General features: G+C 45.3%; 3 protein-coding genes and 1 pseudogene across 4 annotated transcripts; 3 read left to right on the plus strand and 1 right to left on the minus strand.

Annotated features, from left to right (window-relative positions):
* Positions 1–46,011: 46,011 nt before the first annotated feature.
* LOC135523695 (serine/threonine-protein kinase N1-like) lies at positions 46,012–73,495 on the plus strand. The gene is given in 24 exon segments (XM_064950531.1): positions 46,012–46,331; positions 53,790–53,984; positions 54,242–54,347; positions 54,516–54,664; positions 55,005–55,125; positions 60,282–60,427; positions 64,443–64,656; positions 65,051–65,152; positions 65,155–65,250; positions 65,382–65,491; positions 65,888–66,031; positions 66,175–66,250; positions 66,533–66,662; positions 66,884–66,968; positions 67,987–68,066; positions 68,327–68,399; positions 68,508–68,599; positions 68,881–69,057; positions 70,141–70,203; positions 70,292–70,368; positions 70,538–70,680; positions 70,925–71,032; positions 71,293–71,373; positions 71,548–73,495. Coding segments are annotated over 24 exon segments (2,844 nt in total). The 5' UTR covers positions 46,012–46,259; the 3' UTR covers positions 71,752–73,495.
* A 581-nt stretch (positions 73,496–74,076) lies between these two features.
* Positions 74,077–93,633, plus strand: LOC135523704 (dual specificity mitogen-activated protein kinase kinase 7-like). Of its 2 annotated transcripts, XM_064950543.1 has the most exons (12): positions 74,077–74,583; positions 76,122–76,169; positions 80,254–80,401; positions 80,555–80,621; positions 80,838–80,951; positions 84,885–85,004; positions 85,151–85,258; positions 85,478–85,657; positions 85,875–85,955; positions 86,894–87,036; positions 87,196–87,241; positions 87,414–93,633. In XM_064950543.1, exons 1-12 carry the CDS (start codon positions 74,460–74,462, stop codon positions 87,552–87,554), a joined length of 1,320 nt encoding a protein of 439 aa, XP_064806615.1. In that variant the 5' UTR covers positions 74,077–74,459; the 3' UTR covers positions 87,555–93,633. The 2 variants fall into 2 exon arrangements, with proteins under 2 accessions (XP_064806615.1, XP_064806624.1); XM_064950552.1 differs by lacking the exon at positions 76,122–76,169.
* Positions 93,634–95,074: 1,441 nt separating this feature from the next.
* Positions 95,075–103,226, minus strand: LOC135520372 (lysozyme g-like; annotated as a pseudogene).
* An 8,368-nt stretch (positions 103,227–111,594) lies between these two features.
* LOC135523717 (lysozyme g-like) lies at positions 111,595–116,623 on the plus strand. The gene is made up of 4 exons (XM_064950562.1): positions 111,595–111,773; positions 114,714–114,904; positions 115,030–115,168; positions 116,091–116,623. The coding sequence occupies exons 1-4, from the start codon at positions 111,770–111,772 to the stop codon at positions 116,222–116,224; spliced, it is 468 nt and encodes a 155-aa protein (XP_064806634.1). The 5' UTR covers positions 111,595–111,769; the 3' UTR covers positions 116,225–116,623.
* The last annotated feature ends 5,711 nt before the right edge of the window (positions 116,624–122,334 follow it).

The following is a 122,334-nucleotide window of genomic DNA, read 5'->3' on the forward strand; positions in this document are numbered from 1 at the left end:
AACTAAAAAAATTTTGTTTTTGTTTTCTGTTGCAAAAGTTTATTTTACGGTTTGTCCTAATGATGTCATCCCCAGTTCTCTGTCACCTGTTCAGATAACCGTGGCTGATGAGCCGGGATAAAAACAGTCTCTCCTCCTGCGGATTACAGCTGCCATGGAAAAACTATTTTGCCTCCCCTGCAAAATAAAAAGCGGTAAAAAGTAATTGTGTGAGTATTCCCACTTAGTAGGCACTTCAGTGCACCTGCCTGCTCTACAAACCCAGAGTCAACAGAAGAGGGAGACAAACCCCCCTACTCACAACACATTTGATGATTCCAACCATACCCCCACGCTATGGAGGCGAGGGAGCCATCTGTTGAATGGCGGACACTATCACACACGTCATAGATGACCATGCTGAGGGTTGGAGCTCTGACGGCCATTTTGGAGCCTGGAGGAGCCGTGGTAGTGGGAGTTCCCACTCCTCAAGGGGTGACATCACCCTCACCAGCCTGGCCCGGACCTATTTAATAAATAAACATGTACTTGCATCTATTTTTAACCTCTTTTTAAAAAGTTTTTAACAGCCCAACTGTAGACTACAAATTCTTAAGTGCAAATTGATGTGTGTACTGCATCAATATTATGAGTTCACTGTGCCAATCATTATAGTCAATCTAGGCTTTAACACTCTTACGTGTATTGGTATTGACACAATAAGAGTTACATTTGAGTATTTTCTAATTTGGTCTTTCTGAGGGAATACATCTGCAATATACTGCTAACAATGCAATTCGAAAATGAAAAACACTTCTGGAAATGATCATGTTCTTGCCTTTGACAGTTTAGATCATTCAAATGTAATAACTCAGGGTTGTGGAGGTCACAGTCTCTTATGACGGTTACCAAAGACTGCTTCCAAAGTCCATCCTGCTTCCACCACTCGCTCGCACTAGTCCAATATTTTAACCTCTCCCTACCGGAACCTAATCGATGTAGCTGGCCCGGCACTCATGCGAGATGTGGTTCTGGGTTGCAGAGATTATGGAGGTCAAAACAAGGTCTATAGCTGCGTTTACACAGACAGTCCAATTCTGATCTGTTCCACTAATTGGTATTTTGACCAATCAGATCAGCTCTTTTGCTAAGAATTGGGCAAAAGATCAGGATTGGACTGCCTGTGCAAACACAGCCTAAGACTGCCATGCAGGACCTGACCAGGAACAACTCTGATCTGATAAACTGTCAAAGGCAAGAACATGATCTATACTACTTTGTACATTATACTACTTTGTACAGCATTTTTCATTCTAGATTAACATTATTAGCAGTATATTGCAGATGTATTCCCCATAATATACTCCAGCAAGCAATAGGCTGGAAACTGACCAAGGAAAAATAAAATAAACTCCTGCCCACAAGGAAATAGGATGGAACACTTGATGATGTGAATGTAGGCTATGTTTATTTAGCCTGCCCATTACCGCTATCAGATGTAAAGCAGGCTATTTCTGGTGTGCATTTTCATAGCCTTTGTGTGATGTTTTTCACCTATGATCAACTATGACCAGGTGCTCCTTTGCTTTTCCGTCTAAGTCTCCCTCTGGCAGTATCAAATTCTCTGTAAGCAAATCTCCCATTTGCATGCCCTGAGATTTGTTTTTGTTTTATTCAGCTATAGTTTGAGTTTCTGCTTATGTAGGGATAAGGAGGCCAATAGGGAAAGGGGATACCTAGTCATCCGCACAGCTGAATGCATTCAACCTTAAATGTGTCTACCGCATTTAACCCAACCCCTCTGAAGCAGTTGTTGTTGAGGGTTAACTGCCTTGCTCAAGGGCAGAACGGCATATTTTTCCACCTTGCCAACTTTGGAAGTCGAACCAGCAACCTTTCGGTTACTGGCCCAACATTATTAATCACTAGGCTACCTGCTTCTCTCTCTCTCTCTCTCTCTCTCTCTCTCTCTCTCTCTCTCTCTACTACTCACTCCTTATATACGCTTTTCACTCATCCTCTCTCTCTCTCTCTCTCTCTCTCCCTCTCTCTCTCTCTCTCTCGCTCTACTACTCACTCCTTATATACGCTTTTCACTCATCCCCTCTCTCTCTCGTCTTCTGCACAACACTGTACCTCAGTTCGTCTTTGGGACTATTGTTATGTATTGACCTAATGGCTTGTTGCTTAATGTAGGATAGTATGTATCCACTATAGATATGGGCTTGTTTCCAATATTAGATAATGAGTGTAACTTGTAGATTTGTGATATTAAATATTTGAGTCATATACTTTTTATTATACTGTAACTGTACTCCATTTATCTTCTGGTTGTGATTGCATGGGCACAGTTTTACTTGTAAGCAGAGTAATACCAATAATAGTTGTTTTGTGTGTGGCTAAATTGCAAATCTGGGAGAGGGGAAAGAGATAAGCAACAGCGTACAATGTGAGAAGTTGGAAATTACAAATCCATGGTCTGGACATGGTCACATGATACATTGGGCGCGCTCCTGCTACCTACCGTACACGTTGTGCCAGCGCAACTGCGCGCAGCTCCATCAGAAAAAATGTGTAGCCTCCCGCTCAAGCCATCATCGGAAATGCGCGGACAGACAAGGCGATATTCCTCTGCCCTCCAAAACCCGAACGAAGAGTGACACCCTTCGGTCATTCGCTACTTTGCTCGAGGGAAGCATAAAATAGTCTCGTTTGAAAGAAGGATTTTGTGGCATGTGATACTGGGAGACTGACGCGTGTTCGTGGTTCACGGATGTTACTACGAAGACGGATCTCGACAGTTTTTCTGCCTCTGTAGCGTTTTATGTTAGCAATGGATCTCTATCCCTCTTCGGAGTCTGTTACGCGGATAGGGAGGGTTTCGTGCCGTTTGTTCCCCGGGTGCTCTAGCTGTTGATAGCTAGCCTCAAAAGAAAAGAACAATGAACGGAATCAAACAGTTTTGTTTTATGCTTTTATCCTACTGACATTTTAAAGACACTCATCGGGAACATTTTGTATTTGTTGAACGAACCATTAGTCGAACAACTAGACAAACAGCTTCCTCGGACAGTGGCCCGTTGAGGCGACACAATGGGATTATCTTTGACCATTGGCTGAGGACTGTTTTTAAAAGTTCCTTTATCTCAGAGAATATAGTGGTGAGTTTTTGGACAGAGCACATATTTGAGCAACAATTGGATGAATTGATCATCTAGCTGCCTCAATTCGCGGAGAAGACCATTGTGAGCACTCGCCGGACAATCGCATGTTGTCCAGTCCAGTTGGTCTGGTCTAGAACGGCACCATCACTGGAACACGACACAAAGAACAACGATGGCGAATGACTCGATACAAGTAAGTTGTTACGTTGCCGTTACAGTGTAATAACAACGGTGCTACAATGTACGTGATCTGGAGCTGGGGGTATCATCCATTCGACATCAATGGAAACCCAATGCGGTTTATTGTCTATTTTTTCTATTGTCAAATAATAATTGAAGTGGATTTATGACGATGCATAGCGCTCTTTATGCTCTGAATTTTGTCAAGACACACTTGTGGTGTCCTGCATTGTCACCTTGGCATGTTTCCTCATGGGTTCCTCATTGCAGCCAAATGCATATGCGAAGAGCTCCTGGCCGGGCGGGCACAATAACACATAAATACACACACACATCCCAGTGGACCTCACCAATTCTCAGAACCACCTTGAGTCTGAGAAGAACCAATAGCAGTTGCAAGGCTCCCAACCTTTTTGGAATGAACCCTTTTCAGGGGGTTCATTATTTGCCAACTCATTTCTGACAGCTTGAGTAATGCGTTTCGACTATAACGAGGTCTTTGACAAATATTACTAGGATAATGTGAACTACGAAAAAGGAGATTCACACCATTAAAATAGAAGTACACACCACTAGAGCGATGGACATTGAGCTGGGGGTAATTTGGTCATTTAGACTAGTTTACTTGACAGTATCCTGATACAGTATTTGACTGAGTTGGTGCAATGACTGATGTTCTTTACAGTGGGGGTTGTGAACAACTCAGCAAGGGTGCCACCACCACTCACAAAGACGTTGAAAATATCCTAACAGTGGGTACTGTTGTAGGCTACAGAAGTTCCTCTTGCCTCTGCTCTAGTTTAGTGACAAATCAGCAGTCAGACCCCTTTTTACCTCAGCATTTACCTTGTGTGTGTCAGCAAGTCATGAACCCAACTCTCTGTTTGTAGTAAAGTAAGGCAAGAAGTGTGTTGAATAATGCGTCCTGTTTAAATGCTGCTTCTCATCTGACTGTTGTTAAAGCTCTGTACTGGGTTAGTAGGTTACTTCACCCTTCTTTACTAACTAGCCTTGCCGATGTCTTCTAGTCACACTGCTTGCCACATGGGTACTGTACTATTTAACATGAATCTTTTATCAGACTCTTATCAGGGCTGATTTATTCATTCAGGTTTTCAAACCCATTCCAATTTCTCTCGTTTGATGGAACTTAAAACTTCTTTCCCCCTAATAGGCGATTCCATGCTTGGCACAGTAGCCAATTATTTGTATAGCAACAGTACAAGATAATACTAGAAAGCAGTACCAGGCAGGAGGTTGTCACCTCTCTCTCTCGGGGTCGGTTTTGCCCTGTCCATATCCTTGGCAGGTTCACACACAATGGAGGAGGGCAAGCTTGGGGGACTGACTCAAGCCACAGTGACGAAGTGGGAACTCTGGTTTGGGGGCACAGCCGTTATCCCCTCATCCAACACGTACACTGGTCTGGTGACTCAAACTGAAGACCTCTGCTGGTCTGGTGACTCAAACTGAAGACCTCTGCTGGTCTGGTGACTCAAACTGAAGACCTCTGCTGGTCTGGTGACTCAAACTGAAGACCTTTGCTGGTCTGGTGACTCAAACTGATGACCTCTGCTGGTCTGGTGACTCAAACTGAAGACCTCTGCTGGTCTGGTGACTCAAACTGAAGACCTCTGCTGGTCTGGTGACTCAAACTGAAGACCTCTGCTGGTCTGGTGACTCAAACTGAAGACCTCTGCTGGTCTGGTGACTCAAACTGAAGACCTCTGCTGGTCTGTTGACTCAAACTGAAGACCTCTGCTGGTCTGGCAGTTGATAAAGTCTGTCATAATGATCAGACTCCAATGTCTTCAGTGGTGGGGAGGTTTAGCTTCTTCACAGCACACCCTTTAGTTCCCCACACACACAGGAAGACTGATACAAAATACGCAGAATAGGAATCTGAACCCAAACAGCGTCACACTTCCTCCTAAAGGTCACTGGTGGGGGTGGGGGGGACAGGGATGTAAAATGTATTGTAACTAGTGGGATGTAAGTTTGTGATAGTAGAAGTTTTTAGAAAGGAGAACGTTGAATCAAATATCCATGAACGAATATTCATCTATAGTTGAAGTTGGAAGTTTACATACACCTTAGCCAAATACATTTAAACTCTTGTTTTTCACAATTCCTGACATTTAATCCAGGTACAAATTCCCTGTCGTAGGTCAGTTAGGATCACCACCTTATTTTAAGAATGTGAAATGTCAGAATAATAGTAGAGAGAATGATTTATTTCAGCTTTTATTTCTTTCATCACATTCCCAGTGGGTCAGAAGTTTACATACACTCAATTAGTATTTGGTAGCCCATGCCTTTAAAATTGTTTAACTTGGGTCAAATGTTTTGGGTAGCTTCCCACAATAAGTTGGGTGAATTTTGGCCGATTCCTCCTGACAGAGCTTGTGTAACTGAGTCAGGTTTGTAGGCCTCCTTGCTCGCACACACTTTTTCAGATCTGCCCACACATTTGTTATATGATTGAGGTCAGGTCTTTGTGATGGCCACTCCAATACCTTGTCTCTGTTGTCCTTAAGCCATTTTGCCACAACTCTGGAAGTATGCTTGGGGTCATTGTCCATTTGGATGACACATTTGTGACCAAGCTTTAACTTCTTGACTGATGTCTTGAGATGTTGCTTCAATATATCCATATAATTGACCTTCCTCATGATGCTATGTATTTTGTGAAGTGCACCAGTCCCTCCTGCAGCAAAGCACCCCCACAACATCATGCTGCCACCCCCGTGCTTCATGGTTGGGATGGTGTTCTTCGGCTTGCAAGCCTCCCCCTTTTTCCTTCAAACATAACAATGGTCATTATGTTCTATTTTTGTTTCATCAGACCAGAGGACATTTCTCCAAAAAGTATGATCTTTGTCCCCATGTGCAGTTGCAAACCGTAGTCTGGCTTTTTTATGGCAATTTTGGAGCAGTGGCTTCTTCCTTGCTGAGCTGCCTTTCAGGTTACGTCAATATAGGGCTAGTTTTTACTGTGGATATAGATACTTTTGTACCTGTTTCATCCAGCATCTTCACAAGGTTCTTTGCTGTTGTTCTGGGATTTATTTGTACTTTTCGCACCAAAGTACCTTCATCTCTAGGAGACAGAACGTGTCTCCTTCCTGAGCGGTATGACGGCTGTGTGGTCCCATGGTGTTTATACTTGCGTACTACTGTTTGTACAGATGAACGTAGTACCTTCAGGCGTTTGTAATTGATCCCAAGGATGAACCAGACTTGTGGAGGTCTACAATTTTTTTTCTGAGGTCTTGGCTAATTTCTTCTGATTTTCCCATGATGTCAAGCACAGAGACACTGAGTTTGAAGGTAGGCCTTGAAATACATCCACAGGTACACCTCCAATTGACTCAAATTATGTCAATTAGCCTATCAGAAGCCTCTAAAGCCATGATGTCATTTTCTGGAATTGTCCAATCTGTTTAAAGGCACAGTCAACTTAGTGTATGTAAACTTCTGACCCACTGGAATTGTGATACAGTGAATTAATTCTAAGTGAAATAATCTGCCTCTAAACAATTGTTGGAAAAATGACTTGTGTCATGCACAAAGTAGATGTCCTAACCGACTTGCCAAAACTATAGTTTGTTAACAAGAAATTTGTGGAGTGGTTGAAAAACAGGTTTTAATGACTCCAACCTAACAGTATGTAAACTTCCTACTTCAACTGTACACTTTTTTTTCAGTTTTGCATGCTCACACACACACACACACAGTCTCGGCTGTCACACGACACACACACACACACACACACACACACACACACTAAAGACCGTCACTCAGGGTAATGCATACGGATCATTCACCTAAACAGCTGCATGACGTAATGAGACTGCTATGCACATATCTCAGGCTTTCTCAGCAAGCCAAGGCCCTGTGGCAGACATACACTAGCTAATGCATTAGGCCGTCATTGTAAAATAAGAATTTGTTCTTAACTGACTTGCCTAGTTAAATAAACAACACACTACCAGAGACAATGAGAGCCATGCTGTTCACAATTGAGTTGCTTAAGCTACTTCTTTGATAATTTTTCTTTTGTATTTAAGAGGAATAGGACTTAGGACTTAAGAGGAATAGGACTCACGATGTAGAGGAGAAGGGTATTTCCTTATTGACTCTTATCAGCAGAACTTTTCTTGTTAACTGAGACAGTCCCAAGCACAGGACTGTGTCCTTACTGGCTGTCACTGACTGCCCCCATTTGATGTCCCTATTGGCCGCCACTATCTTTGATCTTGGCTCTTGCTGGCCGACACAGTCCATGCACTGTTTTCTTACTGGCCACTGTGCATGGACAGTGTCTCCATGCGGTGTCCATGCTGGCTGTCTGTTCCCCGCTCCCAGTAGCACAGTGTGGCTGTGTGAGTGTGATGGTGGGGGTGGTGGTGGTGGTGGGGGCTGTAAAGGGCATTATGCTGATGATGAGGTTCTGGCCATAGCAGCACAATGGCCCCCATTGTCCCGACTGCAGCCCCAGATCACGTTCACCAATGCACTGTGTTTCCTCATCCTATCCTGGGTGGCCACACCCTCACTAATAGGTTAAAGCAAGGCCCCACGGTGTGGCATCATGGCTGTGTCTGTTTGTTTTGTGTTGGAGTGTGTTTGTTTATGTGTGTTTGTCAATGACACACAGGTCGGGGTGGAGTAATCGCTTTTGTGTTGACCTGCTTTCACGTGTGAGTCTGGGTTTTGAGTAGATATGTGTGTGGTATGAGTGTGTGTTGTTTGTGTAGATGTGTTTGCCTATTTGGGCCAGATGGTTTACATAGCGAAGCCCTAGTTTTGTGTGTGTGCATGTGTGTCCAATGCCCATACACATGCCCCTGCGTATTTTGTCCTATGTCTCTCCCTGCCATCCCCTGTGCAAACATCCTGCCGTTCTCATGACCTAATGACCTCGCCCCTCTGTTGCAGCCCCTCCCTCCCCAGTCCCCACCTCATCCACAGTTCACACCCTGCCATGACTTCACCTCTCCACTCTCCTCTCTTCTTTCGTCTTTCTCTTGTTCCATACACCGTGGCCAGACTCTGCCTCTGCCCCGGGGGCCTTGCCTGGCCCTGCCTGTGTGTGTGTGTGTGTGTGTCCACTCACAGGCAATGGAGCCTCTGATGGAACGTGGCCACGCACCAGCTGCTCTCTCCCTTCTCCTTTCTTTCGCCGACTCCGCTTTTTTCCATGCAGATTATGGAGGGATGGGACCTCAGGATCTTATCACCCAATGGGGATAATTAGATAAGAGAAGTCTTTTTTATTTATTGGGATAGTTCAGGATTTTGGCAACTTCCCCAGAGTCAGATGAACTTGTGGATACCATTTTCATGTCTCTGCCGGGCAGTTTGAAGGAAGTTGTTAACTAGCTTTAGCGCAATGACTCGAAGACTGTAGACTTCGCCATTGCGCCAAGCTGTTCCCATAGACTTCTAGTCATTGCGCTGACGCTAGTTAACATTGGCCCGCGAAACTACCTCTAACTCTCTTCATAATGGTATCCACAAGTTCATCTGACTCTGGGAAAGTAGATACATCCCAAACTATCCATTTTAACACTTCGACAGCAATTTGTCACGGTGTCGTTAGACATGTTCAGTGTTGGGTTTTCCCACTGTTAGCCTATTTGTTTCACTTCAGGGCAGACAGTGTGACTGTGTGCCCGATTTTATCTTCAAAGGTGCCGGACGTTAATTACACTACTTCAGCAGATTAAAGATTAAATCAAACACCTAAATCCCAGACGGGCTTTTTCATAACTGCTGTGGATTGTGTACATTGCATGGTAGAATGGGTATGATGTATTGAAGGGAAGTAAACATTGAAATTGTGTTTGGGTTGTTCAGTCAGAACTGTAAATATGATTGTGTGTGTGTGTGTGTGTGTCACCCACTCTCAGACCCCTGTCTACTGAGTGTGTCTACTCTTTGGCGATGATGGTATAAATGACTCTAGGGAATAAGGCCTCTCTCTTTTAACAATCCTCTTATATGATTCTACTACAAATTAGGTTACACGGATGACATTTAGAGAGAGAGGCTGGTTCACTCAGTGTAAAAGATCCCCAGTGTTTGTTCTGTGGTTGAATGGAAAAATAATATACAAAGGTAAATATTGTAGAAAAACCTTTTTTTGCATTAATTTCCTGTTAGTGTCAGTATTCTCTATAACTATTCGGATTAATTTCCTGTTAGAGTATCAATATTGTTTATAACAAATTCTATAACAAGTCCCACAGTATCACACACTTGAATATCCACCTGCCTCTGAAATGGGCGTGGCTTGAGTCATCTGGGCGGACAGTCAGGAGGCGCAGAGGACCGGAGACAGGTGTGTCAAGTGTGTTACCTGGAGCTGTGCTGCCATGGCAATGGCTGTCGGGGGAGGATGAGCTCATAGTTTTATGCCTAGTCTACTCTGTGGTGTCTGACACACACACACACACACACACACACACACACACACACACACACACACACACACACACACACACACACACACACACACACACACACACACACACACACACACACACACACATCGCTACCTGGCCCATTTACAGCAGATTAGAGGCCCCTTTGGGATGTCGTCCCATTCAGAGTCAATGGAGCAGTTTGCGGTTAAGGCTTGATGTGAAGCTACAGAGACTAAAACACTCTCAGAGATGGAAGACGAGGATGGAATGAGGTGGCAGACGGGGATGGAATGAGGTGGCAGACGAGGATAGAATGAGGTGGCAGACGAGGATGGAATGAGGTGGCAGACGAGGATGGAATGAGGTGGCAGACGGGGATGGAATGAGGTGGCAGACGAGGATGGAATGAGGTGGCAGACGAGGATGGAATGAGGTGGCAGACGAGGATAGAATGAGGTGGCAGACGGGGATGGAATGAGGTGGCAGACGGGGATGGAATGAGGTGGCAGACGAGGATGGAATGAGGTGGCAGACGAGGATGGAATGAGGTGGCAGACAGGGATGGAATGAGGTGGCAGACGAGGATGGAATGAGGTGGCAGACCAAAAAGGATAAGTTGCTAATGTAATGAGTCATGATGTAATGTTTTGAAGCATTTTATTACTTTACCACATAGTTCTAAAGGGTTGTTAGTTGTGTGTGAAATCTATCATTGGAAATAACACGGAGGTGTGTCCATCCAGCCGTAACCTTCCCCAACTCTAATCCATCCTACGTAATGATTTGATAACATCCCGTCCCGTAGAAATCCAACCATCACTTTCATATACCCTGCCATCTATTCTTGATTAGTAGAGAAATCCTCCCCACTCCCAACCCAAACCACATTTAACCCCCCTGAAACATGTCGATCTGTTCTCAACTCCTTGTTCTCATCCCCTTCAACCGTAATGTTCTTTTCCCATGCGATTATGTGTGTAATTTGGTTTTGGTTGCCGTCAGACACATGCCCATCTCTCTCCCACTCAATCTATAGATAAGATGAGCCTCGGCTGTCACACGACACACACACACACACACACACACACACACACACACACACACACACACACACACACACACACACACACACACACACACACACACACACACACACACACACACACACACACACACACAATCACCCAAAAATACACAAACACACAAACTGTCACACACACATGCCTTGGTTAAAAGTAGCCATGATCCAGAACTAAACCTTGATGCTGTATGTATTGAATAAGGATTCAACAGGGAATTGAATCAGAGAACCAGTGTCCTCATCCCATTAACAAGCATTGGTCTCAGACCCTAAAATAGACCAAACGTTGAACCAATCTCTTCCACGTCCTCTTACATGTTTCACTCTGGAAGCATCTGAAATGGCACCCTGTGGCCTATTCCCTATAGTGCACTGCTAGGGTGCTATTCCAGATACCTGCTAGGGTGCTATTCCAGATACCTGCTAGGGTGCTATTCCAGATACCTGCTTGGGTGCTATTCCAGATACCTGCTAGGGTGCTATTTCAGATACCTGCTAGGGTGCTATTCCAAATACCTGCTAGGGTGCTATTCCAGATACTTGCTAGGGTGCTATTCCAGATACCTGCATGGGTGCTATTCCAGATACCTGCTAGGGTGCTATTCCAGATACCTGCTAGGGTGCTATTTCAGATCCTGCTAGGGTGCTATTCCAGATACCTGCTAGGGTGCTATTCCAGATACCTGCTAGGGTGCTATTCCAGATACCTGCTTGGGTGCTATTCCAGATACCTGCTAGGGTGCTATTCCAGATACCTGCTAGGGTGCTATTCCAGATGAAGCCTTTTTAAAAGTACTATTATTAATCAATGTGTCACTCGAACCTCAGGGTCCATTCCTGCTGTGGTGTTGACTTGTCTCTGCAAGTCCTGGGTTCAGTTAGCCACAGACCTGCTGAACTTGTCATGCAACCTGTAGCCTAACCTTAACTGTTGTGATGTAATGTAAAGTATCGGCCCCCAGCCCACACAGTGCATTCTGAGCCATAAGCTTAATTGATCTTTAGTTCATTGTCTCTTTGCTCTGCTGGGAGCTAAAAGGAAGCCTTCAACTAAGTTGAGACGTATGTAGGCTATTTCCTCTATCTGCCCAGGATTTGATAGCTCTCTTTTGCAAAGATTAAGTTCCACGTTGACTCGGATGAAATGCATCTCTTGACTCTCTCCCGGCGTTCAGACCATTGTGCTCCAACAGCCTAACAATGTAGCTGATGTTCTGCCGCTGTCACTGTGCCGTTCATTTTGAAGAGCCGTGTCTCCTGCACGGGGCTCATGCCTTCTGGCCCTGCTGTTTCACTCTGGTGCTCTGACACACACACACACACACACACACACACACACACACACACACACACACACACACACACACACACACACACACACACACACACACACACACACACACACACACACACACACACACACACACTTGTATTCCTCCTGTGTGAGAGCTCTGCTATTCTCTGGCACTGTGGGGTCTCCCAGGCAGACAGGCAGTAGTTCTTCACAGTCGGCTGTTAGTCACGGTTCAGCAGCACCACGTTGCAGCCCGCCACTCTCCTGGAAACGAACCTCCTATCTCTTACTGTATGCACGCCACACACACAGGAACAGGACTAGTCTTTTCTACTTGTGATCCAGCTGTTATTGAGGAGGATTTTAAAACAGCACAAGGACCTGAGCCAAGTAGTCCAGCTGTGACCACAAAGAAACACTGGAGAGGGTCATTCTAAGAGGTTTAAGAGGTCTTGTGCACACTAACACACACACCACTACCCAGGGTGCTGTGGGGCGCAGTGACCCGACAGAGGCGGAAGTGAGAGGAGTAGGTTAGTGTGTCCATCCCATACATTATTCTCCATACAAATACCATAATGTAATGTTTTGATGCATTTAAAAAAAACTTTACCACATAGTTCTAAAGGGTTGTTAGTAGTGTGTGAAATCTATCATTGGAAATAACACGGAGGTGTGTCCATCCAGCCGTAACCTTCCCCAACTCTAATCCATCCTACGTAATGATTTGAAAACATCCCGTCCCGTAGACATTCAACCATCACTTTCATATACCCTGCCATCTATTCTTGATTAGTAGAGAAATCCTCCCCACTCCCAACCCAAACCACATTTAACCTCCCTGAAACATGTCGATCTGTTCTCAACTCCTTGTTCTCATCCCCTTCAACCGTAATGTTCTTTTCCCATGCGATTATCTGTGTAATTGGTTTTGCCTGCCGTAATACATATGCCCATCTCTCTACCTCCTCAATCTATGGACAGGATGAGTCTCAGCTGACACACAGTCACACACAGTCATGCCAGTGGCCATGACCCATCACTAAACCTTGACGCTGTATTGAATAAGTATCCTGCAGGAAATTGAAGCAGAGAACCAGTGTCCTCATCCTATTAACAAGCATTGGTTTTTGGCACGAAAATAAAACCAATCTCTTCCACGCCCACTTGTTCCAGGAATGGTTAGACTGTGGCCTGTTTCCCCCACAGTGAACTACAAAGGTGTCATTTCAGACGCGGGCTTTGTTTTTGTTTTCTGGCTGAACATAGCCAACTACTATTATTAAAGCCAGAGTTATTTTTGCCACATCCATTTTTGGACTTATAAATGAATGATATGTATCCCCCCATGTTTTTGTTAAAGAATAATGCCACATGAGCTTAGTTCAGAACCCAAAACATATAAGCCTGTTTTACTCCAATGTTTGTAAACAATGTGAATGTAAACAAACACTGTATAACCTCAACATGGTTTAAACTATAATTGGGATACCTTGGATGATCAGTACTTGCATCCAAAACTCCGTCTATGGATTTGAGTGGATACATTTCTCCAGGCCCATCCCTCAGCTTTCTACCTAAACAATTTGTTATTGTTTCAATGAAGGGTTCTAGCTTTAACTAATGTGTCACTCAATCTCAGGATCCACTCCTGCTGTGGTGTTGACTTGTCTCTGCAAGTCCTGGATTCACTTAGCCAAAGACATCAGCCTAACCTTAAAGGGACATTTCAAATTTGTTCAACTTCATATTCATCATCTCCTGCACTACTCCAACATCGACATACAGTTGAAGTCGGTAGTTTACATACACTTAGGTTGGAGTCACTCGTTTTTCAACCACTCCACAAATTTCTTGTTAACAAACTATAGTTTTGGCAAGTAGGTTAGGACATCTACTTTGTGCATGACACAAGTCATTTTTACAACAATTATTTATAGACAGATTATTTCACTTATAATTCACTGTATCACAATTCCAGTGGGTCAGAATAGGCTACATACACTAAGTTGACTGTACCTTTAAACAGCTTGGAAAGTTCCAGAAAATTATGTCATGGCTTTAGAAGATTAGGATAGGATAATTGACATCATTTGAGTCACTTGGAGGTGTACCTGTGGATGTATTTCATGGCCGACCTTCAAACTCAGCTGCTCTTTGCTTGACATCATGGGAAAATCCAAAGAAATCAGCCAAGACCTCCACAAGTCTGGTTCATCCTTGGGAGCAATTTCCAAATGCCTGAAGTTACCACGTTCATCTGTACAAACAATAGTACGCAAGTATAAACACCATGGGATCATACAGACGTCATACCGCTCAGGAAGGAGACGTGTTCTGTCTCCTAGTGATGAACACACAAAGTTGTGGCAAAATGACTTAAGGACAACACTGTCAAGGTATTGGAGTGGCCATCACAAAGACCTGACCTCAATCCTATAGAACATTTGTGGGCAGAACTGAAAAAGTGTGTGCGAGCAAGGAGGCCTACAAACCTGACTCAGTTACACCAGCTCTGCCAGGAGGAATGGGCCAAAATTCACCCAACTTATGGAAGGCTTGTGGAAGGCTAACCAAAATGTTTGACCCAAGTTAAACAATTTAAAGGCAATGCTACCAAATACTAATTGACTGTATGTAAACTTCTGACCCACTGGGAATGTGATGAAAGAAATAAAAACTGAAATAAATCATTCTCTACTATTATTCTGACATTTCACATTCTTAAAATAATGTGGTGATCCTAACTGACCTACGACAGGGAATTTGTACTAGGATTAAATGTCAGGAATTGTGAAAAACTGAGTTTAAATGCATTTGGCTAAGGTGTATGTAAACTTCCAACTTCAACTGTATGTGACAATGGTGCATTTCAATGTTTTTTTTTTTTTTTTTTTAAAGGTAGAGGAAGATAAGTGTTTCCAACTAATTGGTTGATGTCATTGGAAACACTTACCTTCCAGTTTGTTTGTTTTTACTACCAAACATAGAAATGCACCATTTTAACTTATGTTGATGTTGGTGTGGTGCTGGAGATGATGACGTTGAAAAATAAAATGTTTCCTTTAACGGTAACTGACCTAATGTGATGCACGTTTCGGCCGCCCAGCCCACACAGTGCATTTTGAATTGCAGGCCTAATTGATCTTGAGTTAATAGGCTCTTTTCTCTACTAGGAGCTAACAGGAATAAAACCCGCTTTTCAGTATCACTAGAGAACATTGGTTATGTAGTTATTACCCCCAGAATGTCCATTATTCCATAGGAGGATTCGGACGGGATTCGACTTTTTCCAATCTACCCCCTACAATTCATTTTTCTTCTCTCAATAAATTGACTATTATCACAGAAGACTGGAGGTTTTTATTCCAGGCATGAAGATATTTCAACATGTCCAGGTGATAACAGTCTACACTGATAACTCGAGCTTGGCTTCCAGGTTTTTAAACCACACCAGAACGTCTTTCCTATAGTGTTGCCATAATATCTGACTTGTTGTCATAATCATTATTTTAGAGATCCGCACTAGAATACGTCCTAAATGTCCCCCAGCCTGCACATGTGAGCTGAACAGCGCACTTGCACATGAGATGCATTTTTAGGCTATGGGTGAGACAGTGAACTGGTAATTTCTAAAAGTGAATTCTGCTTTGCGATCTATTAACAGCAAGACGTTGCATTAAAAAGGCACACCATTTTTTTTGCTGCCGCAATTGCCAATGTTAAATTAATTGCCACAAAACCTGTAAACAAAAGCATTCACTTTAAAAGTGGATAAATTGTAGGGCCTTGATATATGTGACCGACCACCTCGATTCGGTCTTGTGTAGCAATTGTTTTTTAAACATTTTTTACATTGGATAAAAGCAACGACTCAGAGATATGAAGTGGTACATCATACACAGTAGTTGAGGAACAATGGGAAAGTAGTTAGGCTTTGAAAGTTGATAAACTTGTAATCCTACTTTTGAGAAAAATGACTCTTTAAATGTTTTGGTACACCTACTGGAGAGCTCTTCTTTGTCTACACCTATTCAGCATCGTTCACACCCTCTTAAGCCTTAGCCCTACCCATCTCTTTAAGGATTCACGTGTGAGGCCATGTGCTTAACAGGGTGAGTAAGATAGGGTAGTTAAACAACCAAAGCTTTCAAGACTAAAAGTGGTGAAAGTAGAAGCCTACAATAAGGAAAAACTCCAGGTAAAAATACACGTTATTTAGTCCTTGGCCTATATGCTAATCTGACTTTGGTGCAGGTCATGTTGTTTTTCACATTGGTATCTGGTAAACACACACTATATCAAATCAAATCAAAGTTTATTTGTCGCATGCGCAGGCTACAGAAGGTGTAAGCGGTACAGTGAAATGAGTGGAGAACAGAAAATGATCAAGTATGTTAATATGAAGAATCTATTGATATTGTAAATTCATTTCCAGGCAGACGACAGAGTTTTATTTCCTCGCTTGTCTCGAGCGCTGGTTGCTAGGCGAGCTCGCTCATTCCACCCACACTGCCACTCAGCCAGACAGGTACAGAACTGACTGATTAGGCGCCGCCAAACGTCACATCGATAGCTATAATGCTGGGCAGATGTAGATCCTATCCTGCCCGGCAGGATATTGATGTTTATGAATGGGTTTTACCAGACCCAAATGGGGATGTAGTGGAAGGTAAACTCTGTTTACGCACCTTTTTACTAGTGAAATAGCATTGACTCACCTTTTTGTATTTTGTTCATTATCGTTTACCTACATATTATTACATTCCCAGCATTGATCAACGTTCAGAAGGCTTCTTGATCGGAGTTGTAATCGTGCCTACCTCTTGGAACGAGTGGAATCATGTTCGCCTGATTTACCTTGTTGGCAGCTCATTCTTTCACCATTCTGTCCAACGGGAAACTCCACCCACGACATCGGCCGAGAGGTGAAACTAACTACCTTAGCCCAGATCTACAGTGGCAAGTAGCAGAGAGACATCGCTGACAGAGGGATTTTTGGGGGATTTTTTTTATTTTTAACATCCCTTGAGTCCTGTCGTGTCAACAGAACCCCTGACTCTCTGAGAATGAGTCTAAAACTGGGAAATAGTTGCTGATATTTCAGTCAGATGTCTAGCTAGCTAGGTACTCAAAGGCTCTGGCTATTAGCCAGTTAGCTAGCTAAAACTAGCTTGCTAGAAGGAGGAAGTTAGAAGCTAGTGTTGAACGGAGCCTGACCTCAGCAGGAGCAGTTGACTGAAATTAAGCTAGCTATAATCAAAAGATGGACTACTATAAGTTCTCATTACACCTGATCGTCGAACATCTCATTTCAAAATCATGGGCATTAATATGGAGTTGGTCCCCCTTTGCCGTTATAGCAGCCTCCAGTCTTCTGGGAAGGCTTTTCACTAGATGTTCGAACATTGCTGTGGGTACTTGCTTCCATTCAGCCACAAGCATTAGTGAAGTCGGGCACAGATGTTGAGCGATTAGGCCAGGCTCATAGTCGGTATCCCAAAGGTGTTCAATGGGGTTGAGGTCAGGGCTCTTTGCAGGCCAGTCAAGTTCCACACCGATCTCGACAAACCATTTCTGTATGGACCTCGCTTTGTGCACGGGGCATTGTCATGCTGAAACAGGAAAGGGCCTTCCCAAATTCTTGCCATGAAGTCGGAAGGACAGAATGGTCTAGAATGTCAGTGTATACTGTAGCGTTAAGATTTACCTTCACTGGAACTAAGGGGCCTAGCCCGAACCATGAAAAACAGCCCCAGACCATTATTCCTCCTCCACCCAACTTTGGAAATTGGTATTTTGGTATTTTATTAGGATCCCCATTAGCTGTTGCAAAAGCAGCAGTTACTGTTCCTGGGGTCCACACAAAACATGAAGCGTATCTTAATACAGAATGACATAATACAGAACATCAATAGACAAGAACAGCTCAAAGACAGAACTACATGCATTTATATCAACCCTCTGATTACAATTAAGAGCAAAACGTGCCGCTCTGTTCTGGGCCAGCTGCAGCTTAACTAGGTCTTTCCTTGCAGCACTGGACAACATGACTGGACAATAATCAAGATTAGACAAAACTAGAGCCTGCGGAACTTGCTATTTGGAGTGTGGTGTAAAAAAGGCAGAGCATCTCTTTATTACAACCAGACCTCTCCCCATCTTTACAACCATTGAATCTGTATGTTTTCACCATGACAGTTTACAATCTAAAGTAACGCCAAGTAATTAGTCTCCTCAACTTGTTCAACAGCCAGACCATGCATTACCTGATTCACCTGAGGTCTAGAACAATGAACAAAAGGCTAGAGGGCCTAGAGAGCTGCCCTGCGGTACATCACACTTTACATGTTTGACATGTGTACATCATCATCTGCACATCTATCACTCCAGTGTTAATGCTAAAGTGTAATTATTTTGCCTCTATGGCCTATTTATTGCCTTCCTAATCCTACTACATTTGCACACACTGTAGATAGGCTTTTCTATTGTGTTATTGACTGTATGTTTGTTTATCCCATGTGTAACTCTGTGTTGTTGTTTTTGTCGCACTGCTTTGCTTTATCTTGGCCAGGTTGCAGTTGTCAATGAGAACTTGTTCTCAACTGACCAATCTGGTGATATAAAAAAAAAACACAAAAAAAACATGTTTGACATTAGATAAGCTTCCATTAAAGAAAACCCTTTGAGATTTATTAGATAGATTGCCATATCATGGATTCAGAGCTGAGATTGAAAAGCCATAACACATACGTTTTTCCAAAAACAGGTTATGATCAATAATATCAAAGGCTGCACTGAAATCTAGCTGCACAGCTCCCACAATCTTCTTATTATCAATTTCTTTCAACCAATCATCAGTCATTTGTGTCAGTGCAGTTAATGTTGAGTGCCCTTCTCTATAAGCATGCTGAACGTCTATTGTTAATTTGTTTACAGAGAAATAGCATTGTGTTTGTTCAAACACAATTTTTCCCAACAGGTTGCTAAGAGCTGGCAGCAAGCTTATAGGTCTGCTGTTAGAACCAGTAAAGGCCGCTTTACCGCTCTTGGGTAGTGGAATTACTTTGGCTTCCCTCCAGACCTGAGGACAAAGACTTTCCTCTAGGCTCAGATTAAAAATATGACAGATAGGAGTGGCTATAGAGTCAGCTACCATCCTCAGTAGCTTTCCACCTAAGTTGTCAATGCCAGGAGGTTTGTCATTATTGATCAATAACAATCATTTTTCCACCTCTCCCACACTAATTTTACAAAATTCAAACTTGCAATGCTTTTCTTTCATTCTTTCAAATAGCGCCTACAGTACTTGGTAGTGTGTACAGGTGCTCGACAATTCGGCGAAAGCCAACATCATCCACGACAGAACTGTTGATTGTCAAGGGCAATGAATTCCATTTTCTTGGTGTTAATGGATTTTCCCTTTGAGTTATCTCGCCGAAATGCTCTTACTTTTTCCAATGACTGCTTGACTTGAAATTGTTTAGTTGTTGGAAGTGTGCGCTTAGTATTTTTCTGCTTTTGTTCTGTGTAGCGCTGTATTTTTCGTGGCGTCACTACGTCATCTACCTACGTTATATACAGTGGGGAGAACAAGTATTTGATACACTGCCGATTTTGCAGGTTTTCCCACTTACAAAGCATGTAGCGGTCTGTAATTTTTATCATAGGTACACTTCAACTGTTAGAGATGGAATCTAAAACAAAAATCCAGAAAATCACATTGTATGATTTTTAAGTAATTAATTTGCATTTTATTGCATGACATAAGTATTTGATACATCAGAAAAGCAGAACTTAATATTTGGTACAGAAACCTTTGTTTGCAATTACAGAGATCATACGTTTCCTGTAGTTCTTGACCAGGTTTGCAAGTGAATAGGCTTACATCAAGTAGCCTAGAGCTAGAACGTTTCTGTTGGGCATTAGCCTGGACATTAGCCTACATTTACTGATAGATACATTTATCTATTAACAACATCATATTTAGAGTTGAGTGTTTTGTGGTATGCATTAAGTCAAATGAATATATTGTGTTAGAGATTTCATGATGCTTGTATCTAAACGAGAGGTATCAAAACATGAAAACAAAACAAAAAAACTTTATGGATTGTGCTTTAACCTCTCTGGGATCGTTCGGGACGCTAGCGTCCCACCTCGCCAACAGCCAGTGAAATTGCAGGGCACCAAATTCAAAACAACAGAAATCTCATAATTAAAATTCTTCAACCATACAAGTATTTTACACCATTTTAAAGATACACTTCTCGTTAATCCAACCACAGTGTCCAATTTCAAAAAGGCTTTTCGGCGAAATCAGAACATATGTTAGGTCAGCAACTAGTCACAGAAAGCATTCAGCCATTTTCCAACCAAAGGGAGGTGTCACAAAAATCAGAAATATAGATACAATTAATCACCAACCTTTGACGATCTTCATCAGATGATACTCCCAGGACTCGATGTTACACAATACATGTATGTTTTGTTCGATCAAGTTCATATTTGTATACAAAAAACCTCAGTTTACATTGGCGCCATGTTCAGAAATGTCTCCAAAACATCTGGAGAAATTGCAGAGAGCCACATCCAATAACAGAAATACTCATCATAAACTTTGATGAAAGATACATGTTTTACATAGAATTAAAGATACATTTGTTCTTAATGCAACCCCTGTGTCAGATTTCAAAAAAGCTTTACGGCAAAAGCACAATATTCAATAATCTGAGAACAGCGTTCAGCCACAAAAGCAAGCCATACAGTTACCCGCCAAGTTGTGGAGTCAACAAAAGTCATAAATACCATTATAAATCTTCACTTACCTTTGCTGATCTTCGTCGGAATGCACTCTCAGGACTCCCACTTCCACAAGAAATGTTTGTTTTGTTCAATTATGTTCATATTTATGTCCAAATACCTCGTTTACGTTTTGTTTTCACGTTTAGTTCACTATTCCAAAGGCACAATGCGCTAGCACAAAATCCAGACGAAAAGTCAAAAGAGTTCCATTACAGTTTGTAGAAACATGTCAGACGATGTTTACAATCAATCCTTAGGGTCTTTTTATAATAGATCTTGAATAATATTACACCCGGACAATAGCGTATTCATTACAGAGGAAAAAGAAGGCAGAGCGCATCCGTGTGACCGCGCAGTAGACAACTGATTGGCCACGACCTAGTCCACTTTTTGAAACAGCTCTTACTCGACCCCCTTCCACAATAGAAGCCTCAAACAACTTTCTAAAGACTGTTGAGATCTGCTGGAAGCATTTGGAAGTGCATTCTGGCTCCATAGACACAGCATATTGGATAGGCAATCACTTAAATGAAACTACAAACCTCAGATTTCCGACTTCCTGGTTGGATTTGTCTCAGGTTTTCGCCTGCCATATGAGTTCTGTTATACTCACAGACATCATTCAAACAGTTTTTAGAAACTCCAGTGTCTTTTCTATCCAATACTACTAATAATATGCATATATTACAGAGTAGCAGGCAGTTTACCCTTGGCACCTTATTCATCCAAGCTACTCAATACTGCCCCCTGTCACCAAGAAGTTAAACAGCCCTACAAAGATATTCAAAGTGAATTTCTTAAATTTGAGGAAAGAACATTTCATGTAAGCACAGCATAAGATGTAGGAACATCGGAAAAAACAGATTGTTTTATGGAAAAACTGTCACTCGAGTGAAAGGAGGATAAACGGCGCTGATTCCAGCAAAATATTTTGCCTAGACCCTGAAGAATGAGCTGCCTCATGCTAGCCAGCTGGAAAACAACAGTATAAGACACATTTTCAGTGTATTGATATTTAGCTATGTTATAATTGATTGTAGGGCTGTAGCCACTGAATTCTGGCAGTTGTCACTTGAAAGGAAAAACATCAATCACAAAATTTGCCGCTGGTGCAGCACTGCCTCTTGTGAAGTTGACATTTAAATTGGTTACGGGAAAAGGTTTGGATTTGGTAAGTGTTATGGCTAGGGTAGGGATTAAGCGTAGAGATGTCCCAAGGATCCCGGATAGAACCAAGTACTCTTACATAGGGCTGTGGTGGTCATGACATTTTGTCAACCGGCTATTGTCATGCAAAAGCCGGCCGGTCTCATGGTAGAATTGACCTTTTAATGTATGAATGTGGGTGTTTTGAATGAATCATCACCTTAGAAAGCGCTGTCCATTTCGTTGTGCTAGGCTTGAAACAACAACTACAACGACCATGTCTTACACTCAGTTTCAACTAGGGTTGAATATTTTCCCTCTATTAGACAAATATTCCATCCCGAAAATAAATCACTTTTCTCTTGGGTAACCCGGTATTTCCTGCCAAAACTGGAAGTGTCATTCAAACGCATTTTAAGTATATAACTTGAATAGAGCTTTGATCGAAAATTCAAGACTGAAGCTACCGGAGCCTGATGAGCCATACAGTGGGGCGGCAGGTAGGATAGTAGTTAGAGCGTTGGACTTGTAACCGAAAGGTTGCAAAATCGAATCCCCAGGCTGACAAGATAAACATCTGTCCTTCTGCCACTGAACAAGGCAGTTAACCCACTGTTCCTAGGTCGTCAATGGAAATAAGAATGTATTCTTAACTGACTTGCCTAGATAAATAAAGATAAGAAGACATTCTATGAGCCCTACATTAAAGATGTTTTAAGGATCCCAGCCCAAATGATTGCGCTGTTAGCCAAGACATAGTTGATATAGGCTACTGCACATAATGCACGACAGAAAAACATAAAAGCCCATAGCTGGCTGTAGATAGCTATATGCGCTCTTGGGTAAATAAGTTAAACTAGGTTCAGTAGGCTAATATGTTTGAGTGTGGACTGTATTACTGTACCGTACTGTCCTGTATTGTATTATATGGACAGGAATTACGCACATTGTTCAAACCATGGTAAAGCAGGGAGAGAACATGCTATTCTGGTGCAGCACACGCGGCCTACAAAGTTACAAGTATACAGTAGGCTAGCAAATTTGATTTGAATTTTGAAATATAATAGGGCCTATTTGTATAATTAGTAGGCTGGCGCATATATGCCTTTCATAATATTTCCCCTGATGTTATTAGCCTACCTCTTTCTCTCTCTATTGTTGCTTCATTCCTTCACGTTCAACAGTTAAATGAAATAACTTTAGTTGTCCTTATCTTTATCATCCTAATGACTTCCTTGAATAAAATAGGACTAGAATTAGATGCAGAAGGATTTCACTTCTCATCATGAAGATTGAATGGTTAGGGGTCTGAATAAATAACTGCTATAGCCTACCGCCATCGCGTGTTCGCTCTCCTTTCAAACTATCCATGAGTTCTATTGGCTGATGTATTTAACATTGAGCAAACAAGAGCTTGCGTCCCTCCTCGAATAGTCTATTGATATAAGAAAAGCTATAGCCTCTAGCTTTTCCTGCGTGGGACTCCAATATCAATATATAGGATTATATATATCAATCTAGAACAGGATGATCTATTTTGGATGCAATTTTGAATGGAGTTAACAGAGAGAGAGACCGTGAAAGAGTGCCCGCGCGTGCACTGAATTTTAAAGTAACGATGTTCGAAAGCCAGGCGGAGATGTGTAAATTAGACACGCGTTCAGTCTTTATGTTACTGTAGCATAGGCTACGCTGCAGCAAATGCAGGCCTACCTGTCACAAGAAAAACAGATCTACATGCGTTGTGAACTGCGCTCCATACTGAGATGGGCTGTCTGTCCCCACCCTGAGCGTTGCTCATTCATCATGCAGAGGCCGCAGGGAAGCCCGATTTAGACATCGCATATAATTTAACAGTTCAATTTCACGCCATGCTGTTCATATAAATAATTTATTATAATTGACCTTTTTCTCGCAGTTATCTACCCCGGGGAAAGGGAGTGGTTTTGGGTGGTAAAATCGCAGTAACCTGGTTCCCGCCATTCAACTCCGGTTTCAACCTGCTGTTGAACTACTTTCTTCAAATTGATCACAGTGAGGTGACTTTTTAAAAACACGATAGATACTGTTTCGATTATAAGTGTTTTGTGATTTTTGGATTGCATTGCATTGAAGTCAGAGTGGTTAGAGTGGACAATAGAGCCCTGAGTAACAGGCCTTTGGGCACTGATGGTCTTCAGCAAGTTGGGTACTACCAAAGCATGTCCAGAGTGCACAAGAGGAGATTACTGTGACTCAACGTTCAAGTGGAATTTTACTACGGTCATGGCTGCCGGTACGGTCACTGCAACAGCCCTTCTCCCACACAGCTAGTTAGCTGGCTAGATGGGGGCGGCAAAACGTGAATTTGGACGAGTCCCTGGACAACGACAACCCATACATCAAAATGTAGCTACGAAGCGTTGCTTTCCAGCTTGCTATGTTTTTGTGTGTCTTTCTAAATGACAGAGCTTGAGGAATACTCTTCACGAAGAGCAAATATAACACACCCGATTTCCAGGGCTTCGCTAAAGGGATTTAACGTTAACATTACCACAGAGTTGAACGTTCTTAGCACGTCACTTGCTTTCACGTTACACTCCACGTAACAGTATATGGTTAGTGCGCATTTTGGCACTTTTATTGCGCTGGCAAGCTTCATATCTACTCAGCTCTCACCTTAGTTCACAGTAGTTGACACTCCTCTCCGACTGGACAAATAGGCTTATAGCCATGTAAAGAGGACCCTCTTCAGGACTAATAGAAAAATAGGCTGATAGCCATGTAAAGAGGACCCTCTTCAGGACTAATAGAACAATAGGTTTATAGCCATGTAAAGAGGACCCTCTTCAGGACTAATAGACAATAGGTTTATAGCCATGTAAAGAGGACCCTCTTCAGGACTAATAGACAATAGGCTGATAGCCATGTAAAGAGGACCCTCTTCAGGACTAATAGAACAATAGGTTTATAGCCATGTAAAGAGGACCCTCTTCAGGACTAATAGAACAATAGGCTTATAGCCATGTAAAGAGGACCCTCTTCAGGACTAATAGAACAATAGGTTTATAGCCATGTAAAGAGGACCCTCTTCAGGACTAATAGAACAATAGGCTTATAGCCATGTAAAGAGGACCCTCTTCAGGACTAATAGACAATAGGCTGATAGCCATGTAAAGAGGATCCTCTTCAGGACTAATAGAACAATAGGTTTATAGCCATGTAAAGAGGACCCTCTTCAGTACTAATAGAACAATAGGCTTATAGCCATGTAAAGAGGACCCTCTTCAGGACTAATAGAACAATAGGTTTATAGCCATGTAAAGAGGACCCTCTTCAGGACTAATAGAACAATAGGTTTATAGCCATGTAAAGAGGATCCTCTTCAGGACTAATAGACAATAGGTTTATAGCCATGTAAAGAGGACCCTCTTCAGGACTAATAGAACAATAGGTTTATAGCCATGTAAAGAGGATCCTCTTCAGGACTAATAGACAATAGGTTTATAGCCATGTAAAGAGGACCCTCTTCAGGACTAATAGACAATAGGTTTATAGCCATGTAAAGAGGACCCTCTTCAGGACTAATAGAACAATAGGTTTATAGCCATGTAAAGAGGATCCTCTTCAGGACTAATAGAACAATAGGTTTATAGCCATGTAAAGAGGATCCTCTTCAGGACTAATAGAACAATAGGTTTATAGCCATGTAAAGAGGACCCTCTTCAGGACTAATAGACAATAGGTTTATAGCCATGTAAAGAGGACCCTCTTCAGTACTAATAGACAATAGGTTTATATCCATGTAAAGAGGACCCTCTTCAGGACTAATAGACAATAGGTTTATAGCCATGTAAAGAGGACCCTCTTCAGGACTAATAGACAATAGGCTTATAGCCATGTAAAGAGGACCCTCTTCAGGACTAATAGAACAATAGGTTTATAGCCATGTAAAGAGGACCCTCTTCAGGACTAATAGAACAATAGGTTTATAGCCATGTAAAGAGGATCCTCTTCAGGACTAATAGAACAATAGGTTTATAGCCATGTAAAGAGGATCCTCTTCAGGACTAATAGAACAATAGGTTTATAGCCATGTAAAGAGGACCCTCTTCAGGACTAATAGACAATAGGTTTATAGCCATGTAAAGAGGACCCTCTTCAGTACTAATAGACAATAGGTTTATATCCATGTAAAGAGGACCCTCTTCAGGACTAATAGACAATAGGTTTATAGCCATGTAAAGAGGACCCTCTTCAGGACTAATAGACAATAGGCTTATAGCCATGTAAAGAGGACCCTCTTCAGGACTAATAGAACAATAGGTTTATAGCCATGTAAAGAGGACCCTCTTCAGGACTAATAGACAATAGGTTTATAGCCATGTAAAGAGGACCCTCTTCAGGACTAATAGAACAATAGGTTTATAGCCATGTAAAGAGGACCCTCTTCAGGACTAATAGACAATAGGTTTATAGCCATGTAAAGAGGACCCTCTTCAGGACTAATAGACAATAGGTTTATAGCCATGTAAAGAGGACCCTCTTCAGGACTAATAGAACAATAGGTTTATAGCCATGTAAAGAGGACCCTCTTCAGGACTAATAGAACAATAGGTTTATAGCCATGTAAAGAGGACCCTCTTCAGGACTAATAGAACAATAGGTTTATAGCCATGTAAAGAGGACCCTCTTCAGGACTAATAGAACAAAAGGTTTATAGCCATGTAAAGAGGACCCTCTTCAGTACTAATAGAACAATAGGTTTATAGCCATGTAAAGAGGACCCTCTTCAGGACTAATAGAACAATAGGTTTATAGCCATGTAAAGAGGACCCTCTTCAGGACTAATAGAACAATAGGTTTATAGCCATGTAAAGAGGACCCTCTTCAGGACTAATAGAACAAAAGGTTTATAGCCATGTAAAGAGGACCCTCTTCAGGACTAATAGAACAATAGGCTTATAGCCATGTAAAGAGGACCCTCTTCAGGACTAATAGACAATAGGTTTATAGCCATGTAAAGAGGACCCTCTTCAGGACTAATAGAACAATAGGTTTATAGCCATGTAAAGAGGACCCTCTTCAGGACTAATAGAACAATAGGTTTATAGCCATGTAAAGAGGACCCTCTTCAGGACTAATAGAACAATAGGTTTATAGCCATGTAAAGAGGACCCTCTTCAGGACTAATAGAACAAAAGGTTTATAGCCATGTAAAGAGGACCCTCTTCAGGACTAATAGACAATAGGTTTATAGCCATGTAAAGAGGACCCTCTTCAGGACTAATAGAACAATAGGTTTATAGCCATGTAAAGAGGACCCTCTTCAGGACTAATAGACAATAGGCTTATAGCCATGTAAAGAGGACCCTCTTCAGGACTAATAGACAATAGGTTTATAGCCATGTAAAGAGGACCCTCTTCAGGACTAATAGAACAATATGTTTATAGCCATGTAAAGAGGACGCTCTTCAGGACTAATAGAACAATAGGTTTATAGCCATGTAAAGAGGACCCTCTTCAGGACTAATAGAACAATAGGTTTATAGCCATGTAAAGAGGACCCTCTTCAGGACTAATAGAACAATAGGTTTATAGCCATGTAAAGAGGACCCTCTTCAGGACTAATAGAACAATAGGTTTATAGCCATGTAAAGAGGACCCTCTTCAGGACTAATAGAACAAAAGGTTTATAGCCATGTAAAGAGGACCCTCTTCAGGACTAATAGACAATAGGTTTATAGCCATGTAAAGAGGACCCTCTTCAGGACTAATAGAACAATAGGCTTATAGCCATGTAAAGAGGACCCTCTTCAGGACTAATAGAACAATAGGTTTATAGCCATGTAAAGAGGACCCTCTTCAGGACTAATAGACAATAGGTTTATAGCCATGTAAAGAGGACCCTCTTCAGTACTAATAGACAATAGGTTTATAGCCATGTAAAGAGGACCCTCTTCAGGACTAATAGACAATAGGTTTATAGCCATGTAAAGAGGACCCTCTTCAGGACTAATAGACAATAGGTTTATAGCCATGTAAAGAGGACCCTCTTCAGGACTAATAGAACAATAGGTTTATAGCCATGTAAAGAGGACCCTCTTCAGGACTAATAGAACAATAGGTTTATAGCCATGTAAAGAGGACCCTCTTCAGGACTAATAGACAATAGGTTTATAGCCATGTAAAGAGGACCCTCTTCAGGACTAATAGACAATAGGTTTATAGCCATGTAAAGAGGACCCTCTTCAGGACTAATAGACAATAGGTTTATAGCCATGTAAAGAGGACCCTCTTCAGGACTAATAGACAATAGGTTTATAGCCATGTAAAGAGGACCCTCTTCAGGACTAATAGACAATAGGTTTATAGCCATGTAAAGAGGACCCTCTTCAGGACTAATAGAACAATATGTTTATAGCCATGTAAAGAGGACCCTCTTCAGGACTAATAGACAATAGGTTTATAGCCATGTAAAGAGGACCCTCTTCAGGACTAATAGACAATAGGTTTATAGCCATGTAAAGAGGACCCTCTTCAGGACTAATAGACAATAGGTTTATAGCCATGTAAAGAGGACCCTCTTCAGGACTAATAGACAATAGGTTTATAGCCATGTAAAGAGGACCCTCTTCAGGACTAATAGACAATAGGTTTATAGCCATGTAAAGAGGACCCTCTTCAGGACTAATAGACAATAGGTTTATAGCCATGTAAAGAGGACCCTCTTCAGGACTAATAGAACAATAGGTTTATAGCCATGTAAAGAGGACCCTCTTCAGGACTAATAGAACAATAGGTTTATAGCCATGTAAAGAGGACCCTCTTCAGGACTAATAGACAATAGGTTTATAGCCATGTAAAGAGGACCCTCTTCAGGACTAATAGACAATAGGTTTATAGCCATGTAAAGAGGACCCTCTTCAGGACTAATAGACAATAGGTTTATAGCCATGTAAAGAGGACCCTCTTCAGGACTAATAGACAATAGGTTTATAGCCATGTAAAGAGGACCCTCTTCAGGACTAATAGAACAATAGGTTTATAGCCATGTAAAGAGGACCCTCTTCAGGACTAATAGAACAATAGGTTTATAGCCATGTAAAGAGGACCCTCTTCAGGACTAATAGAACAATAGGTTTATAGCCATGTAAAGAGGACCCTCTTCAGGACTAATAGACAATAGGTTTATAGCCATGTAAAGAGGACCCTCTTCAGGACTAATAGACAATAGGTTTATAGCCATGTAAAGAGGACCCTCTTCAGTACTAATAGAACAATAGGTTTATAGCCATGTAAAGAGGACCCTCTACAGTACTAATAGAACAATAGGTTTATAGCCATGTAAAGAGGACCCTCTTCAGGACTAATAGACAATAGGTTTATAGCCATGTAAAGAGGACCCTCTTCAGGACTAATAGACAATAGGTTTATAGCCATGTAAAGAGGACCCTCTTCAGGACTAATAGACAATAGGTTTATAGCCATGTAAAGAGGACCCTCTTCAGGACTAATAGACAATAGGTTTATAGCCATGTAAAGAGGACCCTCTTCAGGACTAATAGACAATAGGTTTATAGCCATGTAAAGAGGACCCTCTACAGGACTAATAGACAATAGGTTTATAGCCATGTAAAGAGGACCCTCTTCAGGACTAATAGTGAATGCAAAAAAAAAAAGTATTTCTATGGAAGTTTTTTTGTGTTAGTTTTATCTGCATCTCATATCGGTCCTTTTCAGTGGATTAAACGGCAATACAAAACCATCATGTCTGCGACAATATCGGTCAGCCGATAAATCGGTTGTGCTCTAATATGTAGGTATCTTTGTTTGAAAGAATACTATATTTCTCTTGACGGAGTGATGCTGAATGTAAAACATGGCTGAACGTACCCCACTCTCCTTTAGGCTAATATGTTGGAAAATTCTCTGAAGAGCCAAAAAGAAATCTGAGAATTCTGGATCCTATTTTGACAGGTTGCACATCAAAATATATCATACATTTCCTGGATATTTTAGATGAAATAGCTGACTTTTTTAAAAATCATAGGCTATCATCCCATCTGTCTTACTGTCAGGATTTGGCCAGGGTTGTTCCGGGTTTTGGTCACTAGATGCCCCCATTGTGCTTTTTGACCTTATGTTTTTTCCCTTGTTCCCCATTATTATTTGCACCTGTACCTCGTTTTCCCTGATTGTATTTAAACCCTTAGTTTCCCTCAGTTCTGTGCTCTGTGTTTGTATGTTAGCACCCAGCCCTAGTGTTCTGTGTTTTCCTGTCGATTCCGGTGGATGCTCTTGTGGAATTCTGTTTTTGTTTTTGAGTGTCTCTTGAGGCTTTTTTGTGCTATTCCTACCACCTTTTGGATTTGCCATTTTTGTATTTAAGGACTTCTCCTTTTTACTTTATTAAATACACCGTCTTAAGTACTGCTGTGTCTGCCTCATCTTCTGGGTTCTGCTGACTATTCGTGGCTCAGTTGGTTAAGTGACTGTTTCTCACTCCGGAGACCCAGGTTCGTAACCGGGTCCTGACAGAAACACAGAGCCAAAAATGAACCCAGAGGCAGCCAGTTCCCAGGACCTTTTTGCCATGCTGTCCCACCACCAGGAGACTGTCCAACGCCACGAAGCCGCCCTGGTTCAGCAAGAGGCCTTAATGGCTAGACATTGTCATCTTCTGTCGGAGATGCTGACTTCCATTAAGCAAATATCTGATCGTCTTACCCCGGCAACAGTTCCCGTCCCAGTACCTCAGATTCACGTACCCATGGCAGTTAACCCCCTGGCTGAACCTCGTCTTCCACCTCCCCAACGGTTCTCAGGTGATCCAAGTGCTTGTAAAGGGTTTCTCACCCAATGTTCTCTCTCCTTTGAGCTACAACCCTCGTCGTTTCCCACCGACCGGTCTAAGATCGCTTATATCATCACCCTGCTGTCGGGAAAAGCCCTGGCCTGGGCTACTGCTGTGTGGGATGCCCATAGTTCCTGCTGTGCCAGCTACTCTGCCTTTGCTGAGGAATTCAAACGAGTGTTTCAAGGTCCAAGCAGTGGTTCTGACTCAGCCAAACAGCTCCTGACTCTCCACCAAGGTTGGCGCAGCGTGACGGACTATGCCATCCAGTTCCGCACGGTGGCAGCAGCAAGTGGCTGGAACAACGAGGCGCTCACGGTGTGCTTTCTGAAAGGCCTTTCCGACACTATCCAAGATGAACTGGCCACTCGGGAACCACCGGACAATCTCGAGTCCCTGATCAAGTTGGCCTCACGCATTGACCAGCGTCTGAGAGAGAGAAACTCAACCGTAGACCTCTAGCCCCTATCAGTCCCAGCTCCGAGTCCCCACCTTTATCCTCGCTGGCTCCATCGGAACCCATGCAGATTGGACGCATCTCCCAGGCTGAGAGAGACCGCCGGATGAGGTAGCGACGCTGTCTATATTGCGGCAAACCGGGCCATTTCCGTTCCACGTGTCCCAGGCTCCAGGGAAACGCTCTGTCCCGTACAGACCGGGGGGAACTGTAACGGGAAACATAACCTCCTCCCATCCGTCCAACTCCCGTCTGCTCATTCCAGTCACCCTCTCCTGGGACAACCACAAGCTTCACCTTCAAGCCTTGGTAGACTCTGGAGCCGCAGGTAACTTCATGGATGGTGTCTGGGCGAAGGAGAATGGCGTTCCCTCTGAACCTCTAAATGAACCCATGAGGGTCACTAAATTGGATGGAAGCCCTTTGGGATCTGGACTTGTCACTCATGTCACTACCTCCTTGCGACTTTCAGTTTCACAACACCAGGAATTGATGAACTTTCATTTGATCTCCTGTTCCGAGTTCCCTCTCGTCCTTGGATACCCCTGGCTTCACAGCCATAACCCTCACATCGACTGGTCTGTGGGCACTATCAAGCAGTGGGGTCCTACGTGCCAAGCTACTTGTATTTTCCAGAATTCCCGAGTTCTACTCCCGAGTCTTTAGAATCCATCGACCTGACCCGAGTTCCCGAGTGTTACCATGACCTCAAACTGGTGTTTAGCAAACAGAGGGCCACCATGCTACCACCCCATAGACCTTACGATTGCCCCATCGACCTGTTTCCGGGCACTTGCCCCCCAGGGGTCGGATCTTTTCCCTATCTCCACCCGAACGAGCTGCTATGGATACCTACATCAAGGACGCTCTGGAAGCAGGCCTCATGCGTCCATCCACCTCCCCGGCGGGAGCAGGGTTTTTCTTTGTGGCCAAGAAAGACGGTGGATTACGTCCTTGCATCGACTACCGGTGACTCAATGCCATAACCGTCCGTAACCGTTACCCGCTACCCCTTATGGCCACAGCCTTCGAGCTGCTCCAGGAAGCAGTTGTTTTCACTAAGCTTGACCTGCGGAACGCATACCATCTTGTGCGGATCAGACCTGGTGACGAGTGGAAGACCGCTTTCAACATGCCTACTGGTCACTATGAATACTTGGTGATGCCCTTCGGCCTGACCAACGCCCCAGCGGTGTTCCAAGCGCTCATAAACGATGTGCTTAGGGATATGCTTAACATATTTGTGTTCGTTTACTTGGATGACATCCTCATCTTTTCGAGCTCCCTTCAAGAACACACTAAGCATGTCAGACAAGTACTCAAACGCCTCCTGGACAGCCATCTGTACGTTAAGCCGGAAAAATGTGAATTCCATTCATCCCGAGTACAATTCCTGGGATTTGTAGTGGAACCCGGTCGAGTCCAAATGGACCCCAGGAAGGTAGGGGCGGTAGCGGATTGGCCCACCCCAAATCCGTTAAGGAAGTTCAGCGTTTCCTGGGCTTCACAAACTTTTACCGCAAGTTCATCAAGAACTTCAGCTTGGTGGCAGCCCCTCTCTCAGCTTTAACCAAGGGTGGCAATGCAAGGTTTTTGTGGGGAAGAGAAGCTGAGACGGCCTTCCAAGGACTCAAGCAGCGCGTTCTCTCTGCTCCCATCCTGATACTACCGACTACGGATGAACCATTTGTGGTGGAGGTAGACGCATCCGAGGTTGGTGTTGGAGCTGTCCTGTCTCAGAGGGGTGAAGACAAGAAGCTTCATCCGTGCGCTTTCTTCTCACACCGGCTTACCCCGACTGAGAGGAACTACGATGTGGGGGATCGTGAACTCCTAGCGGTTAAGATGGCATTGAAGGAATGGAGACACTGGCTCGAGGGGGCTTCTCACTCGTTTCAAGTGCTTACGGACCACAAAAATCTGGAGTATATCCAGCAGGCGAAGCGGTTGAACTCTAGACAAGCTAGATGGTCTCTTTTCTTCAATCGATTCCAGTTTATCCTCACCTATCGGCCCGGGTCGAAGAATCTCAAACCGGATGCCCTGTCCCGAGTCTACGCTCCTGCCATTCGAGATGACACGGACATGCCTGTCCTTCCTGCTGCTAAGATTGTGGCTCCGATCTCGTGGCAAGTTGAGGATACCGTGAGACGTGCTCAAGCTAGCGAACCGGACCCGAAAGGAGGTCCTGCCAATCGGTTGTTTGTCCCCAAGGCAGTGAGGACTCAGGTCCTTCTGTGGGGGCACTCCTCTCGCCTCACCTGTCATCCGGGCGTAGGTCGCACCTTGGAGTTCATCCAGCGTAAGTTCTGGTGGCCTACCATAAGAGAAGACGTTGCCACTTTCGTCGATGCCTGTCCCGTGTGCTGCCAGGGCAAATCTTCTCACCTCCGCCCTCAAGGACTCCTTCACCCTTTACCTGTTCCCCACAGACCCTGGTCCCATATCTCATTGGACTTTATTACTGGACTTCCTCCATCCCATGGCAATACTACTATCCTAGTCATAATCGACAGGTTTTCAAAGGCGGCCAGGTTCGTCCCTCTGACTAAGTTACCTTCTGCCAAGGAAACGGCTGAGTTGGTAATTAATCATGTGTTCCGAGTCTTCGGCATTCCTCAAGATATGGTTTCTGACAGAGGTCCCCAGTTCGCCTCAAGGTTTTGGAAGGCCTTCTGCCAACTCATGGGGGCTTCTGCCAGTCTATCTTCAGGGTACCATCCGGAGTCCAACGGCCAAACAGAGAGGATGAATCAAGAGCTGGAAACCACCCTCCGATGTATGACTCGTGACAACCCGTCCACATGGTCATCCTTTATTGTTTGGGCCGAATACGCGCACAACACCTTGCGCTCCTCCTCCACTGGTATGTCCCCGCACGAGTGTCAGTTTGGCTATGCTCCTCCATTGTTCCCGGACCAGGAGGCAGAAGTCAGGCAGAAGTCAGAGTGCCTTCAGCCTTGAAGTTCGTCTCTCACAGGGGGGATGTCTAGAGCCCTGCTTCTAATGTAAAGTAACTGTCCAATAAGCCATTTTTGAAATTGTTGTATTTGTCGAGCAAAATAGTTACATTTCTCGCGATATGACTTTTTGTCCATGTCGCCCAGCTCTAACACACACACACACTGGTATTCTCCCCTGTGAGAGATCTCTGCTCTCGTCTGGCACAGTGTGGGCTCCCAGGAAGGCAGACAGGCAGTTGGTCTTCTCAGTTGGCTGGTAGTAACGGTTCAGCAGCACCGTGTTGCAGCCGGCTACTCTGCTGGAAACTAACCACCTCCTCTCTCCCTCCCCTGCTGGGTCACTGCGCACCCACAGCACCCTGGGTAGTGGTGTGTGTGCCCTCTGTTCAGTATAGGCCTACTCTGCCAGGGGAATCAACCCTGAGCCACCCTGGTAAAGTTTAGTGTGGTAATCTCCAGGATTCACACACATTATGCTCTTACTGTACACACACACACACACGGACTCCAGCCTTTTCTACTTGTGATCCAGCTGTTATTGAGAAGTCTTTAAAACAACACAACCTGAGCCCAGTAGTCCAGCTGTGACCACAAAGAAACACTGGAGAGGGTCATTCTAGTTACAGTACCACTTTAAGAGGTCTTGCACACACACACACACACACACACACACACACACACACACACACACACACACACACACAGGCACTCCCTCAGAGGACAGACCGGACTACAATGAGGCCATTCATGTCCATTCACAGAGCTCCAGCTAAAGACTCAAGGCTAACGCGGCCAAGTGCTCACTGCTCACCCACCCTCCTTCCCTTAATCCCACTTTCCTTGGCTTGTCCAGCTTCAGACAGTTGTGTGCGTATCCTCTCTTATTCCGCTGCTGTGTGTATCGGCACGCCACCACTGGCCCTGAGTTGTAAGGAAGTGTGCGTGTGTGTCTGAGAGCGAGTTCTGAACTAAGTAGATCTCAATAGACACCAAAGACAGACTTGTGGTTGGTGCAGTGTTGTACAGGACAACTGCTGTGTCTGGGTGAGATTGTAGTCTGCGGTGCTAACGGCAGGTTTACCACGGCCATCTTGTTGGCCAGACGAGAGACTCACGTTGACTCTAGAGAGAGCGTCTCAGATTTAAGACGGTGTGACTGTTGTACCTGTTGAGCTAAAAAAAAAATATATATATGGCAGTTAGAAATCCCAACTGAACGGTCTTCAGAGATAGATGGGAGAGGTTGAGGGGAAATATACTGTCCGTGAAATGTATGCAGTATGTATAAGCCGGAAGTGGAAGCCTAAGCATTGTTGACCAGTAGTTTGCTCCAGACAGGGGAGGGGGTGGTAGGGTCAGGGGAAATAAAGCTAACCAGTACTGAGCAGCTGGGTGGTGGTGGTGTATTGCCTCACCTGCAGTGAACTCTCCTCCACCCAGCAACACAAGCTGCATTAACTCTACATCCCACATCCCTCGCCTCCTATCGCACTAGCGGGCTCTCTCTCTCTCTCTCTCTCTCTCTCTCTCTCTCTCTCTCTCTCTCTCTCTCTCTCTCCACACACTCACACTGTCTAGCTAACACATGCTGCATTTAGTCTGATTCCCGCTCTCCTCTCCCACACCTCTCGCTCTCTCTCACACTCCCTTGCACATGGTATATTAAGTTTAACAACCATTCTACCCATTTCTCTTTCCCTTTTCCCCCCCTCTCTCATTCTGTCTCATTGCCTTTGTCCCCGGGCTCCTTGCCAGAGTAAATCCTCCCTCTCTCCCTCTCTCTCTGCTGCCAGGCCAGGGTGTAGAGTTACTGCTCTGAAGCCTCCATGTTCCACTGCCCTGTCCTGTCCTCCCTCTCAGATGTACTGACGGATTCAGTACAGCGGGAGAGGACAAGAGGCATATGGTAAAGTTCAGAAGTTGATCTTCAATATCCCTCGTTCTGTCACTGTCTGTCTTTCTATAGTCCTCCTTTTATCTCCTTGTGTGTCATCCCAACCGTCCTTTTCTTCAGCTGCCCTCTCAGTTACAGGGGTTTTCCAGAGCCATGATGTTTATCAGTATCACCTCACCAGCTCTCTTTCTCCGTCTACCGAGTACTGATCTCTTTCTCTGCTCTCTGCTCTCTCTCTCTCTCTCTCTCTCTCTCTCTGTCTGTCTGTCTGTATACAAGGCCTGGCACTCACACACTTTTCTCTGTCTCTCTCTGTCTCTGTCTGTTCAGATGTTCTCCTGACCTGTCACATAGAAGGCCTCGTGCGGAGAAGGGCGGCGTCTACCTCTGCTTCTCTTCCCAACCTTTAGTCACCTCTCTTCACCTCCTCTCAGCCTCGAGGGAGTAAAGCACTGAGGAGGATAGTAAACAACACACTGTGGCTCAGGAGACCGCGGCCTGTAGAAAATCAAAGTAAAACGCTTTAGAAGTGGACCATATTTAAGGCAGTTATTTTTGATGAAAGCAGCCGACCTCCCCACCTCCAGAAGTCTGTATTGTACTTTCTCCTTTGTGACGGTACATCCTGTCCAGTGTACAGTAGCCTAGTATCCACAGGCGGCAGAGCAAACCATATAGAGGGGTGTAGTGAGCCTATCTGCACTCCTAGTAGATGTGATTGCCTGCTAAGCCTGATCCCCCCCCCCCCCCCAGGTCCCGCTGCTGTCACCACACGGCACAGTTTCATCTACAGTAGCACGCATAGATACGACGGACTCGCGTCATTTATCCCCAACAGAAGCTACCCCGTGGCTGTGGTTGCCTGCAAGGCTAGCCCTGATACCCTCCCAGGTCTTGCTGACGTCACCACACAGGCATCCCAGGAATCCACCCCTCCAGATGTTTCTATGTATGACTCATGATTCAGAGAGGGGGGAAGAAGGACGGGGATGGAGGGATTACTCCGTTCAGATCAGCGTAGGCTGTAGGATTAACTCTGGGCTCGTCATTCCAGTTAGGAGCACAGTTGATCCCAGTCTCGCAGTAACGCCGCAGCGAGCTCGCGCTGGTTTATTCATAACCAGTCTCTATAATTCACCCCCCCCCCTACTTAGTGCTTACACTTCCTCACCTCGATACTCTCTGCATAGCCTACGTTATATGCTATGCAGAGAGAGAGAGAGGGAGATTTAGTTCAGGTTCACACACTGATTTATTTATCTGGTACAGTGAGGGAATTACATCACTTAGGCCTATATCAATTATGCGTATGAGAATTGTCTGTTCGTAGAGGTGAAATATCGTGGGAACAGAAACATGCTGCGTTACGTCATTTGAATCAGCCGGTTATAACAAGTTGTAATTCTTCTGTATTTAGGCCCTGCATGTTATTCTTCTACAATAGTGTATTGTTGTGGTTGAGAGGAGACATAGAGAGGGGTGTTGTGTGGCTCCCTCAGGGCCTTGTGGGCCAGACTCATAACTGACAGTGGGAGAGAGAAAGTAGGGATGTGGGGGAGGGAGAGAGCCATCCAGGTTTCAGTCTGTATGTTTACTCGATAATAAAGTCAATGTTCGGTGGAGACAAACCACAGATGTAGAGTTCTGGCATAGTGTCCTCGACTAACCTGTACCCCCTGACTCGGTACCGGTACCCCCTGTACATGGCCTCGTTATTGTTATGAACATTTCTTGTTACTTTTTTATTGATTCCATTTAAAAAAAAACTTTTGTTTATTTAGTAAATATTTTCTTAATTAACTCTTTCTTGAACTGCATTGTTAGTTAGGGGCTTGTAAGTAAGCATTTCACGGGAAGGTCTCCACCTGTTGTATTTTGCGCAAGTGACAAATGCAATTTGATTTGATTAGAGTGAATATGGAACTCACCCATCGAGATCATCCCAGTTCAGTCGGGTGTACTTGCCACACAATAGAAATCAATGTTTTAATATTGTCTGTCTTGATAAAAGACTGTTCAACCCTATCAAAAATGTATCCTTGAGGCTGCTGTTTCCCCCCCCCCCATTCTCTTCACTCTGATGCTACAAAGTGTCTGTTTATTATTTGTGAGTCAACGTCTGCACGTGCTATGTCTAGCTGTCCAGGAAATCTCATGAGTGTGTTGTTGAACTTAATAGGTTTTCTGTTGTAGAGCAGTACAAATAGTAGAGGATTGGGTCTCCCGATCTCCCCCAGTGTGTCAACGGGACCCGGACTCAGACAGAACACAGGACATATTTAATAGTCAATCACCATTAAATCTTCATTCAAGTCAGGCCTCCCAAACGGCACACTGCGCACTCGTGCGCGTGCGCACACACACATGGACTGTGTGTCTATCTCTGTCATTGTGCCTTTGGGTTGTCTTTGTCTGTGGTTAGGTCTTGCATGTCTGTGTTTATCAGTGTACAGTATTTGATATTCATGCAAGCATATAAAATGTATTTAACATCGTTACTTTATGCAGGACTTCTGCCAACGTCCATTTGGTATTGTACGCACGCACGCACACACACACACACACACACACACACACACACACACACACACACACACACACACACACACACACACACACACACACACACACACACACACACACACACACACATTGGGGTGTGAAAGGCCTGTGCATCCTCTTGTGTTACTGCTCTGTTGGCTACACTAGTTTCACACCTCATCACTGCAGAGTGAATGCAGCTTTCACAGGTGCCTAGTAGTGGGACACAGCACGGTGGATGGTGTAGTGGCATGTAAGGGCCCTCCAGGGAGAGATTCAACCCTAACGGCTGGTCTAGGATCAGCTGTTACTACCTCAGTGCCATCTGTTATCATAAGGACTAAAATGACAAGACCTGTCTTGGAACAGAACTAAGGCCATATGTACCACATTGTGCAGCATACTGTGGCATAGGCCTGTATCTTAGTCTTCGTGAACAGTGTTAATTCAACAAGACCGCCAACATGCCTTCACAGCAGGAAACCTTCCACCACTCGTCAAACAAGTGTCAAGTTCAACTAGTCCTGCCCTGTATTAGCCTACTGACCCCAGGCCTTGGGATGATTGACAGGTGTCTAGCCCACTCACTGACTCAGCATGGGAGAGAGACGGTGAGTGATGGACAGGCTGCTGATTGGACAGCCGTGGGCTCAGCTGGCGGTGTGTGTGTGTGTTATACTGTTGCATCTGCTGCCAAGGCCTTCAGTCTCTGTGGGCTACGCTAGGGCTTGTTTTTCTCCATCTGTCCATCTCTCTCTCCCTTGCTCTTTCACTTGCTTGCTCTCTCTCCCTCCATGCCTCTCCTGTCTCTCTCTCCTCCCTCTATGCCAAAGTAGGCGTTATTCAGATGGTTCACTGTTTATGGATATGAGCCACTTCACCACCAGACCTCGCTCTGTTTACATCCCAGGTGGGAATGTTTGTCCTTAAAACTTCTCTCCCCGCTCCTCCTGTCCTCTCTTCTCTCCCCGCTCCTCCGGGCCTTTCTCCCTCCCTCCTACTATAAAAAAAAGGAATAGTAACACAGTAAAATAACAATAACGAGGCTATATACAAGGAGTTCCGGTACCGAGTCATTGTGCAGGTGTACGAGGTAGTTGAGGTGATTGAGGTAATATGTATATGTAGGTAGGGGTCAAAGTGACTAGGCAATCAGGACAGATAATAAACAGAGTAGCAGCAACTAGTGTGAAAGTGTGTCTGTTTGAGTGTGTGTGTAGCGTCAATATGCATGTGTGTGTGTGTTTTGTGTGTGTGTGAGAGTGTGTGTGTCAGTGTAGTATTTCTATTTATTTCACCTTTATTTAACCAGGTAGGCCAGTTGAGAACAAGTTCTCATTGACAACTGTGACCAGGCCAAGATAAAGCAAAGCAGTGCGACAAAAACAACAACACAGAGTTACACATGGAATAAACAAACGTACAGTCAATAACACAATATAAAGTCTGTATACAGTGTGTGAAAATGAAGTAAAGAGGTAAGGAAATAAATAGGCCATAGTGGCGAAGTAATTCCAATTTAGCAATTAACACTGGAGTGATAGATGTGCGGATGAGGATGTGCAAGTAGAAATACTGGTGTGCAAAAGAGCAGAAAAACAAAAACAAATATGGGGATGAGGTAGGTAGTTGGTTGGATGGGCTATTTACAGATCTTTACCTAGCAAAGATTTATAGATGACCTGAAGCCGAATATGTAACGAATATGTAAAGAGGACCAGCCAACGAGAGCATACAGGTTGCAGTGGTGGGTAGTATATGGGGATTTAGTGACAAAACGGATGGCTCTGTGATAGACTGCATCCAATTTGCTGAATAGAGTGTTGGAGGCTATTTTGTAAATGACATCGCCGAAGTCTAGGATCGGTAGGATAGTCAGTTTTACGAGGGTATATTTGGCAGCATGAGTGAAGGATGCTTTGTTGCGAAATAGGAAGCCAATTCTATATTTAATTTTGGATTGGAGATGCTTAATATGAGTCTGGAAGGAGACTTTACAGTCTAGCCAGACACCTAGGTATTTATAGTCGGTTGAAGAGCATGCATTTCGCTTTACTAGCATTTAAGAGCAGTTGGAGGCCACGGAAGGAGTGTTGTATGGCATTGAAGCTTGTTTGGAGGTTTGTTAACACAGTGTCCAAAGAAGGGCCAGAAGTATACAGAATGGTGTCGTCTGCGCAGAGGTGGATCAGAGAATCACCAGCAGCAAGAACGGCATCATTGATATGTACAGAGAAAAGAGTCGGCCTGAGAATTGAACCCTGTGGCACCCCCATAGAGACTGCCAGAGATCCAGACAACAGGCCCTCTTGACACACTGAACTCTATCTGAGAAGTAGTTGGTAAACCAGGCGTGACAGTCATTAGAGAAACCAATGCTGTTGAGTCTACCGATAAGAATACGGTGATTGACAGTGTCGAAAGCCTTGGCCAAGTCAATGAAGACGGCTGCACAGTATGGTCTTTTATCGATGGTGGTTATGATGTCGTTTAGGACCTTGAGCGTGGCTGAGGTGCACCCGTGACCAGCTCGGAAACCGGATTGCATATCGGAGAAGGTACGGTGGGATTTGAAATGGTCGGTGATCTGTCTGTTCATTTGGCTTTCGAAGACTTTAGAAAGGCAGGGCAGGATGGATATAGGTCTGTAACAGTTTGTGTCTAGAGTGTCTCCCCCTTTGAAGAGGGGGATGACCGCGGCTGCTTTCCAATCTTTAGGAATCTCAGGCAATACGAAAGAGAGGTTGAACAGACTAGTTATAGGGTTGGCAACAATGGCAGATGATAATTATAGGAAGAGAGGGTCCAGATTGTCTAGCCCAGCTGATTTGTAGGATCCAGATTTTGCAGCTCTATCAGAAGCTGAAGCATTTATTTGTGGTGACAGCTGTCTGGATTTGGGTGAAGGAGATGTGGCGGGGGCTTGGGCCTGTTACTGCGGGGGGTGCAGAGCTGTTGGCCGGGGTTGGGGTAGCCAGGTGGAAAGCATGGCCAGCCGTAGAGAAATGCTTATTGAAGTTCTCGATTATCGTAGATTTATTGGTGGTGACAGTGTTTCCTAGCCTCAGTGCAGTGGGCAGCTGGGAGGAGGTGCTCTTATTCTCCATGGACTTTACAGTGTCCCAGAACTTTTTGGAATTAGTGCTGCATGATGCAAATTTCTGTTTGAAAAAGCTAGCCTTTGCTTTCCTAACTGACTGTGTATATTGGTTCCTGACTTCCCTGAAAAGTTGCATATCGCAGGGTCTGTTCAATGCTAGTGCAGTACGCCACAGGATATTTTTTGTGCTGGTCAAGGTCAGTCAAGCCTGGAATGAACCAAGGGCTATATCTGTTCTTAGTTCAATATATTTTGAAAGGGGCATGCTTATTTAAGAACAACCTTTTAAAGAATAACCAGGCATCCTCTACTGACGGGATGAGTTCCATATCCTCCCAGGATACCCGGGCCAGGTCGATTTGAAAGGCTTTACAGAAGTGTTTTACGGAGCATTTGACAGTGATGAGCGTTTGACCGTGGACCCATAACGGACACAGGCAAGGAGGCAGTGATCGCTGAGATCCTGATTGAAAACAGCAGAGGTGTATTTAGAGGGCAAGTTTGTCAGGATGATATCTATGGGGGTGCCCATGTTTACGGATTTGGGGTGGTACCTGGTAGGTATGTGTGGGTAGAGTCCAGTGAGTGTGCAACAAAAAACAAGGGGGTCAATGCAAATAGTCCAGGTAGCCATTTGATGAACTGTTCAGCAGTCTTATGACTTTGGGGTAAAAGCTGTTCAGGAGTCTTTTTGTCCCAGACTTGGCGCTCTGGTACCGCTTGCCTTGCGGTAGCAGAGAGAACAGTCTTTGCCAATTTTTAGGGCCTTCCTGTGACACCGCCTGGTAGAGAGGTCCTGGATGGCAGGGAGCTCGGCCCCAGTGGTGTACTCTTAGAAAAAAGGGTTCTTTAGCTGTCCCCACAGGAGAACCCTTGTGGGTTTCATGTAAAACCCTATGTGGAAAGGGTTCTACATGGGACTGTTAAGGGGTTCTACCTGGAACTGAAAATAGTTCTTCAAAGCGTTCTCCTATGGGGACAGCCGAAGAACCCCTTTTTTCTAGGAGTGTACGCCCTACCCTCTGTAGCGCCTTGCTGTCGGATACCAAGCAGTTGCCGTACCAAGCAGTGATGCAGCCAGTCAAGATGCTCTCAGTGGTGCAGCTGTCGAACTTTTTGAGGATATGAGGACCCATGTCAAATCTTTTCAGCCTCCTAAGGGGGAAGAGGCGTTGTCGTGCCCTCTTCACGACTGTGTTGGAGTGTTTGGACCACGATAGGTCCTTGGTGATGTGGACATTGAGGAACTTGAAGCTCTCGTCTCCTTCCCACACTCCTCCTGTCCTCGCTATCTCTCTTTTCTCCCCCTGTCCTCTGCTCCGTGTTGTCTGACACTCCTCCTTCCTGTCTCTGTGTGTGAGTGTTGGTGATGGATATTGCTCTGCTCTGGGAGTGATGGGTGAGGTCCTTCCTGAAATATAGGCATGATGTCACAAAGAGAAAAGGTCTGAACTACACTGTAGTCCTATTCTGTAGCTCAAACACTCGGCTGGGGTTTTGTTGTCACAACCTACCTGAGGATTGTGACTGTGCGGCTGACAAAGGCTGAGGCAGGAACGTTTTTATCTCTACTTAGCCCTGAATGAAATAAACACTCAAAATAAACCTTCAATGTGTTGATGTGTGTTGATAGGCTTAAGTGTTGTGTATGTGAACCAACTGAGTGTGATCTAATGTTGCATGAGAGCAGTAAGCCAGGTGAGGAGTCAGTGCTCCACCCATATTATGCGTTCCAAATGGCACCTGATTACCTTTATAGGGCACTACTTTTGCACTACTGGTCAAAAGTAGTGCGCTATAAAGGGCATAGGGTGCTATTTGGGAACTAATGTTCATTCGGAAAGTATTCAGACCCCTTGACTTTTTCCACATTTTGTTACGCTGCGGCCTTATTCTAAAATGTATTATTGTTTTTTTCCTCATCAATCTATACACAATACTCCATAATTACTTTTTTTTGTGCAAATGTATTAAAAATGTAAAAATGAAATATCACATTTACATTTACAGTATTCAGACCCTTTACTCAGTACTTTTCTGAAACACCTTTGGCAGCGATTACAGCCTCGAGTCTTCTTGGGTATGACGCTACAAGCTTGGCTTGCACAGCTATTTTCAGGTCTCTCCATCAAAGACTTGTCCCAAAGCCACTCCTGATTTGCCTTGGCTGTGTGCTTAGGGTAGTTGTCCTGTCTGAGGTACTGAGTGCTCTGGAGCAGGTTTTCATCAAGGATCTCTCTGTACTTTGCTCCGTTCATCTTTCCCTCGATCCTGACCAGTCTCCCAGTCCCTGCCGCTGAAAAACATCCCCACAGCGTGATGCTGCCACCACCATGCTTCACTGTAGGGATGGTGCCAGATGTGATGCATTCAGACCTACGAGCTCAATCTTGGTTTCTTCAGACCAGAGAATCTTGTTTCTCATGGTTGGAGAGTCCTTAAGGTGACTTTTGGCAAACTCCAAGTGGGCTGTCATGTGCCCTTTCCTGAGGAGTGGCTTCCGTCTGGCCACCCTACCATAAAGGCCTGATTGGTGGAGTGCTGCAGAGATGGTTGTTCTTCTGGAAGGTTTTCCCCATCTCCACAGAGGAACTCTGGAGCTCTGTCAGAGTGATCATTGGGTTCTTGGTCACCTCCCTGACCAAGGCACTTCTCCCCCTATTGCTCAGTTTGGCCCGGTGGCCATCTCTAGGAAGAGTCTTAGTGGTTCCTGTCACGTTCTGACCTTTATTTTCCTTTGTTTTGTCTTTATTTAGTATGGTCAGAGCGTGAGTTGGGGTGGGCAGTCTATGTTTTGTGTTTCTATGTTTAGGTTTCTGTTTCTGTTTCGGCCTAGTATGGTTCAGAGGCAGGTGTCGTTGGTTGTCTCTGATTGAGAATCATACTTCGCTAGCCTGCGTTTCACTGTTGGTTTGTTGGTGTTTGTTTCCTGTGTTAGTGTTTGTGCCACACGGGACTGTTTCGGTTTGGTTTATTTCACGTTACTCTTTCTTGTTTTGTATTTCATAGTGTTCAGGCTTTTCTTATTCAAATCGTCATGGACACTTACCACGCTGCGTTTTGGTCCGATCCCTGCTACACCTCCTCTTCAGACGAAGAGGAAATCTGCCGGTACAGTTCCAAACGTCTTCCATTTACGAATGATGCCACTGTGTTCTTGAGGACCTTAAATGCTGCAGAAATGTTTTGGTACCCTTCCCCTGATCTGTGCCTCGACAGAATCCTGTCTCGGAGCTCTATGGACTATTCCTTCGACCTCATGGCTTGGGTTTGGCTCTGACTGTCAACTGTGGGACCTTATATAGACAGGCGTGTGCCTTTACAAATGATGTCCAATCAATTGAATTTACCACAGGTGGACTCCAATCAAGTTGTAGAAACAACTCAAGGATGATCAATGGAAACAGGATGCACCTGAGCTCAATTTCCAGTCTCATAGCAAAGGGTCTGAATACTTATGTAAATGAAGTATTTCTGTTTTTTATTTGTAATAATAACCTGATTTTGCTTTGTCGTTATGGGGTATTGTGTGTAGATTGAGGAGGATTATTATTTTTTATCAATTTTAGAATAATGCTGTAACCTAACAAAAAGGTGAAAGGTCAAGGCGTCCGAGAACTTGCCAAATGTACCTATGGTTTGCATAACGGAACATCGCTCTCCTCTGACGTGCCGAACTATGTGCTTTTTAACACGACGGGGAAGCCAGGGAGAGCTCGAAGGAGGAGCAACGGGAGGAGAAAGTGCCAGGATCATTTTCTAGACTTCCCCCTCCCTCCTTCCCTTCATCCGTCAGGCCTTATCTGAGCTGGGGGGAGGATGAGTGAAGTGGTGGAGCTAGAGACTCTCTTGTCTGTTTTCTCTCGCTATCTCCCTGCCCCTACCTCTTTTTCTCAGTACCTCTGTTATTATGCCCTCTGGTCATATTTTCTGTCACACTCAATGAGCACATAGAACTGCTCTCCTCTCTCTCTCTCTCTCTCTCTCTCTGATGTTCAGTCTCTAGGCCGACCCTGCCTAAATGAATGTTTACAATTACACACTCTTGCTCTCTCTCCCTCTCGCTTTTTGGCTCTCTTTCCTGCTCTCTCTCTCTCTCTCTCTCTCTCTCTCTCTCTCTCTAAAACCAGGAAGCTGTGCAGGGTAGAGATCCGTCACACTCGGTCTCTCTTTTTTTCTTTCTGTCTGTCTCTCGCCTCGCGTTCTACTCTTGTCTCTCGACCAGGCAGCCTTTTGCCTCTCTAGTTCCCCTGTAGTTTCCCTTTTCTCTCTCTTCCCTATTGAAGAGGAACGTTGGTGGTGGATTTGAGCAGGGAGAGATAAAGCAGTGCTCTAGGGGGAAGACTTTCAGAGAGAGCGGTAGGAAGGGAGGCCGCAAGATAAGGAGGGTGATGGCGAGCGAAGAGGCGATGGGGGAGAGCCCGGGGGAGCGGTCGGAAGACAGCGGTCACAATGACACAGCGGTAGGGTTCAAAGGGCGTGTATTTACTGTACTGTACTGTCAGTGTGTGTTGCTGTAGTCAGTCGTTGTGCCTTCTTTCCCATGGGGGGTGTGTGTGTGTGTGTGTGTGTGTGTGTGTGTGTGTGTGTGTGTGTGTGTGTGTGTGTGTGTGTGTGCGTCCAATAAGTGTGTTTCATTTTGTGTCTTGGTACATTCAATTCACAAGTGTCTGTATTTTTGAGTTTCTGGGTCTCTCTTGTTTATGTCAGTTTGCCTTATTGGCAGCTGTCTACTTCCTTTATTGTCTGCTCGCTATTCTTCCCCTCCGCATCCACTTCTCATAATGTTTTTAAATTGCTTTCTGTTTTCTGTCTCTAGCTGACTGACAAGGATATTTCTCCTCTTGTCTGGGTCTCCCTCCTCTCCTCTTTGTCCTCCTGGCTTCATTTGTTTTGTCCTCAGTCCGTCTCGTTCTCTCCTCCCTCTCTCTCTCTCTCTCTCTCTCTCTCTCTCTCTCACTCTTTGTCACACGGGCCCAGCTGTGCATCATCTGCCTCTCTCTTCCCTCTCTTCCTGTCCCCCTCGTGCTGTTTCTCTTTGTTTGTGTTGGCTTTCCACTTCCCCTCTCTCTTTCACTCCCCATGCTCCCTCTCTTGCTCGTCCTGGCTCCCTCTCTTTCTCTTGCATTCTGTGTTCTCTCTGTCTCCCCTGCCTATCCTAGGATCTTTTATCTTCCTACTCTCACTCTCCCACTGTCTCTACTAGTCCGGCCGCCTTTCTCTCTATTTATCTGTCTCTCCCTTCATCTCTCTCTCTCTCTCTCTCTCTCTCTCTCTCTCTCTCTCTCTCTCTCTCTCTTCTCTCTCTCTCTCCCTCTCTCCCTCTCTCTCTGTCTCTCTCTCTGTCTCTCTCTGTCTGTCTCTCTCTCTCTCTCTCTCTCATTACTGCAGGGCTGGAGCCACTGTGAGACATATGGGCAGTAAAGCTGCAGGTGTGCTCTCTCGTTCTCTTTTTCGCTCCCGCGCCCTGCCTCCCTCTCTCTCCCGCTCTCTCTCAAAGCCCTGGGGATGACATGCTCTTTCTACTTGTTTTCCCTGTCTCTCATCATCTCCTCTATCTGCCTTCTCATCCAGTTTATATGTGGTAACTGGTTATTCCCTGCTGTTGCGAGTAGGCGAACAGAGAAATGTGACCATGTTCCACTTGATGAGAGGGAACGTTGATTAGGCCAACTAAGTTAGTACAGAAAACCTATTTCAAAAAGCAGCCATTGTACCTGCATGCGCACACACATTTTGTGTATACGTGTATGTTTGTGTGTGTGTGTGTGTGTGTGTGTGTGTGTGTGTGTGTGTGTGTGTGTTCACCAGCCATGGCCCCATACATAGTGTGTGTGGGAGATGGTGTGTGTGTGTTTATACACTGTGTACACTGCCAAGAGGTGGGAGCACAGAGAGAGAAAGCGTCTGTTTACCTCATGAGGGGCCCTGTGCTCTAACTGTGTACTGACTGTACTGTCTCCCTCATCAAGACACAGAACACACTCCCTCTTGATGTAACACACACACACACACAGTTGCACACACACTCCTGTCAGAGAGACTCTGGGTACCGTAAAGACGGGTGTAATAAATATATGTTCTTTATTTGGGGCCGGCAACCAGGACACACACACACACTGTCAGTGCCTCTGCTTTGGCGTATTGATCAAGATTTTCACCGAAGTTTGTGTATGTCTGGTGACCCTAGACGACTTCCCATGATGGACGACCTGTGAGCTCCGTTACGTCACAATGGAATGGAGTCGCGGCGGAGTGTCAATGGTTCACGGCGGTGTATCTGGGTTCTCTTACCGCCACTGGCCTCACACACACACACACACACACACACACACACACACACACACACACACACACACACACACACACACACACACACACACACACACAGAGAGAGAGAAAGCTGACTCACCCACACCAAAATCCCCTCCCTTGGCCTGACTTAAACTCTCCACATCACTGCAGGTCTCCGGAGTGTGTCGACACGCATGACCCATTGCCAGGGTATTGTTATTATAGAGGGTGTGATCGGTGTACTGACTGGGCTCATGCTTCATCCCCTGTCGTGTGTGTGTGTGTGTGTGTGTGTGTGTGTGTGTGTGTGTGTGTGTGTGTGTGTGTGTGTGTGTGTGTGTGTGTGTGTGTGTGTGTGTGTGTGTGTGTGTGTGTGTGTGTGTGTGTGTGTGTGTGTGAAGCCAGTGGCTGTAAGAGAACCCAGATAGACCGCCGTGGGCGAGCGTGGGCGACAGTATCTCGTGCCAGTAGTGTGTGTGTGACTGTATCTCTGTTCAAATCGTTATCTCGGAGCAGGAAACTCCGGCAGACTGTTTTCCATCGTGAGCTCATGACATTCTAATACAATCTGACCATGTTCTCTCCTTCTCTTCAGTTCCCTCTCTTCTCTCTCTCCTCCGCTGGTCTTATTGAATTAGCCACTGTTAGCATATAGCTAATGGCACCACAATCTATTGAATTAGCCTCTGTTAGCGTATAGCTAACGGCACCACGATCTATTGAATTAGCCTCTGTTAGCGTATAGCTAATGGCACCACGATCTATTGAATTAACCTCTGTTAGCGTATAGCTAATGGCACCACGATTTATTGAATTAGCCCCTGTTAGCGTATAGCTAATGGCACCACGATCTATTGAATTAGCCTCTGTTAGCGTATAGCTAATGGCACCACGATCTATTGAGTTAACCTCTGTTAGCGTATAGCTAATGGCACCACGATCTATTGAATTAGCCTCTGTTAGCGTATAGTTAATGGCACCACGATCTATTGAATTAGCCTCTGTTAGCGTATAGCTAATGGCACCACAATCTATTGAATTAGCCTCTGTTAGCGTATAGCTAATGGCACCACTATCTATTGAATTAGCCAGCCATTATCGCTATGCACTTATTGGTACTTACTGCGTTGGGGATTCCAACCAGACGGCTATGTATTACACGTTGGTGCAGTTGTGTGAAAGTCCTAGTGGGTCTAGGAGCAGCTGGACAACTTGCCGTGTTGACAGTGATATAGGCCTAAGTCAATTGCCATTTAATTGGAGCTCTGGTGGTGCAGACACCGATCTAAGGTCAGTTTTGTGTTTTCCCCGCTAATGGTCAAGGCCAGGATTTGGACCTAGCTGATCCTAGATCTGTGGCAAAGGGCCACTTTTACCCGCAGTTGCCTCACATACTGACACTTCCTCTATCGGGTTTACTATCTTTTCCGTTCATCTTCAACCCCCACACTCTCTATCAAATCATACTTTATTTGTCGCATGCACCGAATATAACAAGTGTAGGCCTTACCGTGAAATGCTTACTTACAAGCCCTTAACCAACAGTGCGAGTTAAGAAAATATTTACCAACTAATCAACCTTGGCCTTCCTGAGCGAAGGGCCAGCTCAGCTAACCTGGGTGCCGGACTCTTTCTACATTCAACAACACTAGTTGCATCACTGCCTTGCCAGTTGCCACACAGATGTGGCTAGACAACAACAAGCTAAAGCAGAAACAGACTGGCAGCACGGCTCCAGTTCAGACATCCTGTGTACCAGACTCTTTCTGCGTTCAACAACATCGCCTTGCCAGCACACAAGGCAACACCAAGCTCCTGAAGCAGAAACAGACGGGTTCAGTTCAGGCGTCCTCTAGGCCTATGATGTGGTAGAAGTAGAACACAACAAAGCAGCACAGTCAGGCTCACACCCCCAGTCAACTCAACACCCACGGTCTTCTACACTACAGTACAGTGTATCCCTAACCAGGCTAACAGTACAGTGCAGGGAGTGCACCAGCCAGTCTGCAGAGCGAGAGTTTCTCTCACCTCGCTCTCCTCCTCCATGCTTTACAGACACAGCAGCAAACTTTGTCATCTTTAATTCAGGTCGCGGCGGGCCTGAAGACCTTGCAAGCCTCCCACCCACTCAGTCTGGGCCTGGAGCAACTCCCCAGGGTCCTAGAGTCGCGCTAACTGCTAGCATTAGCCTCTCCTATCATATTAGATGGATGTTGGGACTAGCTAGCCGTTAGCCCCAGGGTTCTAGAGTGGGTTCCCTCGGAACCACAGGCAGGGAGTGCTAAAGGCTAACTTTATGTTAGCCGCTCCTATCATATCAGATGGATGTTGGCGCTATATAGCCATTAGCCCCATGGTTCTAGAGTGAGTTCGCTAGGAACCACAGGCAGGGAGAGCTAAAGGCTAACTTTATGTTAGCCACTTCTATCATATCAGATGGATGTTGGCGCTAGCTAGACATTAGCCTTTTCCTATAATACCAGTTGGATGAGGCGCTAGCTAAACATTGGTCTCTTCCTGTCATATGATCATATGATCTGCGCTTGCTAACCGTTAACCTCTATTTTTCCTCCTTTCCTGTAATGTGAGCTGACAGCCTGGGCAAGGATGCTCTCTCCTCTGCTCTGTTTCTCCTCCCTCTTGTTAAAGAGTAGCGGTTAGTTTTTAGTGGCCACGGCACTCAGTCCTGTGCACATTATGAGCTCAGAGGAAGTCAAAGGTCAAAATGGCTCATCCTCCCATACTTATTTGACTGGACCCATTCCATTAGTTTTGAAGTGTGTCCTTCCATCCATCCTTGAGGTAATCACTAATCACGGCTGTAACACGTTTTGATTGGTGAAAGCAAAGGGTTCACAGATTTCCCACTCTCAGCCATGTCTATTAGTAGCTAGGTTTCTATCTAAATTGAAACATTTTTTTTAATGAGAATATTGCAAAATCTGCATAAAGAAAATATTTTTCCCACCAGTTGTGTTTCCAGCAAACTGACTTTTGGCAGATACTAATCAGTGCGTGATGAAGTAGTGCACACGCAATTAACTTTTTCGCTTAAGTTTTCGTGTACCGAATAAATATTGAATTAACAAATCAAACTGTAGTTGTCACATGCGCCAAGTGCAACAGGTACAGATAGACCTTACAGTGAAATGCTTACTTACAAGCCCTTAACCAACAAAGCAGTTTTAAGAAAAATACCTCAAATAAACAAGAAATAAAGTCACAAATAATTAAAGAACAGCAGTAAAATAATAATAGCGAGGCTATATACAGGGGGTACCGGTACAGAGTCAATGTGCGGGGGCACCGGTTAGTCGAGGTCATTGAGGTTATGTATACATGTGGGTAGAGTTATTAAAGTGGCTTATGCATAGATAATAACAGAGAGTAGCAGCAGCGTAAGGGGGGGGGGGGCAATGCAAGTAGTCTGGGTAGCCATTTGATTGGATGTTCAGTAGTCTTATGGCTGGGGGATTGAAGCTGTTTAGAAGCTTCTTGAACCGAGACTTGGCGCTCATTGGCGCTCACAGGTGTCATACCAGGCAGTGATGCAACCAGTCAGGTTGCCTGGTATGAGAAGTGCTCGGCCTCCGTCCGCAAGGCACTACAGAGGGTAGTGTAATGGCCCAGTACATCACTGGGGCCAAGCTTCCTGCCATCCAGGACCTCTATACCAGGCGGTGTCAGAGGAAGGCCCAAAAAATTGTCAAAGACTTCAGCCACCCTAGTCATAGACTGTTCTCTCTGCTACCGCACGGCAAGCGGTACCAGAGCGCCACGTCTCGGATGCTCTCTATGGTGCAGCTGTAGAACTTTTTGAGGATCTGGGGACCCATGCCACATCTTTTCAGACTCCTTAGGAGGAATAGGTTTTGTTGTGCCCTCTTCACGACTGTCTTGGTGTGCTTGGACCATGTTAGTTTGTTGGTGATGTGGACGCCAAGGAACTTGAAGCTCTCAACCTGCTCCACTACAGCCCCGCCGATGAGAATGGGGGCGTACTCGGTCCTCCTTTTCCAGGAGTCCACAATCATCTCCTTTGTCTTGATCATGTTGAGGGAGAGGTTGTTGTCCTGGCACCACACGGCCAGGTCTCTGACCTCCTCCCTATAGGCTGTTTCGGCGTTGTCGGTGATCAGGCCTACCACTGTTGTGTCATGGGCAAACTTAATGATGGTGTTGGAGTCGTGCCTGGTCGTGCAGTCAGTGTGTTTGCATTGCATTTTCAACTGTAGTTTTGCTGGTGCGTTAAATAGCGAACGTGCCTACTCTGGTCTTGGTACGTGTGATCGAGCCAACAGCTGGCAGATACCATGCAGTAGGCTACACAATGAGATTAATGGATAAGCGCAATAATGTTTTTATTTGTCAAAACGGCAGTCAAACATGGATCATCATGTCACCAGAATAAGACCCTCGGCATTTATTGGAAAGGAGCATCAAGCTCGTACCGTGCACTTTCACCCCCCTGTGGAGTTCAGAACATATTTCATCTGTAGCCTAATTTAAACTGCATGGTTTCTCGAGTCGTAGTGGGAGGACCACACAACAAGTCATCGCGTGACGCCAAGTTTACTTCAATATGATGGTTATTTGTCAGTATAAAGGCTTTTCCACCACCATTCCTCGCATAATACATTTTACCGACACAAAACGATCTCACCATGTCGAACGGACAGATTATCCGTCGGCATTTATAAAATTGTACCGACACTTCCTGTTTCCATCACAGCTGTCGGGGTTTATTTTTTATTTTTTTTATATGCTATGACTTTACTCACCGAAAAGCAGTGGATGGAAACGTGGTTAGTCATTTACTTCAAAGACAGGACGGAAGGATGCTTTTTTAGTATGTTTGGAACGCGGCCCCCTCTCGTTCTCTCCCTGATAGCAGAGCGACACAGGCAGGAAACAGGAAGGGCCTGAGCTGGTGTGGGACGGATATCCTGTCCCCCTCTAATGTTACTCCTCTACAACCCCAACTATCTTTTCCTTTCTGTTTCTCTACTCCAACTCAATGAGCCTCTGTGTGGTTTTAGCCAGCGGTGTTGTCAGAGGTTCTCTGTCGCTGTGGTCTGGCGGTTGTAATTTGAAGGTGAAAGGGGACTATGTGTTGGCATGGCGATGGGCTGTTTGAGGACGACGACAGCCAGGAGGTGATGTGTTGTTTTTGTATTGTTTACGGTTTTGGGGGGGGGGGACAGGGGGGGGGCAGGGCTGTGATTTCCTATAGCAGTGATTCATTCAGTCTCCCGCTGGTCCCCTGATTGTTTGGCTGGTTTGCTGGCTGGCTTTCTCCCTGAGGGAATTGCAGCTTGTGGTAACCACTGTGCCTCTGACTGTACAGTCAAGCTCCAATTTAGAGCCCAGAACATTGGCAATTTCAGGGGAGACTGTGGACCGGAGAGATGTGACGTCTCGAACGTTGTCGCTAGCTATCGTCCTCCTGAAATATGTATTTAGCCTGCATTTGAGTTTTCTACAAACACATGCTAACATTTGTTCTATCCTCTCTTTCCCACTTCCTTCCTCTCCCTCCTTCTGTCTTCTGTTGCTCCCTTTCCTCTCTCTCCCTTCCCCCAACTTTTTCACCCCTCATCCTCCCCCTCCCTCTTCCCCCTGTCCAGAGTGACCCAGGTGGGCTGTCCGTCTTAGAGCAGCTGGGTCTGGACCAGAGCTCGGACTTCTCAGACGCCGCGGTGCAGCAGCGTCTTGATGAGCAGCGGGAGAGGATCCGCAGGGAGATCAGGAAGGAGCTGAAGATCAAGGAGGGGGCTGACAACCTCCGCAGGGCCACCACCGATAAGAGGAATGCCTCCCAGGTAGGCTAGGTTTCCTCCCTTTACACTCGTACAATAAGTCTCCCCCTTCTTACAATGTAATTGAATCGTTTTATAATAGTTTCGTTGTGTTTACTGGGTCTCATCAAATAAAGCGTAGGGCGTGACATGTAAGTTAACATAGTGACACAGCACAACACAAGGCATGACACCTTCACTGACAAGCATTGATGTAAAGTGCTACGAGCATTGGAAAGTTGCAATGTAAATGTCATTTGTTGTTGTGTGTTATTCACTAGGTGGATTCCCAACTGCGCAGCTCCAACCGCAAGCTGGAAGACCTGCACGCTCAGCTGCAGGAGCTGGACGCTCACATCATGGTCAAGGGAGGAGACGACAACAAGGGTATGTTTTCAGACGATTCCATTTACGCTTTTATGTGTCGCCCTCTTGCGTAGTCATAGCCGTGCAAGTATGACAAGGGAGATTTCTTTGGTTGTCGTGATAGATTGAACCTCAAGGTATTGCGTTGGTATTGCGATGACAACATGTATCTGACCTTTGACACCCCAGATGACCCACCCCAGTCCCCGGGGGCGGAGAGCCGCTCGTCAGCAAGCCAGGACCGCATTGCCGCCCTGGAGAGACAGCTCAACATCGAGCTCAAGGTCAAACAGGGAGCCGAGAATATGATTCCCATCTACGCCAACGGATCCACCAAGGTACTGTCCTCTCTAACCAGCCATCTGCTGATTCATCCCCTCTGTACTTACCGCACCTCTTTCCTCCCTCCCCCATCTGCTGATTGTCCTTGTCTCCTGTCACCTCAGGTCCTCCCCGCTTAAATGCATGCTTCTCCTTAATCTACAGCGATCTGAAAACACAGGAACCGGGAAAAGCAACATGGTGGATTCATACCAGGATTTAGCATATTTATACCACATCAGTGCAGATGCAGAAAAGAAAAGAAAGCAATTTAGACTTGAGGTGATTCATCACATCTTCTACTTCCTGACATGTGACCCGGGTCTTCCTGTGTCTTTCTCCTCCTCCTCCAATCAGGACAAGAAGATGCTGCAGACGGCACAGCAGATGCTGCAGGACAGCAAGACCAAGATCGACATCATCCGCATGCAGATCCGCAAGAATGTGCAGGCCACAGAGCACACCGAGGACACACAGGGTAGGACAGTGTATACTTACCTGTCTGTGTGTCCGTCTGTCTGTGCGGCCCTCTCTCTGTGTGTCCGTCTGTCTGGGCAGTCCTCTCTCTGTGTGTCCGTCTGTCTGGGCGGCCCTCTCTCTGTGTGCCCGTCTGTCTGGGCGGCCCTCTCTCTGTGTGTCCGTCTGTCTGGGCGGCCCTGTCTCTGTGTGTCCGTCTGTCTGGGCGGCCCTCTCTCTGTGTGTCCGTCTGTCTGGGCGGCCCTCTCTCTGTGTGTCCGTCTGTCTGGGCGGCCCTCTCTCTGTGTGTCCGTCTGTCTGGGCGGCCCTCTCTCTGTGTGTCCGTCTGTCTGGGCGGCCCTCTCTCTGTGTGTCCGTCTGTCTGGGCGGCCCTCTCTCTGTGTGTCCGTCTGTCTGGGCGGCCCTCTCTCTGTGTGCCCGTCTGTCTGGGCGGCCCTCTCTCTGTGTGTCCGTCTGTCTGGGCGGCCCTCTCTCGGTGTGCCCGTCTGTCTGGGCGGCCCTCTCTCTGTGTGTCCGTCTGTCTGGGCGGCCCTCTCTCTGTGTGCCCGTCTGTCTGGGCGGCCCTCTCTCTGTGTGTCCGTCTGTCTGGGCGGCCCTGTCTCTGTGTGTCCGTCAGTCTGGGCGGCCCTCTCTCTGTGTGTCCGTCTGTCTGGGCGGCCCTCTCTCTGTGTGTCCGTCTGTCTGGGCGCCTCTCTCTCTGTGTGTCCGTCTGTCTGGGCGGCCCTCTCTCTGTGTGTGCGTCTGTCTGGGCGGCCCTCTCTCTGTGTGTCCGTCTGTCTGGGCGGCCCTCTCTCTGTGTGCCCGTCTGTCTGGGCGGCCCTCTCTCTGTGTGTCCGTCTGTCTGGGCGGCCCTCTCTCTGTGTGCCCGTCTGTCTGGGCGGCCCTCTCTCTGTGTGTCCGTCTGTCTGGGCGGCCCTCTCTCTGTGTGCCCGTCTGTCTGGGCGGCCCTCTCTCTGTGTGTCCGTCTGTCTGGGCGGCCCTGTCTCTGTGTGTCCGTCAGTCTGGGCGGCCCTCTCTCTGTGTGTCCGTCTGTCTGGGCGGCCCTCTCTCTGTGTGTGCGTCTGTCTGGGCGGCCCTCTCTGTGTGTCCGTCTGTCTGGGCGGCCCTCTCTCTGTGTGTCCGTCTGTCTGGGCGGCCCTCTCTCTGTGTGTCCGTCTGTCTGGGCGGCCCTCTCTCTGTGTGCCCGTCTGTCTGGGCGGCCCTCTCTCTGTGTGTCCGTCTGTCTGGGCGGCCCTCTCTCTGTGTGTCCGTCTGTCTGGGCGGCCCTCTCTGTGTGTCCGTCTGTCTGGGCGCCTCTCTCTCTGTGTGTCCGTCTGTCTGGGCGCCTCTCTCTCTGTGTGTCCGTCTGTCTGGGCGGTCCTCACTCTGTGTGTCCGTCTGTCTGGGCGGCCCTCTCTCTGTGTGTCCGTCTGTCTGGGCGGCCCTCTCTGTGTGTCCGTCTGTCTGGGCGGCCCTCTCTCTGTGTGTCCGTCTGTCTGGGCGGCCCTCTCTCTGTGTGTGCGTCTGTCTGGGCGGCCCTCTCTCTGTGTGTCCGTCTGTCTGGGCGGCCCTCTCTCTGTGTGTCCGTCTGTCTGGGCGGCCCTCTCTCTGTGTGTGCGTCTGTCTGGGCGGCCCTCTCTCTGTGTGTCCGTCTGTCTGGGCGGCCCTCTCTCTGTGTGTCCGTCTGTCTGGGCGGCCCTCTCTCTGTGTTTCCGTCTGTCTGGGCGGCCCTCTCTCTGTGTGCCTTCTGTCTGGGCGGCCCTCTCTCTGTGTGTCCGTCTGTCTGGGCGGCCCTCTCTCTGTGTGCCCGTCTGTCTGGGCGGCCCTCTCTCTGTGTGTCCGTCTGTCTGGGCGGCCCTCTCTCTGTGTGTCCGTCTGTCTGGGCGGCTTTCTCTCTGTGTGTCCGCCTGTCTGGGCGGCCCTCTCTCTGTGTGCCCGTCTGTCTGGGCGGCCCTCTCTCTGTGTGTCCGTCTGTCTGGGCGGCCCTCTCTCTGTGTGTCCGTCTGTCTGGGCGGCCCTCTCTCTGTGTGTCCGTCTGTCTGGGCGGCCCTGTCTCTGTGTTTCCGTCTGGGCGGCCCTCTCTCTGTGTGTCCGTCTGTCCCTCCCTCTCTGTGTGTCCGTCTGTCTGGGCGGCCCTCTCTCTGTGTGTCCGTCTGTCTGGGCGGCCCTCTCTCTGTGTGTCCGTCTGTCTGGGCGGCCCTCTCTCTGTGTGTCCGTCTGTCTGGGCGGCCCTCTCTCTGTGTGTCCGTCTGTCTGGGCGGCCCTGTCTCTGTGTTTCCGTCTGTCTGGGCGGCCCTCTCTCTGTGTGTCCGTCTGTCTGGGCGGCCCTGTCTCTGTGTGTCCGTCTGTCTGGGCGGCCCTGTCTCTGTGTGTCCGTCTGTCTGGGCGGCCCTCTCTGTGTGTCCGTCTGTCTGGGCGGCCCTCTCTCTGTGTGTCCGTCTGTCTGGGCGGCCCTCTCTCTGTGTGTCCGTCTGTCTGGGCGGCCCTCTCTCTGTGTGTCCGTCTGTCTGGGCGGCCCTCTCTCTGTGTGTCAACCTGTCTGGGCGGCCCTCTCTCTGTGTGTCCGTCTGTCTGGGCGGCCCTCTCTGTGTGTCCGTCTGTCTGGGCGGCCCTCTCTCTGTGTGTCCGTCTGTCTGGGCGGCCCTCTCTCTGTGTGTCCGTCTGTCTGGGCGGCCCTCTCTCTGTGTGTCCGTCTGTCTGGGCGGCCCTCTCTCTGTGTGTCCGTCTGTCTGGGCGGCCCTCTCTCTGTGTGTCCGTCTGTCTGGGCGGCCCTCTCTCTGTGTGTCCGTCTGTCTGGGCGGCCCTCTCTCTGTGTGTCCGTCTGTCTGGGCGGCCCTCTCTCTGTGTGTCCGTCTGTCTGGGCGGCCCTCTCTGTGTGTCCGTCTGTCTGGGCGGCCCTCTCTCTGTGTGTCCGTCTGTCTGGGCGGCCCTCTCTCTGTGTGTCCGTCTGTCTGGGCGGCCCTCTCTCTGTGTGTCCGTCTGTCTGGGCGGCCCTCTCTCTGTGTGTCCGTCTGTCTGGGCGGCCCGCTCGCTGTTTGTCTGTGTCTCTGTCCATTTATTTGTCTGATTTGCAGGTCAATACTTTGTCCAACTGTCTGCCTGCAAAATGTAACTGTCTATTTTGGACTGTGGCGATATAATCTGTCTCGGAGGTACAGGTTTTGTCTGTGAGGCTGGAAGGTTGCCAGCACATTTCACCTTACCTCAATCCGTCAAATGGCAGCTCCGTCAAAAGGCCATCAATACTGCCCAGCTCTAACCTCTCCCCATGTACAGTATAGTCATCTACCTCCCCCTGAGTGTCCGTCCAGACTGAGACGAGGCTAACAGTAAACAGATCAATGCTCTACAGCCTCAGGGACTGTCTGGATGCTTCTCTCCTGGAGTGAGGAGGGCAGCCAGACTCATTGACATGCCGCGTGTGTGTCTGTCTCTCGCCCTCTCAAAGCTGTGGGCTCAGTAGAAACTCGAGAGGACACTCATACAAACACTTTTGCACACAAACACTGACTCTCAAAGTACATGCACACGCACACACGCGCACGCATTACACACACACACGCACTCATCGTGCGTTACGAGTTAGCAGGCGATCGATGAATCTCAATTGCAGAAGGGCACGTGAATGGGCCTTTATGGGCCCTCCATCCTCAGGAAACAGCTAATGGGGTCATCGGGAGAAGAGAGGGATTGATGGAGGTCAAGAGAGGTAGATGGAGGGAAAGGAGTAAGGAGGGGAGAGGAACTGAAAGCTATTTGGAGGGACTTTAAGGATCATGTGTTCCTATGGGCAGGCGTTTTCTGGTGTACCCATCTGTACCCAACAGAACTCTGGCGAGTGAGGATAGTGTCTTCCAGACTTTTTCCTCATCGCTGGTCAGAAGCACTTCTTCAACTTTCAAATGTAGACATATGTGACGAGATCCTTGTTAAAATGTAGCAGGGTGAATGTGGGGTCGAGGATGGGATTTTCACCCTAAGTGGCTTGAGTGGTTACTTAGCCAACGACTTCCACTTCCACACACACACTTGCAGAAACAGACCCCCATCACACACTCGCCTAAAGGTAAACACATACTCACGTAAAGGTAAATACACACTCCCTCTGTATTTACACAAATGCGCACGCGCGCACACACACACACACCCCTTACGGTCAGACAGAAGGGTCTCTGGCACCCAGCCGAAGACCGTATTAGGAGATAAAGGAATTCAACCACATACCCACTCACCTTTCTCTTCTGTGTCTGGCTCTCTCTTTCTTCACTCTCTCACACTTTCTCTCTCACTTTTTCTCTCTCTCTCTCTCTCTCTCTCTCTCTCTCTCTCTCTCTCTCTCTCTCTCTCTCATTCAACCACATACCCACTTCTCTCTTGTCTGCCCCTCTCTACATGACTCTCTCTTTTCCTTCCCCCTCTCTCACCCCATCCACCTCTGTCACTCTCTCCTTCACTCTCTGCCTCTGTCCTTCCACCCCCTCGCTCTCTCGGTTTCTCTCTCTTCCTTCCCCCCTCTCTCTCTTCCCACCCACCTCTCACGCTCTCCTTCGCTCTCTATCTCCATCGCACCCCTCTCTCTCTCTCTCTCTGTCTGTCTCTTTCTCTCTGTTTCTCTCTCCCCCTCTCCTCCCTCTCACATAAGCACAGTGTACACTCTAAACCTATACAGAACATCCAAAAAGGTTTTGTCCTCGACAATATTCCAACGCATATTGATGAAATGTCTCAACCCCTCTGTTATTCCGCAGTCTGAATAAAAAGGATGTTATGTACTGGAGAGGAGCCATATTTCCCCCCGTCTCTTTTAGCACATCGCCAGTGACGAGTGAAAGCGGAATGGTAGAAGGACCGCTCTAGTCTCGTCCGTTCACCTTTCAAGTCAGGTCAGATTCGGGGTTGTGACAGAAAGCATAAAGGAGAGTGCCTAAACTACACCGACCATCTTTTCCTGATGAATAAAACATTCCAGATCATTTTTTTATTTTTACTTTTTATATATCAGAAACTATCGGAAACTCCTAGACTATTATTGAAGTCAACCTATGTTAACATTATGCATTAAACGCATGCGTCGAGGTCTACTCACTCCTTATATACGCTTTTCACTCATCCCCTCTCTCTCTCTCTCTCTCTCTCTCTCTTTCTCTCTCTCTCTCTCTCTCTCTCTCCCCCCTCCAGGTAACCAGGACGTGTGTGGTGTGGAGCTGCGTATTGAGGAGCTGAGGCACCACTACAGGGTAGAACACGCTGTGGCAGAGGGAGCTAAGAATGTCCTCCGACTACTGGGGGCCAGCAAGGTCCAGGATAAGAAGACCCTGTCAGAGGTACACACCATATGCATGTGTAGACACACACAGAACATGAACACACACCACATGCATGAGTAGACACACACAGAACACGAACACACACCACAGAACTCATTGCGTGCAAACTCACTCTACATGGATGCATATGAATCTATATGTAACCGATGTGAAATGGCTAGCTAGTTAGCGGTGGTGCGAGCTAATAGCATTTCAATAGGGTGACGTCACTTGCTCTGAGACCTTGAAGTAGTTGTTCCTCTTGTCCTGCAAGGGCCACGGCTTTTGTGGAGCGATGGGTAACGATGCTTCGTGGGTGGCAGTTGTTGATGTGTGCAGAGGATCCCTGGTTTGAGCCCAGGTAGGGATGAGGAGAGAAACGGAAGCTATACTGTTACACTTACAACCCCATTCTTAGGAAGAACACCAAAAATTCTGAAATGTTCATCCCTAACTACAACATTTTCAGACAAGATAGAACAGCCAAAAGGGGCAGTGTTGCAATCTACTGCAAAGATAGCCTGCAGAGTTCTGTCCTACTATCCAGGTCTGTACCCAAACAATTTGAACTTCTACTTTTAAAAATTCTCTCACCGTTGCCGCCTGTTATAGACCACCCTCTGCTCCCAGCTGTGCCCTGGACACCATATGTGAATTGATTGCCCCCCGTCTATCTTCAAAGCTCGTGCTGCTAGGCGACCTAAACCGGAACATGCTTAACACCCCAGCCATCCTACAATCTAAGCTTGATACCCTCAATCTCACACAAATGATCAATGAACCTACCAGGGTACCACCCCAAAGCCGTAAACACGGGCACCCTCATAGATATCATCCTAACCAACTTGCCCTCTAAATACACCTCTGCTGTTTTCAACCAAGATCTCAGCGATCACTGCCTCATTGCCTGCATCCGTAATGGGTCAGCGGTCAAACGACCTCCACTCATCACTGTCAAACGCTCCTGAAACACTTCAGCGAGAAGGCATTTCTAATCGACCTGGCCGGGGTATCCTGGAAGGATATTAATCTCATCCCGTCAGTAGAGGATACCTGTTTTTTTTTTAAATGCCTTCCTCACCATCTTAAATAAGCATGCCCCATTCAAGAAAATTAGAACCAGGAACAGATATAGCCCTTGGTTCTCCCCAGACCTGACTGCCCTTAACCAACACAAAAACATCCTATAGCATTCTGCATTAGCATCGAACAGCCCCCGTGATATGCAACTTTTCAGGGAAGCTAGAAACCAATTTACACAGGCAGTTAGAAAAGCCAAGGCTAGCTTTTTCAAGCAGAAATTTGCTTCCTGCAATACAAACTCAAAAAAGTTCTGTGACACTGTAAAGTCCTTGGAGAATAAGAACATCTCCTCCCAGCTGCCCACTGCACTGAAGATAGGAAACACTGTCACCACCGATAAATCCACTATAATTGAGAATTTCAATAAGCATTTTTCTACGGCTGGCCATGCTTTCCACCTGGCTACCCCTACCCCGGTCAACAGCACTGCACCCCCCGCAGCAACTCGCCCAAGCCTTCCCCATTTCTCCTTCTCCCAAATCCAGTCAGCTGATGTTCTGAAAGAGCTGCAAAATCTTGACCCCTACAAATCAGCCGGGCTAGATAATCTGGACACTTTCTTTCTAAAATTATCTGACGAAATTGTTGCCACCCCTATTACTAGCCTGTTCAACCTCTCTTTCGTGTCATCTGAGATTCCCAAAGATTGGAGGAATGGGCCAAAATACCAGCAACAGTGTGTGAAAACCTTGTGAAGACTTACAGAAAACGTTTGACCTCTGTCATTGCCAACAAAGGGTATATAACAAAGTATTGAGATAAACTTTTGTTATTGACCAAATACTTATTTTCCACCATAATTTGCACAGAAATTCATTAAAAATCCTACAATGTGATTTTTTGGATTTTTTTTTCTCATTTTGTCTGTCATAGTTGAAGTGTACCTATGATGAAAATTACAGGCCTCTCTCATCTTTTTAAGTGTGAGAACTTGCACAATTAGTGGCTGACTAAATACTTTTTGGCCCACTGTATATCTATCCTACCCTGCCTTTCTAAGGTCTTTGAAAGCCAAGTCAACAAACAGATCACCGACCATTTCGAAATCCCACCATGCCTTCTCCGCTATGCAATCTGGTTTCAGAGCTGGTCATGGGTGCACCTCAGCCACGCTCAAGGTCCTAAACGATATCTTAACCACCATCGATGAGAAACAATACTGTGCAGCCGTATTCATTGACCTGGCCAAGGCTTTCAACTCTGTCAATCACCACATCCTCATCGGCAGACTCGACAGCCTTGGTTTCTCAAATGATTGCCTCGCCTGGTTCACCAACTACTTCTCTGATAGAGTTCAGTGTGTCAAATCGGAGGGTCTGTTGTCCGGGCCTCTGGCAGTCTCTATGGGGGTGTCACAGGGTTCAATTCTTGAACCGACTCTCATCTCTGTATACATCAATGATGTCGCTCTTGCTGCTGGTGAGTCTCTGAACCACCTCTACGCAGACGACACCATTCTGTATACTTCTGGCCCTTCTTTGAACACTGTGTTAACAACCCTCCAGGCAAGCTTCAATGCCATACAACTCTCCTTCTGTGGCCTCCAATTGCTCTTAAATGCTAGTAAAACTAAATGCATGCTCTTCAACCGATCGCTGCCTCCATCTGCCTGCCTGTCCAACATCACTACTCAGGACGGCTCTAACTTAGAATATGTGGACAACTACAAATACCTAGGTGTCTGGTTAGACTGTAAACCCTCCTTCCAGACTCACATCAAACATATCCATCCAAAGTTAAATCTAGAATTGGCTTCCTATTTCGCAACAAAGCATCCTTCACTCATGCTGCCAAACATACCCTTGTAAAACTGACCATCCTACCAATCCTCGACTTCAGTGATGTCACTTACAAAACAGCCTCCAATACCCTACTCAATAAATTGGATGCAGTCTATCACAGTGCCATCCGTTTTGTCACCAAAGCCCCATATACTACCCACCACTGCGACCTGTACACTGTCGTTGGCTGGCCCTCGCTTAATACTCGTCGCCAAACCCACTGGCTCCAGGTCATCTACAAAACCCTGCTAGGTAAAGTCCCCCTTATCTCAGCTCGCTGGTCACCATAGAAGCACCCACCTGTAGCACGCGCTCCAGCAGGTATATCTCTCTGGTCACCCCCAAAACCAATTCTTCCTTTGGCCGCCTCTCCTTCCAGTTCTCTGCTGCCAATGACTGGAACGAACTACAAAAATCTCTGAAACTGGAAACACTTATCTCCCTCACTAGCTTTAAGCACCAGCTGCCAGGGCAGCTCACAGATTACTGCACCTGTACATAGCCCATCTATAATTTAGCCCAGACAACTACCTCTTTCCCTACTTTATTTATTTTGCTCCTTTGCACCCCATTATTTCTATCTCTACTTTGCACATTCTTCCACTGCAAATCTACCATTCCAGTGTTTTACTTGCTATATTGTATTTACTTTGCCACCATGGCCTTTTTTTTGCCTTTACCTCCCTTATCTCACCTCACTTGCTCACATTGTATATAGACTTATCTTTCTACTGTATTATTGACTGAATGTTTGTTTTACTCCATGTGTAACTCTGTTGTTGTATGTGTCGAACTGCTTTGCTTTATCTTGGCCAGGTCGCAATTGTAAATGAGAACTTGTTCTCAACTTGCCTATCTGGTTAAATAAAGGTTAAATAAAATAAATGAAAAAATTATCCAGGGTTGTGTTCATTGGGTACAAACAGGTGAATATGTGTCTGTACAGAATCTGAAAATACTTCTTTTGAAGTTCATTGAAACTTTTTCATGCCTACCGAGTACGACCCTGGTTTGGTCTTTAGGGTCTCACCCCTATCCTTCCAAATCCCTGAATCTCTCTACCTCCAGGCCTAGTGTCATTTGTAAACCCACACTTCTATACAGTACACACACTTCCTGGTCTATTTTCGAGCATCTCAACCTAATCCGCCCCCTCTCATCTCCTCCAGGCCCAGTGTCGTCTGAGCGAGGCGTCCCAGCGGTTGGACCTCCTGAGGGACTCTCTGGACCAGCGTCTGGCCGACCTGCCGGAAGACCACCCCAAGGCCTGCCTCATCAGGGAGGAACTAGTCCTGGCCTCCTCCCCGGCCTTCAGCTCCCGCCACAGTGCCCCCTACCTTCACAACCAGTACAGCACCCTCAGCAAGCCCTCCCCGCTCACTGGTGAGAGACACTGGTCTAAACGTGTCAATAGGATAGGACTGCACACAACACTCAATAGTATCCGTCACGTTCAACCGTCTACGAATATAATATACCATTTAGCAGACGCTTTTGTCCAAAGTGACTTACAGTCATGCGTGCATGCAATAGACATACTGTACATTCACACTTGTTCTGTTTCGCTGGCATCATGCCCTGGCTTATGGATTCTTCTTGATGGTGGACTATAGACAGTGGTTTCATAGCGGTTAGCTTCACCATGGCATTTCAAACTAAACATGGACAGGAGCATCTTTGCGTCACGCGGTGAAGCGCTTGCTTTAGGTCCAGATAGTGGCGTCTCGGGAGTATGCTTACTCTCTTTCTCTGCCGCCCCCCCCCCCGGTGTCTTCAGGTACTCTCCAGGTGCAGCTGCTGGGCTGTGTGGGGGTGTTGGAGGTGGTCCCGGGGCGCAGTAAGGGCACGGCGGTCATGCTGCCCTGCTACAGCCCCGGGAGGGACGCTCCTTCATGAACCGCAGCAGCAAGAGCAACCTGTACGGACGCAGCGGGAGCGTCAGCGGCAAGACTCCCAGCAAGACCGACGAACTCTCCTGTGAGTGGCTCGGGTAGAGTGAGCGTGTCAAACGAACCATAGCGTTACCATGAATTGGGCTGTTTAATGGATATTTTGTGTAAAGGTGTGTTTGTGTAGTGTGTGTAATAAATGTGTGTGTGTGTTTGTAGCGGAGGTGAGTGCGGTGCTGAAGATGGATAACTCAGTGGTGGGTCAGACAGCCTGGAAGAGTGTAGGGGAGCAGGCCTGGGATCAGACCTTCACTGTGGAGCTGGAGAGGGTGAGCGGTCTCACACACGTACACACACACACACACACACACACACACACACACGTACACACACACAGACAATATTATGCATTCAAATATGCTTACACAAGTACAAATGTCCTCTCTCTCCCTCTCTCTCTCTCTCACACACACACACACGTACGTACTCACTCATACACTCACAAAAGAAACACGTCTTCATACACTCTCTCTCACACACACACACACACACACACACACACACACACACACACACACACACACACACACACACACACACACACACACAAAGGGACCAAACCTCTTCACACAGTCTTGCTCCTACACTAGTCTGCTCTTTGAAGAGGTATCATGTGTCTGTGTGTATCTTAGTTGGAACCTGTTACGTGTGTGTGTGTGTTCCAGTCCAGGGAGATGGAGATAGCAGTGTACTGGAGGGACTACCGCTCGCTGTGCGCTCTCAAGTACCTGAAGCTGGAGGACTTCCTGGACAACCAGAAACACAGAGTTCAGCTGGAGCTGGAGCCTCAGGGGCTGCTTCTGGCTGAGGTAGGTTTCAACACACACAAGACACACACACACACACACGCTGTAAACTTGACACCATTAAAGAAGTGTCAAAACCGTGTTTGGTAAATGAGTTGATCGATCCATTATATAGAGGGCAGTTGTGACGTGTGTGATTTGTTCAGGTGATATTCTTCAACCCGGTGATTGAGAGAGTCCCACGCCTTCAGAGACAGAAGAAGGTCTTCTCCAAACAGCACGGTGAGAGAGGGCAGGGAGAAATCCAGAACCTACTGCTACAGTGGATATCTTACTACAGTATTTCCCACAGAGCTAGAATGAGATTGTATTTCTATGGCGTTTTTATTATGATGATGGCGGAAGGGTTGACCTCACCACAGCACCTCCTTGTCGTCATAACAGATTTAACCGCATGGTGTCTTTTGAAAATGGGTGCGTTTGCTACTGTGTCCAGCTGGATTGATATATTGTGTGTGTGTGTGTGTGTGTGTGTGTTTGAACTGTTCCGGTGTGTGTTTGCAGGCAAGGCTTTCCTGAGAGCTCGTCAGATGAATGTTGACATCGGGACCTGGGTCCGACTCTTGAGGAACGCTATCCCCACCGTCAACAACACCGGAACCTACAGCCCCAATGCACACAACCTCAACTCTGGGTATTACACACACACACACACACACACACACACACACGACTTGGTGCGTGGCCCACGCAAGCAACTTGTACCCAAGTATCTACTCCTCAAATTCATCCCTGTAAGTTGTTGAATGAACTCCACGTAGCTGTGCACTCTGGACCCTGTCGCTAACCACCCTTGTCTGTATGTGTGTGTGTTTGCGTATACATGTGTGTGTGTGTGTTTGCACGTGTTTACAGGGAGATCTCAGTGGAGAAACTAAATCTGGACAGTGACTCTCCAGTCAGGCATGATTACAGGAGAGACTCTGATAATAACACCCCGGTGAGAGAGGGACAGGAAGACGAGAAACCCAATAAGAGAATAGCAAAATACAACATGAGAGGAACCTCACACACTCACCCACTTCATTTACCTCTCTCTCTCACTCCTGGCTTTTGCTTCCTCCCTCCATCTCTCTGTCCTCTTCCTCCCCCCGTCTCTCTGTCCTCTTCCTCCCCCCGTCTCTCTGTCCTCTTCCTCCCTCCGTCGCTCTGTCCTCTTCCTCCCTCTGTCTCTCTGTCCTCTGTTCTCTTCCTCCCTCTGTCTCTCTGTCCTCTTCCTCCCTCTGTCTCTCTGTCCTCTGTCCTCTTCCTCCCCCCGTCTCTCTGTCCTCTTCCTCCCTCCGTCGCTCTGTCCTCTTCCTCCCTCTGTCTCTCTGTCCTCTGTCCTCTTCCTCCCTCCATCGCTCTGTCCTCTTCCTCCCTCTGTCTCTCTGTCCTCTGTCCTCTTCCTCCCTCTGTCTCTCTGTCCTCTTCCTCCCTCTGTCTCTCTGTCCTCTGTCCTCTTCCTCCCTCCGTCGCTCTGTCCTCTTCCTCCCTCTGTCTCTCTGTCCTCTGTCCTCTTCCTCCCTCTGTCCTCTTCCTCCCTCTGTCTCTCTGTCCTCTGTCCTCTTCCTCCCTCTGTCTCTCTGTCCTCTGTCCTCTTCCACCCTCTGTCTCTCTGTCCTCTGTCCTCTTCCTCCCTCTGTCTCTCTGTCCTCTGTCCTCTTCCTCCCTCTGTCTCTCTGTCCTCTTCCTCCCTCTGTCTCTCTGTCCTCTGTCCTCTTCCTCCCTCTGTCTCTCTGTCCTCTGTCCTCTTCCTCCCTCCATCGCTCTGTCCTCTTCCTCCCTCTGTCTCTCTGTCCTCTGTCCTCTTCCTCCCTCTGTCTCTCTGTCCTCTTCCTCCCTCTGTCTCTCTGTCCTCTGTCCTCTTCCTCCCTCCGTCGCTCTGTCCTCTTCCTCCCTCTGTCTCTCTGTCCTCTGTCCTCTTCCTCCCTCTGTCTCTCTGTCCTCTTCTTGTCCCTTTGCTCTCTTTTTCTCAGGAGCGGTTGCCAGTGATCGAGCCCTTCTCTCCCCCAGACCTCACCCCTGATCGCCCTGCCCAAACCCCCCCTCTGAGCAGGTGTGCACCCACACTCGTTCCCGCGGACGCGGTCATTATGCGGACACACGAATGGTCATATATGTACACCTACGCACACGAGGGTTTCACACACACAGCAATGTTATATTGGCGACCACCAGTGACCAAGTGCCTTCCAGGCACCTCCGTTAACCTATGAACTGTTGAAATGCAGTACACACCTCTGGCCATGCTGGACCAGTCACTGTGTTTACTGTGGAGATATGATTTATTGTGGTAATGTGTCTCTCTCTCTACAGTGAACATAAGAAGCTCCTGTGCCTCCAGGACTTCAGGCTGATCGCCGTGCTGGGCCGGGGACACTTTGGAAAGGTACGCGTTTCGAACCTCCCTTTGGCCTTCAAGTCCAAATAAACACTTTGATTTTTGTCGGAAATGTGACCCTTGAACCCTGTCTGTTTTACCTGTCCTCTCTCTTAGGTGCTGCTGTCAGAGTATAAGAAGACAGGAAGTATATACGCCATCAAGGCCCTGAAAAAAGGAGATATCGTTGCACGGGACGAGGTGGAGAGGTACATGTGTGTGTGTGTGTGTGTGTGTGTGTGTGTGTGTGTGTGTGTGTGTGTGTGTGTGTGTGTGTGTGTGTGTGTGTGTGTGTGTGTGTGTGTGTGTGTGTGTGTGTGTGTGTGTGTGTGTGTGTGTGTGCGCGGACCTTTCATTTATACATTTACAAACTTGACTTGTTTTTACATGACTGCAATAATTTGTCATCACACAAGGCTTGAAGTTCAACTCTGAATGCACAGATCTCATTTTCACCACCTCCGCTGTTGTTTTTCTCCTCTCCCTCCAGTCTGATGTGTGAGAAGCGTATCTTTGAGACGGTGAACGTCTCCCACCACCCCTTCCTGGTCAACCTGTTTGCGTGTTTCCAGACCCCGGAACACGTGTGCTTCGTCATGGAGTACACGGCTGGTGGTGACCTCATGATGCACATCCACGCTGATGTCTTCACTGAACCACGGGCTGTGTACGTAGTCCCAGTGTGTGTGTGTGTGTGTGTGTGTGTACCTAGTCCCAGAGTGTGTGTGTGTGTGTGTGTGTGTGTGTGTGTGTGTGTGTGTGTGTGTGTGTGTGTGTGTGTGTGTGTGTGTGTGTGTGTGTGTGTGTGTGTGTGTGTGTGTGTGTGTGTGTGTGTGTGTGTGTGTGTGTGTGTGTATGTACGTAGTCTCAGAGTCTGTGTGTGTGTGTGCGCAGTCCCAGTGTGTGTGTGTACGTAGTCCGAGTGTGTGTGTGTGTGTGTATGTAGTCCATGTGTGTGTACGTAGTCCCAAAGTGTGTGTGTGTGTGTACGTAGTCTGAGTGTGTGTGTGTGTGTGCATAGTCCCAGAGTGTGTGTGTGTATGTATGTGTGTACGTAGTCCCAGAGTGTGTGTGTGTGTGCGTAGTCCCAGAGTGTGTGCGTAGTCCCAGAGTGTGTGTGTGTATGTATGTGTGTGCATAGTCCCAGTGTGTGTGTGTACGTAGTCCCAGAGTGTGTGTGTGTGCGTAGTCCCAGAGTGTGTGTGTGTATGTATGTGTGTGCGTAATCCCAGTGTGTGTGTGCGTAGTCCCAGAGTGTGTGTGTGCGTAGTCCCAGAGTGTGTGTGTGCGTAGTCCCAGTGTGTGTGTGTGTGTGCATAGTCCCAGAGTGTGTGTGCGTAGTCCCAGTGTGTGTGTGTGTGCATAGTCCCAGTGTGTGTGTGCATAGTCCCAGAGTGTGTGTGTACGTAGTCCCAGAGTGTGTGTGTGTACGTAGTCCAAGAGTGTGTGTGTGTATGTAGTCCCAGAGTCTGTGTGTGTGTGTGTGTAGTCCCAGAGTCTGTGTGTGTGTGCGCGTGCGCGTAGTCCTGGTGTGTGTACGTAGTCCCAGAGTCTGTGTGTGTGTACGTAGTCCCAGAGTGTGTGTGTACGTAGTCCCAGAGTGTGTGTGTGTATGTAGTCCCAGAGTGTGTGTGTGTGTGTTTGTGTGTACGTAGTCCCAGAGTGTGTGTGTGTGTGTGTGTGTGTGTGTGTGTGTGTGTACTCCACTTTTTTGAATAGGTGTCTTACATGTTTCTGTCTCTGTTGACAGGTTCTATTCAGCCTGTGTGGTTCTGGGGCTGCAGTTTCTCCATGACCACAAGATTGTGTACCGGTGAGTCAACGACACACATCTACTCTCTTAGCGTTCCATCCAAGTCCATGACCGGTCTGTAACATTTCCTATGTCCTCCCTCCTCCAGAGACCTTAAACTAGACAACTTACTGCTGGATACAGACGGATATGTAAAGATTGCCGACTTTGGACTTTGTAAGGAAGGTGGGTGGTCAGAAGTTTGTCGAATCTTTACACTTCTATGACGCGTACGTCTGGATACCTAGTGTGTGTGAACACTCATGTGAGTGCGAGTTTTGTGTGTGCCCGACCTGCGTGCGTCTCTTCCTGCCTGCATGCTTAACACTGTGTAATAACATCTCCCCCTCTATAGGGATGGGCTATGGGGACAGGACCAGTACGTTCTGTGGTACTCCAGAGTTCCTGGCCCCTGAGGTCCTGACTGACACCTCTTACACCAGAGCAGTGGACTGGTGGGGCCTGGGGGTCCTCATCTATGAGATGCTGGTGGGAGAGGTGAGACATCATTGAAGAGTTGGACAAAATATAGATATGGGAGGACAGAAGATATCTGTCCACTCTTTATTTGAGTAGACATATTCAATGTACATCACTTGGTAGCAGTATACTGTGAACAGAAATGTGTCGATTCACATCAACAACAAAAAATCTCCTTGGGTTTGGTTTGTGTCTATATTGTGAGGTCTGGTATTTATAAATGGGTTTCCCACTCAATTGTCGGAGTGTATTTCTCTGCTAGTCGCCCTTCCCTGGTGACGATGAGGAGGAGGTGTTTGACAGCATCGTGAATGACGAGGTCCGCTACCCACGATTCCTCTCCACAGAGGCCATCGCCATCATGAGGAGGGTATGTGACCACACACAGAGGTCCATGGTCTGTGGCACCTCACAGATTTGTCCGTTTATTGATGGTAATGTTGTTGTCCTTGTCTCTTTAATTCATGATTTTGTTTACCTGGGAACAGCAGTTCTGATAAGACTCTCCCTCCCAATAACGCCCATAATTCTCTCATTCGCAAGTTTAGTATAACAGCTGGTAATTTGACTTCTATAACGGCTATCAATATTCATGTGATTTGTGTGTGTGTGTGTGTGTGTCATGAACAGCTGTTGAGGAGGAACCCAGAGAGAAGACTAGGCTCTGGTGAGAAAGATGCTGATGAGATAAAGAAACAGCCTTTCTTCCGGGTGAGTCAGAAATCCATGACACCATGTTCATCTTTTTCCATTTCTCTTCATCCCACACTTGTTGTTTTTGCAGGAACATATTTTTTCCACCGTGATGTTGCTTTTTGTTAACCCCGTTTTTCTCTCTCTCTCTCTCTCTCTCTCTCTCTCTCTCTCTCTCTCTCTCTCCTCCAGGGTCTGGATTGGGAGGCCCTGTTACAGAGGAAGCTGCCCCCTCCCTTCGTTCCCTCCATCAAGGGCCGAGAGGACGTCAGCAACTTTGACGAGGAGTTCACCGCCGAGCCTCCCGCCCTGACGCCGCCGCGCGAGCCCCGCACTCTCTCCCGCAAGGACCAGGACAGCTTCTGCGACTTCGACTACGTCTCCGACCTCTGCTAGGGGTCGAGAGGTTGTGACCTCTATCACATCATCATCATCATATGAGGGTCATGGGGTCACGGCAGTCTGCAAGGGTGGTCTGCATCCACCACACTGTGAATGTGATATGAAAAACGGAGAAGGGTCGGTCTGTAGTGTAGTCTACGTCTGTGTGGGAGGTATGAACTAGAGGAGATTAATGCAGACCCAGGCCAAGACTCTGTGACTGTGTTGTTTTTTTTACACTGCAGCAGCATCTCACACAACTGTGAGAAGGGGCCCGTCAAGAGAACTGGTGGTTGATGGGAAATGAAGTTCTGTTACAATGAGACTCTGTTTTCCAAAGGAAAAGAAGACAGAAAAAAAGAAACTGTGACGCCCGCTAAGCTTGTGCCACCTCCTCCCTATCTAGAACACTCCAATGGCTGTGTCCTTACAAGAACTTGTCATAACATGTGTAACTTCTACTACACAGTCAACCCCTTTTAACTTTGCCTTCCAGTTCCATCCTCCTTTGTACCAGTGTTGTAGTCTGCTCTGAGATCTGAGGATCTCCATGTAACGTTCAGGGTTGGGATCCATTCCATTTCAATTCAGTCAATTCAGGAAATCAATTGGAATTTCAGTTTATTTCCTGAATTGAAATGGAATGGACCCCAACCTTGGTTCCTTCATACTGTGACAAAACACAAATAATATTTGGGAGAGGGTGTGGTGGGGTGGGTGCATGGCTTGAAATGATGCCTTAAATTTCTACTAGGATCTATTGAAATGCATTTAATTTGGTTATGTTGTGGTCCTTGGTAACTAACTGTGGTCCTTGGTATGCAATGAGGGTGATAATGTTTTACATTAATGCTAAGAGGAGACAAGGAAGTACCTCCATCTGCCTATCAAAATGATTGCATGGAGGAAGTTGAATCAACAGTGTGTAGAATCATCTATATATATATGTATTCTGCATTGTTACAACATTGTGAACAATCACCCATCAAGTTACCCATTGCTAGTTTTGTGTCAACAGAAGGGGTAAAGAACCACTGCTTGGAGGAACTGTCAAATGTGATCCAACCAGATCATGAGTGCATTCACAATGGGCAATTGTTGCCCTTTTAACATTCTTTAAAATGTTCTGATTTGAGTTATTATGGGGGGGGGTCTGTTTTTGGTTGATAATGAAGTCGTTGAGAAAAGCAACAGAGAGGGTTATTGAATTTATTCTGTTGCCTTTTAATTGGTCCAGTCTGTGAATTTTATAAAAGGGTGTGTCATGTGGGAGTCCATTTGGTCATATCTGAACACACAAAAGAAAGGCTGAAGGATGCATGTCTCGTTCCAAACATGTAAATATTCACACAAACGAACACACACTGAGAGACTTTAATGCTCAAGACACTCAAATTCAATCAGTGGCATGAAGCGGAAACACATCCAGGCAATGAATCATGCTCAGGCTTCTCCAGGTTGAAGTGACCATTAAGAACAGGTCTAGGATCAGTTTATTCCAACCTCCAACCACTAGGAAAAGAAAACTGACCTTAGATCAGAACTTAGAGGCATCTTCATCCTCCAACTACAGTACATGCTCGTCTGCAGAAGTCAACAGAAAACAAACTTGACCTCCCTTGTCTCTGTGTATGGGTGTGTGTTGTGAATCGTGTTTGTCTGGCTGCAGACTCTACTTATCGTGTGTACGACTATACAAAAGGAAGTGAAAGTATGAGATTAGTTATTTATAAAGAAAATCTGTTGGGAAACCTGTGTATACGGTTTACTGTGTTTGATTGGGTGTCTCATCATCAGACCATTCTCTGTCACCTCCCTGCTATTAATGCAATGCTCTATTTTCACAAGTAGGATGGTCATAAAACAAAGGTCATTTTTAGACAAGCTTTACCATGTGAACTCGTGAAGAATGTCCTGAAAGTATCAACTCATGTCCTCTCAAATTCATGTAGAAAACGATGCAAAGAATCATAAAAAAGATGCAAACATCAACATCCACCTTGTAATAAATCACAAACATGCAGTTTTATTTGTGTTTTGAATGGGACTGTGTGATGAGCGAGTAAATTGTAGGACTGTGCTAATTTGGGAAAATAGTATTTTTTATTTGCATGATAAATTGACATGCATACTTTAGTTGATTACATTGTGTCAATGAGTTCTATGGCCCCAAAGCTTGACAGTAAATTTTACAACATGCTATACCAAACATGCAAGCAAGCCAATTTTCTATGGAAATGAGAATGTTTCAAACAGGGAGGGCATTGGGACATCAGCCGTCCCTGCCTGTATAGTCCACAAGAGAGGGAGCCTTGGGCTAGCTGGTTTCGCTCGATGATGCCAGAGAGGAAGAGGCGAAGCGAGAGGATTTACTCCGCCCAAAATCTGTCGGAGTGAGATTAAGCCCTTTTTCTGTACGGAGGTATATGAGAGTGTCCGAAATTGAATTACGTTAGGCTTATTTGATCGAATGGAAGTTTCGTAATGTTTAGGATTTACAAATATATTGATGTAAGTGGATGAACGTGGCATTCTGGCAATTTGAGAAAAACGACTTAGTTGTGCATGTTCACGCTCGCCTATGACCTCTCATTGGTTAGAATGGTCCCACATGATCGCGCCTGCCTTCAATCATTGAGGGCATGTATTTCCATCGTTAGAACGGTCACTCTGCTATCTACTCGTTATAATAGATCATCTTTGATAGTGTTCAGTTTTTCAAGATGTCGTCGCTGGAACAGAGACTCTCTCGAATCGAGGAGAAACTAAAGCAAGAAAATAAAGAAGCTCGTAGAAGAATTGACCTCAATATCGACATGAGTCCACAACGTTCACGTCCGAGGCCAAGTGAGTATCCGTGGGGGAGTCGGTAACGGAGAGAGGAAAGGGGAAATAAGCGAAAGGAGAGGCAGAGTGAGGGGGTGTAATAGGGATATGCTGCTGCTGTTAGCTAACAGGCTAAATGGATAAACAAATACCCCAACTCGGGACGTTGCCCTGCCCAGAGGTGTCATGCCTTTTCCATGTATATAACATATCACGTAAACATTTTGAAACGATGTAAACCAGAATTGTATATCAGTGCAACGTTGTAACCGAAACTCAATTTAAATCCCGAACTGTGTTTTGGTTCTGTCCTGGCAACTGCTGGCTAGCAACTAGCTAGGTTAGCTCTAGTAGGCCCCATCATCCATCCGTCAGTCAATTTGTTGTTAATTTCTCAACACGGAAAATTAGCTGTTTATCAGTATTTGACATTTTATATCTAGTCTAATATGCTTCATTAACCAGACATGGCTTGTGTGTGTATACATTTCTAGCGATACTTCAAATATGATTTTGACCGAGTCAATGTTGTTAGTAGCCAGCTAAGCTAACGTTAGCTTTTCGAGCTAACGCAGTTTACCAGTTAGTTGCGTGAACAAACTTGCCAGCTATAACGTTCAAGATAGCTAGCAAACTACCCCTGAAAGTGGCTCTTGTCACGTCACAAATTGCACGAATATGGTGTTAGTAACTACAAAACTAAACAACAGCTGTTATATTTTCGGTGTTTTCATTTTCTAAACCAATTCCATGTCTGATAAGCTTGTGATTTGTTTTGCATTAATGCTCTTCTCATATTTTGGGCATGATGGATATTCCTTATTTCGGCAGTCTTGAACATATTTGGCAGGTAATGTTTTGGTCATAATGTAGACGAACACATCTGGCAGAGTGTGTGGGCATAATGTAGCTGGCCAGCTAGAGTCTTTGCCAGTCAAGCCACCAAAATGCACCATGCAGGATTTATCCCAACAGCCCCGATTTAGGATCAGCTTACAGCGATATGAAGGTCAAACATTTCAAACAGGCTTGGCTCCTGCCCAATGCTTATGGGTGAATTTCGTCTTGCACCATTCAATGCCAGCCACATTCAGTGCAATATGGTGACATGGGTACTTAACTCTATGCTGATAGTGGTGGTGTCGCCCTGAGGTAAATGTTTATACTTTCATATCAAGGTATTTGATGCGTTTTCTTCTCACTGCGTTTCTTCTTGATGCGTTTTCTCTCAGCCTCATTGGAAAGCTAAAGGCATGGGAAAGCAAAGATGGTGTGGTAATGCAACTCTCTTATTTTTGAGGAGCTCAGCATTTGAGGTGCTAGTTTTTTTAATTTTCACACACACAGCATATCAACTGGTCTGAGGTGCTCTTGTTTGATTGAACCTTCCTTCATTTTGTTTTGTGTGTGTGTTAGTGTGGGGTTGTAGGTCATTGGTGTGTGTGTATGGTAGTTTATTGCTGAGTCTCTGTGGGTGTTAGACAGGGTATGTGTGAGTGAGTACCTGGCATTTTACAGTGCAGTAATATGCACATGTGTATTTTCTCTCCTCTGTCCAGTCATCGTGATCCAGCTCAGTCCTGCTCCAGCTCCTTCCCAACGTGCAGGTATCATTCAATCATCGCTCTCTCTGTCTGCCACTGCACCGTCCATTCATCCTTCCCTCTCTTTCTCACAATCCATTCTTTATCCCTATCTTTTCTCGCACCATCTCCATGTCACTCCTCCTATTCAACAGAAAGGGAACATTTCACCCTCAGTAGCTCAGAACAGAACGTATAGATGCTAGTAACTTCACACATTCTTCAGATGGTTTCACCAAACCTGAATGACTGGCCTGACTGATACCTAACCAGCGCTTGTACATTATCCTTAGATTTGAATGTAGGCCTAAATGAATTGCAGTACATAACACACATCCTATGACTTCTCCTCTCACAAAATATGTGTAATAGGCTAAAGCTATTGTTGTATAAAATAGATCATTTCAGATATTTAGCCCACAATTGTACACAGCACACCTAAAATATTCTAAGACTATTCTGACAGTATGGAAGCCACCTCCACTCTAATCTCATTCTCCCTCCATCTTTCCATCTCTTCTTCTCCATATGTGAGTGCCAGTGGCAAGGCAGTGAGTGTGTATGCCTGGGTTTGCGCGTGTGTGAGGATATTATTAACCCGTTTTGCTGGTTGCAGAGAAAAGGTGCATGTGGCTTCCTGCACGGTTTTTATTACACAAGTCTAATCCAGCATCCCTCCACCGGTTGGTCTGCAGGAGTGCTGCTGTGACCAAATCTGACCACCTCTTCTCTTCCTCCTTTCACGTCTGAAGACTTGTCCTTCAGCCTGTCTGTCATGTCTTCATCCAGGCTGGGCCCAAGCTGGCATTCTCTTTGCTCTGCAGTTCAGGCTGTGACAGGTTACTTTCTGTCTGTCTTGTTGTGTGTCCGTCTGTTTCTTCCATGCTCTTTCTCAGGGTCAGATAGTGTTCTTTGTGCGCTAACTAAGCATTCTCTCCTGACATCCCCCTTGCAGTGGCACTGTCAATTGCCAGTGGTGGTTGATGTGTGTGTCTGTCTGGATCCAGCTGTGTGGAGGACTGTCTGTTCTTTGCCAAACCAAAAATTGCCTGAGTCCTTTACTAACCCCCACTAACCGATTCTCTACAGTGAGCAGGTCCTGGCTGCATGTGATTGAACCAGGGATAAAAGCTACTGCCTGGCGTTGGTGCATTTGTCTCTTGAAAAGGCGTTTTAAAGAACCGCTCAACACTACCTCATTGCTTTGAAAACTTCAAACAAACCAAAGGCGCCCTTTGCAAAATGACCCCATTCACAGATTAGGAATGGGGCGCTTTTCACACAGTGTATAAAACATATCATATGAACGGTCTGAACTGCGGGTTGGTTGGGGGGTGGAGTCCTCTTCGGGGGGTCTCAGAGGTCACTGAGAGAGCTCCAATGTTCTGCAGCAGAAGGTCCACTCCTTTTGGTGGTGCTGCTAGCTAGCTACTGACTGAGCAGCAGTCTGGACACATGGTCTGTTTGTGTGGTTGCATGGTGGGTCAAAGCTAACACTGCTCTCGTAGCTGGTCTCCACTGCTCAGTGCTCACCCTGTCTATATGCCTGTGGAGTGTTGTCTCCTTGAACAATAACACTATTAGCCTTTGTCAAATTATGTAGTAAAAATGAATCGGCTAAACTACCCTTCGAGTTCAATTGAAGTTTTTTACCTATGCTTTGCTAATATACAGGCTACGGGTTGTGTTGCTATTGCTAATACTTGTGGAATGTCTTGTCGAAGTGTTCGTATTGTGGTCTATAGACATTCACAGCTGACCTCTTGGAGACTGAACTGATATCGTTCTACTTACACTGGACTGCTCTGTCTGTCCGTCATGGTCAAATTGAGCATGGCCTGCTTTCATTCACTCCTTTCGAAGTCTGAATAGAAACATGGGGGAAGCCCAGATGGTACAATTTCCCCTTATAGTGCACTACTTTTGATCTGGGCCCATAGGGCTCTGATCAAAAGTAGTGCACTAGGGGGCCGTTTGGGATGCACCCTAAATGTGTATAAACTGAGAGGCAATGGGTGAGACCTTGAAGTAGAATGGCCCCAAATTTTATAAGCCAACCTATACAGTGCGTTTGGAAAGTATTCAGACCCCTTCACTTTTCCCACATTTTGTTACATTAGTTTTATTCTAAAATGTATGACATTGATGAAGAAAAACAATCTACACAATAGCGGGGCGGCAGATAGCCTAGTGGTTAGAGCGTTGGGCCAGTAACCGAAAGGTCGCTAGATCAAATCCCCGAGCTGACAAGGTAAAAATCTGTCGTTCTGCCCTGTCATTGTAAATAAGATTTTGTTCTTAACTGACTTGAATAAATAAAAAATAGCCCATAATGACAAAGCAAAAACAGTTTAACATTTTTTGGCTTTAAAAAAAATTAGCTATCACATTTCACAACCATTCAGACCGTTTACTCAGGACTTTGTTGAAACACCTTTGGCAGCATCAAGTCTTCTTGGGTATGACACTACAAGCTTTGCACAACTGTATTTGGGGGAGTTTCTTCCATTCTTCTCTGCAGATCCTCTCAAGCGCTGTCAGGTTGGATGGGGGAATCGCTGCACAGCTATTTTCAGGTCTCCAGATGTTCAATCGGGTTCAAATCCGGGCTCTGGCTGGGCCACTCAAAGACATTCAGAGACTTGTCCCAAAGCCACTCCTGCATTTTCTTGGCTGTGTGCTTAGGGTCATTGTCCTGTTGGAAGGTGAACCTTTGCCCCAGTCTGAGGTCCTGAGTGCTCTGGAGCAGGTTTTCATCAAGGATCTTTCTATACTTTGCTCCGTTCATCTTTCCCTCGATCCTGACTAGTCTCCCAGTCCCTGCCACTGAAAAACATCCCCACAGCATGATGCTGCCTCCACCATGCTTCCCCGTATGGATGGTGCCAGGTTTCTTCCAGAAGTGACGCTTGGCATTCAGGCGAAAGAGTCCAATCTTGGTTTCTTCAGACCAGAGAATCTTGTTTCTCATGGTTGGAGAATCCTTTAAGTGCCTTTGGCAAACTCCAAGCAGGCTGTCGTGTGCCTTTTACTGAGGATTGTATTCTGTCTGGCCACTCTACCATAAAGGCCTGATTGGTGGCGTGCTGCAGAGATGGTTGTCTTTCTGGAAGGTTCTCCGATCCCCACAGAGGAGCTGGAGCTCTGTCAAAGTTGATTGCTCAACTTTGGCTGGGCGGCCAACTCTAGGAAGTGTCTTGGTGGTTCCAAACTTCTTCCATTTAAGCATGATAACCACTGTGTTCTTGGGGACCTTCAATGTTGCAGACATTTTTTGGTACCCTTCCCCAAATCTGTGCCTCGACACAATCCTGTCTCGGAGCTCTAAGGACAATTCCTTCGACCTCGTGGCATGGCTTTTGCTCTGACATGCACTGTCTGCTGTGGGACCTTATATAGACAGGTGTGTGCCTTTCCAAATCATGTCCAATCAATTGAATTTACCACAGGTGGACTCCAATCAAGTTGTAGAAACCTCTCAATGATGATCAATGGAACAGGATGCACCTGATCTCATTTTCCAGTCTCATAGCAAAGGGTCTGAATACTTATGTAAATAAGGTATTTGTTTTGACTTTTTTATGAGTAAAAATGTCTAAACCTGTTTTCGCTTTGTCATTATGGGGTGTGGTGTGTAGGTTAAGGAAAAGTGTTTACTTAATCCTATTTAGAATAAGGCTGTAACAAAGTGGGGAAAAAGTCAAGGGGTCTGAATACTTTCTGAAGGCACTGTAGACCTGTAACTGTCAGGGTGTTTTCAATAGCCCGTCAGTGACAGGGAGTTAGAATCCCAATGCTCCAATGCTATTTGGCTTCCTTTCCTTAGGTCTCTCTCTCTGTTACTGTTTGGTCAAAGAGCTAGATAGATTCCACTACAACGCTGCCCTCTTCAATGCTGTAAGCCCAATGATCAATAAGAAGAGAGATGAGGTAAGGAGAGTGGCATTGATTACAGTAACACTAGCCTGGGTCCCAGTCTCTTTCTGACAACGACAAGTTTCCTAAAGCAGAAACGGGCTAAAACAGACTGGCACCCAGGCTAATAAAGGACAGCCCCAGTCTTCCTCTTTTACCTTCCCTTCTTTATACTCCTCCTCTCCCCCCCCAGCTCTTCAGCTTCCCCTGGCTAACGACGGAGGGGGGAGTCGCTCCTCGTCCTCTGAGAGCTCACCCCAGCACCATTCCTACCCCAGCCGCCCGCGACACATGCTCAACCTGCCCACGCCACAGTACAGCCTGGTGAAGAGCGTGGAGAAGTAAGACATGCACGGAGCACGCACACATGTATACACATGCACACGGAGCATTCGTGTTCTGGAAAGGGATACAGAAAGAATTGCTTCCATTCACACACATGCGTCAAATGACACACCTAACATTTTTTGTGTGTCTGTGCCGTGTCCCCTTAGTGCGGAGATAGACCAGAAACTGCAGGAGATCATGAAGCAGACAGGCTATCTGAAGATCGACGGCCAGGTAAGAGACCATAGCATTGCCTAAAGTGATTATTATTTTTTTGTATTTCTCTACTCATTAAAAATAACGTGCTGTATTGACAAGCATTCGGGACGCAATTTATAACCAGATATCATACAGAGCAGAGCTTTATGAGTACTGTAGTACATCATGCTACATGTGCCATGTATGTTTGTCATTGACATGTTGTAACTCGTCACCTGTTCCCCTCCTCAGCGGTACCCGGCTGAAGTCAGTGACCTGATCAGCGAGGGGGAGATCGGCAGCGGCACGTGCGGTCAGGTGTTCAAAGTACGCTTCAAGAAGACGGGCCATGTCATCGCCGTCAAAGTAAGCCATGTCTACCTCCAAGCACAGCTTGTTGGCAGGCAGTTTGTAAGCGCGTTACATTGTCTGGCAGGGGGTCACTTCACTTTCATGTCTTGAGGATGAAAAGTCTGTCCTTCTGGCCTCCGCGCTGATTCTGTTGTCCTGGCTGCATTGTCTTGTTGCAGTTTGACACTTATGATACAATATACTGTATTGTCCATTTAGATGGAAATTCATTACATGGTGTAAACATTAGGGATGCACAGATGACATTTTTCTCAGATTCTGATATTTTCCTTCCCCCCAAAAAACTATATCGATACTTAACATTTTAGCAGCCTTTTAAGCGTTCTAGTACATTTTAAATAGTTGAAACGCACACACACATACTGACCAAAAAGTTATTTTGTTGGCATTAACATATGTCCCCATTACCAGTAAAAACATAGTCAAAACCTGTTTCTTTCACTTACGTGCTGTTTCGTTGTTCATTTGTTCAGTCTTAACCAGGATTTCATCATACATGTCAAGAAGTGACGTTTCAGCTGTCTGTCTGTCCGTGGCCTCTCTTCCTTGGTGCGCACTGTCACTGTGTCCGTTTCGGTCTTGTCCAGCTGTGTCTGTAACATTTCACCTAAACCCTGTTTCTTGTCTGCATCGAAGTAGCGGTCCTTGTACCTAGCCCAGAGCATGGTGGCGGCACAGTAGAGGCTCAGAGAGAATGCCACGGAATCTCTTGTTCACAGCCTCTTGTAGAGTACCTTTACAAGTTGTAACCCCAACGGTCTGTGTCGGTGGTTTTGTTGAGCAGCGTTTCAATGCCATGACAGAGAGTATCATGTCTTCTGCAGACACGGTTGATGAGCTTATTTCTCCAGTCAGTTGTTCGAATAGCGCTAGGAGTGTGTTCATGTTTCAAACATGTTCTCAAATGCCATTGAAATGGCACCAGCGGTATGAGAACCAGCACATTCCTGAGCATGCGGCTTTCCTCAGTACGAAATCCTCGTCGACCCACTGTGCTGTCAGACTCAGCATGCTCATGGGTTTGAAGTCGCTGGTCCAAATGTCAGTCGTGAAGCTAATAGCAGTGATGCCCATAGCAAGTTGCTCCGGGATGTGCGTTTCCACAGTACTGTATCTCCGGTAGGTCAACATTTGAAAAATAACTCTTACTTGGTACTGTGTACCGGAGCTCTAGGTGATTGACCAGTCAGCGAAAGCCAACATCCATGACAGAGAACGGTTGATTGTCAAAGGTTATGAATTCCATTTTCTTGGCGTTAATGGATTTCGCCTTTGTCTCCCTGAAATGTTCTTACTCTTTCACATGACTGCTCGACTTGAACTTGTTTAGTTGTTGGAAGTGTGCGATTTAGTATTTTTCAGCTTTTGTTCTGTGTAGCACTGTATTTTCTGTGGCGTCACTACGTCATCTACCTACGTTATGTAGTTATGCACGTCAGCTGAGACATCGGTATTGCGCATCGGCGTTAAACTAGACATCGGGCCTATGCCAATGTTGCCATTTTTAGGGAATGTCGTCCGATTCCGATATGCTTACCGATATATTGTGCATCCCTCGTCAGCATACAAACACAGCATATTACATGCAGTACGGAAAACTGCAAAGTTAGTCCACAAGTACACACTTACATTTCAACATATTCAAAGTCTCTGCGGCCTACTGTCTGACCGTGTATTGGGCCTGCATCTGTCCTATGTCCCACTGTTCAACAGCCTAATGGCATGAAACTAGCCTTGCTCCAATTCTTGCTGAACAGTGGGAACCTTAATCGCCTTCCAGCAGCTCCAAACGTTAGGCCTATTCCGTTATGCAAGGGCTGTGTGGATGTTCTACTGCCGCTATTTGGGTTAAGGCCATAGCATTGGTTTTTCCTACTGTGGCAGAACACATAATTCCATAGCAGCCGATTTTGTCCAGAGGATATAACTGTTGGAGGCAGCCCTGGGCTGTTTGTCAGTTCAGAATCGCTGGTCTCTATCGGTTTCTCTCTGGGCTTTGCCTTCCATTGTTTATCCTCACACAATGATAGTAATTATACTGTATCGTCACTGCTACAATTAAGCATTGTTAACCCCCCCCCAATTTAACTGTTTAACTATTAGACTAGTAGAGACTGACTTCCTATGCGGGGGTTGCATACAATGCTTATTCTTGGTATACACAGTCATGGTTACAAGCACAAACAACATTGCCTACAGGGATAATGGCTGGAGCTGTAAATGATTATACACTGCTCAAAAAAATAAAGGGAACACTAAAATAACACATCCTAGATCTGAATGAATGAAATATTCTTATTAAATACTTTCTCCTTAACATAGTTGAATGTGCTGACAACAAAATCACACAAAATATCAATGGAAATCAAATTTATCAACACATGGAGGTCTCGATTTGGAGTCGAATTCAAAACTAAAGTGGAAAACCACACTACCGGCTGATCCAACTTTGATGTAATGTCCTTGAAACAAGTCAAAATGAGGCTCGGTTGTGTGTGGCCTCCGTGCCTGTATGACCTCCCTACCATGCCTGGGCATGTTCCTGATGAGGTGGCGGATGGTCTCCTGAGGGATCTCCTCCCAGACCTGGACTAAAGCATCCACCAACTCCTGGACAGTCTGTGGTGCAACGTGGCGTTGGTGGATGGAGCGAGACATGATGTCCCAGATGTGCTCAATTGGATTCAGGTCTGGGGAACGGGCGGGCCAGTCCATAGCATCAATGCCTTCCTCTTGCAGAAACTGCTGACACTCCAGCCCCATGAGGTCTAGCATTGTCTTGCATTAGGAGGAACCCAGGGCCAACCGCACCAGCGTATGGTCTCACAAGGTGTCAGAGGATCTCATCTCGGTACCTAATGGCAGTCAGGCTACCTCTGGCGAGCACATGGAGGGCTGTGCGGCCCCCCCAAAGAAATGCCTCCCCACACCATGACTGACCCACCGCCAAACCGGTCATGCTGGAGGATGTTGCAGGCAGCTAAACATTCTCCACGGCCTCTCCAGACTCTGTCACGTGCTCAGTGTGAACCTGTTTTCAACTGTGAAGAGCACAGGGTGCCAGTGGCGAATTTGGCAATCTTGCTGTTCTCTGGCAAATGCCAAACGTCCTGCACGGTGTTGGGCTGTCAGCACAACCCCCACCTGTGGACGTCGGGCCCTCATACCACCCTCATGGAGTCTGTTTCTGACCGTTTGAGCAGACACATGCACACTTGTGGCCTGCTGGATGTCATTTTGCAGGGCTCTGGCAGTGCTCCTCCTGCTATTCCATTTGCACAACAGCATGTGACATTTATTGTCAATCAGTGTTGCTTCCTAAGTGGACAGTTTGATTTCACAGAAGTGTGATTGACTTGGAGTTACATTGTGTTGTTTAAGTGTTCCCTTTATTTTTTTGAGCAGTGTATTTATAGCTATGCAATTTAACACGTAGAATGCTATGTTTTGTTCAGCCTTAACTTGCAGGTACAAACTTTATAATCAGTGTGTTCTGTTCTTAAAATACATAGGCCTACCTCTATCATTCAATCATATACAGTTTCACTTTTCACCATCTGTTGACCTACTGTATATAGATGAGAGGGGATAGGTTTGGATGAGGAGGGGGCAGGGGATGTAGGTTGCTGGAAACAGCTGATACTCTGGAGTGAGGTAGGTTACTATGGTTACCCAGAGACAGATTGGACTATAAAGCACTTTCAGTGGATAATCTCCTTTTAAATCTCCTTTTTAGTGTAGGATTAGTCCTAATCTGTGTCCGGGAAACCGGCAGTATGTGATTGGCTAATGGTTGTGCTAGACAGGTTTGTGGGGTGGGCGGAGTTGTAAATTAGTGGTGCCATCTAATTGGTTGAAGTTCTCCTCCCTCAACTAAAATATCAACGTTGAATAATGATGACTGATTTTTTGTGTGTGTGTCACTAGCAAATGCGCCGGACAGGAAACAAGGACGAGAACAAGAGGATTCTGATGGATCTGGATGTGGTGCTGAAGAGCCACGACTGCCCTTACATCATCCAGTGCTACGGCGCCATAGTTACCAACGTGAGTCACACGCACAGATAATTTAGTATGTCACATCATTTAAACCATATTTATTCAGATTGACAGAAATAGCTTCTTTCTTGTAGCAGTTTCACTGTTCTGTTTAAAATGCCAATGTTCTGTGACTGACTGTGATTGGTCCTCAGACGGATGTGTTCATCGCAATGGAGCTGATGGGGACGTGTGCTGAGAAACTCAAGAAGAGGATCCAGGGGCCCATCCCTGAACGCATCCTGGGCAAGATGACCGTGGCAGTGAGTCTCTCCATCTCGTGTCTTATCTCTTGCACTCTCATACCCTCAATTCAGGCTTTGAACTGAAACTCAAATTCAGAATAAATAAATTGCCCTTCATTTTCAATTATATTCAGTTCATCTCCTGAATTTAGTTCCAGTGGAATTGACCCCATCTCATAAAAAGTTTGTTCACCTTCTCTTCAATGTAGTAGTGGGTTACCCTTTGTGTGTCTACAGATAGTGTCGGCTCTGCTGTACCTGAAGGAGAAGCACGGTGTGATACACCGGGACGTGAAGCCCTCCAACATCCTGCTGGACAACAAGGGCCAGATCAAGCTGTGTGACTTTGGCATCAGCGGACGACTCGTCGACTCCAAGGCCAAGACCCGCAGCGCCGGCTGTGCTGCCTACATGGCTGTGAGTCACCTTGGTGGACCCTACCACGTTTAACCTACCGAAGTGAAGGCTGCCATTTTGATGCTAAACGCCACTATCTTTCCACCTGGGGTTGCACATAACTCTGTAAAAAGTTCTGAATGCTGCTGTCCTCTGTCAAATGCTTTTAATTTCCACGTGTATTGGTACAATAATTGCAGTTTCCCCCTAACCCAAGCCTGTTTCTCTGTGTCCCCAGCCTGAGAGAATAGACCCCCCAGATCCCAGCAAGCCTGACTATGACATCCGAGCAGACGTCTGGAGCCTGGGCATCTCTCTGGTAAAACACCCACACTACTTCATCACACCCTATTCCCTATGTAGTGCATGTCTGTTGGTCAGTCTTGTGCCTTCCTATTTGGCCCTGGCCAAAATTTGAGAGCCTTTACCTACCTGCTACGCTTTGACACTTCTCAATGTCCTGTCATCCATCTGAAAGGATCAAATGGGTGTAAGTATTATGATAATTGCTCCATCAAGCCTTTTGGTAGGCTAGGTGGACTTTTCACCATATTGTTTACAGCCACCCAGCTATTCACGTCTAAAGGGAGCATGAAATGGTGTCTAGGTTAGGGGCTAAGGGTTGATTTCTAACTAGTGAAGAGGTTTGATAACTTCAGTCTTAGTGGCCTGTTGTTGAGAGTGTAAAGGCTGGTTTACAGTCGGTCTATCGACATGTCTGTAGACAATTTACGTAGCGACATCAAACTTGTCGTTATGAAAAAGTGTAAACGCACAACGACGTTGTGAATTCAGTAAACCAGTGAATTGTGAATTCAGTATATGTCAACCTAGCAAGCCAGGCAACTAAAAGCAATTTTCTAAACAATGTTTTGGTTCGTTAGCCAGTTCAAATAATGACCAGAGAATAACTGACAGTCTTAACTTTGGCTACTTTTTATTCATTATTATAGGAAAATAAACTCACAATTAATGACGAGTTTACAGAAAATAGCTTACCGCCACAGTGCGACTAAATAAGTTTGTCATTGTGTCTGAGAAGTTTAGATCTCTGGTTGCTGTGGCAGTCCGGTAACCACAACGGACATAGCGACAGTTGCATCAAGAAAGCTGACAGTCACAGCGATGGTCTACAGACCATAAATTTAAATGTCGTTTTGACCAGCGACGCTTGTCGCATTCTAATTTCCTACAGATATGTCGTTAGACCAAGTATAAACTGGCCTTAACGCTGTAATGTGTTGTCTCGGCCTGCAGGTGGAGCTGGCCACAGGACAGTTCCCCTATAAGAACTGCAAGACCGACTTTGAGGTCCTGACCAAAGTGCTGCAGGAAGACCCTCCCTCGCTCCCCCTCAGCATGGACTTCTCCCTCGACTTCCAGTCCTTCGTCAAAGACTGGTGAGGCAAAACACACACGCACTGTGTGACTCATTGAGAGTTTATTATTCATTTCTGCAGACTTACGGCTCTCAACCAGTCTGCTGACAGTACAGTTGCTAAGTAATATCAAGTGCTTTTTGTCTGTTCATTTTTACGTCACTGACTGCCTTTCCACAGCCTCACAAAGGATCACAGAAAAAGGCCAAAATACCACAAGCTGCTCGTAAGTCTCTCCCCTCCACTCTAAACCATGATTTGGGATTACAAGAAAGGGAAGAATGTTGTCTGAATTAAATGTTTATTTAAAGACAAAATCTGTACATTTAGAAAGGGAATGGATGCAGTGTTCTAACTCCTCTCTTCTGCCCTTCCTCTCTCTGATACACCCCCCCCAGGAGCACAGTTTCATTCGGCGCTATGAGGTGCTGGTGGTGGACGTGGCAGGCTGGTTCCAGGCGGTGATGGAGCGCACTGAGTCGCCGCGCAGTAGCCAATGTTACAGCCAGCACCAGCTCCACTCGCTCTTCAGCAGGTAGCCACTGGCCCCGCCCCAGCACGCAGCCGGGAGACCCCAGAGAGGGACGGAGACACGGAGTAGGCCTTTATCCCTAGACAGACAGACTGGCTCGGTGGATTGATTGATTGATTGAGTCTGGTTGATCAATTTCGATTGAGTCTGGATCAGGACAGACAGACACGAGGGAGAGTAGAGCTTCACCCTGTAGTTAGGCGTCATCAGAAGTCATATCAGCACATGTACATTATCATCGTGAACACTTCAGCACATACTGTAGGTTACTCTGTATCCACAATGCATGCCGGTTTTCCATCTGTTCCATACTGATGTACAGTAGTGATACTGTAAATGCATTTACGTGGTTAAACACATACATAAATACTACTCACTCACTAGTCATATCTCACGCGCCTGTATATTCTTGTTCAGCTCCAGCCCTAGTCATAGCTATGGGGTCTGACAACAGAGTAGTCGATACACACTGGAGCTAATTTCTGCTACATCATGTAGTGTTAAGACAATGTAAGAGTCCCTACGGCGAGGCCCAGTGTCATTCGCAGTGATGGCTAGGCTCAGAAGTGGAAGGTTCAGTGCAATATTCAGCAGGGTGTTATTGTTTCTATACTTACTCTTCAACAGGTTGTGTATGAGTGTGTGTACTAAGACACAAGTGTACGCTCGCTATTATGGATGGCATATAGCTGTCCCACTGTAGCTCTAACAGACCAACTAGACCTGCTGTATTTGTTTCAGTCTGGTTTTTAACCATCGTTTTGAAAATACAATAGATGACAAACATTAACTTTGATTCAAATGCTTAGCGAGGAATATCAACAAGTACATGTTCTAGCAGCTTTGAATTGGAAAAACGTTGGAAAATACAAAAAAAGTAGGGTTTATGCGTAGCTCTGTAGAAAAGTTGTTTTGTATATATTTATTTATGTTGAGTTCAGGATGGTTTTGAGTGGGACTGGATAACTGGTGGATGAGTGGGAGAGATGGAGGGATACAGAGGAGGACAGAAGTCTGCCTATTATCTATTGGACTTGGTTTACTGCATTTCCCCCGAGCTGCTGTGTTTAAACTCAGTCAGGGAAACTGTACTGCCAGGTAGATGAGGTTTTAAAGCAGTGTTGCTTGTTGTTGAAGAGGAGTGTTAGAAAAGAAAACCGTTTGGAGGAGAACGGAGGGGAGGCGTGAGTTATTTGTGTCAAGAAACAGGCAAGAGACAGCAGCTTGCCCTTTACAAATAATACAATTAGATATTTTTGGCTGTGGAGCATTTCAACCCTCCCTCTTTCCGCTCTTTCTTTCTAAATGGCACCAAGCCACTCACCCTCTTCTTTATTTCATTCTTTCTGCTGTTCCGTCTTCTAGCGGCTCCACAGTTTTGTCAAACCAAAAGGTGGTAGTTGTTGGTGGAGGGTGTCACACAAGGCCCTGCTCCTTGCTCCTGACTGCTGCCTCCCCTCCTGCAGAGTCAAAGCCAGGTAGAGAAGACTACCCGTCCCGCCCCGTCCCCTTTTTCCTAGCCTGAGCATTAGGTGTTTGCAAGACGGCACTGACAGATCTGGGATCAGGCTAGACATCCCCAACACACAACCAAGCCAAATCACTGCTAGAAACAGACACAATAGGAGAGGGAGATCAACGGTATGTCAGAGAAATGGAGGGAGGGAACCGGAAACGTCGACTATGAATATGTGCAGAAGAAGAGCTATGGAGAAGCAAGACGAGGAAAGAGTTGGATAAAAAAACTACAAAAATAATGGATGACAGGATGAAGTGAAAAGGAGCGGAGGAAGAGAAGGATAAGAAAGTGAGAAAGAAGGTCAAGAGAGGTACGTGACAGAAAGCTAAGGGCCATCTAGAGCTAGTGAGGGAGGAGTGAGTGACAGCAGAGTGGTGAGTGTTTTGATAAAGGAGAGATGTGAGGAGGGAGTGAGAGTTTGTGGCCCTGAATTCAGCCATAGGCAGCCAGGCTATGGATCAGATGTTGGACATTGTAAAGCTATCTGGACATTGTAAAAGCTTTCAATGGTGTTGCACCAATATACCAATTATGATTTTATTTTTTAGGGTGAATTAGGATTTGTTTTGATTGTTTGCTGTTATATTCATTATTGTATCTTTTCAAAAAAATATTTAATTATTTATTACGTTGCTACTACTGCTGCTAAATTGCTGTCGATAATTGTCCCCCAAAGGACAAATACTTTAGATCTTTTTAAACCAAATAAGTGAAGTAATGCAATGTCTTTACAGTTACCAAATACAGAAGAGCAAGTCTGATGGTGAAGGGTGTGAGAGAACAGTGACCGAAAGCTAAACCCATAGATGAGTAGCATAGGTTAACGTCACTAAACTAATCCACGCAAACGATGTACACCTCACATATATCTAACGGTGTAATAGCATGTTGTAGTCACATATCGCACTACAGCACGGCAAAGTCTAGTTGTTATTAGTGAAGGAGTGTCCGTCTGTCCGTCCTGACCTGTGAAACTTGACCTTTTGCTCCCTGACCTTGGACATTGTAGTCCAGGGTCACCCTGATTTTAGAATGGTCTGTCTACCTGTCCGTCTGTCTGTCCGTCCGTGGGCCTCCTGCAAGCTCGACCTTGACATTACACACCAAAGGTGTCATCAACGAAAACAAGTTATTATTGATATTCTATTTGATTACTATGACTACGATATATTCAGAGTTTCTCTGTAGCTAGTGTGGGATAGGGGGAGGGGGTGCTTTAGGGGTAGCAATGCCCGTGTGTGTAGAATACAGGGAGAGACTTGTACTCTGACAAAGCCTGGGCACAGCAATCACACCCACTCAGCCAGACAGACCTTTTTACTGTGTAAACTGGTACTGTAATAAGCCACTGCTCACCATCACCAAGTCTTGGGAGAGTTCAGGAGATTGGCTGTGTTGCAGGTAGAATTTACATGGTTCTCTTATTGTTGTGGAATAGAGAACAGTGTTGGTTCTTTGTGTTATGTTTCAGTCTGCAACGTTCTGTTTGTTGTTGCCCCTCCGCAAATCATCATGTACCAACATTGAACCATGGCTCTTTGGTTTTGGTTCTACTATAGGCAATCAGGTAGTAATGACAGACACATTATACAATCTAGGCTGCCTGGCCCACTTGCTAAAACAAAGTTTTAAAATACTGACTTTATATGTACTTTATTAGTACTATCCCTTGTAATTTACACGTTCTCTACCCCTTGGGTTGTCCAAAATCACTACAAAGTGCACTCTACTCAAAGTGCACCCTATTCCCCCAGTCTTGGCTGTCCAGTGCTGTGTCAGACCCAGTCTCCCACTGTCAACTTTCTCTTTTGTTTTGCTGATGTCTTTTTACAAGCGCACACACACACACGTGGTTGGAAAACACCTGACAGGTGACTGTGCCACTTCACCTTTCTAAAAACGGCAAGAACTTTTTTGGGCCCCTGGTGCAAAACCTGAATGACTTGGGTGTTTGTGTGTGTTCGTAAAATGTATAGTAATTTATTTTTTTAAAGTTTGAATACTAATCCTAACCCATTGCCAAGGACAGCGGTGTCGCGCCACACACACTCCAAATGTAGGCTATAAACAATATGTCCACAGTGGTGCTGGTTGGCTGCTGTTTAGTGGCTTTGTGTGTTCTTAGCAGGCAGTGGCAAAGCCAGCACTGTTAAAGATGTACTCTGGTAGGGTGCCTCTGAAGTCACACCCTATGGAGTGCACTACTTTATCACCAAGGCTCATAAGACCCCGGTCGAGAGTAGTGCACAATGTAGTGAATAGGGTGCCATTTTGGATGCACATAGTCTGCTGCTGCGCTGTACCTTGGGGGTGCGGTGGGAGGGTGTGTCATCGCCCCATCTGTAAGTAAAACCAAATATCATTTTCACTATGCAGTCATTCAAATCAGTCAGCTTGCTGTACGTTAGGGAGTCCTCCTGTATATAAACATATGGTGATGAAACTGGAGTTGGTGACTGACTGAGATCTTCTCCCTAGTATGGGTTGAATTCATGTCTTCAGCTAGTCCAGATGGAAATTGAGTTAAGCGAGAGACGTGTTTTTGAATGAGCTGACTATTTAAGGATTGTGTTGGGGTGGGGCCGTTGGGTTGTAGTTTTTGGGGTGGGTTAAATGGGGTTTGTAGTTTGGGGGTTGCTAGTCCAATGCTGTAAGTATATCAATTGCATGTTATTGTCACTGATGTAACTGCTATTGATTTTAGATAATGTTTGGGGGGGCACAACTCTATTTATAATTTTTACATATTATATATTCTTTTGCAAAATTTTGAATTGTATACTTAGGAAAATACACACTTGCCTTTTATGTTCTCTTGACTTGTTTTCAATCTGCTATTTGCAATATAAATTTACTTTTACTGTTTTTTTTAGTTGGTTTCATGGCGAGAATGAGTTGTCATTTGTGTAGATCTTTTTTTGTCTTTTCCTGAATGTGCTGTGTCTTTTGTTCAATTAGCTGTGTGAGTGAGGATGGAGGGCAAGGTCTGTGTCTTGGAAGTGTTTTGTCTATGATTATTATTTACCTTTTTTTGTCTTTAAAAAAAAAGTTTTTTATTTGTATTATATTCAGGGAAAAGATGACACCAAATTGAATAAAGAAATTTCCGGATGATCCTAGAGAGCGGTTGAGATGGAAAGTGTGTGACAGTAGTTAGAAGAAGTCTTCTTTCTGTCCTTCTGGAATGCCTGGGTCAAAAGGTGTCTTTTTCTCTCAAAGCGGAGTGATCACTTTCACTGCTCCGTTTAGCCGCTTCTTCTTCACCCTGTGTCGCTGTAAAACTTTGGTCCTCCGATATCCTCTTAACTGAATTTTGTTCTTTCCATGATCAAAATATCATGATTGATTGTTTCTTGGTTTAAATCTTTTGTGTGCCATTTTATTTTATCTCTGCCCAGAAGCCCCACTTTGTTTTTGTGGTTCTCTGATACTGTATGGTCAAACTAATTTGACTGCATCTGAAATGGCACCCTATTCCCTAAATGGTGCACCAAAAGTAGTGCACTACATCAGGAGTGGGGTGCCATTTGAGACGGCGCCAGTGAGAGAGCGTCTTATTAATGCTGAAATTGTCATGAGTGGCGTTTGCACTTGGGCAGCTTTTTGGGTCGGGTGGGAAGGAGTCTTTGGGAGCTCTTTTGGGTTGCAGACTTCCCGTTTGACCAATCACAGACCTGAGACTGGCAGAAGAAAAAACTGATTTCAACAATGTATATGTATTATCACTATTTATTTATTGGTTGTTTTTTGTGTTTTTTTTTAAAGCCAAACAAGACACACATGGTAAAAAGAATCGTCTGTCATTGGCGTTGCCGTTGATACAAAAGCCAAATATCAAACCACACTAACCCACAGGAAACATTGCTATTGTAGTGGAGTGGTTTAAACTCTAGATGGTGTATGTGCTTTTAGTACTGGCTTGGCTGAGCTGTAGGATGTCTGTCATGTTTGTATACTTTAGTGTGTGCACTCATTTCATTGAAATCCTGCTCAGTCAAGCCAAACAGAGGTTATGGTCTAAACCTTAACATTTACAGCATGGGTGGTATTAGAGAGAGTGCTAAGCTAATACCCATTTTAAGTTAGCTCCTATTGTCTGAAACTTGGATTGGTTTTACACAAGTACTGAATTATCCTCCTGAAACAGACTAGCAGTCAGTTTTACACATACTCTGACTGAAATAGTTTTCTATTCCGAAGTGGACTGATTGGCGCGTATTTAATCTGTACTCTAGCGAGGTGGAAGCCCTGTTTTTAAAATGTTGGTAAAGAATAATTTGCTTGTTCCCTAGGGTTTCTAAATGCAGCATTGCATGACTTGCTCGATTTGAAAGGGGGTAAATTGTATACTTTTTCCATCGCCATTGCAATTCCATGGCTGTTTTATGTATGACTCAGTTTGTTCTGACAGTTATATAAATCTACACAGCTACTGTCTCCCTCTGCTTTTCGCTGTCTCATTTTCTGTTAAATTTCCTCTATTTCAAACAGAATAAATGCCATTATATTGTGAATACCTCAGGATTTTTTTGGAGACAAATCAAATAAAGAAAAAACTTCCAAAACGTTACATGAGTGTTTATTGCCTGAAGTCTACATGCCTCTTATGACTCAAACAATGTTTAAAAAAATAATGTATTTAAGCATATTGATGTTGTAGGACTCCTACTGAAAATACCAATAGATGAGAAAAAGCTGTACTTTTTGTAAACTAGAAAACAACATTCCTTGTTGCATGCAATTGAAAGCAACTAGAATGTTAGACAAATGCATTAAATTAAACCTTCCTATTTCATTGTATACCATTTTGTGAATTTAACATTGATCACGAGGTCGGGCTACTGCGAACCACAATGTTGATTTACTGTTTAACGGATGCCCCTGTTAATGCTATTTCACTTTTGACACATGGGGTCTTGACAACAGAGATCCTATAAAATGTCGTTATATGGTAATGAGGAACTAAGGTTGCTATAGTATTTTTACAAAGTTAAACTTTTTGATTTGCTTGCCTGGTCTCAAAAAAAGAAATAGATGTTAACTGTTTGTTAATCAAGTCTGTATGGTCTAACTTCCAGATACATTTAGGCTACACAGACAGCATGACATTAGAATGGTCTAGCTGAAAAGGATGGTAGGTCCCACAGTTTACTTTGAATGATATATTAAGGCAACATCATGGAATTCCTTTCTTATAGTGTCTGTGTCCATTTTGGGGCGGCAGGGTAGCCTAGTAACCGAAAGGTTGCAAGTTCAAACCCCCGATCTGACAAGGTACAAATCTGTCGTTCTGCCCCTGAACAGGCAGTTAACCCACTGTTCCTAGGCCGTCATTGAAAATAAGAATTTGTTCTTAACTGACTTGCCTAGTAAAGTAAAGGTAAAATATAAAATAAAATTCTCATGAGATTTGGCAGTACAGTAATAGTCAAAATAACACGTCATTTGAGGGTAAAAACAAGGTAGGTTTTAGCAATGCTTTCCATAAGAGGCTAAAATGTTCTTGACAAGGGCCACCCATTTGGTTAGTCCAGGACGTATGAAATGTTGTACCTTTCAGCAGCTGCTCCCTGGTCCAGTCAGGAAACTTTCTCTGGATCTTTTTGATTAAATTTCTGAGAATCTCAAGTGCCCTGTTTAAGATGGTCCTGGCTGTCCTATTCTCCCTTTTGAGTGTGGTTGCCACTATTTGGAGTAACATCAACCTAGGAAATATGATGGAAATCAATGGACAACACTTCACTTACATTGTAATCAGAAGAGGATGGTGGGAGGACGGGCTCATTGTAATGGCTGGAATGGAGTTTTTGGAACGGTGTCAAATGTATGGAAACCACGTTTGACTCTGTTCCATTAACTCCATCCTAGCCATTATAATCAACCCGTCCTCCTATAGGTCCTACGACCAGCCCCCACTAATCTCATTCAAACATGGTACTCAGCATCAAAAAATGCTAACAGAAATGCCATGAACAACTTTATTAACCTATAAATTCCATTCGAAGCTCTCAAATCTGGACTTCAAGGGCCTGATTCATACCTTGGACACCAGGGATGTATTCATTAGGCACCAAGAGGAAGAAAACAGAGGGACTACCTGGATTTGTCCAATAAGAAAGCTGCCTTTTTTTTGTTTTCTGAAATGCTTTGTGTTGCCTGCCCTTATGAATACGACCCAAGTGACTGGAATTCTCTGGCCAATCAGTGACTTCAATTAATTATAATCTGAGTGCCTATCTGCATAAGCCCAAAGGACTTTCCATAGTACCCCAGCCATTCTTGTCCCATATTGCTCACCCACCTCTGGACTCTTGAGATGATGCCACAGATGATAGCTGGGTCTATTTCATACCCCCCCCCCTTTGATAATGGTCATTCTTATCATTGTCAGACATTCTCTCTATGGGCCTTAAACGGTTCCTCCCCTTATCAGTACAGCCACATGTGATCGATTTCCCTGCACTCAGGCTTCATTATGGCACCCCTCATGTCTCTTTTAGAACTGATGATTAATAATAGTTCATAATAGTTGTACCTTTAAGCTGCTGCTCCTCGGTAAATTCAAGAAACTGGTCTTTGATTTTTTTTGATGAAATCAATTAGAATCCCAGTGGCTTGTTCAAGATGTTTCTTACTGTCCCTTTCACCCCTTCTCTTGTGGTTGCCACCATTTGGTTCCACATCAACCTAGTAAAAATATTATGGAAATCAATGGACAGTACTTCACTTCTGTTGAAATGCCTTTCAAACATGTCAACATCAAACAATAAAAGGTCATGGAAACAGAAATAGTTTCAATGGCTTTTTTAAGTTAATCTGTATAAACTCCATTTATAGCCTCCTTCACAAATCCAGATACCAACTCAGTTGCCTTGTGGTTAGAGTTTCTACCCTGAGATCGGAAGGTCCCCGGTTGAGTCATACTAAAGATTGTAAAAATTCCTCTCTGCTTCGCACTTAACATTAAGGAGATAGATTGGGGGAAAGACCACGTGATAAACTAGCATCCTGTTCAGAGGTTGTACTTTTACATCAACCTCTCATGCTACAGACACAGGAAATATGCTGGCTGGCTGGCTCGTGTAAGGCTACTAAAGCGTCCTGTATGCGTCAAAGTCGAAACAGTTTGCATATATATTATGATGTTTTTTCGGCAGCACCAAAGATATTGAATTATTTTTCCATCAGTGTCCCTGAAAGAAAGTAGATGCATGATCACTCCACAACCGATGAATAGTTACACATAATCTGAGGGCCTACCTGCATTAGCCCAAAGCCTCTTCCATAGTCCCCCCAGCCTTGTTTTGGGACGATTGGTGGGGACGGTATACGTATTGCTCTCCCACCTCTGGTCTCTCTTGAGATGATGCCACAGATGAGAGCCGGGGCTATTTCATTCTCTATCCCCACCTCTCTGATGATGTCAATGTATTTCTTTATGTCATCTTTGTCATGCCATTCTCTCAGATGCAGTCACCCCGCTATAACCTGTTGTAAAGTAAATGTGTTTTCAGTCTTTTTGTGAATGAAATGGATGTATGGATTAATATTGATTATGTAGGTTCTGTTAGTTTCATAGACCACATACCTCTAGCATGGCCATCAGCATCTGCTGTCTCCTTAGAGGCAACAGTAGTTTTAACCTTCATAATGTCTCCATATTTTGACTTGACCTTCATAAGGTCTCCAAGCCATGCCGACACGAATGCTATCTCAACAAGACAAACACAAGCTGAAGTTAACTGTCCTGTTGTTGGGTCATAGGCCTATGCCAAAATACAACAAATATTTTATTTACTAAATCTTTTCCAACTACTAAACACAAGTACACTATTTGAAAAAACATCAAGCTCACCCATGTTGTTGTTTTCTCTTAAAATTCTTGAAATTGGAAGATCCTCAAAATGTTAAACCTGAGCCGAGAGCTTTTGAAAAAACCTGCTGCACAAATGTGACCATTTGTTAACTGAACTGACACTCGCAAAATGGTCAAGCCAGTATCCGCCTGAATTGTTATGCACGAATACACAACACTTTACAGTATTACGTGTTTCTTGGTAGGGCAACTGAGTCGACTGCACTCTCACGCACAGATAGAGACGATAGCTACAAATAATTTCAAGTAAACAATTTGAAGCACACTTTTTCAATATTCCATAATCCCAATTATACAATATCGTTCATTTCATTTTCGTGCCTTATCAAAAAAAAGGGCGGGGAAGGAGGGGAGGACAAACAGAGAAGGGGTGTTGCCCAGGGGTTAAAGACACGGTACCAGACCAGACCCCTGCACTCATGAGGACACACATGTGTTAGAGCCATCTATACCCTTCCTGTGATGTTTTATGCTTGCTTACTATCCAAATACACAATCATGTAAGGAAGAAGATAGACGTGTATACTGTGCGTGAATATGCTATATTTTTTAGTCTGACTTAATTTCAGTATTTTTAAAGAATGTTACTTAATTGAATGAAATGTTAGATGTTATAGTTTGAAAACAAACTTGAACCCTGTGGTGCTGTTGGAAATCAACTGTAAATTTCGGTGTTCCTCAAGGTTCCGTTTTAGGACCACTATTGTTTTCACTATATATTTTACCTCTTGGGGATGTTATTCGAAAACATAATGTTAACTTTCACTGTTATGCGGATGACACACAGCTGTACATTTCAATGAAACATGGTGAAGCCCCAAAATTGCCCTTGCTAGAAGCATGTGTTTCAGACATAAGGAAATGGATGGCTGCAAACTTTCTACTTTTAAACTCGGACAAAACAGAGATGCTTGTTCTAGGTCCCAAGAAACAAAGAGATCTTCTGTTGAATCTGACAATTAATCTTAATGGTTGTACAGTCGTCTCAAATAAAACTGTGAAGGAACTCGGCGTTACCCTGGACCCTGATCTCTCTTTTGAAGAACATATCAAGACCATTTCAAGGACAGCTTTCTTCCATCTACGTAACATTGTAAAAATCAGAAACTTTCTGTCCAAAAATGATGCAGAAAAATTAATCCATGCTTTTGTCACTTCTAGGTTAGACTACTGCAATGCTCTACTTTCCGGCTACCCGGATAAAGCACTAAAAAAAACTTCAGTTAGTGCTAAATACGGCTGCTAGAATCCTGACTAGAACCAAAAAATTTGATCATATTACTCCAGTGCTAGCCTCCCTACACTGGCTTCCTGTCAAAGCAAGGGCTGATTTCAAGGTTTTACTGCTAACCTACAAAGCATTACATGGGCTTGCTCCTACCTATCTCTCTGATTTGGTCTTGCCGTACATACCTACATGTACGGTCACAAGACGCAGCCCTCCTAATTGTCCCTAGAATTTCTAAGCAAACAGCTGGATGTCAGGATTTGGCCAGGGTTGTTCCGGGTTTTGGTCACTAGATGCCCCCATTGTGCTTTTTGACCGTATGTTTTTTCCCTTGTTCCCCATTATTATTTGCACCTGTGCCTCGTTTCCCCAATTTGTATTTAAACCCTTAGTTTCCCTCAGTTCTGTGCTCTGTGTTTGTATGTTAGCACCCAGCCCTAGTGTTCTGTGTATTCTTGTCGATTCCGGTGGATGCTCTTGTGGAATTCTGTTTTTGTTTTTGAGTGTCTCTTGAGGCTTTTTTGTGCTATTCCTACCACCTTTTGGATTTGCCATTTTTGTATTTAAGGACTTCTCCTCTTTACTTTATTAAATACACCGTCTTAAGTACTGCTGTGTCTGCCTCATCTTCTGGGTTCTGCTGACTATTCGTGGCTCAGTTGGTTAAGTGACTGTTTCTCACTCCGGAGACCCAGGTTCGTAACCGGGTCCTGACACTGGAGGCAGGGTTTTTTCCTATAGAGCTCCATTTTTATGGAACGGTCTGCCTACCCATGTCAGAGACGCAAACTCGGTCTCAACCTTTAAGTCTTTACTGAAGACTCATCTCTTCAGTGGGTCATATGATTGAGTGTAGTCTGGCCCAGGAGTGGGAAAGGCTCTGGAGCAACGAACCGCCCTTGCTGTCTCTGCCTGGCCGGTTCCCCTCTTTCCACTGGGATTCTCTGCCTCTAACCCTATTACAGGGGCTGAGTCACTGGCTTACTGGTGCTCTCTCATGCCGTCCATGGATGGGGTGCGTCACCTGAGTGGGTTGATTCACTGATGTGGTCATCCTGTCTGGGTTGGCGCCCCCCCTTGGGTTGTGCCATGCCGGAGATCTTTGTGGGCTATACTCAGCCTTGTCTCAGGATGGTAAGTTGGTGGTTGAAGATATCCCTCTAGTGGTGTGGGGGCTGTGCTTTGGCAAAGTGGGTGGGGTTATATCCTTCCTGTTTGGCCCTGTCCGGGGGTGTCCTCGGATGGGGCCACAGTGTCTCCTGACCCCTCCTGTCTCAGCCTCCAGTATTTATGCTGCAGTAGTTTATGTGTCGGGGGGCTGGGGTCAGTTATATCTGGAGTACTTCTCCTGTCCAATTCGGTGTCCTGTGTGAATCTAAGTGTGCATTCTCTAATTCGCTCCTTCTTTCTCTCTTTCTCTCTCTCGGAGGACCTGAGCCCTAGGACCATGCCCCAGGACTACCTGACATGATGACTCCTTGCTGTCCCCAGTCCACATGGCCGTGCTGCTGCTCCAGTTTCAACTGTTCTGCCTTATTATTATTCGACCATGCTGGTCATTTATGAACATTTGAACATCTTGGCCATGTTCTGTTATAATCTCCACCCGACACAGCCAGGAGAGGACTGGCCACACATATGCTCTCTCTAATTCTCTTTCTCTCTCTCGGAGGACCTGAGCCCTAGGACCATACCCCAGGACTACCTGACATGATGACTCCTTGCTGTCCCCAGTCCACCTGGCCGTGTTGCTGCTCCAGTTTCAACTGTTCTGCCTTATTATTATTCGACCATGCTGGTCATTTATGAACATTTGAACATCTTGGCCATGTTCTGTTATAATCTCCACCCGGCACAGCCAGAAGAGGACTGGCCACCCCACATAGCCTGGTTCCTCTCTAGGTTTCTTCCTAGGGTTTGGCCTTTCTAGGGAGTTTTTCCTAGCCACCGTGCTTCTACACCTGCATTGCTTGCTGTTTGGGGTTTTAGGCTGGGATTCTGTACAGCACTTTGAGATATCAACTGATGTAAGAAGGGCTATATAAATACATTTGATTTGATTTTTTTTGTGTACTACGTCATCCAATTGTATAGTACAGTGGCTTGCGAAAGTATTCACCCCCTTGGCATTTTTCCTATTTTGTTGCCTCACAGCCTGGAATTAAAATTTTTGGGGGGATTTGTATCATTTGATTTACACAACATGCCTACCACTTTGAAGATGCAAAATATTTTTTTATTGTGAAAAAACAAGACAAAAAAACAGAACTTGATTGTGCATAACTATTCACCCCCCCCCCCCCCCCAAAGCCAATACTTTGTAGAGCCACCTTTTGCAGAAATTACAGTTGCAAGTCTCTTGGGGTATTTCTCTATAAGCTTGGCACATCTAACCACTGGGATAGCAAAACTGCTCCAGCTCCTTCAGCTCCTTGGGTTCTTGTACAGCAATCTCTAAGTCATACTACAGATTCTCAACTGGATTGAGGTCTGGGCTTTGACTCAGCCATTCAAGATATTTAAATGTTTCCCTTTAAAACCTCTTAGAGATCGGGCTACTTTTTTCAACATTCTGTTAAAAATCGCTCAACATTTCAACGTCCTGCTACTCATGCCAGGAATATAGTATATGCATATGATTAGTATGTGTGCATAGAAAACACTCTGAAGTTTCTAGAACTGATTCAATGTGACTATAACAGAACGAGTTCCGTGGTCAAAATCGCCAGAAAACCTGGTCACTAAATCGACGAAGAAAAAATCAATCCGCCAGCCCATGTATTGTCTATTGGAAGGAAAAATAATTAAGAGTGAGATTACAGTTCCTACAGCTTCCACACGATGTCACCAGTGTTGTGATTTCGATTCAACTAAATCCTTGGTCATCTGAGTAATAGCCACATCCGGTTGTCAAGTCCACAGATGTAAACAATGGAACCGGAAAAGTTAGTTACGTTACCCAAACTCGTGCTTATTGAATACAGATCGCTCCGTGATCAATTTAATCGTTTATTAATGTTTAGTAATACCTAAAGTTGGATTACAGAAGTAGTTTGAAGTGTTTTGTCAAAGTTTATAGGCAACTTTTTTAATTTTAAAAAATAACGTTGCGTTTAAAAAATGTGTTTTTACTGGATCTGACGGTGTTCATAAATTGACATTTTAAGTACACAAGGACCGATTTAATCGAAAAAAATACCCAATTGTGATGTTTATGGGACATATAGGAGTGCCAACAAAGAATCTCGTCAAAGGTAATGAATGTTTTATATTTTATTTCTGCGTTTTGTGTAGCGCCGGCTACGCTAAGTCCTTTGTTTTACGTCCCTTCTGGTATTTTGGCATGTTGCCTGCTATCAGATAATAGCTACTCATGCTTTCGCCGAAAAGCATTTTACAAATCTGACTTGTTGGCTTGATTCACAACGAGTGTAGCTTGAAATGACTACCCTGCATGTGAATTTTAATGAACGTTTGAGTTTTAACGAGTGCTATTAGCATTTGGCGTAGCGCATTTGCATTTATTGTTGCAAGGGGGTGCGGTTGCATCCCGGGTGGGCCAGAGAGGTTAAACCACTCAAGTGTTACTTTAGCAGTTTACTTAGGGTTATTGTTCTGCTGGAAGGTGAACCTCCGTCCCAGTCTCAAATCTTTGGAAGACTGAAACACGTTTCCATCAAGAATTTCCCTGTATTTAGCTCCATCATTCCTTCAATTCTGACCAGTTTCCTAGTCCCTGCCAATGAAAAACATTGCCACAGCACGATGCTGCCACCACCTTGCTTCACTGTGGGGATGGTGTTCTCAGGGGGATGGAGATGTTAGGTTTGCGCCAGACATAGCGCTTTCCTTGATGGCCAAAAAGTGAACTTTTAGTCTCATCTGACCAGAGTACCCTATTCCATATGTTTGGGGAGTCTCCCACATGCCTTTTAGCGAACACCAAACGTGTTTGCTTTTTTTTTTCTTTCTGGCCACTCTTCGGGAAAGCCCAGCTCTGCTTCAAGTGGTCCTATGGACAGATACCCCAATCTCCACTGTGGAGCTTTGCAGCTCCTTCAGGGTTATCTTTGGTCTCTTTGTTGCCTCTGATTAATGCCCTCCTTGCCTGGTCCGTGAGTTTTGGTGGGTGGCCCTCTCTTGGCAGGTTTATTGTGGTGCCATATTCTTTCCATTTTTTAATAATGGATTTAATGGTGCTTTGCGGGATGTTCAAAGTTTTGGATATTTTTTATAACCCAACCGTGATCTGTTCTTCTCCACAACTTTGTCCCTGACCTGTTTGAGGAGCTCCTTGGTCTTCATGGTGTCGCTTACTTGGTGGTGCCCCTTGCTTAGTGGTGTTGCAGACTCTGGGGCCTTTCAGAACAGGTGTATATATTCTGAGATCATGTGACAGATCATGTGACAGTTAGATTGCACACATGTGGACTTTATTTAACTAATTATGTGACTTCTGAAGTTAATTGGTTGCACCAGATCTTATTTAGGGGTTTCAAAGCAAAGGGGGTGACTACATATGCACGCACCACTTTTCCGTTTGATATTTTTCAGAAATTTTGAAACAAATATTTTTTTTCATTTCACTTTGTCACGTTCGCCGTAAGAATTATCGGACCAAGGTGCAGCGTGATATGGTTTCCACATGTTTATTAACTGAAACGCACAAAAACAATAAAGAATGAATGAAACGTGACGACAACGGAGTGCTCACAGGCAACTACACATAAACAAGATCCCACAAACACAGGTGGGAAAAATAACTACTTAAATATGATCCCCAATTATTGAGACAACAATTACCAGCTGCCTCTAATTGGGAATCATACAAAACACCAACATAGTTCAACTCAAAATACAACCTAAAACGATAAATAGCCTACAAATTTGGTAAAAATATTATCAGACCTTCCACTAGATAAATAGATAGTTAATAATATTCTTACTTCAAGAGGAGTTACAGTATGTGGCTGTTTTGCATGGTAGTGAAGCTTTTAGCGTGACCTCATGCAACCTGACGCGCCTATCTCAACTCACCTTGAGGTGGCTCTGTCATTTCCACTTGTGGAAGCAGAAGGGGATGTTAACTGTGTGTAGCCTACAAGGGGTGAAGCTGAGAAAACGGGCACCCTCCACCGAGGCACAAGGCCTATTAGCCAGCGTTTCCCAAACTCTGACCAGAGGGGTATACCAGAAAGCAGAATCAATGAGTTAGCCAACTAACCTGAAAGAAGACCAGTAATAACTATAGATTTTCTGGTTCATTAAAGAAAGCTACATTTAGAAATGTGTTTTTGGTTGCTGAGCCAACTTCAAAATTATATTCAGATTTTTTTTGTTTAGTTATTTCAGAAGATTTAGGTAAGTTAGCTAGCTAACTCATTGATCCTGCTTTGCAGTACAGTCCTCTGGGGACCTCAAGGGGTGCATGTTTAGTTTTTTGCCCTAGCACTACACAACTAATCAAAGCTTGATGCATCATTATTTGAATCAGCTGTATTGCTAGGGCTCCCAGGACCCAGGGCTCTATTCAGTCTGTAAAGCTGAAGCTTTATAGATTCCACGAGACACATTTAAAGATAATTGACGATTGAGACGTTTATTGTGAATGCAGTCTCCACTAAAGCGGGAACATTTCCTTTAAATTTCTATCAGGCTGTAAAGCTGAACTTCCGCAATGCGGACTGGATAGAGCCCCAAGCAAAGATATTCCTAATTAACCCAATATAGTTCATCTATGTCATTTGCAGTGCGAGCAAATGAAGCATAGTGTGCAGAAAAAGCAAGGAGGTGGGCAAAGTCAATCAAGATCTAGCGAGATCCTGTTGGCACATTGTAACATGCATTTGCATATTTCCTTTCGGGAATGCCTCCTCTGTGAAGTGCATGTGTGCACAAACTCCGTTCGACCTTGCACTCCTTCTGAACAATGGCATTTTTAGAAACTTTGGCAAAGCATTAAGTCTATAAAACTTTGTGTGCTGTGTTCGCAACAGATTGGAGTTTTGGGAACAGAAAAATTTATTGAGATCAGATGTTTACTCTGAGATAATTAGCAGAACTTCGGCCCAGTTTCACCTAGTTCCATCTTCTCCCATTAACCCGCGAGTGGACTTCCGGCCACTACCATATTTGGTGGTGAGAGAACTTTCTAAACAGATGCTTCAGCTTTATAGCCCCGGTGAGTAGTCTGTGGTGGATTCATGGACGCACAGAACTTCTGGATCAGATGGAGTTAAGGAAGAGAAAGCAGCAAGATCAGGCAATGGCAAATTCCTCCTTTTATGGAGTTGAGATCTGTCGGACATTTCCACCTGACCTAATTAAAGCGCCCCTGGCCCAGCAATGAATTAAAGGATTATTCCACCAACTCCATGGGCCTTTTCTACAGCCACCCCGGAAATTTGTTAAATTCCACACTCCTCAAAAAAGGCTCATTGCTCCCCGTCCTCTGTCATCTCAGGGAGAGGAATTAGTCGGGCAACTGGCCGGATATATGTCCGGTTCTTCACCTGGATCTCCACTGATCTAACACGACCATTGGTCCCAGGCATGGTCTTAGTTATATGGCCCACCGGCCAGGAGGCTCGAGGCAGCTGAGGGTCCACCATCATTACTACTTGGCCAGTTTCCAGGCTGGCCATTTCTCTCCGCCATTTCCCTCTGTGCTGTAGACTTGGTAGATAATCCCGAATGAATCGGGCCCAAAAATGGTCAGCTAACATTTGGCTGTGTCGCCACCAGCGTCTGCCTACGAGGTTGGTATCAGCATACATGGCTTGAGGAAGTGAAGGATCTCGGCATCCCATCAAGAGCATATTCGGTGTAACCGGATCGGGGTCAGCGATGTCTGCAGAGAGATATCCCAAGTTCAGAATCCCTTCCACCTCTATCAGGACGGTCCTCAAGACAGTTTCAGTGACAGTTTGGTCCCCCAGGACGACTCGTAAGGCCGTCTTTACAGATTTGATCTCTCGCTCCCATGTTCCTCCAAAATGAGGAGCGCCTGGATGGTTAAATTTGAATGATATTTGTTGGTCCATCAGCTGATCCTGGAGGCTGGGTTCCATGGCTTGTAAGGCTTCCTGGCTTCTCCTGCCTTGAAGTTCGTACCTCTGTCAGCCAGGATCTCGTAGGGTTTCCCCCGTCGGGAGATAAACCGCCGTAGGGCCATGAGGAAGGCTTCAGTATCCAAACTCTCCAGTAGGTCCAGGTGGACACATCTGGTTGTCAAACACTTGAATAGAATGCCCCAGCGCTTTTCCACACGATGACCTAACTTGATCATCAAGGGGCCAAAGCAATCTACTCCTGTTGACCTGAAGGGTGGTTTAAGGAGGCGCAAGCGAGCAGGGGGTAAATCTGCCATTTTGGGCACCGTAGCTCCGGCCTGCCATTTCTGACATTCTACGCAGGCGTATTGGTGCTTACGAATGGCTCCTCGTCCTCCAATTATCCAGTACTTCTGCCTCATCTCCCCATAGACCCTCTCTGGCCCTGGGTGGAGAAGCCTCTTATCATAACTCTTGATGAGGAGCCTGGTAAGAGGGTGTCTGGAATCAAGGATAATTGGGTGGATAGCATCTGGGTCCAAAACCTCTGCTTGGCGCAGCCTCCCTCCGACTCTGATCACTCCAAGGATTGGATCATATTCTGGGCAAGAGAGAGAAGACGGCTGTCCTTAGCCACTTCCCTACCGGCTTTCAGAGCTTTTAACTCCTCAGGGAAGCTAACTGCTTGTGCTTGCTGGAGGAGTAGTGTCTCTGCCGCAAGGGAGGTGGGTATAGAAGCCAACCCATCTGAGGTCTGGTCTGTGGCGGCGATCAGATCCGGCAGTGTTTGGGATTGTGTTAGGTCAGGGAGAGCCGTTGTTGGTTCCGTAGAGATGCTGTAGCGTTGGGCGGACTTCCTTAACTCATGAGCTTCAGTTGGTTGCGGAGGGGCCGCATGCCTGGGGGCTGTCGGCCACTCGTTCTCTGGTTGGGACAAGAATGGTGTCCCAAGCTCCAGCGATGGGGTTTAGCCAATTCCATAAGGGTTTTACCGCGAGTAACGTCATCAGCAGGATTGTTTATGCAATCAACATACCTCCAGTCCTGGACTTCTGTTAGGTCTTGGATTTCCTCAATGCGAGTTCCGACAAACACCTTATACCTGCAGGACTCCGACTTGAGCCAGGTCAATACAGTGGTCGAATCACTCCAGTAGATGACCCGTTGGATTGGCAAGGTGAGCTCGGCTCGCAAGGTAGAGGCCAACTGGGCTCCGGAAAGGGCAGCACTGAGTTCCAGCCTAGGCATTGACAACTGCTTCTTGGGTGCGACCCTGGACCTGGCCATGACAAAGGAGACATGGGTGTGGCCTGCCTTATCCTCCACTCTAAGATAGGAAACCGCCCCATAAGCTCGCTCCGAAGTGTCACAGAACACATGCAGTTCCAGGCATGATCCCGGTTGGTCAGCACAGAATGGTACATAACATCTTGGAATTTGGACATCAGAGAGCTCCGTTAACTCCGTTTCCCAACAGATCCATCGTTCCACTAGGTCAGCCGGGTGGATTGGTTCATCCCAGTCCCTCTTGGTCTGCCACAGGTCCTGGACTAAGACTTTGGCCCGTGTTGTGTATGGCAGGATATACCCAAGGGGATCGTATTGACTGGCCAGGGTCCGATAGATGGTGAGCAGAGTGGGGGTTTCGATACTCGGGGATGAGCGGTGCTTATACCCCAGGGTATCCGGTATGCAGCTCCACCTCAGTCCTAGAGTGGGCTCTTCTGGGTTAGCACCAGACTGCGTTAGCCATAGTTCACTGCTACTGGACCTAGCTTGTGGCGGGAGGTGCTGGATAACCTCCGCTCTGTTACTAGCCCACTGTCGGACCTCAAATTGCCTTTTGGACAGGAGATTCCGTACTTTATCAAGGAGTGCTTTTGCTTCAGCCGTGGATGGGATGCTCTGTAAGCAGTTATCCACATAGAAGGCATTTTCCACTGAATCCAATACTTCTGGGTCACTGTCTGGATGCTCCTGTGCATGTCTCTGCAGAGCGTATATGGCACAGCAAGGACTGCAGGTGGTGCCAAATGGGAGTACCTGCCATTCATAGATTGTGGGCTCTGCATCTCGTTCCATATCTCGCCATATGAACCGGAGCAGTGTGGTATCGGAAGGCAGTAAACAAATCTGATGAAACATGGCTTTGATGTCTCCACTGATGGCTGTAGAGTGCTGCCGGAACCGGAGAAGGACACCGAGCAAGGAAGGACCTAAGGTTGGTCCGGGGAGTAGACAGTCATTCAGGCTTTGACCAGCAGCTTGGAATGAACAGTTGAAGACAAGTCTATACTTCCCACCATGTTGCTGGATAACATGGTGAGGGAGATACCAGGATTCACGGAGTGCGTTTCCCTCTTCATGAGCTGTCACTTCAATGATGTAGCCTGCCTTCACAAGGTTATGAATCTCTCGGTTATGAACTTCTGCAAGCTCAGGATTCTTCACCAGGCGTCGCTCCGTTCCACGCAGTAGTGGGAGTACAACCCGTGTCGTGGTTGCCAGAGGAGGATGGTTGGGCACCCGTAGCAGTGGGGTTACATAACTGCTAACGCCATCCATTTCAGTGGTGGTGGCGCTCTTCTCCAGGAGGTCTAATGCATAGGAGTTATGTTTCGAGCGAGTGACCTCCTGTAGCTTCCGGTTGGAGAAGGTGTCCATCTTCCAGAGCATCTCAACATTCCGAAGGAGGTCAGTGGCTGCATCTGGATTGCTTCTGGTGAAGAGGATTTGCTGGGACTGTACAGCTTGGGTGGAGAGAAGTTGATGGGATGGACCTTGCACAGCCCAACCCAAGGATGTATGGACAGCAATGGGCCCTCCTTCTGGTCCAGCTCGTATAGGCTCAGTCGGGGTGACGAGATGTGGGTGGTCTGAACCAATCAGGATAAGTGGTGCTACACTGGCCAGGTTAGGAAGAGGCAATCCTCGTAGATGAGGATATTGTTTCTGTAGAACACTTACCGGGCAGGAGTGCTCTGCGAGATTCAAGCCATCTGCCGTGAAGGCATTGGTGATGTTATAGGCCACGTCCCTGTTTCCTGAAGGTGAAATGCTAAAGGGTACAGCAGAGCCTTTCATTTGGATAACATCATTTTGCACAGTTCTGAGATTAAGGGTCTCCTCCAGGTTAAGCTGAAGGATGTCCGCCGTGAGAATGATTGTTCTTTCTAACCCATCATCTAGAACGGCGAATGTATCAATTCTTCTCCCTTCACTTTGCAGAGTGACCTTGACCACCTTCAACATGACCCTTGGAGACCGGTTCTGCTGGTCGAGGTACAGCTCCTTTGCAGCTCCTACCATGAGCATACTCTGCTCCTTCTGTTCTTGGGGAATTAGAGCATGCAACACGGTGAGATGGATTTCTTTACAGCGGTTGCAGGGTTTCCTCAATGTGCAGGTCTCCGCCTTATGGCTACGGGCACACTTGTGTCATCGCTCGCCTGAAGTGATCCAGGCCTTCAATTGAGTTTGAGTGAGCTTTTTTACTCTGGGGCATGAGCCAAGGAAGTGCCCCTTACTATTGCAATATGGGCAGTAGGGCTGGAATTTGATGTTCTTGCTCTTGAGAGGGGTCTTCTTCCCGGGTTCCTCCCCAGCCTCACTATTTAAGTACATGGTAGTGGAATTTGGCCTTTTCTGTCCCTCTTGGCGTTCAAAATCCTTCCTTCCCCCGGTGGCTATGGCTGAGATTGTGGCCTGGTGAGCGATGCTCTTCGCCTTTGCCTTCACCTCCAACCATGTTCAATGAAACTGTCTCTGAGGTACACTGGAAGTTTGCTAAGAAGCCTGTCCACGTGGGAGCCACATTTTAGCTCGTTCCCGTCTTCTCCTTCAACGGATTGGAGCATCGAGGTCAGGGATTGGACAACCGGGGAGAATTCTTGGAAGGCAGCATGGTCTCCAATTTTAATTGGGGACATGTTCAGGATGCTGTTTAGTTCATTCTGGACTAGCTGACGTGGCTCACCATATCTCGCCTTCAGGGCCTGGAGAGCAGCAGTGTATGGTGTTGCGGAGTGCATAAAGGACTGGGCCAGCCTGTATGCACTGGGAAACCGCAAATGATCCATTAGTACTTGGTATTTGTAGCGTTCTGACAGATAACTGAATACCCAGTAGGCTCTCCAATGCCATTTCCAACAGGACAAATTCACTCTTCTTTCCATTTTCAAAGTATGGCAGTTTGGGTCTGGGAATTCCATAGGCTGAGGCTACTAGAAGTTTCATAATATTGGCTCCCTCTTCTGGTTGCTTGAAGGATAAACCCGAGACTTCTGATGAGCCCACTGTGGCCTCATTGGGCCGGTCCCCTACTGTCCCAGACCCTCCATTTGTGGCAGCCGGAATTGGGCGAGAGCCCTCCGACCTTTTGTTTGAGGACTGGCCTGGCATACGACGAAAGGAACGATTTGCCTTGGTTGGTAATTGGCGGAAAGGCGAAGGAGTGATGCTTTGTCCAGATGGAGGAATGCTAACTTGTGTCACTGGCATAGAGGGCGTTGGCGGAGCGGCCTGTCTCCCGTGCTCCGTGTTGGCTGTTGATCCCGGAGCCTCCGGGGACTGTGTACCATGCTGTACCAGAGGGGCAGATTGGGAAAGAAAGGCAGACCGGTCAGGTCCATGTGGAGTGGTGGTCAGGTCAACTCCCTGTTCGTTACCTCTCCAGGAAGGATGAGACCATCCGTGCCTCCTCCAATTCGCTTCTGGCTTGACGGTGCCATCGCTGCTGTGCCAGGTCCTTGGCAATTAATTCCCTTTTCTGTAGAGCTCTACGGGCCTGCACATCCAATTGGTGACATCGTTCATCAGCCTGTCGTTCCTCCTCAATCTGACGCTCAATTTCTTCCAAAGCTAATAGTTTCATCCTCTCTTGTAGGACAGCGGTCTGTGAATCGCTGAGGGCTAGTGAATGGCGGCTGCCATGGCCACTTCCAAAGGGGTATCCACTGGTCGAACTCCCACTCCGTCTAGTGCTTCGACGATTTCCCATTAGTTAAGGAGTGAGCGGAGCCTGCCTCAGGAAGCTGGTCGACCTGTGCGGTGGGAGTTACCTCCTCCATAGGTTCTTCATGTAGACCACTTTCCTGCTCCAAAGCAGTTTCCAGTCCTTGGCTCAGAGGGGATGGTTGATGGCTCAAACATATAGTTGATCCATCAACACTTTGAGCTCTGGTGGGCTTGCCCTTTGATGTTGGAAACTTGACCACATAATCCTTAAGACCACCAGGTGCTTGCCTGGTTCTTCTGGTGCTGCTGGTGGTTGAGGATGAAGCCTTTGTTGCTTTGGGCTTAGCTCCTGGATATTTCCTTTGTTCCAAGACCTTTCCCTCAGCTGCTCTCTCCTCTTCTCTTCTTCCTTCCAGTGGAGACAATTTTTGCCTCTCCGCCTCCATTTCCTTTTCACCTGTCTTTGGTTCAGTCATCATCCTTCTCGATGGACCATTGAAAGATTAGTGGAATCTGTGTGGGTAGCTGGACAGGTAGGATGACTGACAGTGAAGGTGAACAGGTGGTCACGTGTCAGGTGACAGAGGAATGGATGAGTCTGAGGCAGGAATTCCTTTAACCATAAAGTGGTATATTTACTGAGTAGTCTGTGGTGGATTCATGGACACACAGAACTTCTGGATCAGATGGAGTTAAGGAAGAGAAAGCAGCGAGATCAGGCGACGGCAATTTCCTCCTTTTATGGAGTTGAGATCTGTCGGACATTTCCACCTGACCTAATTAAAGCGCCCCTGGCCCAGCTGAGTAAATGGCAATGAATTAAAGGATTATTCCACCAACTCCATGGGCCTTTTCTACGACATTCCTAAAGAAAATTGTGTCGTTTATACTCCATACATTTTCTCTTGACACCCAAAAGTATTCGTTACATTTTGAATGCTTAGCAGCACAGGAAAATGGTCCAAGTCACGCACTTATCTAGAGAACATCCCTGGTCATCCCTACTGCCTCTGATCTGGCAGACTTACTAAACACAAATGCTTTTTTTGTCAATTATGTCTGAGGGTTTGAGTGTGCCTCTAGCTATCCATAAATAAATAAAAAACAAGATAATTGTGCCATCTGGTTGGCTTAAAATAAGGAATAAGAAATTATTTATACTTTCACTTGTACTTTTGAAGTATATTTTAGCAATTACATTTACTTTTGATACTTAAGTGTATTTAAAACCAAATACTTTTAGACTTTTACTCAAGTAATACTTTACTGGGTGACTTTCACTTTTACTTGAGTAATTGTCTATTTCGTTATCTTTACATTTACTCAAGTATGACAATAGAGTACTTTTTCCACCACTACTGGGGAGGAGCTTGGCCATGCAGTGCAATTTGCTTGCAATTGGTACGTCAGCCCCTAATCTTTCCATGTCCGTTATAAAAACAGTGTTGCCTAAAGGAAGTCAGTTGTGCATGGGCAGAGGCATATTTGTCAAATTTGCAACAGCACCAGCACAAGCACAAGCACAACTACTACTTGAGTTTTAGTTTATACATTTTGAGGAATCTCCAGTTTCAAGAATCAAAACATCAACATGGGTAAGCTTTTATCTTTTGAAAACAGAGGCAAAATGGTGTGATTCGGTTCCATCTACTAACCACGTTTCCATCCACAGTTTTTATGAGAGTAAAGTCGTACTGTTATTTTTTATTATTTTTTTAAATATCACGACAGTTTTGATGGAAACAGGAAGCTCCATTAAAATGTTTACAAACGCAGACAGATAATTTGTTTGTTCGATATGGTGGGATCTTTTTGTGTTCGTGAAATAAATAATGCAAGAAATGGTGGTGGAAATGCCTTAATGTGCACATACTGATATCATAACCATCATAGGGAGTCACTACGACGCAGGAAACCATGCAGTTTACTGTATTTGGCTACAAATGAAATCAATGATGATGAAAAGAACCAGTACCTGGGCTTGTGGAGTCTACTGAGTGCACAGTGATGAGCTTGATGCGCCTTTACAATAAATATTAATGGTTTTTATTCTAGTGACATGATGATCAATGCTTGACTGCTTTTGACAAATAAAAGCATTCTTGCTCTTCTCCATAATAATCTCGTGTAGCATACCTGCAGTCTACCCGTCTATCCGCATTGTATCTGTGAGACGTTGGCAAGAGCGCACGAGCCAAAAACAGTGTAGGCAGGCACATTTGGTATTTAGCGCAACAGTTGTTGTGATAAAACTATCGGTAGAGTTGAAAATGCGATAGAAACATTGACGTTTTGATTTTTATTAGGTACATGAAAACTAAAGGCACAATATGCATAAATTTCTCCGCCATTTCCTGGTTGCAGAACTTCTCATAGTTCGCCTAATTTCCGTTTATGTGACAAAACAAGCAGTCATTGTGTAGAGAACCATTGTACCATCTAAACCCTGTGACATATATTTCCCATAACCAAAAATATTGTACTTTCAGCTGTTTGATGGTGTACTAAACCGAAAGTAAAAGAGGCAAAAACAAAATTTAAATAGGAAGCATAGAAATAGTGCACATGGAACAGACCGCCTCTTAGACTTGCTTTCAATGAGAATGACAGATCTATAACTAACATTTCTATGTGAATTTGGTCAGGCCAACCAAAAAGTTATATATTGCAGCAACAAGTCCATTGGGAGGAGACACACAACTGGTGGGAAAATGTGAATCTTTGCGGATTTTAGAATATTTGCATGAAAATCTAGCTAGAGTCAATCAAATGTATTTATAAAGCCCTTTTTACATCAGCCAATGTCACAAAGTGCTGTACAGAAACCCAGCCTAAAACCCCAAACAGCAAGCAATGCAGATGTAGAAGCACAGTGGCAAGGAAAAACTTCCTAGAAAGGCCAGAACCTAGGAGGAAACCTAGAGAAGTACCATGCTCTGAGGGGTGCCCAGTCCTCTTCTGGCTGTGCTGGGTAGAGATTATAACAGAACATGGCCAAGATGTCCAAACGTTCATAGATGGCCAGCAGGGTCAGATAGTAATCACAAAGGTTGTTGAGGGTGCAATAGGTCAGCACCTCAGGAGTAGATGTCAGTTGTCTTTTCATAGCCGATCATTCAGAGTTAGACAGCAGGTGCGGTAGAGAGTCCAAAACAGCAGGTCCAGGACAAGGAAGCACGTCCAGTGAACAGGTCAGGGTTCCATAGCAGAACCGTTGGACCTGGAGCAGCAGCATGATCAGGTGGACTGGGGATAGCAAGGAGTCATCAGGCCAGGTAGTCCTGAGGCATGGTCCTAGGGCTCAGGTCCTCAGATAGGGAGCACTCTAGAAATACTCCAGATATTACAGACTGACCCTAGCCCCCCCCCCCCTGGGCGACAATAGCCCAAGAAGATCTCCGCCACGGCACAAACCCGAGGAGAGGGGCGCAACCTGGACAGGAAGATCACATCAGTGACTCAACCTACTCAAGTGACGCACCCCTCCTAGGGACGGCATGGAAGAGCACCAGTAAGCCAGTGACTCAGCCCCCATCATAGGGTTAGAGGCAGAGAATCCCAGTGGAGAGAAGGGAACTGGCAAGGCAGAGACAGCAAAGGCAGTTCGTCGCTCCAGTGCCTTTCCGTTCACCTTCACACCCCTGGGCCAGACTACACTCAATCGTAGGACCTACTGAAGAGATGTGTCTTCAATAAAGACATAAAGTTTGAGACCGAGTCTGCGTCTCTCACATGGATAGGCAGACCATTCCATAAAAATTAAGCTCTATAGGAGAAAGCCCTGTCTACAGCTGTTTGCTTAGAAATTCTAAGGACAGCTAATATAGTCAAAATGTTTACCTTGGGGTAAGTTGAACCAATGGCTTTGTATGTTGAACAAATTGAAATGTTTCCTTCTCAGGTGTGATGCAAGGCATTATCACTGGGATATGAGGCAACATGAGGCCTGTGTAAAAACAAAAGCACATAGTGTTTGTTAGGTGTTAGTCCTTTGTTAAAAGGTGCTAAAATGATTAAAAGACAACAAAAAACTATTGTGATGAATTGTGTTCTGGAAATAAGAGTTTTAAAAAGGCAGTGGTCATATTTCATTCAGTACTGAAATGTTTATATGGCACACTTTACCCTGTCCCTCAGCTCAATTTACCCCATACCTGGGATACACAACACCCGGAAATATATGTGGATATATTTAATAGAAAGATGACTATATTTTCCTTGACGGAGTGATGCTGAATGTAAAAAAATGGCTTAACTTATCCCACTCACCCCAACCAGAAATCTATATACATTTTGTGTTTTTGGAATATCACTGCTAGCTTACAAAAGGGCTTGTACTAATATACACTTCAGTTTGGGTTTGTCTTGTGTAGTCTGTGCACTTTGAATTTAATCTCACGTGAATTGTCTTGATTATAGCCTATGATATGAAGGTTGGTACTACTTGTACCTCATACAGCTAGCTGTAAGTGGTCTCTGGCAACTCTTACAAGTTCTGACAAATACTCAAATATAATAAGTTCATTTACAAACAGGATCTCATGAAATGGCAGGAGAATTGCCATACATGAACAAGTATAAGTCCATCATAAAGCGAGTGGGGTATAACCATGGAGTGGAGCCATCCATCATAGCTGGGATCATCTCACGAGAGACCAGGGCTGGGACAGGAGCAGGACTGGTCAATGGTTGGGGGGACAATGGAAATGCATTTGGACTCATGCAGGTAGGTACTCAGTTTTGCAGGTAACATTGTTATACTGTTGTTGGCAGACAAGAGAGCATGTTTCTTATTTCACAATACAATACAAAGTGGTGTCCATAGATTTCTATTGCATGTTTATTTTATAGGTTGACAAAAACTGGCACGTTCCACGGGGGGGATGGGACAGTGAGGAACATCTGAGTCAAGCAACTGGGATACTCGTTGGTATAATTGGATCGGTTCAGAGAAAATTCCCTTCATGGACCAAAGAGCAGCAGCTGAGAGGTATTGCCTACCAATTGACCCGCCCTTCTTGCCAATAGGTTTTTAGATTGATGGAAGCTACAATGTAATTGTCTGCATCATTTCCAATCCCCCATATTTTGGGGGTAAGAATATATATATCACTATCCTTTCTAAATAGTTTCCTTTATTATTTTCTCCTAACCCTGCCACTCCTCCCCTAGTTGGAGTAAACAAATGAGAAACAACACCTAGGCTTCTACTTCCAGCTTATGCATACTATATAGATTTGACTAACAATGCATTTTACAATAGTTATCTTTTGTTTGTTTTTAATCCCATCCTTCATCTACTGTCAACCCCTCCCATCTATCTCTGAAGACCATCCAGTTTTCTATTCTCATAGTCTACAGATTGCAAACCAACGATAAAAACCTTTGCTAAAAGTATTATTATTTTATTGATCGATTGACTATGACTTTTCAAATCACCCAGCAGTGCTATTTGCCAAGTTAGCTCCTGGTAAATGTTGAAGTTCTCCAGACATTCCTGAACCAGCGACCAAAAACAAGCTACATACCCTGTATAGAAAATACCAAAACAAATGATCTAATGATTCTGTCTCTTCGCAACAATATCTGGAGATGTGGGATCGTTGTATCCCCCTTATATAGCATAACATTCTGTTGTTTGCGATAATTTTGTATAATCATAATCACGTTTTTAAATCTGTTGTGGTTCTGTATCAGTTCATAAACCATGTGCCAAGGAATCAGTACATCAAATCTCTTCCCAACAATTTTGCAATCTATATGGCACAGCTGTCAATTTTTGGGTCCTTAAAGGAAACTGGCCAGAGTTTAATAGAGATGATCAGTCATAGTTGTAATACAAACTTTATTATGCATTATACAACTACATAGATTACATGACTACATTACAGCCTGTGTGTTTGTTTTTTCAGGAGGGTTAGCAGCCTACAATGTGGGGCTGGATAATGTCCACTGTTACAGTAGAGTGGATGTGATGACCACTGGGGGGGACTACTCCATGGATGTTCTTGCCAGAGCTCAATTTTACAGACATAATGGTTATTAAAGTCAACTCTGTGATTGGCTAGCAGTTTTCGATTCAGTTTTTGATTAAGACCATTGTGAAGTAAATGACATATCTTCTACTATCTCATCAAAACTTAGACTGATGTTTAATTGTTAATTAATTATGATTCATTAATCCAGTGTTTAACGATCCTTGTCCTATGGTGCACATTTTTCTTTTGGCCTAGCAGTAATACACTTGAGTCAACTCATCATCATCAAACTTTTAGTTGGGAAGCACAGATTTATAACATTCTAGTTCATCTAATTTTCCAATCCAACGTAATGAGAGAAATGTTTCTGACCTATTTGTGCTCCCTGTGATCGTCTTGCACCGTCACTATGTATTGAAATAACATGACTAGATACAATCTTAAAAATAAAATGTATGATTGCAGTCTTTCTTTTGTTGAAATCAGTATGGTGGAAATCTGGTAGCAACCCCAGTCATGTCTTGGAATGACTCATTGACTTACTTCTCAAAAATACAATTTTACAGAATACACACTCACTTTTTCTTAGTTTGGTAACATTTAATTGTCAAGGTAGAGTGATTGCTGATTTCCAATTTGTATGTAGTTTAATCTGTGATTAATGAATTTTTTTTTTAATAATTCAAATGAATGAAATATAGGCTACCCATTGATTCTTGCAGAATATCACTTACATGAATACATGGTCTTCCACTCAAAAGAAATCCAACCTTACATAGACAATTACATCATTACACCTAAAGATACACTGAGTGAACAAAACATTAGGACCACTTTCATAATATTGAGTTGCACCCCCTTTTGCTCTCAGAGCAGCCTCAATCTCTCGGGGCATGGACTACAAGGTGTCGAAAGTGTTCAACAAGGATGTCTAGCTGCCCTGGCTCCCTATGTAGGCCCATGTTGACTCCAATGCTTCCCACAGTCGTGTCAAGTTGGCTAGATGTTCTTTGGATTGTGGACCATTCTTGATACACACGGTGAAACTGTTGAGCGTGAAAAACCCAGCAGTGTTGCAGTTCTTGACACAAACCAGTGCACCTGGCACCTATTACCATACCCTGTTCAAAGGCACTTACATCTTTTGTCTTGCCCATTCCCCCTCTGAATGGCACACAAACACAATCCATGTCTCAATTGTCTCAATCCTTCTTTAATTTAAGGATCGGACCATTTTTGTCCCACAATTTTCACCTAAAATGACATACCAAAATCTAACTGCCTGTAGCTCAGGATCTGAAGCAAGGATAGCATGTTCTTGATGCTGTTAGCAATTTATGTTATTCTTCAATATCACAAACTCCAAAGCAAATCAAGGGGAGAAAAATAGGTTTATTCAGACAGGACAAATCCAGATGTTATGCTGGGAGGTAGATGTTCAGATGTCAGTCTCCCCTGTCCTCAGCTTTCCCCCACTGAACAAAGGAACAGGATGCCATTTATAACCCCCACCCTAGCCCGGGGTTGACCAATCAGAAGTCCTTGCAGTACAACTTGGCCAATGGCCAAATAACACGTATCCTGCCCTCGACTCAATGTACAGAACATAGCACGTGTCACTCTGAGTTCAGGAGTGACATTCCACAGATCCCAAACAGATGTTGAACTGAAACCAAACTCCTATTTACAATTCGCTATTGACCATTAGTACTCTCGTCCACTCATCTTCAAAATATTCTTATATTCCTCCCTAGACCATAACATTTTTTATATAGTTCTAATGTATTTTTAGAAAACATGAAAAAATAGACAGAATAAAAAACATTGGCAGTAAGCATAAAATCCTTCACATGAAACACCTTGCAATTCTATAGAACACAAAGGGCATATTCTACTTTGCCGTTGCAATAAGAAATAGATTTCACACAAAGTTATAGAGAAGAGGTATCAACAAGTGTGATACCACATCGGAGAGAGCATGGTTCGTTACAGCACCGAGGACAGTTACCACGGGCACATTGACCACAGTCATGAGGCTTGGTGTGACGATGAAGACCCTTATGACCCCCACCACATTCTGGTCAACACCACTGGCACCCATCTCCAAAAAGGACACGGTTGATGAATCTTATGATGTACTCTATCACATAATCATAGGATTTTAGCAGACAAACATCGGGCAATAGCACACTTAACCTGGATGAGGATAAGAAAAATAAACGCAACTCCCAAGAATTGGAAGTATCATGCTTACCAAATAAACTTCCACATGTACTGAATGTTGAAGACAACCACATGACTAAGCCTACATCACCTGGATTGTAATCATGGTACTTAGCGCCCTCAGTCCTGATCTTTTGGATCAGGTCAGTTATTTCCTCAGAATTATCAGGAATGAAAGTACAGCGTTCAGCACCAATAACAGCACATGTACTCCATTGTGCCGACAGAAGATAATCAAGTGCCAATCGATTTTGCATCGCCACAGTCTGAATGGCAACCATCTCAGCTGTAATTAACTCAAGACTCTCAACTATACAATTAGCTACGAGTTCCAAAGGGTTAGCCATTATTAATAACTATTTTAGAAATACCATAAGATGGAAAAGCAATCGCAAAGAATCTCTCCGTTTATGACGGTGTGATAAAGGAGAATTCACAGAATGCCTTACGTATCCCAAGGTTTTCCAGAAAGCACATTTTCAGTGTCCCACTTTGCCAATACTCAACCTACTTAAAAGCAAAAAATATTCTTCACATATTTCGTGGATGTAGATTCTCATGTTATACATAGACTAATAGGTGGTCCTTTGGAAAGGTGGAATAATACTGAACACCAAATATACTACCCAGCATGCAACAAATTCAAATACTTTACTGAGTTACAATTCATTTAAGGAAATCAGTCAATTGAAATAAATTCATTAGGCCCTAATCTATTGATTTCATATTACTGGGAATACAGATATGCTTCTTTTTTTGAAGGTAGGGGGGTGGATAAAAAAAAGTCAGTATCTGGTGTGACCACCATTTGCCTCATGCAGCACAACACATCTCCTTCGCATAGAGTTGATCAGACTTTGGATTGTGGCCTTTGGAATGGTGTCCCACTCCTCTTCAATGGCTGTTGCTGTATATTGGCGTAACTGGAACCCGCTGTCGTACACATCGATCCAGAGCATCCCAAACATGCTCAATGGGTGACATGTCTGGTGAGTACGCAGGCCATGAAAGAACATGGACATTTTCAACTTCCAAGAATTATGTACAGATCCTTGCAACGTGCATTATCATGCTGAAACATGAGGTGATGGCGGCGGATGGACGCCACAATAAAATGCAATTGTGTTCATTGTCTGTAGCTTATGTCTGCTCATACCATAACCCTACCAACATCATGGGGCACTCTGTTCACTGGATTGACATCAGCAAACCACTCGCCCACACGAGCACGCAGGTGAGCTTCCCTGAGATGTTTTTGTTTTTTACAATTTGTGCAAAAATTCTTCAGTTGTGCAAACTCAGTTTCATCAGCTGTCTGGGTGGCTGGTCTCAGACGATCCTGCAGGTAAAAAAGCCAGATGTGGAGGTCCTGGGCTGTCATGGTTACACGTGATCTGCGGTTGTGAGGCCGGTTGGAGGTACTGCCAAATTCTCTAAAACAATGTTGGAGGTGGCTTATGGGAGAGGTTATCTGGCAACAGCTCTGGTGGACATTCCTGCAGTCAGTATGCCAATTGCACTCTCCCTCATCTTGAGACATCTGTGGCATTGTGATGTGACCCTGCACATTTTAGAGTGGTCTTTAATTGTCCCCATGATGATGCTGTTTAACCAGCTTCTTGATATGCCACAGCTGTCAGGTGGATGGATTATCTTGGCGAAGGAGAAATGCTCACGAACAGGGAGGTAAAACAGATTTCTGCCCAAAATTTTAGAGAAATAATATTTTTGTGCATATGGAACATTTCTGGGATCTTTTATTTCAGCTCATGAAACATGGGACCAACACTTTACATAATGCATTTATATTTTTGTTCAGTCTATATATATATACACATTTTTTTATAGTGGAAGACATCTGAAATCTATGATCAAAGTGCCCTCTACTTGTGACAGGCAAAATTGAATCTGATATATTCTATAGCGTTAATCTAGTTGTCTTCTGACATTTGAATTCAACATTGATCTTTCATGTTCAGTGATATGCTGCAATGTGAAAAACCAATCTCCAACTTCTCTAATTAGTAAGTATGGTAAAAAGTATAAAATAAGCAGAGAATCACTGGGATTTCTTGACATTTCAGAAAATTTACAGAATTTCCTATTGGTAAGGAAAAATAAAATAAACAGTGATAATTGTATAAAAAGTTTTCATTTCAATTATTTAATTAACCAAAAAATAGAAACAGCCATGATTAACAAGGAAAAGAAAAGTAAAACTACAACCCCGGGAGGACAGGATAAAATCAAATAAAAGGTGAGGCATAATGAAGTGGGAGATCAGGGAGAGACATTTAAAATGAAAAAAACGGTCAGATCATTTTTTTATTCTCCCTCTCTGAAAGACACAGGGACAGATGGGCACGGCCACGTAGTCTTCACTGGTCAGGGGGTGATTTTCATCTGGAGTGTTCAACTGTAACGAGAAAAGGTGAAAGACGAGGGAGAGGTTAGTTTGCAGCGTCTAACTTTGTGTACAACATAAAATGACTTCCAGATGTTGGGTCCAAAAAAATAACCTAATAACCAGCATTACAGCTGCACAGACCACATACTTGGAATGACTAGGTAATAATCCAATGCTCTAAAGTGCTCATCAACATTTTGTTTGAAGATACAATTGCAAGCAGCACTGGCATTGCAAGCAGCACTATAACAATGAAGGATATTCCAAAACCAAAATGAATAAATAAAAAGTCCAAACATGGCTGTGTCTGAAATGGCATCCAATTTCTTATATAGGCACTACTTCTTCTGGTCAAAAGTAGTGCCCTATATTGGGAATAGGGTGACATTTGACACAAACCATGAAAAGTACTGTGGCATTACATGAAATCCAAATGAGTGCTAGACTAGTTTGTTGGATATAGTTTACTGTAGGTGGAGCTGTCAATCTCCTCTGGGAGCTCTGCCATGTTGACCTTGAAGCGGTCCTGCATATCGTTCAGGGTCTTGGCATCGGTCTCGTCGGACACAAAGGTCATGGACAGATCTTTCATCCCAAACCTGCCGGCACGGGCCACTATGCAGTTAGGTGTCGGAATCCTAGGGCATGTCGTTGTTGAAGACGATGTTGATGCGCTCAATGTCCATCCCTCGGCCAAACAGGTTGGTGGCCACCAGGATCCGCGTCTGGAAGTCCTTGAACTGATGGTACCAGGAAAGCCTGTGGGAAAAAGGGGGGCACCCATAGATTTAGAATAACCCAGTGATGTATTGGGCCGTTCGCACTACCCTCTGTAGCGCCTTACGGTCAGATGCCGAGCAGCTGCCATACCAAGCGGTGATGCAACCGGTCAGAATGCTCTCGATGGTGCAGCTGTAGAGCCTTTTGAGGATCTGGGGACCCATGCCAAATCTTTTCAGTCTCCTGAGGGGGAAAAGGTTTTGTCATGCCTTCTTCACGACTGTCTTGGTATATTTGGACCATGATAGTTAGTTGGTGATGTGGACACCAAGGAAATTGAAACTGTCTACTCGCTCCACTACAGCCCCGTCAATGTTAATTGGGGCCTGTTTGGCCCGCCTTTTCCTGTAGTCCACGATCAGCTCCTTTGTCTTGCTCACATTGAGGGAGAGGTTGTTGTCCTGGCACCACACTGCCAGTTTTCTGACCTCCTCCATATACGCCGTCTCATCATTGTCGGTGATCAGACCTACCACTGTTGTGTAGTCAGCAAACTTAATGATGGTGTTGGAGTCGTGTTTGGCCACGCAGTCGTGTGTGAACAGGGAGTACAGGAGGGGACTAAGTACACACCCCTGAGGGTCCCCAGTGTTAAGGATCTGCGTTGCAGATGTGTTGTTGCCTACTCTTCCCACCTGGGGGTGGCCCATCAGGAAGTCCAGGAACCAGTTGCAGAGGGAGGTGTTTAGTCCCAGAGTCCTTAGCTTAGTGATGAAATTCGTGGGCACTATAGGTGTTGAAAGCTGAGCTGTAGTCGATGAACAGCAT

The sequence above is a fragment of the Oncorhynchus masou genome, chromosome 4 (genome assembly GCF_036934945.1).
Source record: "Oncorhynchus masou masou isolate Uvic2021 chromosome 4, UVic_Omas_1.1, whole genome shotgun sequence".
Classification (NCBI taxonomy): Eukaryota; Metazoa; Chordata; class Actinopteri; order Salmoniformes; family Salmonidae; genus Oncorhynchus; species Oncorhynchus masou.

Coding starts and splice junctions, on each gene's coding strand:
- LOC135523704 (XM_064950543.1), top strand. CDS start 74,460: ATGTCGTCGCTGGAACAGAGACTCTCTCGAATCGAGGAGAAACTAAAG. Junction 80,952..84,884: donor GCCATGTCATCGCCGTCAAA/GTAAGCCATGTC, acceptor GTGTGTCACTAG/CAAATGCGCCGGACAGGAAA. Junction 85,005..85,150: donor ACGGCGCCATAGTTACCAAC/GTGAGTCACACG, acceptor ATTGGTCCTCAG/ACGGATGTGTTCATCGCAAT.
- LOC135523717 (XM_064950562.1), top strand. Junction 114,905..115,029: donor ATGCATTTGGACTCATGCAG/GTAGGTACTCAG, acceptor TTTATTTTATAG/GTTGACAAAAACTGGCACGT. Junction 115,169..116,090: donor CAAAGAGCAGCAGCTGAGAG/GTATTGCCTACC, acceptor TTGTTTTTTCAG/GAGGGTTAGCAGCCTACAAT.